Consider the following 144,179-nt stretch of genomic DNA (forward strand, 5'->3'; position numbering starts at 1 on the left):
AGGTGTCGGCAGAGCTATGGTTCAAAATATACAGCTAGGAACTTCGCAGAAAATGGGTCAGTTTTCTCTGTAAAAATGTGGTGTGTGTGGATTTGCAGACAAACGTCTGTAAGTCCCTGAAATCTGGGAAGATGGTGATTTCAGCAGTACAAACACTTTTTTGATACCATTTGCAGGGAAAAAAACAGACACTTTCATCTGCAGCACTTTATTCCTATTTTTCAAAAAAACACCAGAATGTAGCTGTATTTTGGCTAATATCCGTGTCCCCTCCAGTGGAATCAACAAACCCTGTGTACCTTTAAAATCTCAATGATGTTTAAAGAAAAGGATGCAAATTTGGCATGGATACCTTCTGTGGTCAAAAAGTTACAGGGGCCTAAGTGCAAACTACCCCAAATAGCCAAAAAAAAAGGCTTGGCACGGGGGTGAAAAGGCCTAGCAGCAAAGGGGTTAAAACAAATTTATATACAAATTTGACTTTGGAATTAAAGGTACTTCCACAGTCTTAAACTACCTTATTTCACACATAAGTCACCACTAACGTCTGCCCTAGGTGCTCCCAGGGTAGGCTGACATATACAAATAAGCAGGGATATTTTAAAAGATGTTTTATATGCCCTAGTGAGGGAAAACTGACAATTTTGTTTTTCTACATTGTAGCACATTTGCACCATAGGCTAACATGGGGATACTTTAATAAAGTATTACTATTGACAGTAGTGAGCTAAAAAAATATCATTCAAAGACTTAAAAGAATAGTTATGATAAATCCAACAACTTTGAGATTTATTATAACTAATACAGAAAGGAAGCTATAGAACTTGCCTTTCTGATTCGCTAAAATCCAGCCTTCCAACAGCCTCTCCTGCTTGGCCTGCCTTTGGTAGGCTGAGACAATCTGCTCCGATGAAGTTGCCTGCATAGAGACAAAGGACATCTGATGAGAAAAGATCTGCAGCTGCCGAGCAAAAGGCAGGATGGGTGTGGAGTAGCCAAAAAGGTCTTCAAAGAGGAAATAACAGAACAGGACACAGACTCACCCTCACATCTTGCACCCCCAGACAGGCAGGAGCCCCAGTATTTGAATTAGCAGGGAGGCTAGAAGGGGATTGTTAGGGAAACTCAACCACACCAGTGGGTTGGCTTAGCCAGTTGTTAACCTCCAGGAGAAATTTTCTCACTTTTGGATTTAAAAAAAATGTTTTTTCGGGGACAAGAATATTCCACACTTTGGATGGAGTTATACCTGAGGGTGGCACCCTGCACCCCATTGGTCAGAGGTGCCCCCCTGTTTGTCTCCCCAGGATCATGGATAAATATGGGAGGGCTGCAAAGATCTGTGCAAGAAGAAGCCAGACTGCCCTGGTGGAACCTTGACCTGCACCAAGAGGATTGCTCTCTGAATGACGGCTACTTTCACCTGCTCACTTTGGAACTACTGCCCTAATGACTTTGCCTAATGACTTTGCCTTGCTTTGAAAAGTGAAGTAGTGGACTCTCTGAAAGCAAAAGGTGTAAAGAGCTCCACCTGCATCATCTTCAGAAAGAAGAAACCAGATGACCATCTTCAGCTTGACTGTGCAGGATTTGGCCAGGTGCTTTGTGGGAGACGTAGTGCCAACATTCAAAGGAGCAACTCAAAGTTCTGGAAACTTAGATTGGTGTTGTGGACACTTTGGAACACAGAAACGACCTACTTGAAGAAGATGCAGACATTTGGAGCAGTTTGGAGAGTTTTGATTAAAAGCTCCATAAGGTGACCGAGCCATTGATGAGAGCCAAGACTTCGATGTCAAACCAACACCCTGGCCTGACATTCAGGTTTGCCCCGCTGAAGCTCTGGAGTTTTTCGTCATTGACAAGACTTCCAGGAGCTGATGAAGCATGGCACTGAGCCAAGTCGCCGTTGTCGAACCCAAAGTAGGCGTAACAAGGAGCCTCAGTCGACAACAAGAGAAAAAGCTCCAAAAAAACGAACTCAGAAGTTAAAAACATGACCTGGCTATACAGCTAAGTTTATCCGTCCTGCGCTCCATCGCAGTTGGCCTGAAACTTTGACTTTGTCCGGGTCAAGCACAGCAAGATGTCCCAAGGTGGCGTTTTTGGCTTTTAGGCATTAGAAAGTGTTTATTCGTGCAAATTCATATCTCCAGTTCACTACTTTAGATTGTTGTCACTTTGGTGTCATTTTAATCATAGGAATATTTCCTATTTTCATGAATTGGTGATGGATTTTTATTGTGTGCTGTGTCTCACTCATTTAATGTAATGGTGCTTTTAAATGCTTTACACACCAGCCTCCTAATTCAAGCTTGCCTGCTCGCAACCAGCTACCAATGGTTCAGCAAGGAAATAATTTATTGAGAGCTTGTATTGCGATTGTGGCCTCATTTCTAGTGGTAGGTACCTACCTACACCTACAAATAACCAACCTCCCAACCAAGAATTTCGCCAGATTGGGGTGTTAACCTGGAAACTAACTACTGAATTATTCAAGGACTGCCAATGCAAAAATGTGTTTTGCTAAAAAAGCAGCTAATCATACATAAGAAGTCATAGATTCACAAAGTTCTAAAGTTCTCCTGTCCTGAGTACAAGAATTTAATGGACACACATTAGCAAAGCCAAATATCTCTATATTTAATGTGCTACTGCAGGACAAGTGCAAACAGACTAGTTGTTCAATGTCACTTAGTAACCTGCTAAATGGGACCACATGCTCAGGAAACTGATAGGCAAACTGAACAGAGATAAGTACCGAAAAGTGTGTTTCTTAAAATCTTTAAAGGTAGCCCTTTCACTTGTACAATACTTGTTTGTTTTTCTTAGTCATATACCCTACATGTGAAGAGTATGCAACGACATGTGTCCCTATCTTGCTGTGCCATAAGACTCAAGCTGTATGTGAGAAAATCATCCTTTTTTGCACTCATCACCCCCATTTTTAGGACGAGCCTAGAGTCAGCGCTGCTCTGAAAGACTTGCTGTAATGGAGTATGCAATAGAAGCCTCTCCGACTCTCCACCCAAATTTTCATTGGCTTGTGCCGTTGTCCTTTGTAAATGCAGGCTTCTGATTGGTTAATGGGCTTGTCAGTCCCACCTTATCTTCATTTGTAAACTCCCATGGCTTCTGGCCCCTATACTTCGGTTGTTACACTGTACATGTTATGTGGTCTTGTAAGCACTATTTTCCTCATTGAGTTTCTGTTAGGGCAGGCACGAGGTTATTTGCTTACATTTAGCACACCACTTCTTTCCAATGCCATAGATCTCGCATATAAATGTCTTAAAGAAAGGGGCATGGCCGACATTAAAGTGAAAGTTTGGCATGGGGACAATTATAAAAATAAAACATGTGTTTGTCAGTTTGACAAACAAATGCTTTTTTTGTAGAAGTGCCTTCTACTGTGCTTTCACTTTAATTGTCGTTGCACACCTTTCTTTAGATGAGCTGCGTCTAAAGAAAGGGGTGTGGCCACCATTAAAGTTAAAGTACGGCATAGGGCGCTTTTACTAAAAAAAAAACATTTGTTTCTCAACATAAACAAATGCTTTTTTTTTGTAAAAGCACCCCCAATCACACTTTCGCTTTAATGGGTATTGCGCACCTTTCTTTGGACTCAGGTCATCTAAAGAAGGGGCGTGGCTGCCATTAAAGTGAAAGCGCGGTAAAGGGTTGTTTTACAAACAAGCATTTGGAATGCAATAGGTCTGGTATCTGCGATAATTTAAGCTATTGGCAGTGTAAATTTATGTTTTAAAAACCAGAACATAAATAAAAGGCATTGTCATTTACAGTGCCAATAGCTCAAACTCCCATAAATGCGAGACCTATTACATTTCAAATGCTTGTTTGAGTGGTACTGGTAGTAATTGGCTCTGATTGTGCCCTGGGCTCTGCTAACCAGACCTAGGGCCAGGGCTCTTTATAAAAGGTATATGGAAATTAGGTGTAATTATAATTGGTATGTCAACCTACCTGTGAGCCCCATGTATATGGCTGGGCATGTAGGTTTAGAGGCCCAGCAGATTTAATGTACTTCAGTATGCACTACTGTGCTGCCTGCTGCCGTTATAAAGTCAGGCCTGCTTTGCAGGCTACTTTTAAAAGTAAAGTATATGCAAATTCGATTTGGACTTAAAGGTACTTACAGAGTCTTACACTACTTTATATTTACACATAAGTCACCCCTAAGGCTTCTCGTAGGTGCCCCATGAGATAGGGTGCCTTGTAACTATAAACAGGGACAGTATAAAATACGTTTTAAATTCTCTGGTGAGGAAGAAACTGCCAATTTAGTTTTTTCACATTGTAGCTCAATTGCTCCATAAGATAATATGAGAATATGTTATTAAAGTATAACTAGTCAAACGAGTGAGCTAAAAATATAATTCAAAGACTTAAAATGATAGTTAAAATACATCCAACAATTTGCCAAGGCTAGATTTATCATAACTATCACAGAACATAAGTTATAGACCTTTTTTTTTTTACTTTTTATTTGTTTTCTAACAAAATTGCATCTGTATATATTACACATCTTATCCATATTTGCGTTGTTCACCCCTAGTTCTGATAGCTTTACATCTACATCTGAGGTGAGCAAGTAGTGCTGTAGTTCACTGTCCCTGTTAAAAGCCAGCCAAATGCAAGATAGATTGCCAAAGAAAAGGTCACACAGCATAACATAATGAATGACATAGATCAGGCGTCAGAACATATGCCAATTGGAAAGAGGAGGAGACACCACCTCTGCCGTCAACTGGGCCATCAAAGTTTGCCGTTCTCTCCGCATCTCTACCGTAGGGGAAATGCAGATGCCTCCTCTGTACTTGTTCCACTTGCCCCATTTATGGTCCCACTTCCTAGGACAGCCCCGTCCCTTGAACACTGTCTTTTCGGCATTCATAGCTGTTTCCATGTCTTTTGCCCACTCACCAACAAGCGGGACCGTGTCCACCCCCTATTTCTGCGCTATGTTGCGCTTCGGGATGATAAAGCCCATCGAGGCCCAACTCTGTTCTGCCTGAGAAAGGTTAATCACTCCCCAAATATTAAGAAGACAGAGCTGGGGAGACAACCGTAGGGGCTTGTCACACGTCCTCTCAAGTTGGCAGGTGATCTCCTCCCAATAATGCCAGATTTGTGGACAGTCCCATATTATGTTTACGAAGGTACCCACTTGGTTACAATGCCGGAGACAGAGCGGGTCAAGGCGTCTACCAAGTCTAATTAGGAGCTTAGCGTCAAAGTAGACCCGATGGAGCACTTTCAGATGAATGAGCCGTAGGCGCATAGGAATGGCCACTTCCCTGGGGGAGGCCAGTGTGTCTCACCAGTCGTCATCTTCTATGCTTCCCAGGTCCGTTTCCCAGCTAACCCTCACTTTTAGCATCGTTTCTGCACGGTTATTTACCAGTTTCTTATAAGTGAGCAATATGGCCTTGTGATTCATGGGGTCCAATAACAACCGGTCTTCCAGGGGGGAAGAGTCAGGAAGAGAGGTATCCGTTGGGAGAGCGGACACGATTGTGTGACTAATCTTCAAATATCTAAAGGTCTGGGATGATGCCAATTGGTATTTTGACTGGAGGTCAGCGAATGAGGCCAGCTTCCCTTTAACCCACATGTCCCCAACCGTGGATATACCAATTGTGTCCCACTTATCAAATCTCGGGCATCGACCAAGGCGTCCCAGGATGTTAGGCTCCCATGGTGGCGTCGCTTTAGTCAGTCATCCCTTCCAGCCCAATTTTCTAGTGACTACGTGCCAAGTCTCAACTGCACGGGCCGTAGGACCAGTTAAATGAAGTTTACAGGTATTAGTGCATAGCGCCCTATTATAGCTGCCCCGTCCCATAAGTCAATGATCTGTTCGGAAGTTAGGCTCATCATGCGGGCAGAGCACCCATCTATTGATTGGAATTAGCTGGGAGGCCTGATCATATAGTCGTAAGTCTGGTAGACCTATACCTCCGTCACACCAACCCATGGTAAGCTTATTCATCACGATTCGTGTTGTACGGTCTTCCCATAATAAGCTCCGCAATGTACCATCAATTTGCGAGAAATAGGAGTCTGGAATAGGATTGGGAGTGTTTTGTAAGACATAAAGAAAACGCGGAAGTGCAAGTATCTTGAACAGGGATGCACGTCCCAGGAGAGTGAGAGGGAGAGATCGCCAGTGAGCTGCATCAGATTTTAGACATTGGAGAGGCCCGAGCAGGTTACGTTTGAAGAAGAGGTTAACATCTGAGGTCACAAAAATGCCCAGGTAGCGAAAGCCTCCGAGGGCCACCGGGATCTAGCAGGCCCTAGGGCTAGCTGGGGGAGTGCCCCATAACACATACATATGGGAATTGGACCAGTTTATCCTGTATACAGAGTGGGCACCAAAAATATGGAAAATGTGTAGCACCCGGCAGAGAGATCGCACTAGAGATGCCAGATATAAGAGGATATCATCCACTTACAGCGAAATGCAGTCCTCGTGATCAGCTGTCCATTTGATCCCTTGTATCTCCGGATCCCCCCTAACCCAGATTGCGAGTGGCTCCAACACCAGGGCAAATAGTAATGAAGACAAAGGACATCCCTGTCTCGTGCCCCGCTGAAGGGCGAAAGCGGTGGAGCAGTGATTATTGACGACAACGTGCGCAGTGGGTTGTGTGTATAGGAGCCTAATCCAGCATACTAGCATGGGTCCGAATCCCATACGAGCCAACACGGCGAAGAGAAATTCCCATTCTGTAGTATCAAAGGCCATGGTGGCATCTAAGGGTAACAGGATCGCGTCTTCCTCAATAGTATTAACCCTACCAGGGGCCCCGTGCACCCGTCGCAGATTTTGAGCCGTGTTTCTCCCCGGCATGAATCCGGACTGATCCAGATGGACCAGGTCGGTAATGTAAGGAAGGATTCGATTGGCCAGGAGTATGGCAAGGATCTTAGTCTCGACAGTCAAGAGTGAGATGGGGCGATACGATTTACAGTTTTCCACCGGCTTGTTTGGTTTATGTATGACTACTATAGCGGCCGTGCGGATATCTGCCGGAAGGAGACCCGATGCAAAACATTAGTTATATAGGTTTAACAGGTGGGGAGCTAGTATTGTTTCCATAGGTTTAAAAAGCTCGATAGGAAGCCCACTTGGACCCATTGCCTTGTCAGATCGGACATCATGTATGGCCTTTTGGATCTCCGTCCCCGTGATGTCCGCCTATAGGGCTTCTCTATCCTGTGTGGAGATGTTGACCACAGTAAAAGTCGCTAGGAGGTCGGCCGACATAGGGGCCTGAGACGCCTGTGGGACATTATGAATTTCCTCAAAATAAAATGCAAAGGTATAAGCAATCAATTGAGGGTCAGTGAGAAGAGTACCATCTGGGCTGGCTATCGCACGGACCCACCTCGACGCCTTTGTGTTCCAGCCATGCCAAGAGTTTGCCTGTCCGTTCACCTTGCTCGTAGATCCTATGTGGGGAAGACAGAGACCGCAACGTGGCTTCCTCTAAAAGAAGTTGTTTATAATCCTGTCGCTTAATCGTAAGGCTATGTTGGTCAGCGTGGTTGGGGGCCTGCGCCACCACATCCTCAAGTTTCAACATGTCTGCTTCCAGCTCACCCACCCTCTTGGGTCGCTCAGCCCTACATAGGCTTGAGGGCTGACACTCATTGTAATCCACGATTTTATCTAGTGCTTTAGCGGGCTCTCCCGCGTTTTTGTGAACAATCTGAGATTCTATGATTGTCTTTGGCTGCTGCTGCGTAATTTGCACATTTTAAAAATATTTTTTTGATCCGATCGCTTTTATCTGTTATGTGATGCTCCTGCTGCTATTTTTTAAACTTGCTGTATGTTGAATTGTACAAACCCGTATTTGCGTCATTTTGCACACTCTGTCAGATGACAGATTGAATTGGGCCTCTTACATCTCCAATTCTCGTAGCGAGAGTCCCCCCTCACTTCCGGTGGCTTAGAGATAGGTGCCATTTTGTTCTGGATGCGCTCTAGTCTCTAGCCCACCGGCACTATTTTAATGGACGCTGCGCGTTCGCGCAGCGGGCGCGCCGCTGGCGCGCCGAAGGCGCGGCTAAGGCAAGCCCGTCTGCGCCCGTCAGCGGCACGTCGGGGGCCGGGGCCAGTTACGCTGCCCGTTTTGGTCCCTATGATTCGCGCCGCAGTCCATACTCTAGTGAGCAGCTTCTTCAGTTGCGTGGTCTCCGCTGTGATCATCGGATTTTTCCTGATCTCCAAGGGGTACGTGACTTTGTATGTTCTGCTTGTGGCTTTCGGCTGCAGCTGGGTCCTACTGTGGTGACTTCTACATTTAATGATGATTTTGTCTTCTCGGCGGCGTTGCTTAACGTCCGCTCTTTGAAAAAGCATCACACGGATGTATTTGATCTTTTGGACGACAAGTCACTGGACTTTCTTTTTGTAACAGAGACTTGGCTTGACAATTCCTCTGACCCGATTATATCCCTGGCTGTCCCGTCGGGTTACAAAATCTCTAGGCTAGACCGGTTAACCGGGCGGGGTGGGGGGCTGGCTGTCATCTTTAAAGAGAAGTGGGAGCTGCACAAGGGTTCCCTCAGTTCGTGGGGTGGCTGTGAAGCACTTGATTTTACTATCCGTTGCTCTGCCCACTTCTTTCTGGGCGGCTCTCTGATCTATCGCCCTCCAGGGGCGGCACACACATTTCTTCACGCATGTGCGGAGGCGATTTCTTCGAGAGCCTTGCAGTTTTCTCACTATCTGCTTTTAGGTGATTTTAACATTCATTTCGACCTGAAAAATGCAAGGGATACATGTGAGATTATGGATATTTGCCAGTCGGCTCTCCTCTCACAATGGGTGGATCAGCCGACCCACCTGGGAGGTCATACTCTTGATCCTATCTTTTCTAATTTCCCCCTTTCCATCAAAACCCCGCTCCCGGTTTCCTGGTCTGACCATCACCTAATTGGCTTCTCGTGGGTCGGTTCTTCTCCTAGTACTAGATCTGCCGTTGGCCACAAACCAGCGTGCAAAAAGGTTGATCCTATTCTCTATGCTAAGACGCTGGAGGCCCATAGGCCATCAATGCCTCATGAACTGGATAAGTCTTTAGCTGCCTTCTCCAACTGGCTCCAAGACTCCCTGGCGTTAATCGCCACGCCAACCTCGGCCAGACAAACTAGGGTTTCACCTTCTAAACCTTGGTTTACGGAGGACCTCTACCTGCTGAAGCAGGGATGTAAGAAATTGGAACGGTCTTGGCGTGTCGGGAACTACTGTCCAGTCGCTAAGGCTAATCTCAGACAGGGTCAGAAAATTTACTACAAAGCCATCGTCTTGGCAAAAAAGGCCTTCTTCTCCAGCCGGATTGTTCAGGCTCAGAATAATGCCAAGGAGATTTTTTCTATCGTCCAGAGTTTTATGTCCCCTGTGGCGCAGAGTAGTGTTCTTCCGGTGACAGTTGACTGGTGCGAATTACTCTCCACTTTTTTCCGGGATAAGATTTTAAAGATACAGAGTAGCTTCTCTATCCCTGTTGTGTTAGATGGACCCATGGCCCCTCTGGATTCACCGCCCACTGCTCCCGGCGCCCTGCCTCTTGAGCATTCCCTTTCGAATTTTACACCGGTGGACTTGTCCTGTACCTTAAGAATTTTGCAGGGCCTTAAGTCCGGCTCGCCGGATGACCCGTGCCCAGCAAGACTCCTGGCATCTGTTGCTGAGACGGTGAATGGGGAGGTTAATCACATCATTAACCTATCCCTTCAGCTGGCCAGGGTCCCGTCCGGTTGGAAGCAGGCTAAAGTTCTCCCCTTGCTAAAGAAGCCTAGTCTTGACCCCTCGACGCCCGGGAACTACAGGCCTATCTCTCTTCTCCCTAGCCTTTCAAAGGTATGTGAGAAGATTGTGAGCAGACAGTTATCGGATTTTGTTGAGGGAGCGGGTCTTCTTCACCCAGCCCAATCTGGCTTCCGTTCCTCGTTTAGCACGGAAGGTGCTCTGGTAGAAGTCTCAGAGGCCATTCGGGAGTGTCTGGACGCCGGTGGGAAGGCAGCCCTTGTGCTGCTTGACCTGTCGGCAGCCTTTGACACTGTCCCCCACATATTGCTTCTACAAAGACTGTCTGAGATCGGGGTGTCCAACCTTGCTTGGGACTGGATTCAGTCTTTCTTGGAGGGCCGGCTCCAACAAGTCTGGTTACCTCCTTGTGTTTCGTCACCTCTACAAGTGAGCACGGGGGTCCCTCAGGGCTCCTCCCTTAGCCCCCTTTTGTTCAACATCTACCTCACTCCCTTGGTGGCTCTAGCAGAGAGGTTGGGGGCTAAGGTTATTGCTTACGCTGACGACACCCAACTTCTGTTCACGTGGGAGAAGCAGGGGGTCTCGGTAGACTTTGTACAGAGGTGCCTTTCCTCGGTTTTCAAGTGGCTGGCAGTTGCCCAGTTAAAGTGTAATGAGGACAAATCCGAGGTTTTATTGTTCGGCGACTTCCCCCTCGGATTCAGAGAGTCGCTCTGGCCTCCAGGGTTCCCTCTGCCCGCCTCTACGAGTCAGACGGTTAAGAACTTAGGGGTTTATTTTGATTGTAACCTCTCCTTCGCTAGTCAGGTTAAACGTCTGACCGGCTGTTGTTTCGGCCTCCTCAGAATCCTGAGAAGATTTCTTCCGCTGCTTCCGCAGGCTGCCAAGGAAGCGGTGGTTCGGGCTCTGATTTTATCCAGACTTGATTATGCCAACGCTCTTTATGCTGGGATCCCTGCCTACTCTCTTAACAAGCTTCAGGTGACCCAGAATGCGGCGGTCCGCCTGTTGGGGGGTTTGGCGCCCAGGCAGAGCGTGAAGGAGTACCGCCGTTCCCTTCATTGGCTACCGGTCGGGGCTCGTGTAGTATTCAAAGCCCTCACTATGGCCCATCGTGCTCTACATGGTCAAGGCCCCGGTTACCTGCAGAGACGTTTTTCATTTTATGTGCCGGGGAGAGCCTTACGCTCCGCTTCATTAAGGCTGATGAAGATACCTAGATTTCAGCGTCATAGGCATGGCGGCTCCTCCTTGGTGGTGTTCGCTGGGCGCGCCTGGAATGCGCTTCCTCTTTCGCTTCGCTGTTCTGATGACCTTGGAGTTTTTAAGAAACTTTTGAAAACACATCTCTTTGCGTAAGGTCTGGTTATGATGTTGTCTCCTCTTGGGCCGCGCCGGGACACTCTTCGGAGTAGCCGCGCGCGTTATAAATGCAGATAACATAACATAACATAACATATTCCACCATTAACGACAACGCCCTGCCATTTATGATTGTTCCAAATGCTCCCCATATCGTCACAGCCGAGTCGACGGAACCCACGTTCTCGAAGAAATAGTATTTGGTATCTATTTGGAGAGCTTCTTTGATTTGAGGTATCTGTAAAACCCACGGCTGTATTTTAATGGGACCGGTGCTTCTGGTCTGTTGCACACCGAAAGTCGTGAGGACTGGCGAATGGTCGGAGATCCCTCGGGCCAGGCGACTAGAGCTTATGAAGGTGTGGATATCCTGAGCGTGCATGAATATGTAATCTATTCGAGATTGGCTACCATGCACCCCAGATTGGAATGTGAAGTGTGTGTGTAGCAGGTTAAGCCATCGCCATATGTCCACCCCTCCCGGTGCGTTAGCAAATTCTGAGAGCTGAGAGCCTCACGGTGGGTCCTCCCGGAGCGTCAGACGGTCTCAAGAACCATCCATTGTGAGGTTGAAATCCCCCCCAGCACTATCGCCCCCAGAGGCAGTTCCAACAGCAGGGTGCCTACATCATGTAATGTCAGTCATTGTAATCCTGGGGGAGCATAGATAGAGACAACATTAAGGACACGCCCCTCCCAGGAGCCCGTGACTGCTGCGTACCTACCCTGAGCGTCAGTCCAGGCATTTTGGATAATGTATGGACAACTCTTTCGAAGGAGAATCCCCACCCCCCCTGGAGCCCGAGGTAAATCCGGACTGTACTACCATTCTGTAACCTTTTCTATTCAGAGCCCCACAGGAGTTTCCGACCAAGTGTGTCTCCTGCAGCATCACCATGTCAAGCTCCTGCGTTTCATATACTGTAATACTATACCCCTCTTGATCTTGTGCCCAAGGTTGTTGACATTCCACGTGGACAAATTAAGTGCTAAGCCACGAGTCATCAATCCAGTCGTAAAGAGATGTGTACTGCTAGATGAAGTCGCCCGTTAGGGGGTCCCCAGGCCCTCCCTCCATCACAAGGCAGAGTATTGTTTGTAGCCAGAGGCAACTTAAGTGAACTTTACATTGACTAATTGCAGTGAACCCAATGGTGACATTGGAGAACCGATCGTTGTGGAGTACCGATACAAAACATAGAAAAAACATCTGTAACAACCCCCCCCCCCTCTCAAAATGAATACCCCCTCCCTGCCTCCCTGCATAATGGGTCAGAAACCGCCCGCCATCCCCAACTTGCAGAGTGCCTGTCGCCCACCCTTATCAACTTCAGGAACATGTACAACCCCACTCCCTGGGGCAACAAACGTTAAACCAAATACCCAGCCCCGGCAAAAAGCCCACGAAGGTGAAAAGTACTGCATTAAATTTCAAATTATATAGTGACATAGATGTATAGATCCTGAATGCCAGGCATCGTTGGACCTCAGAAGATCCATCTTTTCAAACAACAAGGGGACCCAAGTAAAGTCAGCCAGGGACCTCGGGAATCAATTATTTTGTGCTACAATGGTCCCTAGGGAGGTAGAGATAGGAAGTAACAAGTGAATACAGACTCAATCAGTGCTGTATTGGTTAACTTATCCAGCCGGACAGAGGTTCAATATTTAATTTATCAGCAAGTTTTTTGGATATAAACAAACACAAATACTGACAAGTGGGACACAAGCCTGCATCCTACTACACAAACATACAAACATAAACTAGGGAGAACATTTAAGCGAGGCTCAAGCAACGCTTACAGTTTGTTTTGACAAGTAGTATGAATTTTAAGAAACAAATCGCAAGTAATGTCTCTACACAGTTAATAATGACATCGCATTTAGTGCATGAGGCGTTTTAAGGTGTCGACGGCATTTCGATCCAAGTGAGCAATGCGTGGATCACCTTCAGGACATTATATTAGCATGCCTGTATGTAAGTGCCTAAGATAATTGGGGAAGTCCGAAGCGCCTGCCATGAGACTGTGGGTGTGACAACACCAGATGCGGGAACGTCCGGGCTTGGTAGGGGCTCCGGCCGTCGTAGATATGCGGTACTGGCAGGTCGAGGATCAAGGGGCACTCCAGGGAACACTTCAGAAGGGGCTGTGTGTAATACGACTTTGCGATGGCAGCGCAATGGCCTCAAGTAAAGAAATTGGAGGGAATCACGGGAGTGGAGCCACAGGCGTGTGCTCAGACGGCGTAATGACCAATAGTCGATGAATGCGCAGTGCTGCTCAGGGGGTCCAAAAAACTTGCTGATAAATTGGATATTGAACCTCTGTCCGGCTGGATAAGTTAACCAATACAGCACTGATTGGGTCTGTATTTACTTGTTACTTCCTATCCCTACCTCCCTATGGATCCAGGGCACACGAGTATGTCCAGCAAACGGCACAAGAGGAAACTATAGCAGGAATACAACATTTAGTCCCTGCAACTCAAGAGAAACAGAAAGAACACCAACCAACCCCGGAAATGGCCCATTGTTCGTTATCATCCCGGAGGGCTCCGAGACTCTGAATCAGAGGGGAGCGGGGATAGTCTTTGCTGGCGTCACTCACTCTTACCTCCAACCACAGGATTAGATTTATGTGATCTCTTGCCCACTGTGCACCGACCGTCAAGCCAGTCCCAAGCGTCGTCAGGCCTGGTAAAGAACCACAGTTTTCCATCTGCCTCAATTCGGAGTTTACCTGGGAATAACATGGCATATTTAACCTCTCGGTCTCTGAGAGCGCGTTGCACTTCCAGAAAACTTTGGCGCTGTCTCTGGACCCTCAAAGTGAAGTCTGGGAAGAATGAAACTTTACTGTTTTCAAGCGTCAGTGGGGGTGGCAGCTCTCGCAGTTTGCAGTATCACGTCCTGGTCGCGAAAATGAAATACTTGGGCCAGAAGCGGGCAGGGGGCCCTGGTTTCGGCTTACCCCCTGGCACTCGATAGGCTTGTTCCATGGAGAAGCACTTGGACAGGCCTCTTGGTTGGAGATGTTGTAGGATCAGCTCCTCGACAAAGAGATTGGCAGCTGGCCCCTCCGCCCACTACGGAACACCTAGAATTCAGACATTATGGCGCCGCATTCTGCCTTCATTGCCATCGCCTCTTGGGAGTTGTGCAGTTCAGTGTCCTGTTTCTTGAGGAGGGTGGTGCCAGTCACCAGTTCTGAAGTCGTGCTCTTGATTGTGCTTACCCGGTCCACCATCTTCCTCATGTCCTCCCTCATTAAGGCCATTTCCATGACTACCGTGTTTATTCGAGTTTCAAGAGAGGTCCGCACCGTGATGATTGCTGCTAGGAGATCTTTGTTTGAAGGCTCCGGGTCCTCCCCCTGAGCTCTGAAACTGCCCGGCCTTTCCTCCTGAGATTTCTGCCACGTGAATTTCTCCAGCTTGGCTTGCGTCGCCGTTCTCCCACTGCGGCCCGTAGCCATCTCAGCTCTGTGGGAATGGTGAGGTTGCAGGGCTAGGGGGCAAACACCACTCACCGCCGCCTGCTGTGGGAATACCCACTCGGCCTGTCGGCTGTGGCACTCGGCCCTCCAACTCCGCGTCAATGAAGCACTGGAAAGCCCCCCTCAGGTTCTCTTGGGGGCTCCATTCACTCACCTTGACTCCAAGTGCAAAACGCCCCACTTAGGTGCGAGTCGTGGCTCTCCGTTCCAGTACCCCTGTGTCCGATAGACACACGGGATTCCACAAATGTATCAGATCCAGATCTAATCACAGCTGTTGTACTGTTTAACATAATTTGCTTGTGTAGTATGCAACCGCTGCCTTTGCCACTCCTTCAATCTCCAACAGGGCCACAGATGCCCCCAGACCTCTCAGGGAAGCACTGCTGGGTCCTAGCACATGACTGGCAAAAAACAGTCCTTTAGTGTCCCTGCCGGGAGCCCAGTGTTATATATAGGGTATCGCGTAGACCCAAAGCGGCCCTGTGGTAGACAAGGGTCTCTGCAGTGCTAGAGCAAGCCTCCTCTCAAAAGTAGCAGCGGCCCCTGAATCGTCCAAAATGTTGTGGAGCGCAAGGGGTGACAGTCTTTGCGGTCGCTGGGTCTGCGGGAAGACTCCCGCCCGGTTATGTAACCTCCCGGTGATGGAGTCATGCAGCAGCACAGGGGAGTCCACAGAAAGCAACGCCGATATGTCCCCCCCGCAGTCTTCACCAACCTGCTTCGTTATTGTGCTGGCAGGCTCCGGGGCAACGGAATGTAGTCAGGACAGGGAAACCACCCGGCCGGCTCTTCCGATCCACTCACAGACCAGGCCTCAGCAGTGGTGTTGCGTTGCGCACCTGCCCCATGGGGCGACACTTCTGCCCGGCGAGGCCACTTCAAGCAGAGCCAGCCCCAAAGTCTGCCAGCATCTCGGCAAGCATCCACAGCATGCAGGAAACCCTTCGGGGTGATGTTTTGGCCGAGGCAAATCAATTTCGGCGGATATTTCGGGAGTGACGCGACGGAGCTCGGCTACTGTGTGGCCATTCCCGTCGGCAGTTGGCCACGCCCCCTCATAAGTTATGTGACTTGCTTATCAGATGAGAATAAATCTAGCCTCCCAGCAGCCTCTCCTGATTGGCCAGTCTTTGGAAGGCTGAGCCAAACTGATCTGATGAGTTGTGAAGTGGCCTACATTGAGACAAAGGACATCTTGTGGAAGGAGATCTGCCAGCTGCAGAGCAAAAGCCGGAAAGGGGGTAGGGTAGCCAAACTGTTCGACCAGCCACGCCCTCGCCGCCGTTCCACGCATCCGAAAAGCCACCATGGGAGGAAGATCCTTCTCCTACCTGGCAGCCAAGACGTGGAACTCCCTCCCCATCCACCTTCGTCTGACGCAAGACCACCTCTCCTTCAGGAAGCAACTCAAGACCTGGCTGTTCGAGCAGTAGCAGACCTCCCCCCCCCAAGCGCCTTGAGACCCTCCGGGTGAGTAGCGCGCTATACAAATTTCTTGATTGATTGATTGATTGATTGATGACAGTTAGGACAGGATGAAGACTCACCCCCACTTCCTGCACCCTCAGCCAGCTAGGAGAGGGGCTGGAAGGGGTGTGTTAGGAAAACAGTAGGTTGACTTAGCTAGATCCTAACCTCCAGGAGAGAGTTTCTCCATTTTGGATCTTAAAGCAATAGTGCTTTCTGGTATAAGAATATGGCATACTTTGGAGAAAGTTTTCATATTTCTGGATATCACCCTGTATACCATTGGTCAGAGGTGCCTCCTGCTTGTTGCCCAGGAACACTGGATAAATATTGGAGAGCTGCCCAGGAACTCAGATCACTGTCTGAAACTAAAAGAAGAAGGACTACCCTGCTGCAACCCTGGCCTGCACCAAGAGGAATGCACTCTGAGTGACTGCACCTGCTGCACACTGTGGGAACTACAGCCCTAAGGACTTTGTCTTGCTTTAAAAAGGGAATGAGTGAATTCCATGAAAGCAACAGGTTAAAAGAGCTCCATCTGCATCACTTTCAGCAAGAAGACACCCGCGGACCACAGTTAACTACACTTTAAAGGATTTGGCCAGGTGCATTGCGGGAGACATACTGGCACATGCATCAACAAAGACTTTTGCGCTTCCCTAATTGCGATTTTTAAGGAATCGCAATTAAGGAATTGCAAAAGCCTATGCATGTAGGAATCGCTATAAAACTAGCGATTCCTACAAATGCCTTAATTGCGACTCGCAAATTGCGAGTCGCAATTAAGGAATGCCGTCCCAATCATTCCTATGGGCCTCCAGGCCCATAGGAATGATTTGGAGATTGCATGAGCGAATTTCGAGTACCAGTAGGTACTCGCAAATTGCTCATGCAATTTCAAGGATGCAAGGGTGTCAAAATGACACCCTATTGCACCCCTGAAATTGATCTGTGCACATATGTTGCACACACACATGCTCTAAGGGCATGTGTGTGCGCAACATAAAACTTTGAAAAATGCACAAAAGTGCATTTTTCAAAGTTTTTGCAAATTACCATGAAGTTCAACTTCATGGTAATTTGCTCCCCCTATTAGCGAAATCGCTAATATTTTAACTTTAATGCATTGCATTTAAGGAATCTCAATTTGGGATTCCTTAAATGCAATCGCAATTTAAGGAATCGCTATTTAGAGATTCCTTAAATTGCGATTTTTGCATTTGGGATGATGCATCCCAAATGCAAAAATACCAGTCGCAAAGGGGCAGATTCTGCTAATCTGCCCGTTTGTGACCAGTTTTCTCGTTGATGCATGTGGCCCATAGTCCGAAAATCGCAAGGATCACTCAGAGCTTCTAGAACCTTGAATTGGTGTTGTGGACACTTTGGAACCCCAGAAGGACCTTCTGGAAGAACATGTAGAATTTTTAGCAAAAAGCTCCATAAGATGTCAAGTCAGTGACATTGAACTGCGACTCGGCCTGCGATTCAGTTTTGTTGTCTGAAGCTCCAGAGCTTTTCCACGTCAATGAAACTTCCAGGAGTTGACCTGGGCATCGCACCACACCAAGCCAACATCGTCCAACTCAAAGCTAACCTGAGAAGGAACCTCGCTCGACATCGAGAGAAAAAAGCTCTAAAAAAATGAGTGTGTCAGAAGGTAAAAACGGGACCAGGCCCTACTGCTAAGTGTATCTGACCCGGGGTCCAACTCCGTTAGCTTGAAACTTAGAATTTCTTCCAGTCAAGTGTGACCAGATGTCCCAAAATGGTGCTTTTTGCTTTTAGGCACTAGAAAGTGTTTATTCTTTAAAAATGCATAGCGCTGGTTCCCTAAATTGGATTTTTGTTATTATGGTGTAATTTATTTTCCACAAAAATAAGGTATTGAATTTTTATTGTGTATTGTGTTTTACTTATTATATTTGTTGATGTTTTTAAATGCTTCACATACCTTTTTCCTAAGAAATTCTGCCTGCTTGCAGCCAGCTACCAAGGGTTGAGCCAGGGACTGAACCTTATACTGCGATTGTGGCCTTATTACTAGTGGTAGGTACCTACTTACCCCTACTAATAAACCATATTCCAACAACGTACCTCAATGATGAGGACCTCTAGGCTAAAACCTCTTTGATGACACAGCTAAGCAGCTCTGGCTGGACTGTCCATGTAGGATCAAGTCCATTGCTGATTTACTTGTGTATAGTCATTGTCCGCAATCCAAAAGTGAGCAAGAAAATGGATAAAAGGACTCAAATAAGGATTACACTATTTACCAGTACATGAGGCTAATTCATGATTAACACAACCACTCTTTGATTCACTTAGTGGTTACAACTGTAGTCTCTGCTGTTGCCCCTACCTTGCTACTGGTTGTTGTAGCAGTTGCTGTACTTTCTATGTTTGCAATTGGTATCATTGCTGTGATTCCTGTGCTTGTGGCAGCTGTTATATTTGTTTTTGTCGTTGCCAAGGTTACTATTGCCACTGTCCTGTTGGTGCCTATTCCTGTTTTCCCTGATTCCGTAACAAATGTGGTTGCTTTTTGTGGTAAGGGCTATTTTGCTATTGTTGTCTCAATATGGTAGGTGGTGCTATCATTGCTGCAGTTACTGTTGTGATTTCTGTGTTGTCTCTGTTGTGGTGATTTCTGTGGTCACTACTGTAGTACCTTCGGTTGTTACATCTGTGGTGGAAGCAGTTGGCACTCCAGTGTTCCCTGATATGCTGCATCTATTGTAAAAACTGATTGTGATTTGCTACTTTGAAAGTGGCTGTGATTGCTGGTGATGTAATTAGTATTTGGATTCCCCTTGCTGCTGTTGTTCAACCTGCTGTGGTTAAATATAGGGGGTCCTAATTCACAAACTGTATTTCATCATATGTAAAGTAGTACTACAGTAGTACTACTTACTATAAAATGGAAGTTACAAACCTACTAGTGTAAATTAGGCCCCGTTGTAAAACTCCACTAGAGGAGATTGCGGAATTCAGGCACTCCGCTGTACTTGAGTTTTATTTTGCACATAGCCACTAGTAGGAAGATATATCTCGGGCTGCTTGCGAGCGCAAGCAAGACTTCTCGCACAGCTAGCGATCTCCCGCAAGACGACGCGCTCACTTGTATGGCTTACGGCCACAATGGCGCCAATCTAGTGCCAATCAAAATCGCAAATGGAGCACTCAGCACCTTTTTTCCAAAAGGGAAGGAAGTGCCCACTACTCCAACTTCCTGTTCCTGTCCATCAGGCTCCTGCCAGTGCTTTGTCCCTCCACTGGTCACTTTTCATTGGGATTTGGAGCTTGAAGGGTCACTCTAATTGTCTGCTGCATATATACCATTGGATTTCGTGAGTTTGTATTTGAGAATTAAGTTGGCATGCACATGGATTTATTTGTACTTTCATTCGATTTTTTTAATTGATTGTGGTGGGAGGCCTGCAGTTTTAGTATGGGTCTAGTTATTTTTTGGGATGTCATTTATCTTCTTTGGTTAATGAAAAAAGTTGCACAGTTAAGCACATTTTCTTCTCCATGTTTTTTAATAAGTTTGCAATATTGATTTAATTCACTATGGGGCCTAGTCTGCCAATGGACCTTCCAGCCAGGAGGCCCAGTACTAGTCACAGGTGCATTTAACACATTTTTCTGTGGTGTCTGTTGAAGTGAAACATCATTTAGGCCATAAACGGCATTGGATAAAATTGCTAAATATGTTTTTGGGGCATTTCATGTTTTTTTTCTGCAAACAGTGTATAGGTGTTGTAATTATATTTGATGCCTTTGGAGCATGTGTGTTTTCATTTTTGGCATTGCTGAATTAATGTTCTTTTTTCTGTGTTACCAATCTATGCCTCTTTTGTGTGGGCAGTGTGTGAGTGTGTTTGCAATGTGCCACTGTTTCACTTTGTTCCCCATGCCATGTGGCCAGGGGCCATTTTGTATAGACTGTGCCCATAGGCCTGCATGTGTTCTCTGTTACCCATGTCTCCTTGCTTGTTGTTGCTACCATGTGGCTGGCGGCCATTTTATGTAGGCAGCTAGTGTGCTTTTGCCATAGGCCTGCATGCGTTATTTCTTTGTGGCCATGCCTCCTTGCTTCTTGTTGTGACCATGTGGCTGGCAGCTATATTGTGATGCTAGTCAGTGTACTTTTGCTTTAGGCCTGCATTTCCTCTCTTTTTTCCCTAGGCCTTCTTTCATGCAGTGTTGTTGTTGTTGACCATGTGGTACTAGCTGGCAGTCATTTTGTGCATTTAGCCAGTGTGGACCTTTGCCTTAGGCTTGCATAGATGGTTGAGACAGCAGTTTAATAAATTATATACTTGAAGATAATTTCACTTACTTATAAGTTAATAAAAAAATATTTTGATATTTAAAAAAAATATTTTTTCGTTTTTTTAATTTTAAGTTCTGTTCATTTTAATTTTATAATTTTTTTGCTATTTTATTAATTTAACTTTTTAAATTTGTATTCAATTTAATTATTTTTGTAATGTAATGTCATGTTTTCCCCCATTTTCCTAACATCTGGCATCAAGCCCATGTCTCCTACAATGAATGCACAACAGGATTCATTGTCTAAGGATTATTCCCTTGTCACCTACAGTCTGAGTGCCATATCCCAATGTGATGCACATAAAGCAAACAGTGACATCTGTATGTTATTGTTGTTGCTCCTTCTTATCCTTCCTGAGTGTTCACCATGAAAGTTTATGTTGGTGTGGTTTAACGAATGGATAGCTATACTGTATTGCTAGGTATTTATAATAGCTTAAGTAACCACACTAAATTATATTACTAATTGAACTGAACTTAAACAATGCCAAAGTCACCGAAGACCAGCTCACCACCTCCTCAGCAAAACCCCACCACCAACATCCATGGAAGCCAATGCCTCAGCATGCAACCTCTACCGTTGTATCTCCAACTGCGCTGACAATCTGGGTCCCCCTGGGAAACCCTCAGGCAAGCAGTGCTCCAAGAAGGCCAGCTGGTTCTCTCCCACCCTGCAAGAATCCAACCTCACCTGCAGACGGCATGAGAAAATATGGAGGAGCAGCAAGATCTTAGCAAACCACGCAGCCTTCAAAACTGCTGTTACTGCACACCACCACCTCATTAGAACCACAAAGGAAACAGCTATACGGGAACTCATTAATGCCAACGCGCACAATAGCAAAGAACTCTTAACCATGGTCAAAGGATTCCCCAAACCTGGCACAGAGACAGGAGATATACCCCCTCTCAAGACCTCTACGACAACCTCCACACCTTCTTCCACCTTCTTGCACCACAAGATCAATGAGTTTTCAGACAGCTTTGCAACCCAAGACTCACCAACCCCACCCAAAACCAGCACACCAAATGGCTCCAGATCCTGCCCAACTGAACCACCCTAACATTTGACGACACCCTCAGGATCATAAAGAGCATCCACTCCAGAGCCCCCTTGGATCCCTGCCCTCACCACATCTTCAACAAAGCCGGCACCTCTGTCACCCCGAACTCTACCACATCATAAATGGCTCCATAGTATCCACAGCCTTCCCCAATGACTGGAAAACAGGCAGAGATCAACACCCTGCTGAAGAAACCCTCTACCGACCCAACGGACCTCAAGAACTACAGGCCCATCTCTCTGCTCCCTTTCCCAGCAAAAGTAATTGAGTAGGCCTTCAACGCCCAACTCTCCGAGTTCATCGAAATGAACTACATTCTGGACCTATCCCAGTTGGGCTTCAGTAGCAACTACAGCACCGAGACAATGCTCCTTAGCTCTTCAAACGACTTCTGCACCCTACTCGACTGTGGTGAAACTGTAGCCCTTGTCTTCCTGGACCACTCTGCTGCCTTCTACATTGTCTCCCATCACACCCTCTGCGCAATACTCCATGATGCTTGCATCTGCAACAAAGCCCTAGAATGGAACTGCTCCTTCCCTACCGGCCGAACGCAGAGTTAAACTTCCACTGTTCCACACAGAACCCACAGAGATCAGCTGCAGAAAGACCCAGGGATCTTCCCTGAGCCCCACCCTCTTCAACGGTACATGGCCCTGCTTGCAGCCATCATCAGAAGCCACGGACTAAACATTGTTTCCTATGATGATGACACCCAGCTGATTCTCTCCCTCACAGATGGACCCACAGCCACCAAAAGCAACTTCCACAATGGGATGAAGTCAGTCACCACCTGGATGAAGGACAGCTGCCTCAAGTTCAACTCAGACAGGACCAAAGTCCTCATCCTGAGCTCCACATCCTCCCCATGGGACAACTCCTGGTGGGCCGCAGCACTAGGAACCCCCCCACTCATCCATGGACCATGCACAAAACCTCAGCATCATCCTGGACTTCTCTCTCTCTATGAACGTCCAGATCAATGCTGTCTCACCCTCCTGCTTTCACACACTCTGCCTGCATCAGAAGATTTTCAAGTGGATCCCCTCAGAGTCCAGGAACACAGTCACGCAAGTGCTCGCCAGCAGCAGACTAGACTACGGCAGCTCACTCTATGCTTGCAGCACCTTAAAATTCCTGAAGAAACTGCAGAACATCCAAAACGCCTCTGCCACACTCATCCTGAACATCCCCCACCGCAGCCACATCACCTGTCACCTGAGAGATGTCCACTGGCTTACAATCAACAAAAGAATTACCTTCAAGTGCCTCAGACAAGTCTACAAAGCCCTCTACAATGGCAGACCTGCATCTCCGCTCGCCCAACTGGCCCGGGCCACCATCCCAAGGATCCGTAAGATTACTGCTGGAGGAAGATCCTTTTCCTTCCTCGCTGCAAAGATGTGGAACTCCCTGCCTCTACTTCTCAGGCAATCACCATCTCTGCCTCAATTCAGGAGTGATTGTGTGAGTGATGATTGATGTTGTGGCAGACTGAAAGGGAGGGTATTTACCTGTAATGTAGGAACTTGCCTGAGATGATTGATTTGCAATGTTTCGAGCTGAGTGATAGCGATCATGTTTTTTTTCTGGCAGTGATTGGCCTTTACAAACTTACTTAGTGAAAATGTATTAACCTGTATGGTCCACTCCTATGAGCTTTCTGTTTTTATCATCATCTAGGATGGCTACCCCGGACAATGGTTTGATTTACAAGACTGCTATATTCCAATCTATTTCTTGTATCGAAGGGGGGATAGTATACATACCATCGTGCTTGGAATGGAACAGGTAATCATTGCACCAATAAGTGATATGATAATTGAGTGACAGTGAGTGATGATTGGTGTGGTGGCTGACAGTGAGGGAGGGTGTGTTGAACTGTAATACAGGACGTTTCTTGAGAAGATTATTTATTTGCAAAGTTTGGGGCCAGAGTGATGGACGATCATTTTTTTCCCAGGAGGCGATTGGCCCTTTCACTCTTAGCCAGATTTATTTGCAGGGTAATCTCCCTTTTTCTTTAGCTCACTTTGCTACCCTAGTTCAGACACAGCTTTATTCAAATCAGTCTTGACCCTGTGCCTCATGGGAACAGTCCAGCCCGAACTGCCAAGCCATGTCTTCCCTGGACCGTAAAAAAGCATTGTTTTTGCAGGGTCATCCCTGAACTTTTTTCCTCCCTCCTGTATTTTCTTTGACCTGATTTTGCTGGTTATAGATGCTTTGGACACTGTGCCACTGCTGTTCAGTGCCACAGTGCAAGTGCTCCCTATGGTAAATTGATGTATGGATTAGTGACTCCATGATTGGCTTGATTGTTTTACTTGTCAGACCCTAGTACAGTGTATTGCGTGTGCCCAGGGCTTGTAACCAATGCTGCTGGTGGGCTTGCAGCACTGATTGTTCCACCCACCGGAGCAGCTTGTAAAGTGTGTCTCAGGTCTGCCATTGCAGAGCCTCTGTGCAGTCTGGTACTGCCATGCTGACTTGGCAAGTGCACCCACTTGCCAGTCCCTAAACCTTCCCTTTTATACATATTAGTAACCCCTATGGTAGGCCCAAGGGCAGGGTGCATTGTAGGTAAAAGGTAGGACATGCCCTGGTGTGTGTGGCATGCCCTAATAGTGAATTACAGCCATTTTCGTTTTTCACTATTGCAAGGCTACCTGTTCGCCATAGGCCAGAATGGGCAGTTTTGATAATTACATTTTATAATCCTAACTGACTCAGGGAACATAGTAGAAATTTGAGTTTAGTATGTCTGAACTCAGAATGATAAAATACATCTTTTAGTGAAGTTGGTTTTAATATTCTGTGTTTGAAAATACCACTTTTAGAAAGTAGGTACTTTCTTGTCTAACCATCCAAACCAGCCTCTGCTAGGCTGTGTATTCCTTGTCTGGAGTTTGAATGACAGGGGCTGGGGGATTCCAAGAGACAGGGTGAGTCAGCACAAGGCTGAATAGAGAGATCTGCATCTAGATGGGTGGGAGGGGTTGCACTTGGGACCTGAATAGGGCTGTGCCTTCCCTCCACAATGCTGGCTCCACCTCCTGTGGTGTCTCTGATGTCCCTGCCCTGCACTGTGAAAGGAAAGTAGGAGACATGTCAAAAAAGTGCTCCAGGACTGACCAGAACTGGTTTGGACTAGGCAAAGGACTCTCTGCCTTCAGAGAACAAATGGAAAAGGAGTATAAATATTGGGACCCAGACCCAAGAATTTTAGATTACTTCTGGGAATCAAGACGAACCTTTGCTGAGGAGAAGAACCAGGAAGCTGAAGGAGGAGACTACCCCTGTGCTGTGTGTTTAGGGGTTGGCCTGCAGTGGGTGCTTCATTACCAAAGAGAGGAGAAAAGGACTGAGTGTGCTATCTATCAACTTGAAGAAGAATCTCCAAGGGCTTGAACTAGAGCTCAGGGATACAAGACTTCACCAACCAGCTCCCCCCTGAATTCCCTTGCTGGGAATTGAAGTGCCTGCTGTTGTGCTGGGCCTTCTGAGAGACTGCGTGCCTCTGGGAGCTGGAAGCGCGACGCAATAACGAGAAGTGTGTCGCCGCCGCAGCCGCTGTCATCGCATCGCGGAAGCACGGCGCATCGCCGGAGAAGCGGGATGCTGCCACAGAGGTCATCGCTGCATCACCGGAGAAGCGTGTCAGAGGGCCTGTCGCGGCTCCAAAGATCATCGAGTCGCTGCACGGCCGTCGGCGTGCACGCATCACACCAGCATTGTCGCATCGCAACCAAGACGCCATTTTGTCGCATTGCACCATAGTGGAGTATCGCATCGTGGTGCCAGCGTGTCGCATTGTACCGGAAAGAGCAGTAAGAAACCGGCGCATCAACTCCCCCCACAGTAAAGAAGCGAGTATCAACTCCCCTGCGCAGCAGTAAGAAACCGACGCATCCGCTCCCCTGCGTGTAAGGAACCGACGCATCACCTTCCCTGCAACCCTTTTGTTTTCTTTGCACTACGCATCTAAGGTACATTGAGAGTAAAGTGTTGCATTTACAACTTGAGAGAACTGAGCTATTTCGTAACATTTGAGAGACTATTTTTGAGTACAGTATTGTGGATTTTTGTCATTTGGTCTTCTGTTAAGTCTATATAAAAATACTTATTTTTATAATACAACCTGTGTGGTGTCCATTTGTAGTGTTGTCACTGAATTACTGTATGTGTCCACAAATGCTTTACACACTGCCTCTGAGATAAGCCTGCCTGCTCGTGCCAAGCTACCAAGGGGGTGAACAGGGGTTATTTTAGGGGTGTAGCCCCTTACCCTTACTAGACGCGAGGGTCCCTAATTCTCACAGGTACCTACCTATGCCAACTAGATACCCCCAAATCTAACAAGCATCCAAGACCGGTTTAAGGATAACACACCTCATCAGCCAGGCTAGCATGAATCCAGTGGCAAAGTGAGCAAGCGACCCACGTCTGGGCATATCCTGCCAGCTTAGGGCAAACAAAACAAACACAAGGAGATGATGGACAGAGCGCTGAAACTTTTCAGACACTCACCCCCAGTCACAGATCTGGGTTGAATCCATCATCATTCTTTAGCTCACATCGCCACCACGCCAGTTCAGACACAGCTATATGCAAATCAGTCTTGAACTTGTGCCTTATGGGAACAGTCCAGCCCGAACTGCTAGGCCATGTCTTCCCTGGACCGGAAACAAGCATCCTGGGACCGGTTTCAGGGTAACACCCCTCATTAGCCAAGCTAGCTTGGACCCAGTGGCAAAGTGAGCAAGGGACCCATGTCTGGGCATATCCTGCCAACTTAGGGCGAACAAAGCAAACACAAGGAGATGATGGACAGAGCGCTGAAACTTTTCAGACACTCACACCCAGTCACAGATCTGGGTTGAATCCATCATCATTCTTTAGCTCACATCGCCACCACGCCAGTTCAGACACAGCTATATGCAAATCAGTCTTGACCTTGTGCCTTATGGGAACAGTCCAGCCTGAACTGCTAGGCCATGTCTTCCCTGGACCGGAAACAAGCATCCAAGACCGGTTTAAGGATAACACACCTCATCAGCCAGGCTAGCATGAATCCAGTGGCAAAGTGAGCAAGGGACCCACGTCTGGGCATATCCTGCCAGCTTAGGGCAAACAAAACAAACACAAGGAGATGATGGACAGAGCGCTGAAACTTTTCAGACACTCACCCCCAGTCACAGATCTGGGTTGAATCCATCATCATTCTTTAGCTCACATCGCCACCACGCCAGTTCAGACACAGCTATATGCAAATCAGTCTTGACCTTGTGCCTTATGGGAACAGTCCAGCCCGAACTGCTATGCCATGTCTTCCCTGGACCGGAAACAAGCATCCTGGGACCGGTTTCAGGGTAACACCCCTCATCAGCCAAGCTAGCTTGGACCCAGTGGCAAAGTGAGCAAGGGACCCATGTCTGGGCATATCCTGCCAACTTAGGGCGAACAAAGCAAACACAAGGAGATGATGGATGGAGCGCTGAAACTTACAAGACACTCACCCCCTGTCACAGATTTGTGTTGAATCCATCATCATTCTTTAGCTCACTTTGCCACCCAAGTTCAGACACAGGTATATGCAAATCGACAGCGATGGGTTCCAGGTTTGCTCCCTCTTATGCCAACCTATTCATGGGTTGGTTTGAGAGGCAGCATGCCTGGGATCGGGGTGCCTCTGAATGGATGGACTATATTTTATTTTGGGTCTGTTTCTTTGACGACGTTTTAATGATTTGGAGAGGGAGTCGAGTGAAATTGAATGAGTACTTTGAGTATCTTAATTGTAATAATTTCAACATCACTTTCACAATGGATCATAGTACAGAGAGGATAGACTTCTTAGATGTGGAACTATTCGTTGATGGGGAAACCATCAATAGTAGATTGCTCAGAAAAAGCACTGCCACCAACTCTATATTAAGGGCTGAGAGTGCTCACCCCATTTCGGTGATCGGAGGGATCCCTTATGGGGAGATGGTAAGGATACGCAGGAATTGCAGCACACAAAATTATTTCATTAGGGAGTTGGATAATCTCCAACAACGTTTAATGCGGACAGGATATCATAGAAGCAATTTAAAGAAGGCCAGGGATAAAATAATGAAGGTCGAGAGAAACACTACCCTGGTACAGAAAGACAGAAGTCACTCTGCTGAGCGAATATCATTGTGACGACTTATTGTTCACAAAAAAATGAAATATATAAGGCTTTGGGAAAAAATTGGGATCTTTTGAAGGGTGCACCGGGTCTTATTAATGTTATTGGAGAGAAAACTGGGGTGGTATTCAAACGTAGTCCCACCATAAGAGAAATGATAACCAGAAATGATATTGAACCAATAAAAACTGTGGATTTTAATTGGTTGCCCAAGCCACCTAACGGTTTTTATATTTGCGGATCCTGTAATGTTTGTGGTTTAGGTATTAATATAATTAAAGATTTTATGTATAATACCAAGAAACGATACAGTATTAAGGAATTTATCAATTGCAACAGTGTGGGCATCATTTATGCCATAATTTGTGCATGTGGAAAAATTTACATAGGAAGCACTAAGCATAATCTTAAGCTTAGAATTCAAGATCTATAATGAATCATGACAGCAGAGATCCCCGTTGTATTCACATATCAAGGAGAAACACCCTAGGGAGAGTGATATCAAGATCCATGGTATACAGAGAATCTTACCTGGAAAGAGAGGAGGAAACTGGGAATTTAGGATCAGGCAGAACGAAGCTAGATGGATTAGTCGTTGCAGATCGGTAGAGCTAGGACTTAATACCGATAATGAACTTCATTATTTTTTGGGATGATATGATTGTGTTAATAGGAAGTTCTAGTGTGGGCTTTCTTTTATCATGAATTTATTTTTTGTAGTAGTGGTTTAAGTGGTGAGTTGGTCTGGTTAAAGGTTACTCCATATCACCCATTGAAGATTGAAATTTCAACAGGATAATAGCATTCTTCATGCGTTAGTGTCTTCACTAATTCAAATCTTATTGGTTTCTGGAGATTTGCGTTATTTTAATATGTCACCTGGAATGAGAGAATATTGTTACTTTGTAATGGTCTGTAATCTAGAGAATGTACTGACTAAGTAATAATGAGGGAAAAAAAAGAAAAAAAATATATTTTTTTTTTGTATGGCGCAGAATTCGAGGGACATTAGATATTTCAGACCTGTGATAAAGCTGAATATAGTCCTGGTACTTAACGGCACGGGACTTTGATATTTTATAGTTGGCTTAATGATAGCATTTAGAAAAATTTCTACGATCGTTCGGTTAACATAGGGAATATGTTCTTAACACGGCGGTAACGTAGCCGGTTTAAATTAATGCTGAACCGTACTGATTAATATTGTACGTAACTCAAGGGTTAATCAGTATTGATTGGGTTTGATGCATTGATGGGATATTTGCATGATATTACGGAATAATAGCGAGCATTTATTAGAATATACGATGCGTAGAACTACATAAGAAACATGCTCGCATGGAATATTGGCTTGCCATTGGTTGCTTCCGTGTTAATAACCGACGGAGCACGTCTATTGGATCGTATACGATGCTTGGACGAATGACAAAAACGCCTCTGATAGGTCAGAGAGGCGGAAACGCATTTGTCTCAACGTAAGAAGAGGACAGGCAAAACGTTAAATTTGATTTGCTGGTAACGTGTGGACCAGATAGGAAGAAAAGTTTAATTTATGTAAATTGAATGGCTGGCCAGCGGAGAATATGATTGGTTAATTAAACATTTAAAATGAAACGGTGAGAAAACACGCATGTAAGCGGGGATACCAAACCGGCAGTGGGTGCTACCAGGAACTTATTGTTGTAGTTGATAAGGTTTGTCGGTTAGACCAAGCGCTCTGTGATATTTGGGCAGTTTTTTGATAATAGGTTGAGGAAGGAATATTGATTCTGTCCCTCTGTGTTATGCTTCCTTAGACTTTCATTGAGACACTGGTTTTTAGCACTGAGGACTCGTTTTGTGGAAGTTATTACAGAGAAGAGGAGAACTCACATGGATCTAGGTGAGGTCAATTAATTTAGGATACGCTTTTGTCATGAAGAATGCAATGACATTATGATTCAGATTGAAAATTGGAGACTAATTATAGATATCATGTTTTATATACTTAGAAAATACATAAATAGATTTGAAAGAAGAAACTACTAAATCTGGAAGAGACTGGATATTCAATGAACATTAGCATCCCTCCATGATTGACATTTCATATTGCCGTAACATTATTCAGGAGGTATGGGATAGGTCATTTTATACAGTTGCAATTTATGATAACTGAGCCAGACTTAGGCGGTTAATGACAATGATGTTTTAGAGCAGTGGATTTAATCTGTCCTCAGGAAAGCTAATTAAAAAATGAGGAAGGCTGTAAATAAAAGCGATGAGATTGTATATATACAGTATATGGTGTAAAGTGTTATGTCTTTTGTACAGACTATGTGATTATGTTTTGGGTAAATGTTTTGTATTCCAGATTGTAATATAGGCAGGCATTCAGAATAATACACGTATATAATAATATATATTTGATGTTAGTATGACTTTAGGGAGTAGAGACGTATTATGTATGTATTAGTGATATTTTCTTTTCTATTCTTGCAGCCCTGAAGAGGTCCTAAGGGGGACGAAACACGTTGGCTGTGGTTATTTAAAAATTGTCTGGATTACTAATATTGTGTTGGAGCATCATATTGGAAAAAACTTGAAAAAATAAAGGAATCTAATTGGAAGAGACTTTTCTGGATAACTATTTTTTGGAGTGCAATATTTGATTGTTGGATATTGATTATTTTTCCACTCCTTCTATTGATTAATATATTATATGCAAATCAGCCTTGACCCTGTGCCTCATGGAAACAGTCCAGCCCGAAGTGCTTCCCTGGACCGGAAACAAGCATCCTGGGACCGGTTTTGGAGTCACACCCCTCATTAGCCAGGCTAGCTTGAATCCAATGGCAAAGTAAGCAAGGGACCCCCATCTGGGCATACCCTGCCAACTTAGGGTGAACAAAGCATTCCCAATCAGATGAAGGACAGAGCACTGAAACTTTTCAGACACTCACCCCCAGTCACAGATCTGGGTTGAATCCATCATCATTCTTTAGCTCACTTCGCCACCATGTCAGTTCAGACACAGCTATATGCAAATCAGTCTTGACCTTGTGCCTCATGGGAATGGTCCAGCCCGAACTGCCAGGCCATGTCTTACCTGGACCAGAAGCAAGCATCCTGGACCAGTTGCAGGGTAACACCCCTCATAAGCCAGGCTAGCTTGGACCCAGTGGCAAAGAGAACAAGGGACCCACGTCTGGGCATGCCCTGCCAACTTTGGGCGAACAAAGCAAACACAAGGAGATGATGGATGGAGTACTGAACTTTTCAGACACTCACCCCCAGTCACAGATCTGGGTTTACTCCATCTTTCTGTAGTTCACTTCTGAAACCGGTCCCTGGATGCTTGTTTCCGGTCCAGGGAAGACATGTCTTGGCAGTTCGGACTGGACTGTTCCCAAGAGGCACAGGGTCAAGACTGATTTGCATATAGCTGTGTCTGGGTGTGAGTGTCTGAAAAGTTTAAGTGCTCCGTCCATCATGTCCCTGTGTTTGCTATTGTGGTGAGCCAGCTCTTAGTTGATGGAAGCTGACAGCAGTGCCAGTGATGGGATGGCTGGGAGGCTGGAGGCAGAGGGGTACCGGATGCGCTGGATCCCGGCTCCTCCTCCTGTTCCAGGGCCACCAGCTGCTGGTACACTTGCTGGATATGCTCCAGCCTCTGCCACTGCAAATGGGCCATTGTCTTGTGCCTGTTGGGTGGTCTGGTTGGATCAGAAGGAGCAGCTATATTGAGAAAAAAAAAGACAAATTGTAAATAATGCTCTTTGCAAACAATTGTTTTAAATTACTTGGCAGAGTAGCAATACATAGCTGGTTCCCTAACGTGATTGGAATTTTATTGTGATTATGATTAGACTGACTGATTAGAAGAGTCACAAGGCCAATGTTATACTTTCCCCACACATGCCTTGCATAAAAAACACTGACTGTGTGGCAAAAAAAGTATTAATAGGCAGAACAACACCTGATTAATAAAACAGTGATTTAATTATTTTTTTCTTCTGAAGGCTTTTCATGTAACTATAAACAGACACTTTGAGTTGAAAACTAAATTACATCTCATTAATGAGTATGACATTATGCACGATGGAGTACAAGTTCTGTGTTGTGCTGAAATAATTAGACCATGCTCATTGCTAGCCAGCATGTTGGGTAGTTTGGTACTGTCTGCAACCTGGGCAGCTGAATTTGACAATTATCTATTTTTAATTCCAATCTCCTTGCTCTTCTCTTAATGAATTTCTATTTTTACCCTGACTTCAAAGAGGTAGATAAATAATAAAGAAGATAATACATCACACACCTCGCGTCTGAAATGCCACTAATAATATTATCCTGTGTGCCGTAAGTAGACGTTGGGGAAAATTAATCTGATGGACTGCACTTAGGGAAAGGAACGGGCTAGATATATTTTATTTTGCTCATTCTTCACTGTGTATCCCATACAACAAACTTGACATCAAATCATACACTTACTCCCACTTTACTGTGTGGCCTCGCCCACCACTACATATTTCCAACAAATTCATTTGCTGGACAGTAAGCAAGGAATAGAAACTTGATTTACAATACTGCAGAGGGTAGGGTAGAGGGATTAAAGAGGTAGGGTAGTGCTTTTTGATATAGAATAGAGGGGCCACTACAAAGATCATCGAGTTGGCATCTTTGGCATATTTAGTCACTGTACAAGTCGAAAAGGAAAAATCAGAACAGCTGTAAAACAATTCTGACATGGAAAACCATGAAATATTTTCTGGATTCGCTTTACATGGTTATAAAATTAAATGCAGCACATGCCATGAATGGTGTTTCCAATTTGGTAGGCTGGGACAGAAGAACTTAGAAAACAAATGGGGTAGAAATTAAAAGAGGTTAGTGAGGGGGCGAAGGGAAACAAGACTCTTTGTGTGTTTGGTTTGCAATGCATTGAAAACAGTAAATGATGCATTAACGGAAGCAGAGCAGATGCACATTGCACAGACAACACTGCAGTCACAAATTGACCCATACTACACTTCGGTCATAAGTGGCAAAAAAATGCCATTAGCGGGGAGTAGGGGTGACGAATAATGGGTGGTATACATCTGGCTAACTTAACATATACAGCGAGTCAAGGGAGTAGAACAATAGAAAATACCCCCCACTGTGAACTATAGCTCTGGAAACCCTACATAAACAAAGTAAGCAAAGTAGGTGAGCAACATGCTCCTCATGAGAAGAGCTGCCTTGCTTAATCACCCAAACAATCCAAATATTCATTCATCTTTTCATTCTTATAATTTACCCATAGCCACAATGATTAAGATTTACTTTCTCACATCCAGTGTTTCACCAAAATTCCCAATCCATTACCCATCCATTCAATTATCCACCCTTTTTTTTAACCATCCTTTCACCCATCCATCCCTTTTTAGTTTCTGACCTCAAACTTTTTTTCCAGCCATGCCGCACTGTCATGGGAAACTGCTGGTATACTGTAACTATAAATGAATGAGACAGCATCACACTACATTGGGGCGGGGGTGGTCCATGATGACCATGGCCACTCTCCCATTAACTTAACTGTGTTAGAGCTTGAGCAGGAAAAAGAAAGCGTTCTCAACAAACATACATGGTGAATTTCATTTATAATCCTTGCTTACTTGGGCTTGCAATGTTCATTATAGACTGCACCAACATTTCAGTACCCCAAGATTCTGCCCTGAATCCACAACCATTATAAAACCCAACATTAGGGACAAAATATTAATATAAAATAGGACTTACTGGTATCAGCAGAGCCCACAGCAGTGGCGCTGATCATCGGCGTTGGCTGACCAGCTACTCCCGACCTGTCTTCTGGCCCTTGGATGCGGATGTAAGAAATGAAGAAGATTAAAAACAATGGATTAGTGATTCAGTTAATAATCGCCACTATTTTTTTAAGACCAGCAAATGTAGTTACATTGTACCTATAGTAATTCTAGTTTTTGCTCAAGTCTATTGGCTATCATTGAGTTGCCCACACCAATCCTGAAATAACTAGTCCAAATTTCCTTAACAAAAACTGCATTTGGAACTAATGCATTGCAATGAATGATCTTTGATTCTATTTCCATTTCTCAACCCCCTTGATAGACAAACTCAGTCTCTCTTTTTTGCAATGCATAGATGCATACTACACATTGCAGTGAAATAAATTATTGGCACTGAGAGGGAGAGAATGTAGCCTAATGGCTAGGGTGGTCGATCTCTTATCTGGGGAACCGAGTTTGAGTCTTGGTAATGATGATTAGGTTCAAGTTTGTGCTTTATAAAACTGTATTAGCTACATAAACAGAGGCACAGGGAAAACGCACTACTCACTGATATCACTGATTCACTATAGTAACAGGAGAACCGTCTGCAATGGCTTCTTAACTAATCAGTCAAAGCGAGTGCCAATGATGGGTGCAATTATGTAGCACTCAGGTAGCACTAAGCACTTGCCTAGCAAACACTAGAAACTGGATCAAACAATAATATAGCAGACTAAACTAAAGTGACTTACCTCTGAGTGTCAGCAGCATGCTACTCTGAAAATAATAGTTAGCATTATAGAACACAAACCCAACAAATAATGCTTCCCGCAACCCACAGACTGTCATTATGGTTTTGGACCCAAAAGCTCCCTTTGACATAAGAGCATCTCAGGCCCTGAGTAATTCAGTCGAGGTAGCTGATGTAACATTAGCAATAGATAATAGTCGGCCAGAGAAAGCTCCGGGTCCTGACAGAATCCCATTAGATTTGTATAAATATATACCACATTTTTAGGCCCCGTTGATAACCAACATACTAAAAGCTGGTATAGGGGGACCCCTAGTCAAGGCATGGCAGGAAGCCATTGTAGTTTGGATTTTCAAAAAAGGGCGACAAGAGACAACCTCAGGGTTAACACCCTATTTCTTTGCTGGATGGTACAATTAAAATCTTGGGTAGGGTCATTTTGGCCAAATCAGAACTCTAGGCGTCTGAGACTCAGGCGATCTCAGTCTGTCAATTTGGGTTTCAACCTTGCCCTAATCGTCCCTAAAAATACAAAGGCTCAAAAGGTCTGAGGGCACCTAGCTTTTATGAACTCAACGTGTGCCTTTGACACAGTGGACCATCCCAAACTATGGTCTGTATTGGCCCAGTTAGGGATTGATGGACCAATTATCACCCTAGGCTCCATGAATGTACATCAGGTAGAGTGCCGTATAACAGGGAGGGGTACCTAACATAAGAATTTCCTTCTGACATGGGGGTCAGGCAGGAGTGTGCTCTGGCACATTTATGTAGGGTCAGAAAAGCCTCCCCGAGGGCCAACTCATGTTGAATTCCTTTGCTACTATATGCAGACGATGATGTCCTCAAAGCAAGGACAGCTAATGGCCTACACATTTTGCTTGATGCTTTTAATTTTTTTATGGATAATTTAGGGTTCAAGACCAATTGCTCCAAATCATATATAATTATATGTGAGCCAAACAATGCTAGGACAAGGACATTTTCACTCAGAGGTAAAGAAACAGGGAAAGTCCCTAATTTTACCTATCTGGGAGTTCCATTTGATGTGGATTTTTACTGGAAGTTTTTATTAAATGTCAGAGTTATGCAATTCCAAAAGTCGATTGATGCCATCTTTAGATTTTCCAAGAGACTTGCGATAAGCCAATTAAAAAAATTGTCAGAGTTTTTTAGAGTAAATGCCTCTCAGTAGTATCATGTAGGTCTGGGGATATGTAAATTGTAACTCGCTTCAAGTAGTAGAAAATACATTTGTAAGGAGACTGCTTGCAGTGCCCCAGTCTACCACTGTTTCATTTTGTCATGAGGAAGTTAGATTGAGCTTTTTCAATGATTTGGAATAACCCTGTAGCACATTTTTGTAGAACAATATTAACAGACTGAATGAATCTGGACGACTGTTTAGATATACCCTAGTTTAGAATCATAAAAACAAGTTTTGCCCGGATGGGCACTTTGGAAAGCTTTATGAACCCTGACACCTTAAGAAATGTTTCAACTGCCACAATTAAAACATTGTTTTGTCAATTTTTGAGCATCCAAGTCCAGCATTTAATTTTGCTGGACAGTGGAGTTTTCTCGATAGACCCAAATACAGTGGGCATTCTATATGCAGTTAAACCTCAGTGATAGGCAAAACTTTTTGTTGACCAGGTTTCGATTAAAACATATACACTTTTTGGCTGCTTTTCCAACTCGGGGTAAGTGATTTCCCTCATTACCTGCTTGTCCCTGTGATGGTTCTACATTCCAAAGCGCTAAGTACTTTATTTTATTTTGCACTTTTTACACCCCCAGAGGTGGCACTTTCTTCACCCAAAAATTACTAGCATTGGGGATTAGAGCCCATAAATTGATGATGACTTACTTGCTTTCTTTAGGGAGTACAGATATTATATATGGAGTCTTAAATTGCATTTTTACAGCGTTTAAAACTCGTAGCAAATATTAGCCCGTGTTCTCAAAAGCCTTCTATGAATACATATTATAACTGTTTTACTGTTTATCTATTTTGTATCATGGAAAAGTATATGATGTTATGTAAACTTTCATGGCTCTCTTCATTTGAATAAAGTATTTTGATATATACTCAACAAGCCCCTGAATCTCGACACCTATCAGGTCGAGCAGGTCCTGTTCCCAGACCAAGATGCCGGAACAGTGGTGTATCAGCTGCTGGGCGGTAGGCCGAACCTTGCTGGTGCTTTGCAAGCACTCGTGCACCCTCCACCAGGGCAGCCGACGCTCCCACAGGGGGTATAAGCTACAGAGCCTGGCTATTGCTTCCAGCATGTAGGGGAGGTGACGCTGCACACAAAAACCAGTGCTGCCACACCCTCCTCACCAAAGATCGCCCCGGGCTGCACACCTGGGCGGTGGTGGCACCCTCCAAAACGTAGCCATCCTGCCTCTGCCATGGTGCTGGGTGGTTTTAGAAAAAGGAAAGGAAAAGGAAAGGAAAGAAGAAAGATAAGGAAGTAAGGGGAAATAAACCAAAAATCCCCTAAAACCTGGAAAAAAAATCCCAAAATCGTAAAATACACAAAAACACAAGCTAATATAAAAACTAAAATAAAAATGAGGAGTAGATTAGTTTTAACGGGGGAGGATTATACAGAGAAAAGAGAGATTCAATTTTATGCTCAGTACCATACACTGAGAAGAAAAATAAGATGGTCGCACCCATGCGGAACATGTAGTGTTGTTCGCCAAAACTTTAGAACGCAAGAATTCATTTGAGTACCACATGGTGATGTTCCTGCGTGATTTGCAATGTGAGGACGCATTCCGTGTTCTCACCACAACGCAAATGGGTGCGCCTGCAAACTCAGCCCACTAGCGTAGTTCCTCTTAGCGTGGTGGAGTTTTTTGTGACTTTGAAGAGTTCTGCATAGCGCGACTCTGGAACTCTGCCGAGGCCAACAGTAAATCTCCTGTTTTTTCTATTGGGAGCACCTCACGCATGTAAGTTTCCTACTTAGGAACAGTTGGAAAACATTCCGACTTACTCGGTTTCGGAGTGGTGTCTGACCGACTCAGGTTCGGGAAGTCCGACCAACCAATCACGATGCTTCCGAATAACTTCTGGTCGGACTCCCATTGACTTCAATGAGAGCCTGTGTTCCAACCACAGGCCCCAACTGGAGGCCTCAGGGTGTAGAGTGGCCTGCTATGGGCTCCCAAAGTCGGATTCTGACAGCTGATCCGTGTCAAAAAGACCAATTCGGAAAGGCTGTCCGAATCAGACATTTTAATCGCTCGGTCGGAAACACAGCACAAAAGATGTACGAGTTGGCTCCGACCGACTCAGTGTCTCCGAATGCCATTCAGACACGAGTCGGAACTGAGTCGGACAGTCTGTACAGTTTTCCATCATTGTAATCAGTCCGTTGGAAATGTGTACAAGCAGATCGGAAACAAGGGTTCCGAATCAGATTCTTACAAACCGAATGCCGTTCGGAGCCTTTCTAACCAACATCGTAATGTGCCCCTTAGTACATGTGGGAGGGAACAGGGGATTGGCTGGAAAAGAAGGCAGACATATTTTAGATGAAATGGGAGAAGTTTAGGGACGAGTAAGGAGGGGTTTAGGGAAAAATAGGAAGGAGTTTAGGAAGGGTTAGAAAAGCGTTTAAGGAGGGAGAGACACCAATTCACAAACTAGTAAGTCTATTGCTATTCACAAACTGCATTTATAAAGTTACCACATCCATAAATTAGTCCAGAGCCACACATGGCCACCCACTGGTACTGCAACACCCTTCTATAGAAACTAATGGAGGCAAGGACTTAAAATAAAACCCTGTAGGCTGTTACATTAAATGATTTTTTTAAATCTATTTAAAAATATTAATTAATTTAATGTTAAAAAATCTATAGCTAAATCATATTTATTATTTTATATTACAATATTGTGATACATTGTTAATTTAAATTCAATGTTGCATTCATTTTTTGTATTAAAATATGATATTATTTTTAACAATTTTATATTTCACATTTAATAATTGTAATGTATAATAAGTACATGTCATTTTTTTAGAACCCATTAGATTTTTTAAATATCAGAAAAATAATTGTAATTAATTTTAATATATTCGCAATAAGGAAATTTAAAATTACCATTAAGTTAATTCCTCTGTATAATTTTAGTTTTTCAATGTTATATATTCAAAATAATTATACAACTTTAATTTGGATTAACATTTATCATAACAATAGTTTTACTAATTTTAATTTTGGAAACTTTTTACTTACCCTTACATTTTAGAATAGGGAGATCTCTGTCCACAAGGCGTAGATATCCTTATGGTAAAGTATAGGGAAAAGTAAAAAATCGTATTAAACATGATAAAAGACAAATTTAATAAACTGTTTTACTTTACCCTATACTTTACCATAGGGCTAGCTCTGTCACCTGGCTGGTAACTGAAACATGTTGTCTTCATCCTCAAATATCTTCCATTGAGAAGATTAATTCTTACTTCAAGGTAGCAGTCTCACCTACCAAGATGCTTGAATTGTTGTTTAACAATGTGACATCCCTTCAACCTAATTCTCCAGAGCATGTCCCCTACATACCTATAACTGCTGTTTCCATGTTTTCTTATTCATGTAATCATACATAAAAGAAAAGGAAAGTGTTGATTCGCTAGCTTTGCCAAAAATGTATACCTTCATGTTACAACAAAATATATTTTTATTCTATTCTCATGCTCTTGGACATAGACACCTTTGAACGCCTTATGTTTCTCAGCATTATGGGCCTCATTTACGAGGTTTTGATGCATGGGAGCACCACAAGGAATCGTTCTGCTCTGCCTCGCATAAGAAGAAAAGGGCAGGAATGAGACACAGCACATTCCTATTCATTCCCACAGGGATGGTACACAAATGGCTGCAATGCTCCAACAGAGGCACCCTTACGCCATGGTGCAAAGGTTTCTGCATTTAAGGGGTGATTGTTTTTGTGTGATGGAGGCGATTTCCTCTTTCTTTGTGTGCTGCAGAATGTGCACAGAAAGAGGAAAAAACTAGAAAAAATTATGTTATTTCTCCTCGTTGCAATTCCCCTACGACGCCCCTAGGGGGGAGTAGGCTTTTGATGCTTTCCCAGGTTTAAAAGATCTCGTAAATCTGGGAATGTATCAAGAGCCATGGCTATTACGTACAAACTCCCACCGTAACGACCATGGGACGCCTCCCTATCGCTGGGTGAGGCAACGCAGGGTGGCTTCACGTGGCCTTGTAGATATGGCTCTGCGGTGTGCACCATTGGACCGTCACTAAAAGTGACGTTTCGACGGCTCACAGGGGCTTGTAAATAATCCCCTGTATATTTGGGCTTTGCCTTTTGCTTTTCTTCTATATGGTTTGTTGGGGAACCCTCTGCCTGACCAAATCTGTGATTCACAGATAATTGTTCTTTTATTAACTCGATTGGTGTGCACACAGCCATTCTTTGACAACCCTCTTCTAGGAAACATGCTGGACACAAAAACAAATTGTAAAAATGTATAAGGATAATTTTTTAACTGAGAGTATACATTCTCTTTTATAGAAAAACAGGGACAATGAAGTCCTGCTCACTTATTAAAATATAAGAAGGAAGAGTCTAGGTGCATCGTTGAGATTGAGATGCACTCAGCAGTTGTATTGACAGGCCCATGTTCGCCTTATTTGTGAATATTTGTTTGTCTCAGGAAAGAAGTAAGGGGCATATCAACAACAACCGGCGATAATTATCACTGAGCGCACTTAGCGCTCGGATAATTATCGCCGGCTAGCGCCGATTTTTATAGCTGAGATAGCGTGCTATTAGCAACGCTTATCTCATCAGCGATAAAAATCCTAGCGCTAACTGGCTAACGTGAGATTATCGCTGGCTAGTTGATAGAGACTCACAACCTTAGCCATGATATCCACCCTCCATAGAATATCATGGCTAAGTCAGTCCTGAAGCAGGCGTAAGGAAAGTAGCGATAACCGGGGTTATCGCTACTTTTCCTGACGCTATGCTTCACAGCATTAGGCTTGCTGATAGGAGAAATGTCGCTTAGCGATATTTCTCCTGTCATGCCAGGTCAGGAACGCCCACTTTGCATCTCATTAGAGATGCAAAGCTGGGCGTTAGGAATCCTGACGCTAAAGCAAGGTTTTACGCGTTAGCGTGACCTTGCTGATTAGGCGATAAAATTATCGCCGCTTTTCGGCCGAAAACGGCCACAAAAGCGGCGATAGTTTTTTTCGCCTGCTTGTTGATATGCCCCTTTGAAACTATGGGGCAAAGATCATGGATTGTATTGGTTTACGAAAGCATGTGCACTACCACGAGAATAATAATGAGCACAGCCCCTCGCGTCCAAGAAAAAATGATTACAGAACTGCCCGCTCAAAGACATAAGTTGCTGTCATTGGCATGATAATAATGGCTGGTGGTCTTTGGTTTGTTGCTCAGTAGGGTTACTACCAAGGCAGAGGTCAGTTGTTTCTCCAATGGTTTCAGCTGTTCCTCGGTGGAAACTGTTATTCACTGGATAGCATCAGAGAAGGAATGTGAGCACTCTCATGACTAGCAATTCCACACCTGGAGAAGTTAAGCGGGTTCAGTTCTATAGCAGGTCGTAAGGAGAGGTTCTATTCTGGGTACAGTTGTTACAGTGTAATGGGAGGAACATGTTATTGGAGCAGCAAACACTCAAGGGGATGTACCTGAAGCACGCAAGCAGTGCCTACAAACCTGCCTCCAATAGTAAAGACAAGGAGATCTTACTAACAGCGCTGATGTGGCGTTGATGTGGGGCTCTTAGGCAGAAACGCTGCTGAGCGGGAAGATTAGCGACACTCAAAGACGTCACCATGCTTCCATGTCGTAACTGGTTAATCCTTCAAGAGCAATTCCTTCGATTGGGTTTGGAAATGAAGGTACCAGATGGACTAGGTAAGCAAGGTGTGTACTGTCTCCTGCTCCATCAGGGGTTCCCTAACTTTTCTATATCCCGCAGGAAATGTTTGATTATTGTTCGCACCCCCTCCAAAAGTAATATCACATTTGAAGATGCAAATAAAAACATACTTTCCCTCTTTGTCGCACCCCCTGGAATGCCATCGCGCACTCCAGGTTGGAAAGCCCTGTGCTAAATGCTTTGCAGTTGGTGACTTGCCAGACTGGATGTGATAGGGGTCATGACTGGTAGAATGGATTTAGGTTGGTATTGGTGGTCATTTGCATATGGAGTTATGAAGACGGCTGCAAAACCCAGAGGAACCCACAAAAACACATTAGAGTGGGTTCGATAGACGATGACGAGGGGAAATTAAATAAATAAATCATTTCCCCTCGTCCTTGCCTGTCGAACCCCTCCCCTCACCCTGCCCCAGCGCTCTTAACTGCACGGGCCACTCCTGGCTCGACGTCATATGTGGACAATTGTCACAGGCCATTAAAATACACTCGTTGGACATATCAATTTGCGTAATGTAGGCCTTTATTTTGAAGCGACCTAGAACATACATGTGTGGCTAAACAGTGGCAAGAATCTCCAACATGTTGGCAACATCTAACATAAGGCAAGTAAAGATTATGAAAAAACACAACTATGTCTATGTTCCTATATATATCATACATGCAGTAGCTCCTAAAGGCTAGTAGATAATAATCTGGCATAATGAGAAGGTTATTACATTAGCTGCAGGTTTAATCCAGGACTGGGAATGGCCGAGGCCTGCACAGCCCACAGATTGTCTGGGCTGTCTCTTGGAAGGTGGCACATGTGCTTGGAGATGCAGCTCTTTGGAAGAAGGCTCAGTCCTTTCTGACAGTGGATGGTGGTGGGTATTTTGTATCAGTTCTAAGAGAAGAGGGAAACGACCTGTGGTGATCATGAAAATATGTGAGAACAGTAGTGCGCAAATTCTAGGTCAAAATGTACTCTCTCATAGGTCTTACTGGTATTAGGAACTAATGTCTTAGTAAAAGGGAGACAATACTAGATATTAGAGAATAAAAATAGCATGCATTGGTAGTGTATACGTGAATCATATGTACACTACACTGAAGAAAAAATATTAATAATAAAACATATCTTTAGCAGTATAATATCATGCAATCATATAAAATAAACAAAAGTGCTTGAAGTCTGAGTCACAAGTCAGAGGTCATAATTCAAAGAGGCATAACACAAGTAGGAATTTGAAGTGTAAAAACAAAAAAACATGAGAAGATAGTGTTGTAGGAGTGTAGGATCTGCTCTTATTTTGCCCCCAATTTTTTTCTGATGTTTACACTGGTTTCTGGCTATAGTCTGGCTGGGTCCATGCTAATCAGGGCACCAGCTTCTGTTCTCTCTAAACAACTTGGAGTGCATATTAGATGCACTAGTAATTGGATACTGTGGTACCTTATGAGCCCCTAGTATATGGTACCATAGGTACCAAGAGCATAGGTACTTCACAGGCCTACCAGGGGCTGAAGCATGTATTATGCCACCCCTGGGAAGCAGACTAAATCTGACACCACAGGCCTGCTACTGCATTCTGGGTGAGGTAGTGTTAGCACTCCTCATTGAGGTATAGGTTCCCTATATCTCACCTTACACACACGTATAAACCTATCAGTCGCCCCTAAGGCAGGCCCTAACAATCCTGAGGGCAGGGTGCTTGGTTTCCATGTGAGAAGGTGCCTCTGCCTGAGCAGCGCCCCTTTGCAGCTCTCAGAGTCCATTCTCTGTAGCTGTTTGTGGATGCGGTTAAACCACATACTCTTAAGCGCATTATAACATATGGCCTTCATTATTATCAACAGAGTTCACAATACATCACCATTTGCTTTTGAATAGACATTAGAAGATTAAAATTGTGATTTAACAACTGCAAGTACAAAGTCTTTAAAATACTCTGAAAACAAGCCATGTTCAATGGTTTGTTACCTCCTACATACTTTACTGGACAAAATCCTGATAAGGGCAGCTTTCACTTCCTGGTTCCTCAAACTGTAGATGATTGGGTTCATCAACGGTGAAACAACAGCATATAACACAGACAACACCTTGTCTTTGCCACCAGTGATGTTGAGTGCTGGACCTACATGGTTGTAGATAATGCCTCCATACAATAGGGTGACCACCATGAGGTGGGAGCTGCATGTGGAGAAGGCTTTTCTTTTGTTAGCGGCTGAACGAATCCTGGAAATTGATATTAGGATATGAGTGTAGGAAAGGACAATAAGAAGGAAGCAGAACATGCCAAAAATTACATCGAAGACAAATATAACAACTTCACTAATGCGGGTATCAGAGGAAGAAACCTTCAGGATTGGTGGGATTTCACAGAAGAAGTGGTCTATTGTAATCCTTCCACAGAAAGACAGCCTAGTGATCATGGTGGTGAGAGTAATGGCGCACACCAAGCCAGTAAACCACATTGTGCCCACAGTAGTGATGCAGAACCTTACACTCATAATCCTGGTATAGTGCAGTGGGATGCAAATGGCCACATACCTATCAAAAGCCATGAATGCCAGCATGAGGAGCTCCGTACTCAGAAAGCATGACAAAAGAAAAAGTTGTACAATGCAGCTTGAGTAGGAGATAGACTTTGTCTTTGATAACAGGAGCTCCAGCATCTTGGGGATGATGGATGAGGCACAGCAGATGTCCAAGATGGCAAGATTCACCAGGAAAAAGTACATTGGTGTATGTAGATGAGCATCTGCCCCTATGATGGTCATAATCAACAGGTTACCCACCAGGGCCATCAAGTAGATCAGAAAAAATAAGATGAAAAATGTTGACTGCAACGCTGGGTAATCGGAGAAGCCAAGCAAAAAGAACTCGGAGGATGTGGTCTGGTTCAGCCTTGCGTCTGAAATATGGTGCATCATATAAAACTCTGAATTGAAAATAGGAAGGTTACTGTAAGCTATTGAAAGGAAAACTCATGGTAATCAGGTAACTTGCATACAGTTTAACTCATACTATTCAGCATTTATCAAAAATGCATCATATCAGTGTCTGCCATGCCATGCATTGACAATGCCACTACTTGCAAGGAAAAATATCCAGCATTTGGAGGGCGTTGCCTTTTTTGTATTTCTGAAACGAACCCCTGAATATGAAAAACAAGAATGCCAAGGGGGCTGTAACAACATGGAGTACCACCCAGCATTCAAGTTTGGCAAAAGTGCATCCAATGTATTAGAGGCTGCAATTTCGTCAGGGAGATCCCCACCGACACAACATGGAGCTCCAAAACAGGATGGGGTGTCCTCATCTGGGGTGATGAAGAAAAAGTGTCCCCTTCTTAGTGCAAGAGAGATAGTCAAGGGTTCCAGATCTAATGATGGTTTTACACAATACCCTATGCCCTATTACATCACCTTCCTCCTTAGGCAGCATATTTCCTCTTCTGGTTGCAGATTATTCTAGCAGGACACTGCCCGAGGTAAAGGGCGCTTCCTGACGCTGCAGTGTCACCCCGCAAAGGAAATGTGTTAGGTAAGTGCCCTTGAGAAGCTGTCACCTACTCAGTAGGATAAAGATAAAGGCCTAAAAAAAAGTTCTTGCTTTATGAAGACTTCAAAGAATTGAAGAAAACCAGAAATCTAGCAGAGTTTTGGAGCAAGTGATTGGGTAGGAAGCCAATGAGAGCGCCAATGCAAGTTGGGAGCTACATCTAGGATTATTTTAAGCATGATTCACTGCAGGTGGTTGGAAATACATTTTTAAGATCTCGTCTATGTGTTCCCCAGTGTATCTCCTCCTATATAGTCCATGAAGATCTAGGGATTAATTATCAAACCGATACCATAGCCCTTCCTCCCCTTTCATGCTGGGCTGACATTTGGACTAAAGGTGCCTAATTAAATACGATGGTCCTGGTCGAATGGCTCTCCCATGATCATGCACACCATATCCCCTGACTCAGATACATCAAGGTAACACTACAGAGCCAGGGAAGGGGCAAGTAGTTCATCAACATGGTGGGGGGGTTTGTCAAGGCAGATTGTTCCTTGGCCAGGGGAAACCTTTTTGAAACACAGATCAGTAGATAGAAAGCATATGGCTCTGCAGATGGTGTCGGGCGGGGATCTGTGCTACTGAAAACCACATTGTGCCTTACATTGCAATTGTAACCTCTAACTACAATTGGTATCTGCTGACCAGGTTTTGGTTAAGATTGCTGCCCCAGCTGCTAGCGTTCCCTCGGGGCAGGTAGGACGTACATTTATTGGCACCCTCCGGCTGCTGCTAGGTGTCCCTGCAGGACACCATGCACTTTGTTTTGTGCTCCAGATATTTAGATATCCCTAGGAAAGCATATATTGTCCCCCTTTGAAAGGTGCATTAATTTAATCAAGCTTAACCCACCCTCCTGTTTTTACAGCTCAGCGAAGATATTATCTTTAATGTTGCTAGATTTTTAAAAACTGTTTTGAGATCAAGGAAATCTGTGGAGTACGGAAAGCATTTTTGCACATTTTAATTGGCTTAGCCGTTATGTCTTATTGATTTGCGCTTTTAATTTTAGTAGGTGTTTATGTATTTTTTACATAATGTGATGATTTTATGGTTTTTACGATAGCCAAATAAACCTAATATTGATTGATTGATTGACAGAATCAGGCCCTTAGATTTTCCTCAACTTAGATGATTAAAGGAATTGGGCAGAGCTAAATGTAGTCTGTAGGGCAGCCTGTACGAGTGTTGGAATCATTGGGAATCATCTTGAGGGCTGGATCCTTTTGACAGCACCTGGTGCCATGTTACGGAGAGTGCACCAAGGGCACTTAGGTACAAGAGAAGGGGTCGCAGATGCTTGTGCACGTGTAGCACCAGTGCTATCTTTAGAGTGCATTCCCTTGTTTTCCTGGATTTGTGGCCCCATGCAAATGTGGGAATACCAACATTTGAAATACCAGCATTTGTAAAGCGCACAGCTACCTCCGGAGAGGTGTCCCGGCGCTGGGGGCTGTCAGGAAGATTAAGCTAGCTATTGCCCAGAGTCACATGGTGCTGGGCTAACCTGCCTCCCGCACCGGGAATCGAACATCATGGTCCGGAGTCAGGCATCCTGGCCTCTGCACCACACCTCTTCCACTGCCTCTGTGCCTGTACCATTTAATGGATGCAGGCGCAGAGGCAAATATGCCAAAAGGTGGTGCACTTTTAGTGCACCCTTTAAAGGCAGGCCTCTGGAGGGGAGAAAGGGGACCCCATGGAGCCCCTGTCCATCCCTTTGCAGGCGGGTGGAGTCACTCACTACACCCGCCTGCAAGGGGATCTTTCTCCCCTCTTGAAATGCCGCCTGAATAGTGAAGCTCCGAGTTGCAGCCCCACATATCCCTTGAATTTGCTGCCCCTGGGCCAGCATGACTTAATAGTCACTATAATAGGCCCTCTTTCCCTGTTTGTGCCGGTCACACTTGTTTTAAGGTGCGCTTTGGCGCAAACAGGGAAAGACAGAGAGCATTAACCAGAATGCGCTGTGGCAAGGGATAGCTACCTAGCCTCAAGCAGGCATAGATGACATGTTCAAATTTCCCAAAAATTCAGACAAGTCTGAATACTAAGTTTTGAATACACTAATGTAGACCCAATGTAACAAATTGGTTTGTTTTTTGGATTGGGTAACTCCATACCTTAAAGAATAATCACAACTCTTCTCAGGGTGAGCCCATTAAAGTTGCCAAATTACCTGAGCTCAACCCCCTGGTAGCTGTGACACAGAACAGTTAGGCCTAACTTAGGGCAATGTGGTAAGCATTTATGCAGTACCAAAACAGTATTAAGGTTAAAAAGAATGCGATTTGTTTTTTAATACAGTACAATTCAATAAACAAAATAACAGTACAATGCCAAACATCAAATAAGGGGATCTGGATATATCAAGTCTTAATGTTTGAAGTAGTAGTAGCTCCAACAATCATAATGTGACAATGATTGCCCTTAATTGTGTGGTCCAGGAACTAAGTGCAATTTGATGCTGACTGCACTGGACCGTGGTTGAACACACCAACCAGGTTCATCTTGGTCAAATAGTTTACCTTCTGACTTTAGTCCTTTAAGTCTCAATCAACAACAAAGATGACACTTAGAGAATCACAGGGTGTCAGGCAGAGGCCAAAAAGTCGGATCCAGTCCTGATCTAGTTGACACTAGTCAGCTGGACAGTTGCAGTCAAAGGCCTCTTTAAGCTTGTTGTGTCCCTGTAGCTTTAACAGGAGGTTGACCTTATGACCCTTGGAGCCCATTTCTTTGTCCTGGGTACAAGAGAGAGCAAGTTCAGGACTTCGGGGCGATTCTTGGTTCTAGACAGCAGACTCAATCCTCTCCTGATCTTTCTCGGGTTCAGGTGTTTCCTGAACTGGGTGCATAGAGATTCCACATTTCTGGCTGGCAGGAGCTAGTGGGTGGTAATGACTCCTGGAATGCCGTAATCAATGAATTAAATGTTCCCAAGGCCAACCCTACCCATTTTGTGCGCTTTCAAGATGGTTGAAGTCTTTGGCAATACTAAACGTAGGCTTTGAGGGTATTAGAGGGGAGTGTACTGTAATAAACCTAGTATCTGCCCACTTCTAATACTAAAATCTAATTTGGGACAGTCACTGTATCTCCAATAAACTCAAAGACCGAAGTTTGGTAGAACAAAGAAAGGTTTTCCACCAACCAGACAGTGCATGCACATGAATAGTTTTGGCATCCTGTTTCACTTCACTCAAAGTAAACCCTCAGTGTTTTATGTAAAAACACACGGATGGTGGTGAAAGCAGGTCCTTTAACAACCATGTGTAAATACATAAGGATTACCTTGACATCCTTTTTCCCTTCGTTTCAGATGCACCCCCAGTGTTATACATAAATCCAACAGACCTATCAAGCGGGATTTGACATTTAAGCAGGATTTTACACTATAATGTCAGAAATAATTCTTACAGTCCCTTCCTCCATATTCTGTCAAGTTCAGAGGACTCATCTTTGCCCATCAGGTTAGCCTATTGTTTGCTCCTAGGAAGCACAGTGCTTTTATTCCACACCTATTCAAAGCTTTTTACAGGCTGGTAGAAGTGGAAGACCAAATGCAAATCTAGCTTCCAGGAACTTCAGGCATTAAAAAGTTAACCTTCTATAAGTTACTTGTATTGCTTAATATTTATTTATGTTATATTATGTTATGTGTATTTGTAAACCTGTGAGGTTATTCTGAAGCTGAGAAGGACTGTGTGCCGGCACTGCCTATGGTAGGTTGTTTACTAGAAAAGCTAGGTCATGAACTTCTTGCAGAATTCAAGAACTGAGGCAGAGGATCAGATGTGGAGTGGAAGGATGTTCCATGCGTTAGGAGCTGTTAGAATAGAAAAATATGCTTTTGCATTTTGCATTGTGTTTGATCTGGGGGTCTCTAGTTGACAGAGGTAGGTACCACTGTCCAAAAAGGGACCCTTACTTCTAGTCAGGGTAAGGGGGATACACTCTTTAGATAACCCCTGCTCACCCCCTTGGTAGCTTGGCACGAGCAGACAGGCTTATCAAAGGCAATGTGTAAAGTATTTGTACCAACACTCACAGTAACACAGTGAAAACACCACAAATGGACTCCACACCAGTGTAGATAAATAAAGTACTTTTATATAAACTACACAAGACCAAAACGACAAAAATCCAACATACACAGTTCAAGAATATGGTTTCAAAAAGAGTTCTTAGCTTAGCGACAAAATCATTCACCTTAGCGTCAATTTTAGCCAACAGTACCTGGTGATGCGATAAAAGTTCTTAGCGGCGCTCAGGCGTCGAAAAACAAGCAACAGCGTCAGTCCTGAGACCCTGGGGAGGCGAGGCGACAACCCTGCTGCACGCAGTGGGCGTGGGCGATGAATCCGGTCTGTATGGGGAGTGAGGCGATACTTGTATGGATTCCAAGGCGTAGCTTTCCGGTAGAAATTTACTCGCTAGGCACGATGCGACAAAATTCGGCCCGCTAACGAGCGGGGCGACAATTTCACCAGCGATGATCTGGGTTGGCTCTGAGACGATATTCGCAGTGATAAAATTTGCCATGTTAACGAGCGGTGCGATGATTTTAGCTGGTTCTGCGACGATCTCACCCAGCGGCGGCAGACTCTGCGACGATGTTCGCAGCGGTAAAATTCTGCCCGCTAACGAGCGGAGCGGGGATCTGGGCTGGCTCTGCGACGATGGTCGCAGCGACAAAATTCGGCCCGCTAACGAGCGGGGCGATGATTTCACCAGCGATGATCCGGCTCAGCGGCAGCAGGCTCTGCGACGATGTTCGCAGCGATAAAATGTTGCCTGCTAAGAAGCGGAGCGACGGAAATTTTCTCGCTAAGCCGGCTGTGCGTGAAAAAGTGTAGATCCTTTGCTTCTTTCTTCTTGGTCAGCTTCCCAACAGCAGGCACAACTTCCAGAGGCCCCACAATTGGATCAAGCACTCTAGGAAGGGCAGAACACACTCAGCAGATTTCAGGGGGAAGCTGGGGGTGAAGTCCTTTTGTTCCTGGGACTTCTTTAACAGGAGGCCAGCTCTTCTCAGGCCCTTGGAGATCTCTTCAAGCAAGGGGACACAGCAACAGCAAAGTCCTTCTCCTCTCCTTGGCAGCAAAGCAACTGCAGGTCAGCCCACAAACACACAGCAGGACAGTCCTTCCTCTTCAGTCTTCCGGCTTTCTCCTTGGCAGAGGTTCCTTCTTGATTCCAGGATGATCTAATTTTCTGTAGTCTGGGTCCCAATACTTATACCCCAAAATCCTTTGTCCTCTGCAGGCAGAGGGGCCTTGGCCTAGTCAGAACCAGTTCTGGCCAGTCCTGGAGCACTCTGTTTACTTGGTTTCTTCTTTCCTTTGAGAGAGAGGGGCAGGGTCGTCAGCCGCCCAGCAGGGGGCGGAGCCAGCATTGTGGAAGGCAGGCACAGCCCTATTCAGGCCCAGGTGCTACTCCTCCCACCCATCTACAGGGGAATTTCCCTATTCAGCCCTGGGCTGACTCATCCAGCCTCTGGGAGCCAACCCTGTCCCTGTCACTCACAAACCAAACAGTCAATTCACAAACAGGCCAAGGCACACAGAAAGGGCAGGAAAGGAAAACACGCACCTTTTAAAAAGTGTTGTTTTCACACACAGGATTTAAAAACCATCCTTCCTAAAAGATGTGTTATTAAATTCTGAATTCAGGGATACCAGACTTTAGCTTTCTATCTTGCTCCTATGGGAAGATATGCAGGTAAACATGATACTCAGCATTCCCTATTATAGCCTATGGGCAAGATAGCCTTTCAATAGTGAAAAACGAAAATGGCTGTAATTCACTACCAGAGCATGTCACCTACACCAATACATGCTCTACCTTTCACATACACTGCACCCTGCCCAGGGCCTTCCATAGGGGTGTCCAATGTGTACAGAGAGGGAAGGGTTAGGCCTGGCCAGTGTGGACACTGGTCAGGTCAGCATGGCAGTTAGCAACTGCACCCAGGCACTGCAGTGGCAGGCCTGTGACACCATTTTAGGGCTACTCATGTGGGTGGCACAATCAGTGCTGCAGGCCCACTAGTAGCATTTGAATCACCAGCCCTGGTACACTCAGTACACTTTACTAGGGGCTGACAGGTGAAGCAAATATGTCAATCATGGATAACCAATTACAATAACAATTTACCTAGGGAGCACTTGCACTTTGACACTGATCAGCAGTGGCAAAGTGCACAAAGCATCTAAACCAGCAAAAACAAAATCCAGCATAGCGTCAAAAATACAGGAGGTAGAGGCAAAAAGTCAGGGGAAACCACGCCAAAGATGCCAGGTCTAACACATTGTTTATGTAAAGTTAGCATTCGCTGCACCATTTTATTTATGGCTGCCATTTTAAATCGTAATTGAAACTAATCCTCTGTCGTTTCTGAGAAACGGCCTTCTCTAGGTTATGTTTCTTTGGAACTGAGTTCTGCTACACTAATGAATACACTGTTCTTATAAGTGCATACCTTTCTGTTAGATGTAGGCCTTCTCCCACATGTCTAGCGGTGGGCACAGGCAGAATGACCTTAAAAATCAGATCATGTGTGCCCAGCCGCAGTATCGAAACTTACTCCTTTGTAATTTACTGTCCAGCTGCATCTGCTTTGAAAATTCCATGATGGGCATGCTTTCATTGGTTTCGAAGTGTACATAATGTTTCGTTATGTTTGCTGATGTCAGTCCTTCTGCAGCACTCCTACCGACTGGGCAGACAGGGCTCCGCTCTGAGTGTACTTTGAATAAATTGCTATTGGTTTGTATTCTCTATTGCCTGATTGACTCTTCATTTGTATGGAAGGCTGAGAGGTGGTTGTGAGTGACCCGAGTGACCCTTTTGGACACTTCCTTCAGAGCCATGTAAGAAAATGCACTATCCTCCTGATCTGGTTCTATGTATATGTGGGATGTGTGCAGGTAAGAGTGGAGGTAGCTGGGCAGTTGTTGGAAGGAGATGCGACTGTTCAGATAGGTGGGGCCTAAAATATGTGTTTGAGGAGTTAAAAATTAAAAATCTGACATTATTATTAAATTAGATGTTTAATAAATTATGAAATATTGTCCCCTTCCCAAGATACAGTAATAAGATTTGTATCTGTACTTTGATTTTCTATATGCAGGTAGGCCTACCACAATCTACAATAGATTTTGGGTGCTAGTCACTGTAAGTAAATGTTAACATTAAATTTGCCCTACTTTTAAATAATATGCACCGTACATTGTGGGCTACAGAGCCTACATAGGGGTGACTTAATATTTAAAAGGGAGGTTTTTACCTGTAAAAACGTTTTATCTTTAAAGGTTGAAATGCATTATTTGAACGACCACCGTCTCAGGCTACAATCGTAGGCCTAAAACCATGTTTTACACTGCTATTGTAGTGGATGGTACAATAGGCGCATCAGTTCACTACTTCCGTTTAATTTACAGGACCTGGATACATTTTATATCATATACCAGGGATTTATATATACATTAAATACATTGTGTGCATCATCATGTTGAAAGGAGGTGGACAGACACTTAACTGCTGGTTAGCAGTGGTACTTCTACTGTCAGCAGAAACAGCCCAGGCAAAAATCCAGGGGTACACCACAAAGATGGCGGTAATTCCTATACTCAGGGATTATGATGGGATGCCCAGGCAAAACGTATGACCCTAATCTAATTATGAAATTACACATGCGTTGAATATCAGGCAGTCCTTGTAGTTAGGCAGAACCAGCAGGTATATGTTATTCGGGAGACATAGTTAACAGAAGCAAGACAAAACTGCTTCATTAATCTGACTAGACATTAAGACTCCATCTATCCAGTTTGATGACTGTAGAAGGTGGAAACCTGAAAGACAATGTCCAAAATGAGTAATGGCTATAAGCATTCTCATTCAGCATTTACAAAACTTGAGATGATATCTTTTTGGTACATGCTTCAATGCAAGACAGAAAGACATTCAGACAAGCAGGGAAAGGTATGGCTCACACTTTATGGATTTGATCATTGCATAGGAATGCGTCCAGAAACTGTGTGCTCAGATAACAACCGTTGGTAGCTGGACATACACATTGAACAGCATGGTAATAGCCTGAAGACCACAAAAGAGGGACAGCTGTGAGGCGTAGAAAGGATGGGGGGCACACCCATTATCAGTTCCTCAGGTAAGAGTTAATCTGTTTTAAAAATGGACCTCTGATACCTATGGGCGCTAGCCTCTCATTCTTAATGCACTGCTTAACCATGTCAAATGAAATTGAGAAATACAAAGGACCAAACTGTGCTTTACAGAAGTCTTGAATCAAACACGGGGTAACAAGGACAGCGGTCAATACCTACTCCATACAATTAGTAGTCTCGAAATTAGTCTAATGCGGTTACACAGCCATTTTAATATTACTTTTCAGCCAATTTTGGATACGGCGATCGACATGAGATTCAGAGTGAGGCTTTATCAAAAGAATGGTGTATTTTTTTATTTATCTACTACATTTGATATATATTGTAATGATTATTACTATTCGAACAATAAAGCTTACTTTGAACTTTTGCAAGGTATGGTTATCACTATTTTGCATTCATGAGAGATCGTATCTTTTGATAAGGAAGTGATCTGATTATTTGGGAAGCAATTAACACTAGTGGGAACGAGTCATAAAAAACACAAATGGAACAGGGATTGTTTGAAGAATGGGTTTTGAAAACGAAAACACACAAGCCACATCTGAATTGGTGATTAAAAAAAGTACTATGAACAGTTGGGGTCACAAGAGGTACTGAACTAGGAAAAGGCCCAATGAAAGATACAAAAATGCTTTCATAGGCTTTAGTGTACTTTTCCTTTCATAGTCAAGCAGTGCTGTCTGACAGCAATTGTGAATGTTTTACTTTTCAAATTTTGGCCTTCACAATTTCCAGCCCATTCTTGTTTGAGAACAGCTCACTTACAAATTTAGAAGCAGCCCTAATCTTGGTGATCTAGAGGCACATTTTTTCTGAGGTAACTATTTTTTGTATCTACAAAGCTGAAGTTTGTGGGTTTTCTGGGATATCTTCTTTTAGGAGTTCCCTCATCAAAGATCAACTCATAGGTAAGCAGCTATTCTGAATGGAGAAAGGGGAGATGACTGGTTGTTTTCCAACCCTTCCTGGTTTTGTTGGGAAAATTAGGAATAAAATTAAATATTGTTAGCACCAACGTGGTGGTCTATATACACATACGCGAAAGTGGATTATTTGTTAATGCGAATGGTAGCCCTCTTCGAGTGATAATGACACCAGTCCTTACTAGGTACAGTTAGGTCTCAATAATATAAACCTACTGGGGATGTACATTTAAGTTTTGCAAGTCCTAGTAGTGAAAAACGCCCACATATAATCGGGACTATATTTCAGGGGATGGGATATCCGTCACCATTGTGATGGAGTACCTATCCCCCAAGATCTATATCAGACCCTGTTAGAAATGGGGGTCACTGGTTGGCAATGGTTTGCTCCTTTGACCTAGTAGAGACCCTTCTTCCTAGGCAGGAGAAGGGGGATTCACTATTAAATAACTCCCGATCACCCTCTTGGAAGCTTGGAACGAGCAGTCAGGCTTATCTCAGAGGCAGAGTGTAAATCATTTGCACATAACCAACAGTAACACGGTGAAAACACCACAAACAGACCCTGCACCAGTTAAAAAAAAATATCAAAACAACACCAGAACGATAAAAATCCAACATACAGTACTTAAAAATATGCACTTTGAAAGAATATCTTCAAAATGCAGTTACTTAGAGTCGGTAGCACGGTCCGGGGATATCGAGGTACTGAAAACAACAGAATCCAACAGTTCCGTCTAACCGCGTAGGTTGTGGGTTTGGCATACTCGTAAACAGTACCTTTTTGTTGAAGTCAACACAGTGCAAGCCAGTCGTGACAACCGTCGTGGATGTGTTGCCAAGCATAGCAGTGCACTGTGGCGTTCCCTCAAGGCACGGTGCAGGCAGCTGCTCTGTGACAGTCGTCTAGCAGCATCAGTTAGCCCAGGGCTGCAAATGCAGAGTGAAGGAGGGGCTGGATGTGGTGCTGACAGATCACGGTGCAGGCGACAGAGCTAGTTGTGAGGAGCTGGCGTCGGTCGGTCCAGACTGCAGTATGGGACAGGGCGACAAGTCATGAGACTTACGAGCGGTGCCCCAAGCCATGGTTCGGTTACTGGTGTCGAAATCAGCAGGCAGCAACCGAGTCGGTGAGACCAGGGTGGTGAAGTGAAGCGAGGTGGTGCGATGACGATTGCAGTGCCAACAGGTCACGGTGCATGCAGCGGCTCAGTGTCACCGGTGTCTGTCGTCGTCGGTGAGACCAGGGTTGTGGTGCGAGTTGTGGCGGTGCCCTCTGTGGTGCCGTTAGGACACAGAGCCAGTGACAAAGTTGGTGATGGAGTTGGCTATAACCCCCTCCCTCTGAAAGCACGGTTTCAGAGGCGGAACCCAGAGAGCGGTGAAGTCTTTGCGGTCCCTGAGACTGCAAATCAGGAGGCAAGCTCCACTTCAAGCCCTTGGAGATACTCAGCACAAGTTAAGAAAGTTCAGTCCAGTCCTTTCACTGCCCAAGGCAGAAGCAGTAACTGCAGGCCAACCCAACACAGCAACAATACAATAGTGGGGCAGTACTCTTCCTAACAGTTCTTCCAGCTATTCTTTTTGGTAGGTTCCTTGATTTCAGCAAGTTCTAAAATTCTGAGGTGTGGGCCCCAATATTTATACTCAGTTTCTTTTTGCTCTTTTAGATAGAGAGTGTCTGTGCCCAGGCCAAACCAAATCTGTCCTCTCTGGCCCAGCTTCCTGGCAGGAGGTGGAGATAACATTGTCCAAGGCAGACCAGGTCTTTTCAGGTGCAAGGTGATCTCCTCCCACTGCTCCAAATGCAGCCCAGGTCTATTCAGCCCAGCCCTGACTCATCCAGGAAAGGCAGGACACACATCAACTCCCACAGTGGCTGTCTGAAGAGAATACACATCCCAAGCACCTGTCACTCCAAAGCCAGACAGTCAATCCAAAACCCAGCAGAGGCACACAGGATAGCTAAGCAAGAAAGCACCTACTTTCTAAAAGTGGTCTTTTCCAACTCAGAATATAAAAATCATCTTTACTAAAGGATGCACCTTCACATTCTGAGCTCAACCATAGTAAACTCCATTCCTCTATCTCGTTCCAATGGGAAGCTATACTTGTAAAATGTTAAGGAGTATTTCCCATTGTATCCTACGAGACAGATAGCCTTTCAACGGTGAAAAATAAATTACACTGTAGTTCACTATCAAAACAAGTCACCCGTACCAGGACATGTCCTACCTTTCACATATGCCACACCCTGCCCATAAGGGTACCCTGAACCTAACTTAGGAGTGACTTACATGTACGAAAATGGAAGGTTAGGGCCTGGCAAGTGGGTGCACTTCCCAGTTCAACATGGCAGTTACAAACTGCATACAGACACGGCAGTGGCAGGTCTGAGAACCCTTTAGAGGGCTGCTTGTGTGTGAGGCACAACTAGTGCTGCAGGCCCATTAGCAGCATTTGATTTACAGGCCATGTCACCCTCAGTGCACTTTACTAGGGACTTACTAGTAAATCAAATATGCCAATCATGGAAACACCAATCCATAACTCAATTTACACCAAGAGCACTTGCACTGAAACACTGAGCAGCAGTGAGAAAGTGTACAGAGACACTACACCAGCAAAAACAGAGTCAAAACTGGGAGGTCAGAAAGCAAAAAGACCGGGGAAACACGCCAAAAGATGCCAGGTCTAACAGATCCAAAGTTGGATTTAAGTCACCTCTCTCAAAATGCTCTTCTTAGAAAGAAAGATGGCATTTTCTTTTCTTGTCCAAACCATTTTTTGCCTGCAGTCTATTGCCTGGGTTACATGACTAGATGTGGCTCCCACTGGAGATTTTCAACTTCTAAAACATAGATTTAGGGCCAGATTTAGATTTCGGCAGGCAGGTTACTCTGTCACAATAATGACAGATATCCCGTCCACCAAAATATAAAATGGCAAAGGATAATATGGGATTTATATTTCAGAGGACGGGCTATTCACCACGAATATAGCACTTTACCACGTGTGCTATTACCATGCAAAAGGTTACAATGTGTTCGTTACAACGACCGCGTTGTAACCACGCATGGCTTTACATCGCAAGTAATTTCTACGACTTGTGCTAGATGGCACGCTGGGCTTAGTATAAATTACTATTCCTACTCCAGTTAGCGCAACAGCAGGGAATGTGTTGGATTTAGAATCCAGCAGTACAAAAGGGGGTGGTGATGGACGGAGCATCAGAACCAATCAAACACTCACACCCAGTCAACAGATTTGGGTTTGATCCATCACCATTCAATAGCCCACTCTGCCACCCCAGTTCAGACATGGCCATATGCAAATCAGTCTGACCCTGTGCCTCATGGGAACAGTCCAGCTCGAACTGCCAAGCCATGCCTTCCCTGGACCAGAAACAAGCTTCCTAGGACCGGTTTCTGGCATTTCAGCCGTCTTCAGCCAGGCTTGCTTGAATCCAGTGACAAAGTGAGCAAGGGACTCACGTCTGAGCATACCCTGACAACTTATGGTGAACAAAGCAGTACAAAAGGGGGTGGTGATGGACGGAGCATCAGAACCAATCAAACACTCACACCCAGTCAACAGATCTGGGTTTGATCCATGACCATTCTTTAGCCCACTCTGCCACCCCAGTTCAGACATGGCCATATGCAAATCAGTCTGACCCTGTGCCTCATGGGAACAGTCCAGCCCGAACTGCCAAGCCATGCCTTCCCTGGACCAGAAACAAGCTTCCTAGGACCCGTTTCTGGCATTTCAGCCGTCTTCAGCCAGGCTTGCTTGACTCCAGGGGCAAAGTGAGCAAGGGACTCACGTCTGAGCATATCCTGCCAACTTATGGCGAACAAAGCAGTACAAAAGGGGGTGGTGATGGACGGAGCATCAGAACCAATCAAACACTCACACCCAGTCAACAGATCTGGGTTTGATCCATCACCATTCTTTAGCCCACTCTGCCACCCCAGTTCAGACATGGCCATATGCAAATCAGTCTGACCCTGTGCCTCATGGGAACAGTCCAGCCCGAACTGCCAAGCCATGCCTTCCCTGGACCAGAAACAAGCTGCCTAGGACCGGTTTCTGGCATTTCAGCCGTCTTCAGCCAGGCTTGCTTGAATCCAGTGGCAAAGTGAGCAAGGGACTCACGTCTGAGCATACCCTGCCAACTTATGGCGAACAAAGCAGTACAAAAGGGGGTGGTGATGGACGGAGCATCAGAACCAATCAAACACTCACACCCAGTCAACAGATCTGGGTTTGATCCATCACCATTCTTTAGCCCACTCTGCCACCCCAGTTCAGACATGGCCATATGCAAATCAGTCTGACCCTGTGCCTCATGGGAACAGTCCAGCCCGAACTGCCAAGCCATGCCTTCCCTGGACCAGAAACAAGCTTCCTAGGACCGGTTTCTGGCATTTCAGCCATCTTCAGCCAGGCTTGCTTGAATCCAGTGGCAAAGTGAGCAAGGGACTCACGTCTGAGCATACCCTGACAACTTATGGCGAACAAAGCAGTACAAAAGGGGGTGGTGATGGACGGAGCATCAGAACCAATCAAACACTCACACCCAGTCAACAGATCTGGGTTTGATCCATTACCATTCTTTAGCCCACTCTGCCACCCCAGTTCAGACATGGCCATATGCAAATCAGTCTGACCCTGTGCCTCATGGGAACAGTCCAGCCCGAACTGCCAAGCCATGCCTTCCCTGGACCAGAAACAAGCTTCCTTGGACCGGTTTCTGGCATTTCAGCCGTCTTCAGCCAGGCTTGCTTGAATCCAGTGGCAAAGTGAGCAAGGGACTCACGTCTGAGCATACCCTGCCAACTTATGGCGAACAAAGCAGTACAAAAGGGGGTGGTGATGGACGGAGCATCAGAACCAATCAAACACTCGCACCCAGTCAACAGATCTGGGTTTGATCCATCACCATTCTTTAGCCCACTCTGCCACCCCAGTTCAGACATGGCCATATGCAAATCAGTCTGACCCTGTGCCTCATGGGAACAGTCCAGCCCGAACTGCCAAGCCATGCCTTCCCTGGACCAGAAACAAGCTTCCTAGGGCCGGTTTCTGGAATTTCAGCCGTCTTCAGCCAGGCTTGCTTGAATCCAGTGGCAAAGTGAGCAAGGGACTCACGTCTGAGCATACCCTGCCAACTTATGGCGAACAAAGCAGTACAAAAGGGGGTGGTGATGGACGGAGCATCAGAACCAATCAAACACTCGCACCCAGTCAACAGATCTGGGTTTGATCCATCACCATTCTTTAGCCCACTCTGCCACCCCAGTTCAGACATGGCCATATGCAAATCAGTCTGACCCTGTGCCTCATGGGAACAGTCCAGCCCGAACTGCCAAGCCATGCCTTCCCTGGACCAGAAACAAGCTTCCTAGGGCCAGTTTCTAGCATTTCAGCCGTCTTCAGCCAGGCTTGCTTGAATCCAGTGGCAAAGTGAGCAAGGGACTCACGTCTGAGCATACCCTGCCAACTTATGGCGAACAAAGCAGTACAAAAGGGGGTGGTGATGGACGGAGCATCAGAACCAATCAAACACTCACACCCAGTCAACAGATCTGGGTTTGATCCATCACCATTCTTTAGCCCACTCTGCCACCCCAGTTCAGACATGGCCATATGCAAATCAGTCTGACCCTGTGCCTCATGGGAACAGTCCAGCCCGAACTGCCAAGCCATGCCTTCCCTGGACCAGAAACAAGCTTCCTAGGACCGGTTTCTGGCATTTCAGCAGTCTTCAGCCAGGCTTGCTTGAATCCAGTGGCAAAGTGAGCAAGGGACTCACGTCTGAGCATACCCTGCCAACTTATGGCGAACAAAGCAGTACAAAAGGGGGTGGTGATGGACGGAGCATCAGAACCAATCAAACACTCACACCCAGTCAACAGATCTGGGTTTGATCCATCACCATTCTTTTGCCCACTCTGCCACCCAGTTCAGACATGGCCATATGCAAATCAGTCTGACCCTGTGCCTCATGGGAACAGTCCAGCCCGAACTGCCAAGCCATGCCTTCCCTGGACCAGAAACAAGCTTCCTAGGACCGGTTTCTGGCATTTCAGCCGTCTTCAGCCAGGCTTGCTTGAATCCAGTGGCAAAGTGAGCAAGGGACTCACGTCTGAGCATACCCTGCCAACTTATGGCGAACAAAGCAGTACAAAAGGGGGTGGTGATGGACGGAGCATCAGAACCAATCAAACACTCACACCCAGTCAACAGATCTGGGTTTGATCCATCACCATTCTTTAGCCCACTCTGCCACCCCAGTTCAGACATGGCCATATGCAAATCAGTCTGACCCTGTGCCTCATGGGAACAGTCCAGCCCGAACTGCCAAGCCATGCCTTCCCTGGACCAGAAACAAGCTTCCTAGGCCGGTTTCTGGCATTTCAGCCGTCTTCAGCCAGGCTTGCTTGAATCCAGTGGCAAAGTGAGCAAGGGACTCACGTCTGAGCATACCCTGCCAACTTATGGCGAACAAAGCAGTACAAAAGGGGGTGGTGATGGACGGAGCATCATAACCAATCAAACACTCACACCCAGTCAACAGATCTGGGTTTGATCCATCACCATTCTTTAGCCCACTCTGCCACCCCAGTTTAGACATGGCCATATGCAAATCAGTCTGACCCTGTGCCTCATGGGAACAGTCCAGCCCGAACTGCCAAGCCATGCCTTCCCTGGACCAGAAACAAGCTTCCTAGGACCGGTTTCTGGCATTTCAGCCGTCTTCAGCCAGGCTTGCTTGAATCCAGTGGCAAAGTGAGCAAGGGACTCACGTCTGAGCATACCCTGCCAACTTATGGCGAACAAAGCAGTACAAAAGGGGGTGGTGATGGACGGAGCATCAGAACCAATCAAACACTCACACCCAGTCAACAGATCTGGGTTTGATCCATCACCATTCTTTAGCCCACTCTGCCACCCCAGTTCAGACATGGCCATTTGCAAATCAGTCTGACCCTGTGCCTCATGGGAACAGTCCAGCCCGAACTGCCAAGCCATGCCTTCCCTGGACCAGAAACAAGCTTCCTAGGGCCGGTTTCTGGCATTTCAGCCGTCTTCAGCCAAGCTTGCTTGAATCCAGTGGCAAAGTGAGCAAGGGACTCACGTCTGAGCATACCCTGCCAACTTATGGCGAACAAAGCAGTACAAAAGGGGTTGGTGATGGACGGAGCATCAGAACCAATCAAACACTCACACCCAGTCAACAGATCTGGGTTTGATCCATCACCATTCTTTAGCCCACTCTGCCACCCCAGTTCAGACATGGCCATATGCAAATCAGTCTGACCCTGTGCCTCATGGGAACAGTCCAGCCCGAACTACCAAGCCATGCCTTCCCTGGACCAGAAACAAGCTTCCTAGGACCAGTTTCTGGCATTTCAGCCGTCTCCAGCCAGGCTTGCTTGAATCCAGTGGCAAAGTGAGCAAGGGACTCACGTCTGAGCATACCCTGCCAATTTATGGCAAACAAAGCAGTACAAAAGGGGGTGGTGATGGACGGAGCATCAGAACCAATCAAACACTCACACCCAGTCAACAGATCTGGGTTTGATCCATCACCATTCTTTAGCCCACTCTGCCACCCCAGTTCAGACATGGCCATATGCAAATCAGTCTGACCCTGTGCCTCATGGGAACAGTCCAGCCCGAACTGCCAAGCCATGCCTTCCCTGGACCAGAAACAAGCTTCCTAGGACCGGTTTCTGGCATTTCAGCCGTCGATTTAGAATCCAACACATTCCCTGTTGCTGCAACAAACAAAGAAACGACTTGCGATGTAAAGCCACGCGTGGTAACAACGCGGTTGTTGTAACGACCGCATTGTTACCTAACTGCGTGGTAACAGCAGCGTTGTAAACGCTGTTTCCCATTCACCACCATTGTGACGGAGTAACCCGTCTGCCGGTGTCAAATAATTCATTACATTTTGATCAATATTTAAAAATTGGTGTGGGGTTTTCTTGTGCTGTACTTTCACTTTATTACCCTTTACCTACTGCATAAATACTTTACATGTTGCCTCTAAGCTAAGCATAACTGTTTTTGTACTTACCTACCAGAGGGTTAAGAATAGAGGTGGATGACATATTGCATTCCACCAGCTGAAATGCAGGAGTTTTGTCAACTCCGTGTTGCACTTGTAATGCTGAGTTCTGGCCAAATTCCCCCAACCACTGTGTGGTGGAGTTTTTCTTGTGCACGGCTCATTGGCGAGCAAGAGTGAGATTTGGCATCTCATAGTGCAATTTTCAGTTGCAAGGAGTGCACCCGGCAATATTTCTCCAACATGGGCAACTGCAGGAGGTCATGACTAATCGTGGCCAGAAAGCTGCGGCTGAAGTTGAAAATCTACTCGAGCTCTCTGACACGCTCTGTGGTGCTGTTTGTGTTGATATTTCAGCAGGGAACGAACTATCTGCACTAAATCACAGCACAAGCAGTGGACATGCCTATTTCCACCCATTCGCAGAATTCTGAGGAATGTCCTGGAGTTGTTTGTAACTTCATAGAATTCCACTGAGTTAAACTTCACGAGTTCCACACAGGCTAATTAAGCCCAGGTTAATTCAGTGACTTTTGTGGTTCACCCTGACAAGGATTGTGTTTTTGAGAAGGGTTCTCAACTCCGTCAACCAAAAAATAAATTTCTGGTGTTCAGTGGTGGGATTCAGTATTTGTGTTTGTGCAGTACCATATAATGATTCTTGTAACACTAATAATCCCAGATAAACATTTGGATACCAGATTTGATCTTTTTTTAAATTCCCTTGAGTTTTTTAATGGCTATTTTTCTCCTCTTTGTTGCTCACAATGGATATGCTCACAATGGATATGAAGCTGATCAAGGTGGATGACCTAATTAAGCCTGAGCTTCACAGACTCTGCAAAAAGAGGGGGCTGTATGCAGGGAGGAAGACCACAAAGGCGAAACTCCAGGTGGCACTCTATGCCTAGGAGGAGGTCAAGAGGATTCAGCCCACCCCAGAGGAGCCAGGGGATGAAAACCTTGAGAAGAAGGATGACTTAGCCACAGACCCTAAACTGTAGTGCCTTAGGAGGAGGAAGGCAATGTGGTGGCAGCAATGGAGCCCCCTGCCAAGGTAGAGAGCAGTATGTCCTCTGAAGGCCTGTCCCATGAAGAGTTAGCAGACAAGAAAACAGACTCTGGCTCATGATATAACCCTGGTAAGACTTCTGGGGCAGGTCAAGACCTTTGCCACTTTTGTCACCCACTTTTATTGGCCCCGGATGAAAACTGCTTCAGATGCATTCTGTAGGTCATGCCCCACCTGCCAGCCAGGGGGAAGTCAAGGAAAAAGCTAAAGGCACCCCCTTTGAAAAGGTGGTTATCAACATTTTTGGACCACAAAACTGTCCTAGGCAATATGTTTGTGCTGGTTTGGTGGGCTTTAATGTTTTTTTTTCTCTAAGTGGGGTCTTGAAAGAACCAGTGTCTGTCAGGGGCACAAACGTCATGTCTGCATACTTGAAGTCAACGTGGGATGAGTGTGGGGTAGTTTATAAGTTCTCCATACCCTCAGACCAGTGGGCATGTTGAGAGGTTGAACAAGACCTGAAAAACAAGACACTAAAATGCATGAATATCAGGGGTGGGTGATATATCCCATTCCGCCTGCAGAATTTGGGGACTTTTTGTCACTCCGTGTTAAACTTGTAACTCAGAGTTCCAGCCAAATTCTGTCAACGGCAGCGCGGCGGAGCTTTTTCACACATGTGGCTCTAAAATGGTAAGTCGGCATGTGCAAGCAAGATTTGGCATTCCCTAGGGTACTTTTCGGTTGCTAGCCGGGCACCCAGCGAGATTTCCCCAACATTGGTGGTCGCAGGTACGTTTGTGGTCAGAAAACTCCCACTCAATTAGAAAATCTACCCCAACTGCAGCAAAATCAACCCAAGAAGCTGCACCCTCTGATGCACTGCGTGGTGCCAATCACACTGATTTTTGAGCATGGAAAAAGCTTGGGCACTAAATTAGAGCTTGAGCAGTGCGACATCCCTATTTCCCCCCTTTGGTGGAATTCTGCGGCATCTCGCCGGGTTGTTTTGTAACTCCACGGAATAGAATGAGAGAAACTCTGCAGGTCCTGTGCAGGCCTAATGATTATTGGCCTGCCTGAGCCCATGAGGCATAAGTGAACTTCTTCTTACCATGCCTGCGTTTTGCCTACAGAGAGGTACCACAGAAGAGGTTTGGTTAGTCCATTTGAGCTCCTCTAATATTACCCTTTTAGGGGACATCCAAGTCTGCTGAAGGATGAATGGGAGTAAGCTCTGTGGAAGCCCCCCAGAACTAGTTAGTTACATGCCGACTCTTCCAAATCAGATGCAAAAGTTCTGGAAGAAGGCTTCTGGGATACTAGAAGCCAGCAAGGAGGTAATGAAACTCTGGAATTATCAGAAGGCCACTCAGATCGAGTTTCAGGCTGGACAGACATTGTGGGTGATATAAAAAGTAAAGCCCACTGGTCAGGGCCTTATGAAGTGCAGGAGAAAAAAGGGGAGGTCAAGGCCCCCCAGGAACACATTAAGTGTCCTCCATGTTAATCGCCTCCAACAGCATTTTGAGAGGTCTGAAGTCACCATGCTCCTAGTGACAGTGGATGAAATGGAACAGGAGAGTAGACCTCTCTCTGACCTCCTATCCTCAAAGGAACAGGCTGGCTAGTGGAAGGTGTCAACCTCTCTCCTATCTTGACCCCAGAGCAGCATGCCATCGGGCACTGCCATCAATCAATCAATCACTGATCACCCCCTACCACCCGAACAGACAGATCAGGTCAGCATCTTCTCTCCTCGCCACAGTGCCCAGGATTAAGAGAGCCAGATGTGGGAGCCGTTCATTCTCCTATAGTTCGGCCAAACTTTGGAACTCCCTTCCCCTCCATCTGTGATCAGAGTCCAACTTACTCCCCTTCCGCAAACATTTAAAAACCCTGCTTTTTAATAAATCTGAATAGTCTCCAATTGTTCACCTTCACGCGTTGTCTGTAGCGCTAGAACGCCTGTGGGTAGCTATCGCGCTTAACAAATGGTCTTTTCATTTCATTTCATTCAGTGACTGCTGCCAAGTGTTGGGGAAGTTTGCCTCTCTGTTCTCCTTCTCCCCTGGGCTTCCACATTTGTGCACCCATAATATTGATACTGGAGACAGTATACCAGTGAAAAATAATGTTTATTGGCTATGATGATGATGATAGCAATTTGTAATTTAAAGTAGTGTCCCGGCGCAAAGCTGCGTGATCGGAAAAGGGGTTTAGTCCTGCACAAAAAGTCTTGTTTTAAGTTTCTTCTTAAACATTGCCACATCACTCATTACCCACAGCTCCAGAGATACGCTAGACACCTTCCTCCCACTCTTGCACGCTGAATCTTGGGTATCTCCGCCAACACTTCATTGGCGGATCTCACCTCTTTTATAGTGTTATAAAATCCAAATCTGGGTCTGAGGTAAGAAGCCCATTTTAATTGATATAAGGCGTCATGTACTAAAACAAGAATATTGAATTTGACTTTCTCCCTGATGGGCAGCCAATGAAGTGTCCATAAAGGAGGCGAAATCTGTGTTCTTATCAGAACATTTAGCAGGAGACAGGACGCCGCATTTTGGATCACTTGGAGTCTGTCCAGCAGTTACTCCGGTAATTCAAAGTATAATGCATCACCGTAATCAATTCTGGATGTTATCAGCGCCTGAATGACCGTTTTCTTTGCTGGAAAGGATAAAAGAGGAAGAAATCTCTTTAGGGACCTCATAATCAACAAATAAGTACCTACCAACACTTTTACTTAAGGCCTAAAGGACATCCTGTTATCAATTTTAATACCCAGATTTTGGGGAGAAGCATCATCTGGCCAAATGTTCACCAGAAATCTGGTAGAATCTTACCATATAAGAGAATTTCTGTTTTCTCTTTAAAGCATTTGAGTTGAACAGTTGCTAACCAATGAAAACCAGCTTTCAGGAAAGTTTTAATTGATGTGCCCTTCAACTCAACTCCCTTTCCCAAAGAGAAAAGCAGTTGTGTATTGTCCTCATAGGATATCACTTTAGCTCCCGGATTTTCCACTAGTTGAACCAGAGGGGTAAGATATAAATTAAAGAAGATAGCGCTCACATGAGGCGGTGGATCATGGAGGAACCCAGCCTTGTTTACTCCTTTTAGCTGAAAAATGACTTTAGCCAGTCTAAGAACTGCCCTGTTACTCCAATGTCCTGAAGACGGTCCAGCAGCATCGAACGGGGGACTGTTTCGAATGCAGCCGATAGGTCAATCATGATCAATACAGCCACTCCCCTAGCATCCAGAGTTCCTCTAATATATTCTGATACCTACACCAATGCTGTCTCAATACTCTATCGGGCTCTAAAGGCTGACTGGATTGGTTCTAGCAAAATGTTTGCTTTCAGAAAACTGAAGAGGTGCTTATTCACATTTTTTTCCAAGATTTTGGATAGGGCAGGCAATAGGGAGATCGGCCTATATTTAGCATGAATGACCGGAAACGCTGCAATTCATATTTACCAGCAGAATAATCTTAGCCTGCTTCCACACACTAACAACTGTGGCAGTCTTTATTGATGTATTTAGAATCAAATAGGCCCACAGGATTAATGATTTCAGCACCTGATGCAAGTAATGTAGGGGGACATGGATCCGCAGGAGAGCCAGATTTAATGGCCTTCAAAGCTTGCAGAGAGCAGTAAAGTGAAATGGGCTCTAAGGTACTCAGCTTTGCCTTAGAAGGGAGGAACCTACTGGCATGTTGTTTAATCCAAGAGTCTTCGTATAGCCTTGAACCTGATGACACGCTGGCTTGAACACTTAGAATCCTTGTTTTGAAGAAATTGGCAAGCTGTTCACACCATTCCACAAGGCTATGAAACTCTTAACAAATGAGAAGATCTCTAAGGACCTGTTCCCTAACTTTTCAATCCTCATCTCATAGTAGGATTGTTTAGCTTTAGTTATTGAGTCATGGTACTCCTTTAATGCTTGTTTATAGGTCTCTCTTTCCAGTGAATTGTAATTCTTCCTCCATTTCTGTTCCACCACCTTACAGCGTTTTTTCCGGGAACCACGGGCTGGAACGCTTCCATCTGCTTTCTCTGCTCAGAAGAGCTAGTGCTAATTCCTCTGTAGCATTTCTAATCCAATTATCAAACCTTATGATATCTTCCTCAACCGAGCCTGACAAGGCCGGGATATGCTGTTCTAAAACGCTCATGAACTTCACCAGGTGTTGTCTTGTTAAAGGATTTCCCACTGTGGGTCTGCCCGCCAGGAGCGTGGTCTTTTTTTACTGGGAGCTGCCCGGCAAATCTAAATAAATAACCGTTGGAGGAAATCAGAGGCTGCAGGTCCTCCATTTGTATAATGATATTGGAGAATACTTGATCCAGTATGTGACTGCCCTGATGGGTTGGCTTCACTACAAATTGATTTAGGCCAAGGGAATTCGTTATTTCTTTATCTGATACGGTGAGGACTAGCATTAAGTAGAAAGTCTCCAAGATGCTGGTATTGGGTATGATTGAGAACTTCATCAGTGCCTGCTACAGACTAGTAGCACTAGTACCCAAAGCTGCCCCACTAGGCACCACCACTAGAGTTTAGGCTCTGCATGGGCTATGGAAGTATCAATTTAGTCACCAAGACAGATGATCACAATGGCACTTATGATGAACTGACTTCTGGGTGCTGGTAGATTGCCCTGCCTGAGGGGGCTAAGGAGAGGTATGCATTCTCTACACCAGAGGGCAATCTTGAGTTTAGGATAAAGCCCTTTGGACTGAACAATTTTTTTAATTAATTTTAATTTAAAACATTTATAAAGCGCAGCGTGCACCGAACGGTTTCTTGGCGCTAGTGGAGGGTATTGGCAACAGAGGCAAAGTAGGAGCCTATGGGAGAGCAAGGGGGGGAGGTTAAACAGGGAAGGCCTGTTTAAACAGAAACGTTTTTAGTTCCTTGCGGAAGGGCACATAATGGGTAGCCGCCCGGAGATGGTCAGGGAGGGAGTTCCAGAGAGTGGGGGCCAAGGTAGAGAAGTTGGTCCCTCCCCACTTTTTACGTCTGAAGCGAGGGATTTGAAGGAGGGACTTGGAAGAAGAGCGAAGCTCTCTGGTGGGAATGTATTCTTTTATTAATGAAGAAATAAAGGCGGGGCAGTGCCTTGTCGGGCCTGTAAAACCGTACATGCGGTTTTAAAAAGGGAGCGTTCCTTGACAGGTAGCCAATGGAGCTCCCTGAGAAGGGGTGTGGAGTGGTGGTAACGTGGGAGACCAAAGACCAACCGAGCAGCCTGGTTTTGGACCATCTGGAGCCTCCTCAGGCTGTATGCTGGTATGCCGTTGTAAAGGGCATTGGCGTAGTCCAGCCGGGATATTACCAATGCGGCCATGATCATTTTGAGTGCCTGGGGGGAAAAGAAGCGAGAGACAGTGCGGACAGTTCGAAGGGTGAGGAAGCAGGAAGAGACTACAGAGCTGATTTGAGAGTGGAGGGTGAGCTGATTGTTCATTTTGACCCCCAATGTTTTGACCGTGGTAGAGGGAATGGGGGCGGGACCAAGAGAGGAGGGCCAGAAGAGAGAGTTCCAGGGACTGGAAGAACCCCCGGTGAGAACCAACTCGGTTTTATCCGGGTTCAACTTGAGATGGTTGTGGTTCATCCAGTCCCTGATGAATGTCATGGTGGACTGGAAGCTAGAGACAGAGAAGGGAGAAGAGGATAAGTCAAAGATGAGCTGGAGGTCATCCGCGTAATTGTACACGGTAACCTCCAGCTGCTGGAGAGCGAAAATGAGGGAAGAGATATAGAGATTGAATAGTAAGGGAGACAGAGAGGAACCCTGGGGAACACCACAAGTGACGGGAAGTGGGGTGGTAGTGAAGTCTCCCAGCCGGACCGCCTGGGTACGGTCCCTCAGGAAGGAGGAAAGCCACACCAGGGCTGATCCCTCAATTCCAGCCGCCTTGACACGGGACAGTAAGATGGTGTGGTCCACCGTGTCAAATGCGGCGGAGAGATCGAGGAGTACCAGCGCCTGGTGTTTGTTATGATCCATACCCTTCCTGAGGTTGTCAAGGACTGATACCACGACTGATTCAGTCGAGTGCCTGGGTCAGAAGCCAGCCTGGCGGGAGGCCAGTCCCCCATTGGCCTCTACGTGGGCGCTGAATACCGCGGTGACATGGCGCTCCAGCACCTTGCCCAGATAGGGCAGCAGGGAAATGGGGCGATAATTGGCTGAGATGGACGGGTCAGCGCCAGGCTTCTTTAAGATGGGCTGATTTGAGCGCGGGGGTCACAACTCCCTGCGCTAGAGAACTATTGAGGAAAGTGATGGGGGGTTCGGGGCAGGAGGAGTAAATTTGTTGCAGGATTCACGCCGGACAGATGTCTGCCGGGGAACCAGACTTAACTTTGGGGAGTATCTCCAGAAATACCTCCTCAGTGAGGGGAGGGATGGAGGTAAGATGATTTTGGACAGTAGGGGGGAAGGGATCAACAAAGGCAGACGAGGGGGGGGGATGTTGGCCTTGATGGTAGCGATCTTGTCAAGAAAATAAGTGTTAATTTGGTTGCATAGAGGCTGGGATGGGGGGATTTGGGGTGAAACTCTGTCGGAATAGGCCAGGTCATTCACTATACCGAAGATTTCCCTGGGTTTATTCTCAGCTGACGTTATTTTTAATGAAAAATAGGAGGTTTTGGCGGTGAGGATTGCAGTCTTGTATTCGGCAAGTGAAGTAAGGTAGAGGGTTTTGAATAAGGGGCAGTAATTTTTTCTCCAGTGCCTCTCTGCCTGTCGAACAGACAGTTTTAGCTCTTTTAGATGGTCATTGAACCACCTGTTCGACTCCTTGGGTCGCCGGACGGAAATGCGACGCAGGGGAGCCACTGAGTCACAACCTCTAGCCAACCAAGTATTAATAGTGTTGGCTTGAGAGTCGGACGGAAGACCAGAAAGGGTCGGAATAGAGTTCCGAAGGTGAGAGGTCAATGTGGGAAAATCAACTCTGTTCCAATTCCGCGCCCAGGTATTTTTGGCGTGTAGGACTTTGGATACCGGGTTGAGAGAGATGGAGAAAGAAATAAGGGCATGATCGGACCAGAGACAAGGGGAGACCGTCACCGGGGAAACAGGCAGGTTGAGGGACCAAACCTGGTCAAGTATGTGACCGTGAGAGTGAGTGGGGACAGAGATGTGTGACACAAAATTCAGAGATAGAAGAGACTCCGTGAATTCTTGCGAGGCAGTGCACTCAGAAGGGTCCAAGGGCCAGTAGTTGAAATCCCCTAACACCAAGACTGAAGCGTAGTTAACCAGCAAGTCTTGAAATGCCGGCAGAAACAGAGGGGAAGACTGGGGAGGGCGATACATTAGAAGACAAGTAATAGGGGGGGAGAAGACGAGGGAACGAACTGTAAGGAATTCAGTGGAGGGAATGGGGGGAAAGGGAAGGGTTTGAAAATTCAATTCCGACCGGGCGATTAACGCCACATCACCGCCTACCCTACCCGCCGGGCGGTCGGCGCGTAAGGCGACGTAGGGAGGGGGAAGGGTAGCCAAGAGAACGGGGAGGGAGGAATCACAGAACCAGGTTTCGGTCAAGAGCAGTAAGTCAGGCTTCTCAGAATCGAGCAGGACAAAGAGCTCATGATGGTGCTTGACCGCTGACCTGGTGTTGAGTAAGAGAACAGATAATGATGGAGTAGAAGGAAGGGGGTCCGTCGGGGAAGGGCATTGTGGCGGAGAGGCAGGCAGGGAGGACGGTGATGTAGGAATGGGAGAAGGGACAAGCCCTAGTGAGACAATGTGCCTGCGGACGGATTCTGAGAGTGGCCAGTGACCTTGGAGGGTGGTAAGCTCATCAGAAGAGTATGAAATAAAATTGGCATGTCCCTGTCACCTTCAGAAAGTTAGTAATCGAGGTCCTTGCTAGGATGTTGACCTTTAGTGAAGCCTATCTTGATGGCACTGCTGACTTCACTTCCTTCAGGGGGTGCCTCAGGGTCTGCTACAGGCACGCCTGATCAAGGCCAGCAAGTGCCAGATAGGGCAGAGATCCATTGTGTATCTGGGACACCTGGTGGGCGGGGGCAAGGTACATCCCTCCAGACAAAGATTGAAGCTATCCTGGACTGTGAACCCCCAAAACTCAGACTGAGTTGAGGGTCTTCTTGGGCCTCACTGGATACTATGTAAGGTTTGTTAAGGGCTATGGCACCATTGCTGCACTCTTAACTGAGTTGTCTTCAAAGAAGCAGCTCGGGAAGGTGATTTGGACAGAGGCCTGCCAGTAATACCTTGACACCCTGAAGGAGTCCATGTGTACTGAACCTATATCCAAGCCCCCTTACTTCTCCAAAAATTCATAGTGAAGACAGATGCTTTGGACAATGGCATAGGGGCTGTACTTTCACAGTTATATGAGGAGGGCCTAAACCAACCTGTGATCTTCATAAGTTAGAAGTTTATCCCCTGGGAACAGAGGGGGAGTACAGTTGAAACAGAAGCATTTGCTGTGGCATGGGCACTGAAGAGGCTGAGACCATACTTATTTGGGACTCACTTCCAAGTAAAGAGAGACCAGAGGCCCATCAAATGGCTCATGCAGATGAAGGGTGAGAATCCAAAACTGTTGGGTTGGTCCATCTCCCAACCGAGAATTGGATTTATGGTAGAACACTGCCCTGGGTCAGACCATTCCATTGCTCATGGCCTGTCCAGATAATTCTGCCTTAGTGATGAGATCACCCATGAGGTTTGGTAGTTCTCCAGACTTTCAGCTGGGGGGACACATGTTAGACCTGTCAGAATTGGGGTGGTCTTCCCCCAAACGTTTTGCCTCTTGCCCTCTTATTTGCTGAAATTTGTTTTGTTGGCTGTAGAACTTTGCACTTTACCACTGCTACCCAGTGCTAACGTGCTTGTGCTGACTCCTTAAAACATGTTCAATTGTCTTATACCAGCAAATGTAATTTATTTATAAGTCACTAGTAAAACGGTATAACATGTAGGCCTGGGCTAAAATTCTGTTCCGCTTGCGGAAAGTGCGATAATTTGACATTTTCGCAATCCGCGGAGAGCGCGAAAATGTCAAAATTTCCGCAATCCGCATTTTACCGGAAATTTTTTGCTTGCTCGTGCTGTAAAATAATACATTCTCGCCTTACCTGAATCCCCGCGTTCGCCGACAAGTTTTCCCGATACGGTCGCGTTCTCCACGAGATGTTGGATTGTTGGTAGCCATCTGCGCTGTCTTCCGACAGTTCGTGCCTGCAGTAACGTCATTCGTCGCGCGATCACGTTTTTCTTCTCACGATCATGCACCGCGAGACAAGTGAAAACAAGATGGCCGCGCCCGCGAGCAACTGCATGGGTAAGTTGGCGAGCCGCGACCACGCAGAAAATACAGCGAACGGGCGGGAAAAAAACTTCCGCATCTTCGCGATATTTCCGCGTGTTTGCGGAGATTTTTAACATTTTCGCGATAATTTGCGAAAGTGGATTTTGCAAATTCCGCCCCCCCCTATTAACATGTACCCAGGGCTTGTAAATTAAATGCTACTATTGTACCTACAGCACTTATTATACCACCCACTTAAGCAGCCCTTTAAAACATGTGTCAGGCCCACCATTGCAAGTTGTGTGTAGTTTTAAACTGCCAAGTCGAACTTGCAAAATAAACTGGTCCTAAAACTCCCTTTTTAATACATATATATCACCTGTAGGTTAAGACCTAAACAGCATATAGGGCAGGGTGCAATATATTTAAAATTTGGACATGTACTTTTACATGTCCTGGTTGTGAAAAGCTCACAGTTTGGTTGTTCACTACTTTGAGGCTTTCCCCGCCCATAGAATAACATGAGGCAACCTTACCACATTTAATCAGTGATAAACTTTGTTTAGGAACAGGTGGAAATGTCTAAAGATGTATAATCTAAAATCCTCTTTAACTGTAAAGTAAGATTTTGAGTCAATTCTGAAAATGCCACTTTTAGGAATTGATGGACGGATGGATGAAACAATGTCTAACATTCACCCCAGTGCAGAGATCTGGGCCTAAACCCATTGATGTTATGCACACCATGACATTCCAGTTTAGACCAAGCCACAAATCAGTCATGACCCGGTCCCCATGGGAACAGACCAGCCGAACTGCCAGACCAGGTCCTCCCTGGACTAGAAACAAGCAGCCTGGGACTGGTTTCAGGGTATCACCCCTAATCAGCCAAGCTAGCTTCACTCAAGTGGACGGGATCCTGAAACAATGTAAAACATTCGTCCCAAGTAAAGAGATCTGGGCCAAAATCCATAATTTTTTGCACACCATGCCATTCCAGTTTAGACCCAGCCATATCCAAATAAGTCTTGATCCAGTCCCCAGGGTAACAGTCCACCCCAAACTGCCAGTCCAGGTCCTCCCTGGACTGGAAACAAGCACCCTGGGGCCACTTAGAAAATATCACCCCACATCAGCCAGGCTTGCATGGGACCCACTTTTAGAAAGATGGCATTTTCTTGCCCTAACCATTTAGTTCCTGCAGACTGTGTCCTGGGCCACATGATTCGGTGTGACTGCCAGTTGTCCTTTGTGTATTCATCACAACACTAACACTAAATGTAACTAGATGTTGGTAGGGTGAGCCCCACTTACATTTCAAAGGATCTGCTTCACCACACTCACAAAGAACCTCACACTAGCCTTTTGTGTCTCCAGACACTGTGTAGCCTAGGCAGGCTGGAAGAAAATTCCAGAACTATCTATGAGTGCAGGAGCTCCAGACGCTTCTTCCCATTCAAAGCAGGCACCCGGTATAAATGTAGGACTTTCAGACCCACTCTTCAGTTCACTCCTGGACCTCCAAAGAACACTCAGCAGGCCTGCCCTGTATTTAGGAGGCCTGCCCTGCTGCTTGAGGCCTGCCCTGCTGCTTGAGGCCCGCTTTGTACTGCAGAGGAAAGGCTTGATGCTTGAAGCATGCCTTGAACCCATGGAGGAGTTCCCTGCTTCTGGAGGACTCCCTTGCTGCTTGAACCCAGGACTACCAGAGAGACTGCAAGGGCTAGTAAGCTGTCCTCCTGTTTAGGACTACAGGAAAATAACAAAATGCAACAACTTGAACCCTGCACCTGGACCCTGAATGAGGTGAGTCTTGCCCTCCTTGTTCTACACCCTTGAAAGTGACATGACAGGTGCCCAAACCTGGAACTTGGAAACCTTTTTTCCAAAAAGTGCCCTGAGATGCGACAGAAGCCCTGGACCTACCTGCTCGACAGTCTGCCCAAGGTGCATCACCAGTGGGCCTGACACTGCCATAACTCCCACTATGTTCTTCTCTGCAACCACTAATTATGTTCAGTGGTTCTGCTACAGAATGGCTTCTAGCCTCATGGAGCTCTCATGGGTTGCAGTCTGCATATTCTTCACTCCAGAGTATTTTGACTTACAAAAAAGAGACTAAATCAGAATCTAGAAAACTTCATCACAACTTCATCCAGTGGCTCCCTGATGACGACACCTCCTCCCTGGATCCTGATGGCTACCTGGCCCTATTGAACTTCACCTTATCAGACATTTATTTCTTGAACTTTTTCCTGAGTACAAAGGTACAAGACCGGACCCAATCCACCTCGTGTAACTAAACCGCACTCCATCGCGCTCTGCCATAACTTTTGACTTCAACGTTGCCTTGGTTTCAGTGACTAGATGTTGGTGCTTTGATCTTTTAGCTGACCGTTATTACTAAAAATAAATATTAACTCCAGTTCTACTTTTTGGATTTCTGAGGTTTTGGTGACAAATGATTGTTTTTTTAATTCTATTTCTCTAAATTGATGTGGGTTTTTTCTTGTGATGTATTTTCCCATTATTACTGTTTAAATGCTACATAATACTTCTTACATTGCCTCTAAGTTATTCCTGACTGCTTTTGTACCAAGATACCAGTGGGTCAAGCACAGGTTACTTTAGTGACTTTTATGTTTCACCTCGGCATGGTAGTGGTTTCTACTTGAGAATGGTTCTCTCCCCAAAACCAAAATCTCAATTTCTAGCAGCCGTTATCTGGTCATGCTAGTCTGTGTCAAAGTCGAAATTTAAGGACTTTGGGGCATATCATCAACGGCCAGCGATAATTATCGCTGGCCGCTCTTAGCGTTAAAATGTTTAACGCCGGCTATCGCAGATAATTATCGCCATGCTAGCACTGTATTAACAACGCTCAGCGCAATGGCGATAATTATCCTAGCAATAGCGATGTTTTCCATGGAACATCGCTGGTTTTCCAGCGATGTTCCATGGAAAACGGCGATACCCTTGATAATAGGGGCCTGTGGTCTTAGCCACACAATCCACCCCCATGTTAAGTATGTCTCAGTCAGGAATTTAACAGACGTTAAATTCCTGCGTTAAGGCATACTTAGCGCTATTTAAATAATCGCTTCCCCGCATTGTAAATATCACAAAGCTGCCTTCGTGATATTTACCCATGTTGTTTCCACAGACACGCCTACTTTGCATCTCATTAGCGATGCAAAGTTAGGCGTGCTGGAAACAGGAGCAAAATAGGCAAAACACGCGATAGCGTGTCTTTGCTGATAAGGGGATAAAATTATCGCCGCTTTTCGGCTGAAAACGGCCGCAAAAGCGGCGATCATTTATTATCGCCGCATTGTTAATATGCCCCCAAGTTCCTCCTGGTGGAAAGTTACCTTCTTCTAACTTAGTGGATTTTCTGGGACAATCCTAGCCTATAACTTTGTTGGCAGGTCAATGTTCCAGCTGGGTCTAAAGATGGACACTACAACAGCAGCCAGCTGAAGGGCAGGACCTCAGTGGGAGTCTTGGCTCTGGCGAGAGGTCAAGGCTCTTGACGTTGAAAGCGAAAAAACTCAGAGAAGGCAAACAAGACATGTCTTGAAAAGCTTGGTGCAGGATCTTGGGTTAGTAGATTCTTGGAGGCATCTGAGAGGGAAGGCAAGAGGGTATACCTACCACACTAAAAAATATTGCCACTTTTCTAGACTGGACTATTTTCTGGTTGAAAGATGTTTAGCGTCCAATATTAAAAAGATTATACACCATCCAGGCCACATTTCGGATCATTCAGCAGTTATTATGACATTACAGGCCCCAGGACTGCAGCCCAATAGGAGGTGGACAATGAAACAAACCCTTCTCTAAGATGCGGAGGTGGTGCTTGCCTTGAAAAAGGCCGTATCAGAATACTTTATGATGAATAAAGACACGGCCTCCCCTGGAATAGTGTGAGATGCTTTTAAACATATATACGGGGGGTTTTAAAACGTCTCAGATGTGATAAAGGCAGAGAAGAGAGGGCTAAATTAGAAAGTATGGAAAGAGAAATGGGTAACCTTGAGGCAGATTTGCAATCTATAAGTGAGGGAGAAGAAAGGGAGGGGAGAGAAGATTAGAAGAGGCCCAATTGAATTATAAGATCAGGCTGGAGTCAAAGTGTAAGGCAAGGTGGCAGGCAGCGAACGTGAGGGAATTCGAATATGGAGAGAAAGCAGGGGCGCTATTGGCCTGGAAGGCCAGGGTCAAAAGAACCAAAAATTAGATTAATGAGCTGAGGGGGCCCTAGGGGGAGGTGTTCGACAACTGGAAAGGAATGCAGAATTATGTAGTCGCACTATTCTCGCAGGTTTATAGGGAAGACACTATTCCCAAAACCCTACAGCTTAAAGATTGGCTGAGGGCAATTGGTCTCCCTGTATTGACTGGTGAAGGGGAGAAGAGGATGGAAGCTCCAATTACCCAGGAAGAGATCAGGGGGGCAATTAAAAGGACTAAGAATGGGAAGGCCAGTGGCTTGGATACCATCCCCTCAGAAGTTTACAATTTATTACTAGAGGAAGTCCTCCCAGTTTGGGAGAACCTGTTTAACATGGTCTATATGGGGAGATGCAGGTTCCAGAATCATGGAAAGAAGCATCCATAGTCTTGATCTTAAAGCCAGCCAAAGATCCCGGGAAAGCAGACTCATACTGATCGATCTCCCTGCTCAATGTAGACTATAAGATCTTTGTCGGCATTCTAGCGGGGAGGCTGGCTAAAGTGGCTCCCCAACTTATCCATGTTGATTAAAAAGGATTTATCCCTGGGAGGCAGATCCACAAATTGACCCAGCAATTAATTGGTAGCATAGACCTGGCCACATCAAGGTCGGTATCCTTGGTGGTAGTTACATTGGATGCCACCAAAGCTTTCGACTGTTTGTTGGGGCTATTTATGGGAAGTACTGGAGTTTATGGGGTTTGGGCCACGCTTTCAAACAACACTAAAAGCTTTAAATGATTGTACAAACACTGGGATTATTCTCAATGGTTCTCTCACTAAGAGTTTCACAATTTTTAGGGGAACGCGGCAGGGGTGCCCCATCTCACCATTATTGTTCGATATTTATATCGAACCATTCGCCCAGATGCTGCGTCAGGATGATCAATCAATCAATCAATCAATCATATTACTTGTATAGCGCGCTACTCACCCGGAAGGGTCTCAAGGCGCTTGGGGGAAGGGGGCCGCTACTGCTCGAACAGCCAGGTCTTGAGTTGTCTCCTGAAGGCGAGGTGGTCCTGGGTCAGCCGAAGGTGGATTGGGAGGGAGTTCTATGTCTTGGCCGCCAGGTAGGAGAAGGATTTGCCTCCGGCGGTGGCTCTTCAGATGCGTGGTATGGTGGCGAGGGCGAGGCTAGCTTATCGTAGCTGGCGGGTGGGCGTGTGGAAGGTCAGGTGGTCGTTGAGGTACTTGGGGCCCAGGTTGTGGAGAGACTTGTGTGCGTGGGTGAGGAGCCTGAACGTGATCCTCTTGTTGACGGGGAGCCAGTGCAGGTTCCTCAGGTGGCCGGAGATGTGGCTGCGACGAGGGATGTCTAGGATGAGTCGGGCGGAGGCGTTCTGGATGCGTTCTAGTCTTTTCTGTAGCTTGGCTGTGGTTCCGGCGTAGAGGGTGTTTCCGTAGTCCAGCCGGCTGGTGACGAGGGCCTGGGTGACCGTCTTCCTGGTTTCGATCGGGATCCATCGGAAGATCTTGCGGAGCATGCGGAGGGTGTGAAAGCATGAAGAGGAGACGGCGTTGACTTGTCTGGTCGTGGAGAGGGAGGAGTCCAGGATGAAGCCCAGGTTGCGTGCGTGGTCTGTCGGCTTGGGGGTGGTGCCCAGGGCAGGGGGCCACCAGGAGTCATCCCAGGCGGAGGGTGATGGCCCAAGGATGAGGATTTCCGTCTTGTCTGAGTTCAGTTTCAAGTGGCTGATCAGGCAATTGCTTTCAGTACAGGTACATATAAAAAGAAAATCGCATTATATGCGGATGAACTTGTAATCTTTTTGGCAGATCCGGTTTTAACTATTCCCAGGGTGGAAGTTTTAGTTAAAGAGTTTGGGGCACTATCCGGTTATTTGGTCACCAATGCGAAAACCGGGATATTGTGTTGGAATGTCCCAGATTGGAAGGGAGATGTTCAGAGAGAGATTAGATATCTTAGAATCTGCATCATTAACTCATTAGAGGGAATTCCCCAGCTCCATTTACATAGGATTGCAAAAGAAATTGACAGATCACTTGCCAGGTGGAAGAATCTCCCCATGTCATTGTATTGGAGAGTAAATTTAATTAAAATGGTGTTATTACCCAAGCTGACATATCTCTTTAATTGGATCCCCCTGACGTTTCCCAAAGGAATGATTGATAAACTACAGGGGAATTTGTTTAGTTTTGTCTGGGCATCTAGTGGAGCTAGGCTTGCCTGGAAGAAATTGAGGCATGAGTTGGAGAAAGGCAGGTTGGCTCTTCCTGATTTAAGACTATATTGCATGGCTTTCCAGTTCAAAAACTGCAGAATCCTCTCAGGTAAACCGGGGCCCTTGGTATGGGGTGGGCTGTTGGAGGAAATGGTAAAGGAGTAGGACTCTAGAGGGTTTCTCTACAAGTTTGGGGCAAGGACATTTTTCAAAAAAGTTAGACTGAAGACGCTGAAGGCAGCACTTACTTTATGGTTATGGTTAAAGAAGATACTTGGAATGGGCTATTTCTCAGACTTCTCACCAATCTGGGATTCACCAGGTATGCCAGAGTGCCTTCAAGATCGGTTAAGTATCCCATTAAGGAGGGCAGGAATTTAAGTGTGGGGGGATCTCCTGATGATTCAGGAAGTGGTGCCATGTGAAATCTTTTTGGCAAAAACGGGTGATTCCCTCTCAAGATTCAAATACCTGCAGTTGCTATCTTGGGTGGAGGCTAATAGAAGGGAGATTGGCGGAGTGTGGGAATTTGAAACAAAATTAGATAAATGAGACCCTGAGAAGTAAGGAAGTCACCGATTGGTATTGGACTCTGTTGCACTCCGAAGATAAGAAGCTAAAATCCCCATATGTGATCTGGGAAGGGGCAATTCAGATGACAGGGCTGCAGAGAATTTGGCAACTTTCATTAAAACTACTTTAGAAGGTGTTTAAACTAGCCAACCTGAAAAGAAATTACTTCTTTACAGTTAACAGGCTTTATTGGACCCACAGAAACTTGTAAAATTTATATCAGCTCCAACTCCAAGATGTCATAGATACGGCATGCTAAGTGCCGACAATCTACACATGTTTTTTTAATGCTCCCAATTACAGGAGTATTGGCACATGGTCAAGAAAGTAATTAATGACATTTTGCAGGCCAATATAAAAATTAACTTAACATTGATACTGATAGGGCTGGAAGACAAGCCTACTCCGTCCCTATCGGCAAATATGCGGGACCTAATATTTTATTTGATCTCCTTGCCAGGAGAGTGATCTGCGAGAGATGGACAGACCCCTTTCCACCTCGTGGTCTTGATTGGCTCCAGGCGGTTAAAACTACCTGAAAAATGGATACAGGAATCGAGGGTGGTCCACGTAGTAAGATCTGGTATGATTATTTGAGCTAGAGTGAATAGTAAGAACTTAACTTTGTTGTCCTATGATTACACCTGTGTGGAACCAGTAACCAGGTAACTAGATGGAATGGATCGCAGGGCTAGATGTTTAATTGCCTGAGGTGGTACAGGTCGGGTATCAGGCTTGACTTTGCAAACACTGGTGATATAAGGACACAAAAAAAAGGAAAAAAAAGAAGGCGAAGCTTGAAGTCCGGTCCCAGATATGTATTTTCATTTTGCTGCTCAGCTTTGGTCTCGATGAAGACCTCTATGTTCAGACTTAAAAACTTTTCTGAAGGTCAGGATCCTTTAAGCAGGGCAAACCAGAAAATTGAGTCTGACACGCAGTTTGACGCCAGTGGCTGCGGCTTGGCGGTGGTAGCTTCTGATTTTACAGAAAGGTTTGAAAAAGTTTCTTAGGGTCTTGCAGTTTGTATTAGGGAGAGGATACATCCTAACACCAGACATGGATATAGGGCCTTTTAGGCACCATTTGGGGGATAGGACTCCATCTCCTAGATGCCACCAGCAGTGTTCAGGGCAAATCCACTTAGAACTAGTCATCTAGGCTGAGCAGAGATTTGGGTTTCGTGCAACATTTGTGTTCCTGGAGCAGCACAGGAGGCTACCCTTGAAGTCCACTCTTCTGTCTTGAGTACAAGTGGGAAGCAGGTCCAGCACTTGGGGTTTCGTTACACAGGTTCAACAGCAGATACAGTATTTTTCTGTCTTCCATAGGTCTGGAGGTGTGCAGTAGGTGCATTCCTTTTTCTGTTTTCCTGGGGTCAAGCTGTGTTCTAGAGAAGGTATCCTTCAAGATTTACTCAATATATGTGCATGTAAAAAATGTTAATCTTTTTTTAGGATTAACCCGATTCATAAACTCACCATATAAAAGACAGATTTTGATTCTAGATGACACATTTTAGGCATCCAAATTACGTTCATATTTTGTATTTTTGGTTTGAATGATTCCCTTGTCAGCAGTTTACCTTACTATGGTTAGATACCCAAGCTCACAAGTGGTTGTTGGATTGTGCTTTTTGTTTAAGTTTCTAAAAGGGGCCTTTTCAAAATGATAATTTAAAATACGATTTTTAATGACTATGAATTTAAGTCCTTGAACAATGGTTCTATCTATTCCCAAACTGAAGTTATGCATTATAAGTACTTAAAATGTAATCAAGTACTTTTCCGTGCCTCGGTGAAAAGCAGATTTGGATATTTTGTTACAGCCAGCACATGTAAAACTTAAGTACACATGCCTTACCTTTTAAATACCACGCTCCCTTCCCCATGGCCTTTCTTAGGAGTGGCTTATACATGCTAAAAATTAAGGTTTAGGCCTGGCAAAAAGCTTATTCTGCCAAGTCAAAATTGCAGCTTTAAAACTGCAAACTCAGACTGCAGGGGAAGGCCTGAAGACATGCTTTACATTGTAACTCTAGCGGTGGCAAATTAGTTGCAGCAGTCCACAGATGACATTCAGGTTCTGGATAGACTGGCTACCATTTACTAGGGACTTATAGTTAAAAAAATTATGCCAATCAGGGTTAAGACAATTCTACTCCTTTTTAGGAATCAGAGCACATACACTGCACGCTGGACGGAAGCACCCCAGAGTTCAGATTCAAAGAACCAGCAGCATTAGTCAACAAATTGGTGGTGTGATTATGATAAAAGATGCCCTTCCTTACAACCCAAATTAAAATTCTCCAAACACAATCACATGTTGCCTCCAAACAGTACATCATAAGACGTTTTGAGTACCTCCTGCATATGAAGATAAGCAAACACCAACATTAAGTTAGAAGCCCACACTATCTATCTATAATCAAAACTTTTTTTTAAATACATCTACCAAAGTTCTTGGCATGTGTGTGTCCCAATGCCTGTCAATCTAGCCCAATCATAGTGAGTCACATTTTGTGACCTACCTTAAGCATATTAATGAGTAGGTTGAATTGCGACTCACCATGTTATGGCATTTTGAGCCAAACTAATAGTATGTAGGTTGTTTCCCAAAATACTAATGCATTCGGTAGAAGTCAATATGTAAATTGCAACCACTTCTATTCCATACATTTAAGCACATTCCAGATAGAAAACCATGAATTGCAGATCGTTATTTTTGGCAATTTATATTTTATTTGTACATTCCCCCATACAACAATGTGCTACCCTCACAGAATGCAACCTCTTTGCAACCTGATTCCACATGAGCTCCCTGAGTGGAAAAGTGATCTCAGATATTTGTAAAGATAGGTAATTAGTCACTGATTTTATAAATGTGTTGCTCGTGTCCAGCTATAACCACCAAGTCCATGAACTAATCATCTTTCGCATGTGAAGAAACAGACTTCCAACATCTCAAAATGCATGTCTTGGCCACCACCAGGGGGATTCCAAACCATCTCTGCCAATGCGGAGTCATCCACGGGATCCCCAGCAAGTGATGCAACATTAATATAGCTTCAGTGAGGATTAAATCATGAGGCAGAACTCATTTCTTCATGTACGGCCATCCAGTAATGAGTCCCAGAGGACATAACTAAATTTTGTAAATATGTTATATGTCCCCTCCCTTTTACTCACACTACCCACAGTCAGAATTTTGGAAAAGAATCAGATAGTTCAGTCACTCTTTAATCAAATGCCAATCATAGTGTACCTTAAAAAAGCTAAGCTTCACATTTGCTTTGCTCAATCCCTCCCTAAGATGATCTAGAATAAAAAACCACTAGTCTTCTGTATAATCTCATGAGAGATAGACCTACTACTACCTACCTACTTCCAAATAACGCCAAAATGCGTTAAGTGCCATCTGCTGTCATTTGCTTGTGCGTGAGTGGGAAAAGATTTAAGCTTAAGACCAAAGGCAATGGAGCATGGACAGGAGACAAAGACCTGCTTTGTTCTGAGCAAAAAGTCTTCAGCGGCACAAGGTAGCAGGCTATGGTTGAAGCTGTGTTGGTGAATGACAGGAAGCCTGAGGTCTATGTGAAGCCATTTGCAAAGCAAGAAAGCACTGAGTAGAAAAAATTCAGGCCCTAAACATCGTTCAGATGTGGGCGGTGGCTTGATTGCATGAAGCATTCTACATCCAGACGTACAAACTTTTCTTGAGCTTGGATCTTCTCACTGGGGCAAGGGTTAAGGGCTCAACTTCATTGGATGCCAGTCAATGGTGGTTCAGTTGAATCGTATTTATCCTGCAGGGAAGGACGTAGCATGAGCCTTAGCAAACTCAATCCCACCAGCAATAAACACTGTGGGGCAGATTTATAAGGCCCTTATGCCACCATTGCGTCATTTTTAATACGGAAAAAGTGACGCAAAAGTTGTGCAAGGGCCTTGTAAATAAGCTTCTCTGAGATTTGGCTTGGCAGGTTGGTCCCAGCCCCGCATCAGTTGTCAGAACAAAAAGTTGGCTAAAGGTTTCGAAGGCCCAGGGTTCAGGAAACATTAGGAGTAGTAACTGACACCAGCCAAGGGTCCAGGACCTTGTGTACAGCATATGGAGGTCCCGACTCACTCCATCAAAGGCCAGCAGCAGTGTCCAGGGCAGGTCCTTTAAAAACTTGTCAGCAGGGAATGCAGAAAAAGGCCTTTTGAATATTATAATCTTCCTGTGGCTCAAACAGAAGGTCAGCGTAATCTTCAAGGATCTTGTCAGGTCACAGACAGCGGGTCCAGTCAACTTCTGTTGTTCCACAAGTCCAGAAGTGAACTGTGGAGGGTTTTGCGAGCACCATATTTGTGCCCAGTGCCAGCCTGTGCTTGTAGGAAATTCCTGTACACTCCACAACCAATGGGGTAAAAGCTCCCAGGGGTGACCCAACCCACTTTTGCAGCACTTCCTCTGTCTTTTACTGCAAGCAATCCCACTGTTTCCTTCTCTGCCCAAAACCAATATGGGAAAATCTTTCAGTGCAGAACTCGTATGCCTACCCTATAGGTGTGGTCAAGGAACCTTAAAACCAGTTCTGGGGGCAACTCTTCTTCCACTGGACCTGGTGCCTGACTGTCTAAGTGCACAAAGGAAGGGGACAGGCCCAAGTGTTAGCTGTAGCTGTGTGTGATTGCGTAAGCCCCTTTGAAGTTGATTAAGTTCCTGGTAACAGACCAGATGGTCAGCATATCTAAGGAACAGTGCACATCTTCACATCCAAGGCCTTGGTCCCAGCTATGGGAGCAGGTTCACACCCTATTAGGACGTGCAGCAAATCTACTCGAATGTCAGCCCTCCTACCTCAACCGCTTGCGAACATCGGTGACTGCCCGCATTCGAAAATCATGTTAGAGAATACCATATTGTTATAATCTCCCGCTTATTTCATTACCTTCTTTCATCGTATGGTTGTTATCTTTTTATAATGTTGTTGGTACACTCCTTTTCCCCCTCCCTGGGTGGTCCCTCCTGAGAATTCTATCTGGAGTGCACCTTAGAATGTTCAGGCTTAACCTGAGGAGCGCTAGGCTAGGCAGTTAGAGGAACTACTTTTTTTAAATAAACTTACCTTGTTGTCCTATCTCATGCCTCTTGGAACTAATTTACAAAACATATCTTACGTGTGATTGCTTGCTCGCATGTTCTGGAGCTTCATGGGAGAAAAACTCCACCATGCAGCGATTGGCAGATTTTGGCCAGCCAATGGTTCTAAGGCCAACTAGCACAGGGGTCAAGGGCCACCCTTACCTAGTACCTATCTTGATTTGAAATTTGCTTGACATAAATGCCCTTCAGTTGATCATAGACACCGGGTCATCATACAGCCACTTCACCCTTCATAAATGGCAGGCCTATTCCTGCCCAGGCCAGATGTTGAAACATGTACTCCCAATCAAAACAGCCAAAAGCCTTCTGTGCATCTAAAACAGGAGCTATCATATGGTCCTTCCCAATTCTAAACCTACCATCTCACATGAGAGTGGATTCGCATATTGTTGCGTGGTGAGCAAGCCAGCACAAAGACCACCTGAGAGTGATGTACCGAGAGAGATAGGGGAGGAATCTTTTCATAGTACTAGACAGCATTTAGCCAAGAGTGCCCTCAAAACGGAAACCAAACGATTTTTCAAACAGAACAGGGGATCCTTCTATGAATTTGGGAGCAATGTAATGACCGCCTAATAAGTTCAGGGTACAAATCACCCAGTCATGTCCAAATGAAGCACTTACAATATGTAGGTGCTGTTAGTCTTATTCAATTAATTTTTTAACCCATAATCCCCTGGTGACTTCACATTGGTCATATCCTCAATGTCAGTCTGGATCTTCTCTATCAATGATTCCCAATATAGTTCCTCTCTTGTGTCATTAGATAATCTGGACAGTTTAACAATAGTCAAAGCTGGCATCCCGTGACACAATTTTCTGAATTATATAGGGACCTACAGGTTCATATAGTAAGAATCAAATTCTCATAAACATTCAAGGGATGAGTAAGCACTTGACCACCATCTTGTTAGATTGGGTGGCTCCTCTTCCCTCTGGACGGGCTGCATTGCCAATAAGTGCTTGTACTTTTCACCGTATTCAAAACGCTCTGCTTCAGTCGTAAAGTTGGGGGTGACACTGAATTATACTGCAATGTAAGGGTCTTACTCTATAATCATTCATCAAAAGTAGACATAGGACCTCACCAAAGGAACTCTACTAAACATATTAATAGTACTTTTTTTCTTGAGGAAAGCAATGCTTGTTTTACAACTATTACTGCTAGCATGCAATGACAATCATAACAGGTAAACATTGGAGTTCATGCAGAACGCTTACCTGCTCATTTCTATTAAAGCTCTCCTTCCCTGGCTATGAAGCTCAAGGCCGGAGCCAGTTTAAATGCATTTTATAGATCACAGGAGAATAATCTTCAGGAGGGTTTGAGATTGCTCAAATGCACCAGTGCTTGTCCTAGGTGTCCATTGGTCACTGGAGACACAGTGCTGTCTTATCCCACAAGTGCAATGTTATATATTGGCCCCTTAGGGATTTAAAGCAGTCTGCTAATTAGAAAGGCAATTACCGCAATATCAAAACAGACATTTTTCATTGCTTCGACAAGCCATTTTATATTAAATATTTATAAACATTATTGACGAATGGAAGTGACAACTTTGCCTTTCAAATTTCCTTTATGTCTGACGGTTAGAACATGATGGAATCTGCTAACTAAACAAACCTATAAGACTCAAGTTGTTTCCAGCGCATTAAGCTTCTTTATTTGTATCTCCTTTGGCTATCCCCGGAGTATTTGTAATCTAGTTATAATAAGGTCACCAACAACCACGCAAGAAAGTAATCACAATAAATCATTTTCTTTTCTATGAGACACAATCTTATAAGGTTATGTCTCAGTTTCCCTTACCAGTTTCATCGGTACAACCTCAAATCTCTGCTTCATTCATTTCTGAGCTGTTTCCATGAATTTTCCTCTGCCTGGCTGTCTCAAATGAGGGGCTATTTTAGTGTTTGAAAAGTGGGTGAGCTGCCATAAATCCGCTGCTCACAAACCTTCAAACTTAATTTACAGTTGTGGGGATAGCAGCATCTCGACCTAAGGAGCGTCAGCTGGCTCCACTGATGGAAACTCCTGACATAATGGTCCATCCTCCACAGAACCACCAGATCCTAGTGATTGCTGCATGCTCTATTTAGGGCCTGGCAAATTTCACTAGATTGCTATGCCTGGGACCGATATAAAGGAAATTGTTTATTCCCAGGTAGAGTAACCAAACAATGAAGAACTTGGTTACTCCAAATCTCTCTTGAGTGTGGCCTTCGTTGTCTGAAGGTGGTGGTGTGGTCATGTGGGTCTGCCTTAGCACAAGGTAATGCAGATGCGTAGTTTTGGAAGACAGTCCCCCCTCAGGATGTTTAAAAGGAAATTTATTAATATGGTAAAACAACCCTCAATTAAACACCTGCGGCTCTCTCCAGCAACTGCTCCTCCTCTCGCATTCCAGAACCATGCAACAAGGAAGAGCAGGTTGCCAGGGAACGCCAGACATTCTACATAAGAGCAAAATGCGAGCTTTACAATACAAAGATATAACACATCTCCCCCCTTAAGCATAAACAACAAGGAGAAAGAAACAATAGAAAACACAGACCAGATATAAGACAATTTGGCATCTATGTGCACACAGTCATCCAACTTCTTGGGTTTTGCTTTTGTGCGCCTACTTCATTCTCTCATGGCAGGGGTGATTCCTTCTGAATTCTGAGACACACCCACACAGCCTTGAGACCTCAACCACTCAGCTTGTTCAGTCACCCTACACACGGATACCTTTCTGGTATTCCACCATCTGCCATCAGACAACTTCACATTGTTTCCTCTTACATCCACCACCACTTTGGGACAAGACCACCAAAAAAAACTTTCCTTACTCTGTAACCCTGAAGCACCCTCATGAACATGCCTATCTCAAACCGTTTTCCAGTCTGTATTATTTTCCTGTTGTGTCTCTGACTATACGCCTTGCAGGCCAGGTCGCTCCCCTGCTGCCACACAGCTCCACCTGTGCACCAGTGCCCCCCACGCTGCCACTGCCTCCTTGTCCGTGAGTTCGTTCCTGTCACTGCCGCAGTGGTATAGTGTCTCCATTTTTGTACCTGTAAGCTGTGATTCTGTATTTTATTGTACTGTTTTTGTTTTCTGCTGTCCTCGTTGTTTTGCATCCTTTCCCCCATCCCCCCCTTTTTTGCCTTCTGTTCCCCTTGCCCGTTTCCCGCTGCTGCTCCCCTGCGGCCCCACCCCCTCGCCGCCCCGCTCCCGCCGCCCAGCTGATCCTCCCTCCCTCCCCGCCTTAAATGGCGGCTGCTGCGAGGCAGTAGGAGTGACCCCTGACCCTGCTTGCAGGCCAGGTCGCTCCCCTGCTGCCACACAGCTCCACCTGTGCGCCAGTGCCCCCCACACTGCCGCTGCCTCCCTGTTCGTGAGTTCGTTCCTGCCGCTGCCCCAGTGGTATAGTGTCTCCGTTTTTGTACCTGTAAGCTGTGGTTCTGTATTTTATTGTACTGTTTTTGTTTTCTGCTGTTCTCGTTGTTTTGCATCGTTTACCCCCCCTTTTTGCCTTCTTTTCCCCTTGCCCATTTCCCGACGCTGCTCCCCTGTGGTCCCGCCCCCTCACAGCCCCGCTCCCGCCTCCCAGCTGATCTTCCCTCCCTCCCCGCCTTAAATGGCTGCCGCTGCGCAGCCGCACACAGCGGGCGTGCCGCTGATGCGCTGGAGGTGCTCCAGAGGCAAGCCCATCTGCGTCCATCCGGGCCAGGACTGCGCCCAGCGCCAGAACCCCTGGACCCCGCGAACACCACAACACCAGACTCCAGTACGACGCCGGCACTCTCCTCGAACGCAACTCCGGACGAGACCACACCCGCTTCCAAGCCACCCCGAAACACACCCACGGACCCTCCTCCTGCTGCACCTGCAGCTTCACCTGCGACAGAGCCAACAAACCTCCTAAGACTGGACCCAACCACCTCCGCTGCATACTCCTAAACACCCGCTCCGCACGCAAACGCGCCGTCGAGCTCTGGGACCTGCTCGACACCTCTGCCCCAGACGTAGCCTTCCTGACCGAAACCTGGTGGAACGACTCCTCGGCACCGGACATCGCCATATCCGTCCCGGACGAATGCAAGATCACCCGCAGGGATTGTGCCAATGGAATCGGAGGAGGAATAGCCATCATCCACAAGTCCACCCTCAAGGTCTCCACCCACGCGGACGACACTCTCAACACCGCCGAACACCTGTATTTCCGGATCCACACCAACCCCAACACCACCCTCAGAGGAACACTCATCTACAGACCCCCCGGACCCTGGGCTCAGTTCAGGGACTCGCCAGCACCCACGCACTCGCCTCCATGGACTACATCCTCCTCGGGGACCGGAACTTCCACCGAGAGAACAACAATGACGCCAACTCCGCCACCCTGATCGACAACCTTGCCAACCTCGGCCTCAGACAACTCGTCACCACACCCACCCACGCTGCCGGCCACACGCTGGACCCCGTCTTCTCCACAGGCACCCACGTCGCCTTCAACCACACCACCGAACTCTACTGGACCGACCACCGCTGCATCCATTTCACCTTCAAGAAACCAACTATGCACCACCGCACCCAACAGCTGTCCTGCTGCTGCTGGAGCAAAGTCACCCTCGCCCAGAACCCACCCAACGACCCCACCAATCCAGATGCCGCAGCCCGCAACCTCAGACAGTGGATCGACGACTGCGCCAACACCCTCGCCCCACTCAAGAAACCCTCCAACAGTCACACCAGCAAGAGAGCCACCTGGTTCACCGACGAGCTCCAGACCTCCAAACACGCTTGCCAGAAACTGGAGAAGATATGGCTCCACAAATACACACCGGACAACCACGCAGCCCACAAGGACTCCACCCACAGACATCACCACCTCATCAGATTAGCCAAGAGATCCTCCTTCAAAGACCACCTGGATAACAATGCACACAACAGCAAAGAGCTCTTCAGCATCATAAAGGAACTCTCCAACCCCAGCGCCAACGACATCCTGCCCTCACAAGAACAGTGCGACTCACTAGCCATCTTCTTCCACCGCAAGATCGCTGACATCCACGGCAGCTTCAACACCACGAATGCCCCGACTACGCCAGACTCCACCTCCCCTGCGAACACCACCAGAGCCAACCGCCTGACCTCCTGGTCCAACATCAAAGACGACGAGACACGCAAGGTCATGAACTCCATCCACTCAGGATCTCCGTCAGACCCGTGCCCACACCACGTATTCAACAAAGCAGACGCAGCCATCGCACCCCAACTATGGAAGGTCATCAACATATCCTTCAAAACAGCAACATTCCCGGAAAGCTGGAGGCACGCCGAAATCAACGCCCTCCTCAAGAAGCCCAAGGCAGACCCCAAGGACCTCAAGAACTTCCGTCCCATCTCCCTGCTCCCGTTCCCGGCGAAGGTCATCGAGAAAATCATCAACATGCAATTGGCCCGCCACCTGGAAGAAAACAAAATTTTGGACCCATCCCAGTCTTGATTCAGACGAAACCACAGCACCGAGACAGCCCTCATCACCGCCACAGATGACATCAGGCACCAACTAGACAACGGCGAAACATCAGCCCTCATCCTCCTGGACCTGTCAGCTGCCTTCGACACGGTCTGCCATCGCACTCTAAAGACACACCTCCTAGAAGCCGGAATCCAAGAGAAGGCCCTTGACTGAACTATGTCCTTCCTCTCCGGCAGAACCCAGAGCGTCCGCCTCCCACCCTTCCGATCCGGAGCCACCAACCTCATCTGCGGCGTCCCCCAGGGCTCATCCCTCAGCCCGATGCTGTTCAATGTCTACATGGCCCCCCTCGCACAAGTGGCCCGCCATCACGACCTCAACATCATCTCCTACGCCGACGACACCCAGCTCATCCTCTCCCTCACCAAGGACCCGCACACCGCCAAAACCAACCTCCACGAGGGAATGAAGGCCGTCGCCGACTGGATGGGGAGCAGCTGTCTGAAGCTGAACTCGGACAAGACGGAGGTCCTCATCCTCGGACCCACCCCCTCAGCCTTGGACGACTCCTGGTGGCCGACCACACTGGGAACAGCACCAACACCCACCGACCATGCACGCAACCTAGGATTCATCCTCGACTCCTCCCTCTCCATGTCTAAACAGGTCAACGTCGTCTCCTCCTCCTGCTACAACACCCTCTGCATGCTCCACAGGATCTACAAGTGGATCCCGGCTGAAACAAGAAGAACGGTGACACAGGCCCTCGTCAGCAGCAGACTGGGCTAGGGCAACGCACTCTACGCAGGAATCCCAGCCAAACACCTATGACGACTACAACGCATCCAAAACACCTCCGCCCGACTGATCGTCAATGTCCCCTGCCGCAGCCACATCACCTCCCACCTGAGAGACCTACACTGGCTCCCCGTCGACAAGAGGATCACCTTCAAGCTCTTCACCCACGCACACAAAGCACTCCACAACACCGGACCAGCCTACCTGAACAGCATACTCAGCTTCTACACCCCCACCCGCCAGCTCTGCTCCGCCAGCCTCACCCTCGCCGCTGTCCCCCGCATCCTACGAATGACCTCCGGCGGCAGATCCTTCTCCTACCTCGCCGCCAAGACCTGGAACACCCTCCCTACCCACCTACGGCAGACCCAAGACCTACTCGCCTTCAGAAGACTCCTCAAGACTTGGCTCTTCAAGCAGTAGCGGCACCCCCCTCCCCTCAGCGCCTTAAGACCTTCACGGGTAAGTAGCGCGCTTTACAAGTGCTCTGATTGATTGATTGATAGATACTCCTTCACTCTGCCTTGCAGAAGCTTAAGATTCACACTTCGCGTCCATGCTATGTTCATCCATGCCGGCACAGCTACAGTGCACGGCACCCTCCCTTTGAGCAAACTGAAAGGTGTCTCTTTGGTCACTGAATAGGGAGTGGTCCTGTAGCTCCACAACATGTCTTTGACTCGACTTTTCCAGCACGTTACTGACACACGCCAGTTGGATGCATTCCACCAACACCCTATTAAATTGTTCAACTAAATAATTTCTCCTGGATAGGTACAACAGAGTTTTGGTATGCTTGATTTCCCAATTGATTAAAAACCTCTCAAATTCTTCAGGCACAATTTGAGGGCCATTGTCAGTCACAATTTTCACTGGGCAGCTCTCCCTCCGGAAGATATCTTCACAAAAAGTAATCACCACACTAGCTTAACTTCTCTTGCAAATTCAACCTCAAGCCACTTTGAAAAGTAATCAAGCATGACTATGGAATTTTTTTCACTCACATTAAGGTTTTCAGAAGGCCCACAAATGTCAATGGCAATATTTTCCCACGGATGTTTCATCAAGGGTGATGGATTTATAGTCATCTCCTGTGTAGAATGAGATTTGTTGCTGCATGCACAAGCGATAAAATTCCGCACATACCTCTCAATATGGCTGTCCATTCCTGGCAACCAGAAATCTTTTCTGGCTCTCCTTTTCAAGGCTGACATCCCACCGTGCCCTTCGTGCATGAGCATCAACAACCTTTACCTCAGCATAGTGGGCACCACTTAACAACTACCTCTTCTCACAACACCCTCAATAACTGTTAATTCAGATCAGATCAATTTGAACGATTCTAAGTCCTTGTCAACTTCCACCCTTGCTTATGGTGCAACGCCTCCACCAGTTTAACGCAGACACTGTCCTCAGCCACCACCAATTTCCACTTTTCCTTACCAATGGCACCGCAAAAATTCTTCACTTCTGCCACCATCCATTCATCTTCCTCTTCATACTGTTGTGTGCAGTTTTAGATTCCTTATATAGGTTTCCTGATGTATGCCCTTAAATAGGTACAATTTACATTGCCCTTATTTGGACATAGAAATCCGGCTCTTATTTAGACATTGTCCGTACAAACCAAATACAGGCATGGCCACCTACTTCCGTCCATCGACGCCACAACGACTTCTTGGAAAACCAGACCCTTAAGCCTTTAGGAATTTCCCTCAGCTTGAATATTGATTTCTCCAAGAACTCATTAAGTATGCATGAACATCTATTCCTTAGGAGTTCATTCATGACGTTCCTCTGCCCGACTTTTACGTCAATAGTGGCATTCCCAGACACCTTCAAGGTATAAATATACCAGCACTTGCCTTGGCAAATTGCGGTTCCCGGAGGATTCGATCCAACCCAGACTACGCGGTTTGCCACGGTAAGTTAGGAAGGAGATCGAGTTCCAGCCTGATGCACTGACCTGACGCTGCCATCCTCCTCACAGAGAATCCAGCTGCAGTGCTCTCTGACTTCCCTTGCAGGAGGTTAGACTATTGAGTCCAGAAAAGAGATTCCAACCTCTCTCATTCTCAGATATGGAGCTGACTAGAAATTAGAGAAACTTTTGGCAACTCTTGGCTAAACTAAAATATAGCTAGCTATACTTTAGAAACAGCACCTACTTCAAACCTCGTCCTGCACTTAGGTTAGGTACACCGGGGTAGAACAATTTAGAAGCATTAGATGAGTATCACATTTCAGCTTATGTTATTTATGTATGTATTTTGATTAATATATGTCATAGCTACAAACCATGCTATTGCAGTATTATTTTATCTTACTGCTAACCTCGTACATATTGTACCTCGCAGTCTGTCTTACGATTGTAGCAATTCATATCAATTGCATGAGAAATAAGACTGTTCAATAAACCCTTTAATTGGAACGCCTGTCTCTCTATTTCTGTGCAACTCCATAGAAACGAAGCATGCACGATTGACTAGGTGAAACTGTTATCTATTGTTTCCACGATTCTGAAACTATTCCGATTATAAAGAGAAACAAAGTTGTCATGTTTATGTGGTTGTCAGAGACTAATCCTTTCTTGTATATTCGAGAAGTTTTGAGTGACCTCTGAGTTGGCTGGCACACATGAGTAATTAAGTTTAATATACTCGATAGAGACATACTGACCTCAGTCTTATGTCAGATCTATAGTGTATGGTATTCCAATGCGCAGAGCCTATCAGGGATATAGGAACTACACAACAATACTGCCCCCACTCCAACAGTTATCTGGATAAACTATCGGTGTTGAAGTTTTTTTCACCAGGTATATACTTCACCTCAAACAACTATTCCTGAAGGCGATAAAGCCACTTAGCAATCCTGTGAGTGGCTCTACCTGCACCTCTCATTGAGAATAAATCTACCAATGGTTTGTGATCAGTGTGTAACTGAAATGTAGTACCCCACACATAGATACGGAAATATTGTAGCCCCCACCGACATGCCAATGCTTCCTTCTCCACTGTGGAGTAGGTGGGTTCAGCTTCTCTTATAGTATGAGAGGCAAAAGCTACTACCCTTTCCTTGCCCTCGTGAACATGCATGAGAATGGCAGCTAAACCATGATTACTTGCATCAGTTACTATAATGGTCTCATCAGCTGGATCAAAAGACATCAAAGTGACCTCACCTGCAATGCTTTTCTTCACCTCATCAAAGACCTGTTGAAAATTGCCCGTCCACTCAAATTTTACACCCTTCTTCATTAGATTCCTAATGGTGTACGAACTTGGAGTAATACTCCGTGAGACCAAGAACAACCTCAATTGATACTTGTCTCTCGGGGAAGGTACATTCTCAATGGCCTCCACTAAGCTACGCTTGGGTTTGATTCCGTTACTGGTTAGAGTGTGACCTAAATACTCTACTTCCTTCAACCCAAACTTACACTTCTCAGGGCCAATTGTGAGACCAGCATCCAAAGATCTTTGTAATACCTTTTCCAATACTTCATCATGTTGACCCTTTTCACACCCCCACACAAAAGGTCATCCTGAAACACCAAGATGTTTTCGAGGTCCATCAATAAACTCTTCATGACCCTTTGGAACAGAGCAGAAGCAAAAGCTAGCTAATACAGCATACGGTCATACTGAAAAGCTCTTTCAGGAGAGATGAACGAGGACAGGTGTTTTGACTCTTCATGCAATAACACCTGATGATATGCACTGGCCAGATCTAAAGTGGTAAAAAACATAATCCCCCTCGCACTCGCAAACATCTCACTGATGTGAGGAAGAGGATGGCGATCGATCCAGATGTTGTTATTCAGATCCCTCAGATCAATGCACATTTGGATGTTCCCATTAGGCTTCCTTACGATGACTATTGAACTCAACCACTCGGACGCCTCTATAGTCTCCAATACTTCCTCTCTGCACAACCTGTGTAACTCCTCTTTTAACTTGTCTCTCAACATCAAAGGAACATTTCTCAATTTGTGCACCTTAGGCACAGCATTATCTTTCAATATGATGTGGTGTCGGAATTTTTTCAACCAACCGAAACTGTTCTTACAAAGTTCAGGAAACTTGGTAACCCAAATGTTGGTGTCAGGGCATGACATCATTAGAACTTGCTCTAGAAGATTCCAATCCGAATTTGATATCCAATGCTCGCTGTTCCTTCCAACCGAGTAGGGATCTTCCTTTTTCCATGACGTAAAGTTTGCCTATAGTCTTTCTGTCCTGGAGGCACATTTTTGTTGTGACAAAACACAAAACAGATAATTTGTCTCCACAATACCCTTCGGGTGTCACATCGGTAGCACCCAACCCTTCCAAACTTAAACCCAAGCCCTCCAAATTGATTCTGTCAATGATTGTGAAAGGGGAACACAAATCGGCCCAGACCTGTACCTCCTTCTTATTAACCTTGATCACACACTTTGGAGAGCAATAGCTGTCACTCTTGATCCTGTCCCTATCACACCTAAGGACTTTGGCAGCTTCAATCATACGTATCTCCACTTCCTCCTCCTCACTTTCACACAAAATGTCTTCATTTTCAGACAGCATTGCCTCTTTTACCAAATTCACAGATTTCTTATAATTAGGCAATTCATTGACTCTGCATACCCTCAAAAAATGCCCCACTTTCTTGCACTTGTAACCCATGCTTTTAGCTGCAGGACAATGATTTGCCTCAGCCGTGTGCCTTGAACTCCCACATCTGAAGCAAACCTTGATGCTGACTTTCGCACCTTCTTTTTTCCTTGCACCATTTCTTGCCTTGTCACGTTTCCTAACCCCCTTCTTTATACTGTTCATATTTTGAGCTGTTTCTTCCTGGTCATCTTTTCTGGAAATAGCACTTCCCAACTCCTTCACATACCTAGGGGTATTTTCCATTCTTCTCGTTACCTCTATGGCTTTATCTAACGTAGGATCTTTCATGCCCAGTACTTTTTCTTGAACCTTAATGGTAAACATTCTATTTATCATCTGATCCCTAATTATTTCATCCCTCAGATCCTTGAATTTGCACGTAACTGCTAACCTCCTCCGATTCGCATTGTAGTGTTCAATAGACTTACCCTGTAATTGAGCGCGCACATTTTTTTTGCCTCCTCACTACCATGCTTACTTTCTTTCCAAAATTCTCTTCTAAAGCCTACAAAGCTACCTCATACACATCCACACCCCATCACCATCATCCCCACCATTCTCATCTGAATTCTCATCTACATTCCTTCCTTCTATGGTCGGTAATGTCTTCAAAACATTTCTCCCTTCTAGGTCCAAACAATGTTGGCCAACTTCATTCTCACCACGTACACATCTACCCCAATGGCCTCTATGGCTTTATCTAACATGGATTCTTTCATGCCCAGTACTTTTTCTTGAACCTTAATGGTAAACATTTATTTATCATCTGATCCCTAATTATTTCATCCCTCAGTTCCTTGAATTTGTACGTAACTGCTAACCTCCTCCGATTCGCATTGTACTGTTCAATAGACTTACCCTGTAATTGAGCGCGCACATTTTTTTTTGCCTCCTCACTACCATGCTTACTTTCTTACCAAAATTCTCTTCTAAAGCCTACAAAGCTACTTCATACAAATCCACACCCCATCACCATCATCCCCACCATTCTCATCTGAATTTTCATCTACATTCCTTCCTTCTATGGTCGGTAATGTCTTCAAAACATTTCTCCCTTCTAAGCCCAAACAATGTTGGCCAACTTCATTTTCACCACGTACACATCTATCCCAATGGCCTTTAAATAAGTCTCAAACGTTTCCCTCCAATCCTCCCAACCCATGCATGGCTGGCAAGGACTCTGTAGGAACAAAGGTGGTGCAGGAATAGACTGCGTAGTCATGATGTCTTGCTACAGATGGATGACAGTGGAAACACAGAAAATACAATGTAGTTAACTACTTGCTCTTTGCAACTTGAAAGGTGTGCATGCCACCAAAGCAATTCCAGTACAATGTGGGACATGCAACGCCCTTGACTAGTAAACAGTGGGCATGTCACCCGGGGTCAATGTCCTATATTTCTCAGTTGACACACCGTGACAACATGTCAACATGCAAGCGATATGAATGTCACTGACGCAGGACATCCTTGGTGAGATGCCATGATAATTTATTACCGGCTTTCACTATTAGGTGTGTGCATCACTGCTCCCAATAGTGTACAATTAGCAGGCTGATCAACATTGAGCATACCAACTAGTCCGTCATGAACAAATCAGCTTAGACTCTCCTAAAATGGTCCGTGACCAATACTGGAGGTAGGCTGAAGGCAGTAAAGCTGAGCCTCTAATATATTGAACAATCCAACTGCTAATACTGCGCTAAGTCTTCACGCTCCCTATTATTTAAGAGGACACATTTTGAGAATAAAACAAAATGTGTCAAAGACTTATTTTTTGCTCGCATTAATCAGTTTTTAATAATATATCTTTAGAATTTTTTTGACCTTCCTATTGCCAAAGCAATTTTGTTTGAAAAAAGAATCACAATACACAAAAAAGTTTACAATATTTACACTACACCAATTATTCACTCGCTACTGACATACTGTTCTCACATACCAAACATTCTGGTTCACTCATACGTTCTGGCAGGCTTGTTGATCAGAAAGTCAACTCAAAAGAGAAACGTATTTTACAGTTCTTTCTATTTGGACCACAGAAATAAAATATTCAGAAAAACAGGCATCTCTATAAATAATCCCTATTCATAAATTTATCAACTTCTTGTGGTCTTAATACAAGGTCTACGCGTTTCGAGACCCTTGGTTCGCTGGGCCTCTCATCAGGACCTGTAAGGTAAGGAAGAAGAAGCCTGTATAAGTCACTGCAGAGACCCTATATTGCATTTCAAAATGTGTCCTCTTAAATAATAGGGAGCGTGAAGACTAAGCGCAGTATTAGCAGTTGGATTCTCCTAAAATGGTGGCACAACTGGACAGCACTCACCAGTCAAGGATATACGATTCCCTACTTCCAATATGGTGGCGCGCTCCCATGCTCAAGACATCATCCAAGTCGGACACGCACTGGTCAACTCGAGCACCCGGCGAAGTGCGAGACTTTGTGCGCGATCAATAGACAGTTGCCCAAACAAGTAAGATGCCTGCTTTCACGCCGCTAGTATTTAAGAGGTATCATGAGAACTGCACTCCACACGTACCTTCAATCTAGTCGCTTGCTAGATCACGAACAGCAAAGATCTTTCTTATTTTTACGATCAAGGGTCGGACAAAAGTCAATGAAAAATCATCACAAAATAGCACACTCTCGCAACACGTCCTGGGGTACTTGGATAGTCCTTATCCCATCCTCATTGCCAATTTTGGAAGACAGGGCCCCCTCTGGATGTATAAAAGAAACTTTATTAGTAGAGTAAAACGACCCTCGATCAAACGCCAGCAGCTCCCTCCAGCAACTGCTCCTCCTCTCACATTCCAGAACCATGCAACAACGAAGAGCAGGTTGCCAGGGAATGCCAGCAATTCTACATAAGAACAAAATGCAAGCTTTATACCTTCAACCAGCACTTGGACACAACCTCAATGAGTCCTGAACCCAAGAGGTGTCACACCAGTCCTGGACCCTTGATTGTGATGCTAAAGGTGCATACATGGCAAAATCCCCAAACTGAGTTATAGAACATTTTTGGCCAAAAGCTGCTCTGAGAAGGATACCAGGACCCCACGACCAACCTGCTTTGCTATCTATCAGAGGTGCAACGCCGTCAGATTAACTTTGCGGCTTCTCCCGCTATGTTCTTCTCTGCAGCAGCAGATCCCTTTCAGCAGTCCTTCGCCGCAGGGTAATCTGATCTTGTGAAACTGTCTTTGGGTATGGCCCTCTGCCTTGTCCAGCTCGAGATTCCCAACTTTCATTTCAATGACAAAGTCCATATATAGAAACCTTCACCGTGGCTTTGACCCAAGGCCATAGGATGACAACGCTCCCACCGCGGAGACCTCCTGCAGCCTTGCCCCACTGTAATTTACCTTCTCAGACACTTTTTCTCTGAATTTCTTCTAAGTCCATAGGTAAGTGCTGACCAGGCCCAGTCCACTTCTTGTATCCAAACAATGCTCCATCCTGGTTGGCCATATTTTTCCAACTTTGACACAATTAGATGTCTGGGGTTGTCGCTTTGATCTTTTAGAAGCTAGTTTTGACCAAAAAAGTAAAAAATGCATAACTCTTGCTCTACTGATTAGATTTCTGTCATGTTTATGTCAAACAATGTATACCAGAATTTTTCTTGTGTTGTGTTTTCACTTTATTAGTGTTTGTGTGCTCGAAAAATATTTTGCACATTGCCTCTGAATTACACCTTGCTGCTTTTTGTGCCAAGCTACCCAGAGTTAAGCACAAGTTAATTTAGTGACCTTTTGTGGTTCACCCAGACAAGGATTGTGGCTGCTGCTTGACTCGGGCTCACACCCCAGTCAGCCAACAGACCAATTACTTGCATGAAGTGTGGAATCCATTGTAGGTAGGACACGTAGTACTTGTCTGGATTAAATAGAACCCTCTCACCAAATGTACTCTGAAAACGTTCATAAAGTTTGAGATCTGTTATTACCTTGGGTGAAATGTTGATTTCATGGACATAATCTTGCATAATATTTGGCATTTGATGTTAGTATTGTGAGACATAAAACCTAAGATTACACCATTAAGATTAAATTAGATTTCATTTTGTGTAAAACTCCTTTTGCGTGATTGCGGAAACAAATCATGAGTGACTATCCAAAATTCATTTTCAGTTGATTTCTTTACCTGATCAGACTATTTAGGTAATTTCTTTCTTTTTCGCAAAATGCATCTGTTTTAAAGAAAACAAATTGCTGACAGGAGAAGTTCCATACACATTGCAGTTTCTGCTCATACAAAATGCACTTCCTGAATCCTCCTTTCCTTGTTCTTTGTTCAGTCCTTGGTCTTCTTGGATTTAGATTCTGGAGGACAAACATCGCTCTTCTTTTTCATGGATGGTTTGCATTTGTTTGGGAAAGTTTAGTGCAGTACTTTAGAAAATCTTGATATTGGAGTTGATTGATCTATTACCTTTTCTTCAATTCTTTTAAGTCTTTCTATGGGGTATCGTTGCCTGGGACTGTTTTCATTTGGGGCATTTTTAAAGAGTATTTTATTTATTTTGTGTTAGTTTCCATGTCACTGTGCTGTCATTAACTTTTAGTTAGGTTGAAATGTTATCTTGTTAGTGATTTACTGATGGTGTATGGTGTTACAGATGGGCCCAAACACATGTTGGGTATTTATTTGTGCAGTTCTTTCCATACAATGCAGCAAATGTTTTTTGGTGGAGGGTGGTAGAGGACAAGAGAGTGTCAGGGAAGGTGGCCATGTTCCCTTTGTTCTTAAAACCTTCTGTCTTTTAAGGTCATGTGCTTGTCCACCATTTAGTGAAACTAGTGTGTGTGTGTGTGTGTGTGTGTGTGTACATGCTTCACCACAGTGTTTAGAGACCAATGTGAGCCTAAACGTGACTATTTTGTTGGGTTCTCCATGCCTTCTGCCTTTCTATGCCAACTACCTGTGAAGCCAGTGTGTTTGTGTCTGTGTGTGTGTCTGTGTGTTTATGTGTCTGTGTGTGCCTCCTCCTTCCTTGCCACATGCTTCACCACAGTTTTTGGAGACTAGTGCAAACCTCAAAGGTTCCTCTTGTCTTTGTACTCCATGCCTTCCACCTATGTAAGTATGTATTTGAGCATTGATTTTTTTAACATGTTATGTCACTTTTAAAAACCTTTTGCTAGGCAAAGTTGTGGTTATGGCCCTTTAGGAAGCCATTTTGTTTTTATTTTTTCCCTTTTCACATATGTTTGCTGTAATAATTATTTCTGGTTGTGGCTGCTTTTAGTTGTCTGTACTTAATGGTTTGTTATTTATAATTAATTTAATCAATTATTGGCAACCTCCCCTTAGCTCCCATAGTGGCCCATGGAGGCACACCAGCTATTTATTTATTTATTTAGATTTCTTTCCATTTTATGCATCACGGATTGAACCATCGGAGCAATTGTTACTCTTAATTTAAAATGTATGTTATGCATTTTTGCCAGCCTCCTCTTGGCTCCCATTGGGTTACATGTGCCCTGTAGGGACTCCAGGAATTCATTTTTTAGGTTTATTTTCACATATTGTTTTAATGTATGGATTATGCCCTCTGGACCATGGGTGTTTTTTGCCAGCCCTCTACCCCATCTTCCATAGGGGTCTCACGGGTGCTGAAGGGCGACTAAACATTTATGTAACTATTCCTGAATTGAATTAACATGATGTCTAACAATACAGTCAGTTTACGTGTTGGAATATTATTGCTAGGATAATGATCACTTGCATTGCACTGGCTATAATGTCCACGTCTCATTGACTTCCTTCTTATTTTATCATACGTAGCAAGTGCACCAGACTAAGAATAAGTTGTAGAGATATCTGTGAATTAACAGCCATTAGAGACCAGAGATCTCTCTGCTAATTGCTACAGCTCATTTTGCTGACCATTAGATGTGAAGGAGATGGCACCCTCAAAAGAGGCACCTGCGAAGAAAGCAGCCAATGAGGAGAGTTAACCTTTTGCCACCAATGAAGTCAAGCCTTCGTCCTTTGTCCGCCAAGTTAAGCAATGCAGCACACGTCCTGCATCCTCGTCTGGGCAGGAAGGCCATGGGGGAGGATCACTCCTGGATCAACGGTGTTACCAACACCACGATATCTAAGGCACATATATTTCAGTGCTGCAGTGATAGCAGTCATGGATGCATGCAGTGAATAAGAAATGCAATTGTTTCAACAACCTCAACAGATACAATAGTCTGCAACTGCTAAATTTGATGTTCAAGAGGTAGTAGCCAAACAGGTAGTTGAGCATGCTGCACAGCAGGATGTGATAACTTAGGCCATCATTTTACATATCATCTTGTCCATCTCTCCCAAAGAAAACAATGACCACTCCCTCATCTTCTCCAAGCCTTCCTTCAAATGAAGGTGTAATTGGGTGGACTCGAAAGTCTCACTGTGGGAGACAAAGGAAAATGAAGGCACCACAAGGAAGTTAGGAAATTGATTGATCCTGTTAAGAGGGGCACAGACAAAGTGTGGATCACTTACATTCAATCTACTCCTGCACCAAGACCACCACCTTCCAAAAACCTCCACCAGTAACAATTTATTTCCCAATTGCAACAAACCCACGAGAAAGACAAGCACAACAAACAGCTCCACCAAATCAACTTCTGGCTCTGGCTGTTCAAGGAAGAGCCCCTTTTCCTCTTTGGTACATCATAACACTTCGGCTGCACGAGGCCCATGTTATAGCCTGCTGGCAGGGTTGAAGTTCTCAGGAGCAGCACTCTCAAAAGCCCTGCTTTCAGCAGTATGCCACTGTCATATAGTAACACCAGAAGAACAGTGTAGTTAAATAGGTGAAAGGTATTACAGATGGTATGGGGGAAGGAGATCTGGAAAAAGATGAGTGGATAGTAATGAGCGGTTAGTTGTACTTTCTTTGTCTGAACTACTCAGAAAACAGTTTTGAGATTATCCCCAGCAGTTATATCAGGGGAATGTCAATTCTCACTATTGTCTTTTGGAGAAGACGCAAGCCTATATAAAACACATTCATAACATTAGGTGCATTACCAATGAATCTCAGTGATTATGTTGTTCTCCTCTCACATTTGTAGCTCAGATTTATAGGTAAATAGGAAAGCTCCTATCTCCAATCCCATGTCTTTGTTGTTGAAATAGCCTTTTAAGTTTGCTTAACTGAGCATTTAAAATTGCTCCAATCAACATTTCCTTAATGCTCATAGATTGCTTTCACATATTTTTGGTTTAGTGTCTTTCGTGAATGGGTGTTTCTTTACTCAAATTGTGGCTTTCTTTCTCTTGTTGACCTTATCTTAGTTACATTACATTTCACAGGAAGCTTGAAGGACATTTATAAACTGCCAACCCACAAATGCCTTTCAAATTTCCAAAGTCTGATTGGACAAACAGACTTTCCTGGTAATTGAATTCCTGTGTTTCAAATGACCTTTCTTTGATCTGTGCACATTAAATCACATCTAATGTGAGTATAACTTTGACCATCTTCCAAAATAAGATAAACCACATGTAACCACAAATCCAGGATAATGCAATTTTCCCAGGCGTGACCATAATCTACCTGTTTACAGGAACAAACTTCTATGTTCTGCAATGTGATATGGGTGCTGTCCCCTCCTAAAGAGAGGGATTTTCAAAATATAAGCTGTGGTTTTTGAGCAATATTTCAAAAGATCCTTACTCACAAGATCTCTAGCCAACTTCTGGATTCAGATCCCAATCAATGAATGAAAGGATACATTTATAAAGTGCTCTGCTTCTCAAAACCCACGGCACTATAGAACAAGGCTTGTGAGCGGCAATGCAGTAATTAGAATAATTTAGATGGACTTAAAAATCCAGGTTTTTAAAAGTTTCTGAAAAAGTCCTTCTGTTACGTCTAAGTAGAAATCCCGTGGCAGAGAGTTCCATTGCAATATAAAAATGGATACAATTTTGAAGAAACTGAATGATTTCTTTGAGGAGGAGCAGAAAATCAGGACACTAAGTCCTGATTGATGTCTGATCAAGATCAAAATGAGTCTTGCTGCTGTGTTTTGAGAAATATCTCCAGTCATGAATAGGTCTTGCATTTGCAAGAGTTTTAGCTATCAGTATTGTAATGGACAATGTGTTTTATTTATTTAACCCCTTGTATGCCCATGACGAGCTGGACTCGTCATGGAGCACAGTCGCGCTGTGCCCATGATGAGTCCAGCTCATCATGAGGCATACCCTAGGGAATCCCTCTGGCCAAAATAGCCTCGGGAGCTGGGGAAGAGCTTCCCCAGCTCCCGAGGCCCTCCCACTTTCACTGTAATGACGATCGGCGTGCACGTCGCGCCGACGTCGTTACAGTGAAAGTGAAACTGAAATGAGCCAAGAGGCTCATTTCAGGTTTCACTTTGTACGTGCTCAGGGGGAAATCTCAGCCCCCTGAGCATGTAGAAAGACGGGAGAGGTATCGTTGAAAAGGGGAGAATCCCCCTTTCCAAAGGTACCCCTCCCCAGTGGATCCCTGCTTGGGGATCGCCACAGGAGGGCATCAATACGTTTTGGGCCCATGCCTGTCACGGGTACTTGGGCCACCCACACGAGTGAGGCACCGTTTTTATCGGGAGACCCGGGGGAACGCTGGGTGGTAGGAAATTTGTGTCAGCCCGGTGATGCCTCAACTTTCCCACACAAAAATGTGTGAAAAAGGTGATTTTTTCAGATAATTTGAGGTTTGCAGGGCATTCTGGGTAAGGAAACATTGGGGGATCCACGCAAGCTATACCTCCCTGGAATCCCCCGGGTGTCTAGTTTTCAGAAATGTGTGGGTTTGGTAGGTTCCCCTAGGTGGCCGCCGAGCACCGGGCCAAAAACCCAGGTGACCCCCCTTGCAAAACCAGGTCGTTTTGAGGTAGGCAATTTTCATGTCGCCTCAATACGTTTTGGGCCCTTGCCTGTCGCGGGTACTTGGGCCTTCCACACGAGTGAGGCACCGTTTTTATCGGGAGACCTGGGGGAACGCTGGGTGGTAGGAAATTTGTGTCAGCCCGGTGATGCCTCAACTTTCCCACACAAAAATGTGTGAAAAAGGTGATTTTTTCAGCTAAAATTGAGGTTTGCAGGGGATTCTGGGTAAGGAAACGTTGGGGGATCCACACAAGCCATACCTCCCTGGAAGCCCCAGGGTGTCTAGTTTTTAGAAATGTATGGGTTTGGTAGGTTTCCCTACATGGCCGCCGAGCACGGGCCAAAAACCCAACTGACCCCCTTGCAAAACCAGGTGGTTTTGAGATAGGCAATTTTGATGTCGCCTCACTGCGTTTTGGGCCCTTGCCTGTCGCGGGTATTTGGGCCTCACACACAAGTGAGGCACCATTTTTACCAGGAGACCCGGGGGGACACTGGGTGGTGGGAAATATGAGTGAGCCCGGTGATGCCACAACTTTCCCACACAAGAATGTGTGAAAAATGTGATTTTTTCAGCTAAAATTGAGGTTTGCAGGGGATTCTGGGTAAGGAAACGTTGGGGGATCCACGCAAGCCATGCCTCCCTGGAAGCACATGGGTGTCTAGTTTTCAAAAATGTATAGGTTTGCTAGGTTTCCAAAGGTGCCCGGAGGGCTAGGGTTCAAAAACTACAGCTAGACATTTTGCCAAAAAAGGGTCATTTTTCACTGCGAAATTGAGGTGTGACCACGTTCCGTTTTGCGCCGTTTCCTGTCGCGGGCACTAGGCCGACCCACACAAGTGAGGTACCGTTTTTCTCGTAAAACTTTGGGGAACGCGGGGTGGGTGGAAATTTGTGGATCCACGCAGATTCCGGATCATTTCAGCACAGAAATGTGGGGAAAATGTGGTTTTTTTGACAATTTTTTAGGTTTGCAAGGGATTCTGGGTAACAGACCCTGGTGGGAGGCAGTCAAGTCACCCCATCCTGGATTCCCCTGGGTGTCTAGTTTTCAAAAATGTATAGGTTTGCTAGGTTTCCCAAGGTTCCCGCAGAGCTAGGGTTCAAAAACTAGAGCTAAGCACTTTGCCAAAAAAGGGTACATTTTCACTGCGATATTGAGTTGTGACCACGTTGCGTTTTGCGCCGTTTCCTGTCGCGGGCACTATGCCTACCCACACAAGTGAGGTACCATTTTATCGGGAGACTTAGGGTAATTCAGATTTGTAAAGGAACTGTTATTATCTATTGACTTTCGTTGCATTTCTGCCTTCCAAATGAAAGATATTGTGTAAAAAAGAAGTCATTCTAAATAATGACTGATAATTCTCATGCTAGTATGAGTATTCCCAATTTCAGAAATGTGCAAATATCTACTGTTTCTAAACTCTATATTTTGTTCCCATTTCAGAAATACATAGGTGTCTTTCATACCGATTTTTCCATGTACACATTTTTACAGAATAATTACTATATACCCGGTACATAATAAAAAACCATTGCAAGTTGCTGCTCAGTTTTGGGCTCTGGGTTCGTCGGGTTCTTGGTGAACCTACAAGTCCTATATATCCCCAAAACCAGTAATGTCCAGCGGATGTAATTGTATATTGCTTTCAAAGAGCTGTCATAATTAGAAGAAGTTACAGATGAAAACGTTGAAACAAAAGGCTGTTTTTTTCAACTAATTTTCTATTTATCCTATATTTAACTGTTAGTTTCTATAAAAAAAACCTTGATGGATCTACATAAATGACCCCTTGCTGAATTCAGAATTTTGTCTTCTTCTCGAAAATGTATAGCTTTCCAGGATCCATTATTGCTTTTGTACCCATTTCTGCCATTAACTGGAAGGAGGTCAAAAGCACAAAAAATAGCAAAATAGAAAAATGCCAAAACTGTGTAAAAGATGTTGGGTTTCTGACAAAAGTCTGGTATCCCCGAAAAGCTGGGAAAATGGTGATTTCAACCTCACAAACCCTTTTTTGATAACATTTGCCGGGAAAAACCCAGATGCTTTCATTTGCAGCCTGTTTTTCCAATTTTTCCGAAAAAAAACAAAATGTTGCTGTATTTTGGCTCATTTCTGTGACCCCTCTAGGAGAATCCACAAACCCTGAGTACCTTTAGAATCCCCATGATGCTGGAAGAAAAGGACGCAAATTTGGCGTGGGGACCTTATGTGGTCAAAAAGTTCTAGGGGCCTCAGCGCGCACTACCCCAAATAGCCAAAAAAGGGCGTGGCACAGGAGGGGAAAAGGCCTGGCAGCGAAGGGGTTAAAACTCAAAACATAAATAAAACGCATTGTCATTTACAATGCTAATAGCTTAAACTTGCATGAATGCGAGACCTATTGCATTGCAAATGCTTGTTTTTCTGTGCCACCTCCAGGAGCATTCACCATCTGTGGCAGGGGACCCACGGAGAGGCCTAGATAATTCAGGCTGGGGCAATGACCCAATCTAGCCCCACTCTAGAGATGCCAGGGTCTTGATGCTTTTGAGCACTCTGCGAGTTGAACGCGTGAAATGTGAAACTGAGCTCCCAAGAGTTTTGCACCTAATTAACAAGAAGCCTCTTAACTAATGTTTGAAGTGCGTGCCTCAAAGCTGCTGCCATGGGTACTCCTTGATCTGGCATCTTTGCAGATCAAGAGATGTGCTGGTGACGTTTAAACCAACCAAATACACAAAGGACTCTCATTTATGCAATGCTATTGAGATGTCATGAGGCCATCTGAGGCTCTCTCTCCGATTCGCGTCCCATGGATTACAATGTCATTTCCTGTGATGAACTCATTGGTCTAAAGGGCATGTGATGTAATTTCAATTTTCAATTTCAATTGTTCTTTATTTCGGTCGCTTGGACCATAAAAGAATTACAGCATAAAAGAAATTCATATCATTGGAATACAATAAAATTTACAGTTAATTTAACAATTTGTAAAACCATCATTCGTTCAATAACTTAATACACTGGGTGCATCTGCGCCACATTGAAGTTAAAAATTTTGCCAGTGCAAAAACAATTGGGGCAGACAGATCACTTTTCAAGATCCTGTAGGCTGGATGATAGTGCCTAAAACCCAGATTCCTCAGTATTGGAACAAGCCAGTAGTTTCTATTGATGACCAAGTTGTGCTCCATTAGTGGTTTTAAAACGTGAATAATACGGTCTGTTTTTGGTCACAGAATGTTGTCTTATCCCAACCACCTGTATTTTATTTTTTAAGCATACACAACGGGAGCTGTAGTTCAGTCAGTCCTCAATTGGAGAGTTACGTTTTCAATCTGTTGGTCGAGCTAGGACCCTGAGGGCAGAAGGTCACCCATTCCCTTCCCTACATTGGCTGCTCTCGATGGGAGGTCAAGAGGGACAGGAAATGACAGTGGCAGAGAGGAAAAGGCAAGGGTTGTAGAGGGATACGCACCCCCACACGCATGACGCAAGGAGGGTGAGGGGACGTGCTGTAACTGTAAAGTGCTGAAAGGAATAAACAAGCATTTGCAATGCAACAGGTCTCGCATTTACGCGACTTTGAGCTATTGGCATTGTAAAAGAAAATGCCTTTTATTTATGTTTTGGTTTTTGAAACATAATAAAAAGTATTGTCATTTACAATGCCAATAGATTAAACTCACGTAAATGCAAGACCTATTGCATTGCAAATGCTTGTTTGTACTTGCAGGTGAAGAACGAGGGGGGAGGCGCGTTGCAGCTGCCAGGCAGGGCACCTTGAATAGCCTGCCAGACTATAACTCACACTGTTCCCGCTGCCTTATAGATTTTAAGACAGGTGCGTATCAGTGACAAAGGGAAAACCTGATGCATAAGAGGATTCTGCACAACGCAGCGTGTTCAATTGTAATAATGAAAATACAGAATGCCACCACCTGCTGTAAAACTGCCCTAAATGTGTGAATTGAAACCTTCCTGGGGTAACGTACAGGAAATGTGCCTTTGGTGTATATTTTGTCCATTAAGCCCGTTTCAGAGTGCTTGTATATTGTCGGATTAGCGGCCAGTGAAATAATGATTTGCATAAGTTTAAAGTTTGCTACAGTAGGAGACCTTACCCAGCAGCAACACACTAATACTTACTGCAAACCTTACACATCTTAACGATATATTTACCACCACATTGCCTTCTGGTCAATAAGCCATTTTATTGGCGACTGTCCACCTCAGGGTAATAGCAAGTCCAGTTTTTGTTTATCCACATGCTTATTAGTAGCCTTAAAACATTTCAATTTAAATAACCCTCGTCTTGACAAAAAGGGAGCACAGACAAATTAAAAAGTGATGGCTCAAAAGCACACAATGCCCAGTGGAGAGGCCGGGTTATGATGCCTCTTGGTTTCGGTTTCTAACTAGCCTCCTAAATCACAATTGTTGTGATAGTGATTCTGACGGCAAGTTTAAGGGACTACCCTCGACAGATGAAATCGGGTTGTTCACCTGCATAGCTCTAGAATAGTGTTCAATTCCAGCATAGTACGTGCAGTTGTAAAACTGAGATTTATAGTTCTGTAGTTAAAAAGCAACCACTGGACTACATCCAATTCTATGGTCTCCTTGCAAGTAGGCCAGTCAATATTCTATTGATGTGGTCACCCTGTATAGAACACGTTTCTAAGTTCCACCAATGTTTTCAAATGAGTAAAAGTCCTGAGTAAGTTTCATGAACTTTCTCCTTTGGATTTTATGGCAGTATGTAGTTACAGAGCAGTATCTATGAATACTGACCTTTTCCATTAGTGTTTCAGAATGTATGACTATTTTACCCCCAAGTGAATAACCGAGTTGTTCCTTCTGTAAACTTATTTCGAAAATAGCAACGAGCAGTCGTGAATTACTTCATGTGGTAAACATACGGAAGCCAAACACAGTATGACTCGATAATCATTAGCTGTATGAGTAATCTATCCGAGTTACATTCTAAGATTACTTGTTTTAGAAAATATGTTTAATGAATTCAATCCAAAAATGTACCCAGCAACTCAGCCCATAGCTCCCTAACAAACGTCTACTGTCTGCACGCGCCCTGCGAAGTCATTAGTAAGTTGCAGACACTGGAGGCCCTGCCCACACCTTCCCGCCATATTTAAATTGTAACAAAAGAAGTGCTCGTGCTGACCACCTACGACAGATGCAATTTCAACACAAGCATTGGCATAGCCAATAGCTCTCGCCGTTGGGACCTTATAAGTGTTTAGCCGTGCAACAGTGGCCGCAAAAGTGAAAGTAATCGCGGTAAAGCGCGCCCGCGCACATGCACTGTAGCCCTAGGCTGGCCTGGTAGCACTTTTTAGAGCCCTCCCAATAAGTCTCGGCAGACCAGCGCATGCACTGGGTCAGGCGAGACCTAAAAACAATTCAGCACTTACCCTGCATGGCGTCCAGGCTCTCCAGCGTCGCCAGATTAAGGCGCCCAACACTGCACAAATGGTATTTGTTTTATAGAGGAGCAGATGCAGTCAGTTTTTCTCAAGCAGGTATTTAGATTTGTTAAAGACTTAACATGTAATTGCTCTGTTGCATTGAAATACATGTTTTGTTTTGTAAATGTGTTGTTATGTATGTTTGCTGAGTGCATTCAAACATCTTTAATGGCTCACATGTGTTGGGAATCATCTAATTGCCAGTTTTCTAAAATGCACATAGCTGTATATTTATGATTTTGCGTACATTGCGCGTGAGTGATTACAAAAGAACTGGTATTGCTTAGCATTGTACACTATGTGCATTGTGAGTGTTTGCTGTGCGCATGCTCGTTTGCTGCAATTTGAAAGGTGACTGTCCGAGGCGTCTTCAGTTCCATATTTACAGATCTGCATGTTTGCTCATTCGGTGGCGTAACACAAAATGACGGGGCCCCACAGATGCAATGGCGTAGCCTGAATGGTGGCCCTGTGGAAGCCCCCTCACTCTGCCCATCCCCCTCCTCCCACGTCCCTCCGCGCGCTGCAGAGCTGCAGAAACCGGCGTTACTCACCCGTGTCCATGTGTCCTAAGGTACAATCATGTAAGTATGGGCCTGAGTGCACAATTGGACATGTGTTTTATGATGCACTACAGTGCAGGTGTTTTTTCACTTGCCTACTTTTGACCTGAGGCACACTGAATAGTCTGAGGTGAGCGCCACTAAACTGTATGGTCACTGAGGTGCACTAATGCCCAGTCTTTCACCATCCTGCCATGTGCTGATTACACTTAACTTGTTGTGTATCAAAGCACACTGAGTAGCCTGTTTGTGTGTATTCCGAATGTCACGAAACTGCATGTGTACTAATCACTGCACTGAGTTTCATGTGTGATGCCGAATGCCAGGTGGCATGTTCGCGTTTGAACCTCAATGACACATGTGCTGACTGTGAAGCACAATGAGGAGTGTATGTGACAGGGCGGTATTCGCATCACTCACATTTAGGCAAAGAGAGAAAAGAGGTTTGCCTGGAACAGGTTCCCAAACTTTTTCGACCTGCGGCTCCCTTGCCCTATTGGTCGTTGGCCGCAACTCCCATTATGTTACTTTTTCGGGCGAGTGGGGGATGTAAGAAGCCCCGACTTGGGAGTACTTAATTTTTCTCCCTTAAATTAATTGCAATGAAGGTATTATAATCATTGATGTATCCGAAGTGATTGACCATTTTGTCTATGGGTTCCCTAGACCACTGTAGTAACAAAGAAAGCTGTGCACGTAGGAGGAATTCATGAACGAAAATAACATTAACAATTCACGCTAAAAGGAATTCCATAATTAACACCAAACGCACATTACATACCATGCATTGCTGCCATTTTCTGCCACACTGGTGAGATAATTTTCTGAGTGATGACCTCTTGTGGGAGAAATAGGACCCTGTGAGCGCCCTAACTGGCAACTGGAACCTTTTTCCTTTACTAATGATCTTAAGGATATTATCATCCACTCACTCAAACAGCGTGCTTTAGTGGACGAAAATAAACCTGATTTGATGTGTTCAAATACACAGGGCACATGAAATACAAAGTATTGGTTTGGACTCCACCTCACAGAACAATCTTTAATAAAAGACTTGGTTATACTACACCCTGGCAGGGTCTGTTAAGGGCACAAAAAATACATGCATTGGTTACCAGGGAGCGACTCTTATCTGGTCAAAAAAGTGAAACATGAAACGTGTGAATTTATTTCTTAGGAGGGAAAAAAAGGATATCTGCTCTGGATGTTAGCATCTGTGATATTATTTAGCAGATTTAATATTTGAAACTCATGAACTGACTTTGAGCTTGACTTTATAAATAACTGCCCCTGGGGAAGAATAAGGAGACTGCAATACTAAGGGGCAGATTTACAAGGACTGGCGCATCTCTGCATATTTGCAGAGATGCACCAGTTAATTTGCATGACAGAAAAATAGCCTTGCGCCAACATGGATGCACTGCATTTACAATGCGGCGCACTGTGGTACAAGGACAGACAGATGCATGATGCATCTTTTGTAGGAAAGGCAACGCATTGCTGGAGCCGTGTCGTAAGCACGATGCAACTCCAGCAATGGTCAGGAATGCCTATTCCGACCATGCTGCGTCACTCCTTATGCCTGCTTTAAGCAAAGCATAGTAGATTTCACGGAGTCACTTTTAAAAGGCTTCCTTGCGATGGAACGCCCACCCTGCATACATTATACCTGATGCAGGTATAATGTAGCGCAGGGCTTTAAAACGTGATGCATCTCCCTAGTTTATCTGCTTATCTTTCTCTCCTTCAGAAGCCAGAAGAACCTTTTGCTCATTTATTACCTTGTGCCACATTAATTGCTGATTCTCTGCTAGAGGACTGTTATTTGGAGAGCAGCAGCTAGATGGCAGCACACACCAAGAATTTAATGACAAATGACGTGTAACCTCTCGACTGAAAATGCAATTTATTATAAAATGCAGAAGCCACGCCACAATACCAGTTAGAGTTGCCCAGTTCTATCAATGATTATGTACTACAAAGGGAAATGGATGGAACTGCCAAAGCCATTGTGACAGAGATTGACAAATGAGTGCTAGTAGAATGCCTTATCCAAACTCCAGTGCATTGTGAGAGTGTGACACAGGAACTCAGAAAGCAGGATTGTACCATGAGTTAAGCCATTGTTGCACATGCTATTGGTCTGTTTGTGTAAGGTCAAAAAATGATATGTCAGTGTCAATGGAGAACCAGCTTCTTTTGGTCAACAGTTTACTACTTTGTGGAATACCAATCTCAGGCTACAAAAAGAGATTGTGTCTTCTGAAAAGTACACTATACTGGAATTCCCATTTCTTCCTTAGCACTGGGTATCTTTGTTTATAACAACTGGGTCATCAGGAAAGCAAGTGAACTGGACATTCAAAGGTTGCAATTTGATTGCAAGGAAGAACTGAATTTTTTTTCTTCACCAACCTATGGAGAGTGCAACAGTAGAACAAGTCCAAAAGTATAACAAAAATGCAACACCTGCCAGTGGTACCAAAATCACCATTCCAGACTCACCTGCTACTAAATTAAAAAAATTAGTAATCTCACTTGATCCAACTTTTGCAACGAGTAGGTTGATGAATGTTCCACAACGTAAATCAAGCATACAGGTGCAGGAAACTATGAAACAGCAAATGTCAACCACTATGACAATTGAAGAGTAGGCAAAATTTAAGAAGCTGTCAAATTATTCAGAATGTCCTCTTGCCATTGTATCTTTTGAGTGAGATTTCAGTGAAGCTTGTGCAATTTACACGGTTGGAAAGACCAGTCTTTCTCTTCCAATCATGGTGAGAATAAAAAGATTACATGAATAAAAATGTAATTCTCAAAAATGATAATGCTCCCGGAAGACGCTAACTGTGTACGAGGGCTGTGGGAACCCTCTAAATTCTTATACCCCAATATATACCTGAACAGCATGTCCATCGGTGGATGGATCAGGGACAGAGTTAAACTTCAATTTCATGAGTTAATGTGTTCTGAGAGAAGGCACCACAGAGCATATCAAAATCGCCAGTTAATTAAGGACGGACTCAAAAAGTGTGTTCTAGGGAAAATTAGAAAATGTTGTAAGATTTATGACTAAAATACAAAAGTACAGGAAATATATATATACAAATGCATGTATTTGTTTTATATAGCGCAAGATATACCCATGGGTATCATATTGCATTCCAAGGTCAACATAGAAAAATATTTACAAGGAATACACAGACAAATAGTAGGCATACAGGGTAATATTATAACATAGAGGGAGGTATAGTTTGTGAAATAGTTCAGAGGTAGTGATGGATGGTTATTTCAGAGGTTGGAGGAGTAGATGAACGAATAGTTTCAGAGGCAGTAATATTCAGGTTTTTTGTTGGCTGGGGGGAGGTGCATCAGAGCAGGTTGATTATTTTAGGAGGAATGGTTCAGGTATTTCTTGAGAAAAAATAAGTTAAGGTTTTTTATGAAGTTTGTGTTTGATTGTCACGTATATCCTGTGGCAGACCATTCCAAATACCAGGCTCATTTCCAGAGAAGGAACCAGAAAGGAATTTTTCTTTCTTAAATTTGGGCAGAATCAGGAGTAGAGTATTTGAGATTCATAGTGGTCTCTTTTGGCCAGCTTTTGATTGTTTGTTTGCTAGGTAGTTTGGTTTTTCAGTGTAAAGAGCTTTGTGGGTTATGCATGCCGTTTTGAATGTACTTTTCACTTTAAATGTTAGCCAGTTGATTTTCTTGAGTGTAGAAGTTATGTGAGTATAGCGTCGTTCCCCATGAAGAAGTCTGGCTGCTGCATTGAGTGTGGATTTCTCAGGGATAAGGTGGTTCTTTGGTGTCCTTGTTATTGTTGATTTACTGTAGTCTAACTTAGAGAGGACAAGGGATTGCACAACAGTCTTTAGGTCTTCAAGAGGGGTGAAGCGTTTCATTTTTTTAGGTGTTTTAGCATGTAGAAAGCATTTTTTGTTGAGGCATTATTATATACTTTCATGTTCGAGTTTTTGCCAAGTGTAATCCCTAGTAAGTTAATGAAGTTGGAGGTACAACGTTTACAGTTTAATGAATTAAGGTTGCCATGCCAGTTATGGATAGGACAGGATTTTCTTTTTGGTGGGATGAGGAGGATTTTGGTTTTGTTGGGGTTACGTTTTTGGAGGTTTTTAGTCAGCCAGGATTTAACCATGGAGAGGTTGATCCTTGGGGGACTCCTTCTGGGACAGATACTGTTGGTGAGGTAGAATTGTTTAATTTGATTACCTGAGATCAATGACTCAGGTATGAGGGGAACCACTGAAGACCAGTAAAATTGATGCCTGCAAATTGTGAGACGGGGTTTAGGAGCATGTTGTGGTTGACCACTGAGAGGTCTAGGAGGATTAAGAAATATGCCTTACCATCGTCTAGAGCTCTGTTAGGTCATTAATAATGTTCAGGATTGCAGTTTCCTGAACCCATATTGGAAGATGTCATTTAAGTTTAATTTTTTTTCAATGTGGTTGTTGAGAGTTGTGAGAGCACACATTTTTAATAGTTCTGGGAAGGAGAGGATGGTTGGTCATGGGTCTGTAGTTATTAAGGTTATTTGAGTTGGCATCTGTTTTTATGATGAGGGAGTGGCTTGGACGAGTTTATGGGAAGCAGGCATAGAACTGTTGGATAAAGAGGAGTTGATGATTTGGTTCATATTTAGAAGATGATCTGGATGATATTTGTGAAAAAAGAAGGAGGGTCAGAGAGGTGCGATGTTGGCTGCATGTATGATAGTATTTCTATGACTTTTCCTAAAGAGATATGTTCAAACTTGGTCTAGGTTTTCATTGTTTTTCAGCTGTATGTGTTTGCTGTTTGTATTCTGGCTCATTGAGGAGGTGGGTTTGAGGGAATCATCGATGGTTGGAGGTTTGGCAGCTAGGGGACCATCATTGGTAGAAGGGCCATCTTTGGTAGGGGGTGAAGAGGTAGAGGGTTCTAGAGAGAGTTCGATGTTTGTTATTTTTTCTGAAAATAATTTGGCGAACTCTTCAAATCGTTTAGCAGAGCCATCACTTGAATGTTGTGAGAAAGAGAACATTTGCTGTTGATGATGTTGAAAAGGTTTTTAGGTCTGCTTCTAGACTGGTCAGGTTGGTCTCGGAAGAAAGAGGGTGAGGGTTGTTGTCTCCAGATACTTTTAGTCAACCTAAGTTGACTTGTCTCCTTGTTGAGGTCTTTATTTAACCCTAATCTGGAAGGGAAACTTCTAGATTTTGTTAGTTTTAGAGGGGTGACAGTGTCAAGCAGTTCTGTCATTTTTGTGTTATAGGGGGAGGTGAGGTCACCGGTGATAGTAGGGTCAGGTGGAGGTAGAATATTGGAGCAGATTAGAGATTTTAGTTCTAATTGAGGGATTAGGTGCATATTCGTCATCCAGTGTTTAGGACAAATAGGTTTGGTGGATTGCTTGGGTTGGTTTAAATTGAGATTGAATAGAATTAGGTGGTGGTCAGTCCAGTCAGTGGACAAGATGGAATGAAGGGAAATGATGTGGTTGGTAATGATTGCGTCAAGGGTAGAGCCTTTATTATGTGTTTTCTTTGCAATGTGGAATGAGACCTGGGTTTCAAGGCGGGTGGAATAAGCTGTGTCTGCTATGTCGTCTACATCGTTCAGGTGCATGTTTTGGTCTCCTAGTAAAATTTTGGTGGTGTCCTCCAGGGAGGTTTGGGTTACTATGTGGCATATTATCAAGCCAGGCGATAAAATTATCGCCGCTTTAGCGGCAGAAAACTGCCACTAAAACGGCGATAATGGGCTTGATAATATGCTCTATGGAATTCCAATTGTTAAATGTTAAATGTGAAGGACGTCTAACATGGGCTTCAATTGGAATTCCATAGAGCATATTATCAAGCCCATTATCGCCGTTTTAGCGGCAGTTTTCTGCCGCTAAAGCGGCGATAATTTTATCGCCTGGCTTGTCAATATGCCCCCAAGTCTGTTAAATCCTCGAGAAATTGTAGTTTTTCCCCTGCTGCATGATATGAAATTCGGTCAGGTTAGAGCCTTTGGAGGAGAGATTGACTCCTTGATATTCGAAAGTAGAGTATTGAGTTTTGTGGAAAGGTTTTATGCACAGATGCATAAAATCATTGCCATAAAAGCTCTCTAAAATGGGGCACTACAGAACAGTGAGCAAAATCAGAAAAATCCTACGTCTCAAATGATCAGCAAAATCACTCGCACACCATCCTTAGTAGCACTGGAAAGTTTGAGGCTTTAAATAGTAAGTCTTCTAATAGAACATAACTAAAACTTCAAAACCACCATGGTGTTAACAAAAGAATTATAATTCAGAAAATCAGGGACTGGCTCTTATAAACATCAAATTGCCTTCCCATTTAATCACCAAACCCTGCATGAATATTTATCCAGTTACATGTCATTCGGAGATAGCAACAAAGATTAGAGATTACAAAGCAACAGTGAACTATTTTGAATGAATGCAATTTAGTTAGTTATCAGAGACGTTCAGTGGTTTGCAACATTACTGGCCCATGTTAGAAAGTTTTCTTCAAGAACAGCGAGAATAACGATAATAGAAATAAACAAACATAACTTCTAATGACTCTGTGCTGGAGAAACAATAAACAGTGAATGTGCAGTGGGAGAGATCTATTTCAAACAGTGGCGTATGGCGAATAGGCCTAGCTGAGACCAAGTTAGCATAAGCCATGAAAAGACACTTTAAAGAGTAATAGTGAATTTGTTTCAAATGCTACAACATTAAATCAGTGTACACATGTAACTTTGTTTGTAAACCCACATTTTTTTAAATGTTGTTAATGGACAATTTTATTAGCACACAAACTCTTATCGAATATTTACTCAGACATATAGTGAGGCATCACCCTCCAGATGAATATAAAGATGAACTTTACATTCGGAAAAAAAATAGTACTCTATAATCATAACAGAAATGCCTACTGTAAAAAACGCATGAAAAGAATAACATATTTTTATTTTTACAGTTGCTGTGGTAATGTAAATAAATTTAAAGGGACCTGTATTCAAGGCACAGCAGACAATCAAGAAAGACACAGTCATTTTGTTCTGGTAACTGAGTGGTGAGAGATACAAAGAAAGAAAACAAAGTCATCATTGGTGTCAACCGTATATGTAGTAATGAGCAAGAACCTCAAAACTTTCCTGAAAGAAGAGGATGCTTCACATGCCTAATCTTGCTCAGCTGTGAGTGATGATTAAAATGACTGTACTGCTTATGTATGCGGCTTTCATGGGAAAAGATAAAACATAAATGGATAGATACCACACTTGGACCAGGTCACTTGCATTCTTGAATGCCAAATGATGATTCATGTCATTGATGAGAGGGGCTTAACTAAACATGAGATGATATTCAGAATGAACATTTCCATATGTCACTAGGAATGACACCTGATTGGCATTTCCTTAACTGCGCACCAGAACATATTACGACACCTGGCAGTTATCCTTGACTAGATTAAGACTTGATTTCTCTACTTGTTCAACTGATCTGTTTCTTTTTGAGAAGAAACACAGTCTACAAGCCCTCTTAAAACCATCTGGGAGAAGAACCCATCGCCATCTACTTTTTTGGAAGAAAACTAGTCTCAAAGATTCTGTTATATCTTGGTATCCTGTTCATCACATTCTCAGTCAGTGGAATGTTACATTTATGATGTATTTTGGAATGTTGGTACTCTGTGAAGAAATGCCACAATTGAGATGGGGCTGAGCAGCTTGCTGGCTGCTCCTGGTTGGGGCTCATCTACATATCTACAATAAATCATCTTGAACTTCATCTCTCTGTCTGGACTTGATTACTACATGTTTATGGCGATGAGGATGGGATGTACCAAAGAGGGACTGAAGGAGGGGTGGAACGGATAGGTTGGGAGGAAAGAAACAATGAGAGGTAAGGGAGATGCAAGCTAATAGTAAGGTGGAAAATACATGTGAATTACAAGGCAGTATATTACAACAGCAACAAGAACAAGAAACTAAAAACTACGACTGGAACAAGGACTCTGGCACCCGAGCCCCACCAGTGACCACTACACCGGGCACCCCCAACCTGTACTTGCCAGATCCCACTTCACAAGACTGGTGAGCTAAGTATTGTTTTTGCTTTACATCCACGTTTTATTGTTCTAAGTCTTGTGAATGTACGAGGACTTGGCCTTGCTTCTTCACCTTACTGCGTTTCCTTTGTGTCAATTAGTGAGTTCATGCACTTCGTGTCAAGAGGGCCCACATATACGGGACAGCGTCAGTCTGGAGATTGTGATTCCCTTCTTTATACTTGTGGGGTGTGGGAAATCATCACACAATCTATTTGTTTTTTACAGCAAGTGGTTTCTGAATTGAAGCTAAACTGATGTTGGGTGATTCACAACTTTCAAGGAGGGTGGAAAAAGCTTGTTCTGTCTACATCCTTCAGGTGCATGTTTTGGTCTCCAAGTAAAATGTTGGTGGTGTCCTCCAGGGAGGTTTGGGTTATTATGTCTGTTAAATCCTCGAGGAATAGTAGTTTTTCATCTGGTGCATGATATGAAACTTAGTCTGGTTAGAGCCTTTGTAGGAGAGATTGACTCCTTGATATTCGAAAGTATGGTACTGGGTTTTGTGGAAATGTTTTAGGCACAGATGCATAAAATCAATCTCAAATGATCAGCAAAATCACTCGGACACCATCCCTAGTAGCATTGGAAAGTTCTGACTTACCTCCACGATTGAGGCTTTAAATAGGAAATCTTCCAATAGAACATAACTAAAACTGCAAAACCACCAATGTGTGAGAAAAATAATTATACTTCAGCAAATCAGGGTCTGGCTATTTGTAACATAGTGCCTTTTACTTAAATGTATCTAGTTGTCCCTTTAAGAGTTTTAGCTATTGTTCCTGCAGCACCATGGCAATGGAGTGTATATGTATGACCATGAAGTCAGTTGCACCTGGCTAGATCAGGCTGATCGATGGGACTTTTCCTTCTTATGAATAAACCTAATTTTATTCATCCTCCTGGAGATTATTCTTAATTTTACACTGGCGACGACGAAGGTCTGAAACCTACCCTGCTGGATATCAGCACCTAATTTCTTATGGAATTGTCTCAAAATCAAATGATTACAGAATCAACTATTTTTAGCTCTGTACTACAAAGAAGCTTACTACTTATGTGAGTAATAATCTTTCATACAACTCTGTGAGCATCGCCACATGCCTCACTCTGACAAACTTTAACTTTAGGTTTAGGAGCTGGAAGGCTTCGATGTGGATTCCCTTAGAGTGCATGGAAAACTGTCACTGTATTACTAGTTTCCTCTAAAGTTTCTATAATTTAGTAGTAACAGTAGCAATTAAAGTAACGTGGTCTACTCTTGGCATTGAATTATCCTGTTCTTGGGTTGTCAACTTGAATGTTTTGGATATTACATCAAGGATTGTCAGTGAAAGCGCTTACTTTGGAAAAAAATTTGTAGCTTTTTTCAAGCCGGCATGTCGACTGAAAGCTAGCAGTTGTGGCACTGAATGCTGTGCTTAATGGAGTGCTTCTTTTTCAAAAGAGAGATGCGAACATTGTTTGTTCGATTTGTAAATAAGAGGAGTGTTTGAAGCTAGTGCCAAGGAAAACAGTCAGATCTGAACAAAAAACATCAGTGCTGAGAACGTGATTTCTATTCTGCACGTGATCTTTGTTTATTTCTCAGGAGTTTAAATATTTGGGAATATGTTAATCTAACGATACGTGCGACAGAAGCCTGTTGATTTCTACAGTTGCTGAATAAATAAAGCGCACTAGCACTGAGCGCGAGAAGTCTTTGGCGAAGTAATTGCTGCACTTGTGAATGCTGTTTTCAACAAATAAACAAAGCTCGCGTTGTTCTGATGTACCGTTCCAACCATCCCTTTCAATTTTAACGAGCGGACATGTTGAAAATCAACTTCGACAAATTACCTCACCGGTTGCTATGCCACCATTGAATTCCACTCGTCCACGCATTCCATCTACGCCGCAAAAGAACATTCTTCTCCGGAGTCCTCTTCCTGCAGCTCCTGTGAAGTCTTCATTCCACAACGTGGCGTCTACGTGCGTAGCGTCACGTAAACGCCATATTTTTTTTATCTTTATCAATCGTTAACGAACTCAAAAACAGACAAAGCTTCAGGTTTCAAGGGACTTGTACATCGAGGAGTTGAAAAGACTTTGTTCGACTTCGAATCTCTTCGATTTAGAAAAAGACAGCGTTTTCCTCACGTTAGTCCTCAGCTTAATTAACTTTTGAAAAGTAAGAAGCTTTCCTTTTAAAAAAAAAAGAACGAAGGAAAGAACACCCTTATGTCTTAAAAACGTTATATCATTTGTAGGGTTGCTTCATGTTAAACTACTCAATAGCTCCATCTAGTGTTGCTTTTTGGTATCAACATTTTCATCATACTCCAATACAATTTCTTAATCATCTTCATTTGCAACTGATAATATGAGTTAAGACTATGGAGTTGAGTAGCGCAATGTTCGTGTTTTAGAGTGTCAAACAACTTTCCAGTGTTCTATATTGTTTTCTTTCTCTCTCAGTGTGCTTATCATTAACAATTTCATTCTTTTCCAGGTGAGAATTTTAGCAGTCACATTTAGCACTCTTAGACCCTGGTATTGTTAGTACACTTCTAGTACATGTGGATCTGGTAATTTTTAAGTTGTAAAAATATTCATGCAACTGAGATTAGTGATTTTAAGCTATATTCTTAAGGTATTATAATTTCATATTCCTCTCCTTTCAACCTGTAATAATGCAGAATGTTTCCACACAACCTTTTTTCCTTTCTACGCCAGGAGACCAACCCATAAAATGGCAGAAGTGGAAAAAAGTGTTTGAACGGTAGGCCAAGGTGTGTGGTACCAATTTAAGTGCAGAACGTAGAACAGCACTCTTACTACACTGCTTAGGGTCCAAAGGACAAGAAGTGTCTGATCACCTTCCTGATGTTAATGATCAAACATTGAAAGAATATGAAGTATGCATCCTAAAGATAGACAAACATTACTTACCTAAAGTAAGTATGATTCTTGAAAGATTCCACTTTGGGCGTAGAACCCAAAATGAAGGAGAAACCGTAGAGAACTATATCACAGCTCTAAGAAAATTGGGCTCTTCTTGCAAATTTGAGGCCTTGCTTGAAGAGAGAATAAGGGACCAATTTATGCTTGGATGCAACATACAGAAGGTGAGAGATGATATCCCGCAAAAAGATGATCCCACTCTAGATGAAGTGATTAACATAGCCAAGCAGATCGAACACTCAGTAAAGTGCGTTGAGATAATCACAAAACAAGAAAATACAGGGAATGTTGCACATGAAGATAAGGCTTCTTCCAATGGTAAAGGCTGCATGAAAGGTGTTAAACCAAGCAGTAGTGATTTACCTTTCAGTAAAAAGTCTGGGTTTCAAGGAAAATGCTTCCGTTGTGGGAATGTTGGTCACCTAGCCAATGATAAGAAATGTCCTGCATTAAAAGCCACATGTAGTAATTGTAAAAAGGTTGGACATTTCACCTCCGTTTGTCATGCGAAAAAGAAAAAGGTCAAAGTAAGTTCAGTGTCTCGACAAACTCTGTCAGATAGCGATTCGAACTCAGATGTTGATTGTGGGCAAATTGTTTCACAAGTATCTGAAAATGATAAGAAAGGACCTTTTGATGAAATACTCTTGGATGGAATGTCTACTCGTGTATTATTTGACTCTGGTGCAAAAATAACGATTATATCCAGGAACTTTTACATTCACCATCTAGAGGGTAAAGTTAAGATTTTGAAAGCTGATATCAAGCCTTATGCTTATGGTGGTGAACCTATCAAACTCATTGGGTATTTCCAAGCTTTAATAGAATATAAAGGTAGATTAGTTTCTGGGAAGGTTTATGTTTCTCACAGAGGAGACAGTATCTTAAGCTGGTTCCACCAACGAGACTTAGGGGTCATGTTAGATCCCAACAGTAATCCCCCCATCATATTAAAAGAGAGACTGAGTGTGAATAAGGTCAATGAGAGTGAAAGTGATACTTCGTACAAGGAACACCATAAAAGCTTGTTTCCCAACGTTTTTAAAAACAAATTAGGCTGCTTGCGCGATTACACACATACAATTAAGTTACTACCTGATGCTAAACCAGTTGCATGTAAAGTTCAAAGTGTGCCCTTCTCAGTGCGGGAAGAAATGAAAAGTCAATTGGACAAATTGAAAGATGAAGGCATTATTGAAGAGGTTGAAGGCACACAGTGGTTGGCCCCCGTGGTCGCAGCCAGAAAATCTGACGGCAGTCTGCGCTTATGCATAGACTTGCGCTCTCTAAATAAACAGGTAGTAGTGGACAGATATCCCCTTCCGAAAATCTTGGATATGCTTATGTTATTAAATGATGCCAAGGTTTTTTCCACTGTAGACCTAAAGTCAGCTTATTATCAGATAGAGCTAGATAAGAATTCCAGAGATTTAACCGCATTCATCACCCCATTTGGCACGTTCAGATTTTTTAGACTGCCTTTCGGTTTAGTCTCTGCAGCTTCAGTTTTTCAGAGGGCATTAGAGAAGGTGTTACAGAATCTAGGCGGTGTTAAAATATATCAGGACGATGTTTTTATTTTTGCTCTTGACAATGAGGAACATGATAACATTTTGAAAGAAGTATTAGGAAGTTTCTGTAAAAATAACCTCACGGTCAAGTTAGAAAAGTGCAAATTTAGGCAATCCTCAATTGATTATTTGGGTCACACCATCTCTAGTAATGTGGTTGAACCTAAACGTGAATTAATTGAGACTATCCAGAATCTAGCTTCTCCCACAAATAAGGAGGAAGTTATGAAAGTTCTGGGGATGACAGAATACTACAGCAAATTTGTGGAAGGGTTTGCTGAGAAAACGGTTAACATAAGGAAATTACTGTGCAAAGGTGTTGACTTTAATTGGTCTGATTTGCGTGAGAAACAACTTGAAAGATAGCCTGAAAAAGACCCCAATACTTAGGAGTTTTGATCCGTCTTTAAAATCTGTGCTTATCACGGATGTGAGCATGAAGGGTCTTGGTGCTGTCTTACAGCAAGAGCATCATGAGGAAGTGAAAGTCATCTTGTTTCTCTCTCACAGTTTGAAAGGTGCCGAGTTAAGGTACTCCGTGATAGAGAGGGATGGTTTGCCAGTCCATTGGGCCATCAAGAAGCTCAAAAACGTACTATGGGGTACCAAATTTCTATTAAGAAGTGATCACAAACCTTTGTGTGAAGTATTTAATAGGAAAGGCTTTGATGCTATATCTAGCAGGATTTCCAAGTGGATTGTAGGTCTGCAAGCTTATGATTTTCAAGTAGAATATCTACCAGGGGTGCGTAACTGCATCGCTGATACGCTCTCCAGATTGGTCAAGCAGGAGGAAGGTGTATTAGACTCAAAGGAGGAAGACAGGAATTAATGGGTATGGAATATCCAACATGATGGGATGAAGGAGGACAAATAGCGTGAAGCGTGTGAATCCGATGAAGAGTTTATGGAGTTACGCTCTCTGGTTAAAAAAGGGTGGTCATGCAAGACTGGTGGGAGAGTAAATGTAAATTTATACTTGTATAGCGCACTAATCACCCGCAAGGGTCTCAAGGCGCTTGTACGAATACCGCTGTGGAACCCATCCTCCAAGGTGGAGGCCAGGCATCCTTAGCGTTGTGGGGGCCGTTGTGGAGATTAAGCAAGCTATTGCCCAGAGTTGCAGAGTGGGACTCCATGATTGGAATGGCACCGAGGCGAGAATTATCAGGTCCGTGGAATTTTTTAGCCCAAGACCCGCCAAGGCGGGGAATTGAACCCTGGTCCCGGGCTAGACCTTTGCATCAAGGTCTGCCGCTCTAATCATTGAGCCACACTTCTCCACCAGTAGCCAATTATTGGAATGTGAGGGATGAATTATCCTTAAGTGGAGATTTGGTGTTTAGAGGTTCTAGACTAGTTCCACCCAAGGTGTTGCATGAGGAGCTGATAAATTTAGCGCATGAAGGGCATCAGGGAATATCCAAGACTAAAGAAAGAATTAGGCTTAGCTACTGGTGGCCAGGGATGGACAATCATGTTGAGAGGATTGTTAGAGACTGTTTGCCGTAAACCTTAAATGAGAAATCATTGAAACCAAGAGTTCAACCCATGATAATATGTTCGATGTTTGCGAAATGTTTGTGTTTGTTCTCATTGACATGTTTTCAAGATGGCCAGAAATCAAGTTCACAAAAAATATTGACTCGGAACAAGTCAAAGGGGCATATCAACAACAACCGGCGATAATTATCTCTAAGCGCACTTAGCGCTAGGATAATTATAGCCGGCTAGCGTGAATTTTTATCGCTGAGATAGCGTGCTATTAGCAATGCTTATCTCAATAGCGATAAAAATCCTCACGCTAACAGGCTAACGTGAGATTATCACTGGAAACCCAGCGATAATCTCACGTTACCTTGTTGATAGGGACAGGCAAACTTAGCCATGATATCCTCCTTCCATAGGATATCATGGCTAAGTCAGAAAAATACCAGACGTAAAAAAGCAGCGTTAACCGCGGTTAGCGCTGCTTTTTTGTCTCTAACAGGGTTAGCGACATTCTTGATAATAGGAGAAATGTCGCTTAGCGACATTTCTCCTATTATTTTACTCTGGAACGCCCCCTTTGCATCTCATTAGAGATGTAAGGGGAAGCGTAGAGTAAAAGGGTGCTAACATGCAAATTTGCATGTTAGCACCCTGTTGTTGATAGGGCGCTAGTTTTATCTCTCCTTTTTTGGCTTTTAAAGCCAAAAAAGCAGAGATAAAGCCCTTGTTGATATGCCCCATAATCTTTCTTAAAGAAGTCTTTACACGGGAAGGATTACCAGGTTCTCTCTTGACAGATAATGGTGTCCAATTTGTGTCTCGTGAAATCAAAGAGTTTTTGGAAAGCTGTTCAATTGATCATAAATTGTGTTCTTTGTATCACCCAGAGTGCAATGGCATGGTGGAACGTTTTGTATGAGTGCTTAAAGAGACCATAAATATGTCCAAGCAAAATGGTCTTGATTTAAAGAGTGAATTGAATAAAAAAGTTGAAGCGTATAGGTTCACTCCCCATGCCACAACTGGGTATAGCCCATTCATTTTATTGAAAAACAGGAAACCCAACACTTCAGTAGCTCCTTTTTGGGTAAATGTTGCTGAATCTAAAAAGAAAATAGGTGTCTCTTCTCAGCATATGCGGGTATCCAATGAGAAGAAAAAGGCATTAGCTAGGAAGGAGTAATTTGATTCCAAAAAGGGGGTGAAGTCTACGACTGTCAAAATAGGAGATTTGGTCATGATAAGGGTAGGTAAGAAAACTTCCAGTTTATTCTCAAAACCTCACAAAGTTGTCAAGATCTTAAGGAATGCCATTAAGACCAAAGACTCTTGCATATGGAATTTAAATGGAGTCGTTGTTTTGATAAAACATTATTTGATGACAAAAACAAAGTTGATGCATGTGATCACAAAACCTTCTCTGGCTCATAAGGAATGTAGAAAAAGAATGATACCATCCAGATTCAAAGATTTTGAAATTAACTTTTAAGAAATGTTATGTAGGATGTTATATCGCTTTAATCTCTTGCTTATATTGTTTTTTTTGCAGTTTGCTTTTATTGTATGGAAGAGAGGTGTGTAACATAGTGCCTTTTACTTAAATGTATCTAGTTGTCCCTTTAAGAGTTTTAGCTATTGTTCCTGCAGCACCATGGCAATGGAATGTATATGTATGACCGTGAAGTCAGTTGCACCTGACTAGATCAAGCTGATGGATGGGACTTTTCTTAAACCTAATTTTATTCATCCTCCTGCAGATTATTCTTAATTTTACACTATTATAAACATCAAATTGCCTTCCCATTTAATCACTAATCCCTGCATGAATATTTATCCAGTTCCATGTAATTCGGAGATAGCAACAAAGATTACAGATTACAAAGCAACAGTGAACTATTTTGAATGAATGAAATTTAGTTAGTTATCAGAGACATTCAGTGGTTTGCAACATTACTAGCCCATGTTGGAAAGTTTTCTTCAGAACAGCGAGAATAACAATAATAGAAATAGACACACATAACTTCTAATGACTCCGTGCTGGAGAAACAATAAACAGTGAATGTGAAGTGGAAGGGATCCATTTTAAACAATGGCGAATGGAGTATAGGCCTAGCTGAGTCCTAGTTAGCATAAGCCATGAAATGACACTTTAAAGAGTAATAGTGAATTTGTTTCAAAAGCTACAACATCAAATCAGTGTACACATGTAACTTTGTGTGTAAATACATGTAACTTTGTGTGTAAACCCACATTTTTCAAAACAGTGTTAATGGACAATTTTATTTGCACAAAAACTCTTATAGAATATTTACTCAGACATGTAGTGAGGCATCATCCTCCAGATGAATATAAAGATAACATTTACATTCTGAGTAATAAGTAGTACTCTATAATCATAACAGAAATGTCTACTTTAAAAAACGCATGAAAAGAATAACATATTTTTGTTTTTACATTTGTTGTGGTAATGTAAATAAATGTATTGCTGTGTTTTCCCACGCTATTTCTGGTGACAATCTTTTAATTACTGTTAACGCCTACACAGGAAGGGTTCCTGACTTCGGTTGACTTTCAGTCCTCGGCGCTGCCTGCAGTTAACACCCTGTCAAACTTCAACGCCCAGGGTGCAACGTGGGTCATCACAGGTGTTCCTGACGAGGAGGAGGCACCGGACGATCTTGGCGCATAAAGCGTGACCTCTACCCCCGCAGTGCGGGACGTGCGCGGGATGTGTCGGGCGAAGCCCGGGCCAAGGGCGGGCCCCTCTGAGCCCGTCGGTGACCGAAGGAGACCTATCATCGCATAAATTGGTTAGCTCTCTTTTTAGTTGTTTGTGCAACCCTGCATTTATATTACTCCTGTTTGTTGGCACCCTGAAAGTATGAGTAAGATTAAGCGCAAGGGGGGGAACAGGAGTTGTGGGCACGTTGGATGCATTTCTGACAAGGGCTGAGTCCGTGTTAATTCACGAAATTGAGCAGACTGAAAGGAGGCTTTCTTTAGAACCCCAAAGACTCCCTATTGAAGTCATATCAACTCCTCCAGTCCCTGTATTAGAATCTGGTGTAGTAGCTGATCGTACTTTCGTAGCGAGTCATGTCTCTCCAGTGCATCAGCTAAATGGGTCTTCCCTGGTAGCCAGTACTTTACCATCAACGTCATGTACTTTACCATCATGCCGGAACTGCAGATTCACCAGCATCCAACCCTCCAAACCACCAGCCAGAGAACCCAACCACCTCCGCTGCATCCTCCTCAACACCCGCTGAGCTCGCAAGCACGCCATCGAACTCTGGGACCTCCTAGACTCCACCGCCCCCGACGTTGCCTTCCTGACGGAGACCTGGCTGAACGCCACCTCAGCACCAGACATCGCCATAGCCATCCCACAGGGCTACAAGATCTCCCACAGAGACCGCACAAACAGAGTGGGAGGAGGAATCGCCATCATCCACAAAGACTCCATCAGAATCTCAACTAACACCGACGACACCCTCACCACCGCCGAGCACATGCACTTCCAGATCCACATCGACCCCAACACCACCCTCAGAGGAACACTTATCTACAGACCTCCCGGACCCCGACCACAGTTCAGCGACACCATCGCCGACCTCATCAGCACCCACGCCCTCGCCTCCACGGACTACATCCTCCTCAGGGACCTGAACTTCCACCTCGAGAACAACAACGACGCCAAATCCACCGCCCTGATCGACAACCTCGCCAACCTCGGACTCAAACAGCTCGTAACGACACCCACCCATGCCGCTGGACACACGCTGGACCCCATCTTCTCCGCAAGCCCCCACGTCTCCTTCAACCACACCATCGAACCCCACTGGACCGACCACAGATACGTCCACTTCACCTTCAGGAAACCCACCATACACCACCGCACCCAACAGCTACCGGGCCGCTGCTGGGGCAAGGTCACCGAGGACCAACTGACCACCACCCTCGCCCTGAGACCACCCACCGACCCCACCGACCCAGACACCACCACAACCAACCTCACACAGTGGATCAACGACTGCGCCAACACCCTCGCCCCTCTCAAGACCTCCACAACAAACCACACCAACAAGAAAGCCGCCTGGTTCACCGAAGACCTCCAGATCTCCAAGCACACCTGTCGGAAATGGAGAAGAAATGGCTCCACGACCAAACACCAGACAACCACACAGCCCTCAAGAGCGCCACCCGCAGACACCACCAACTCATCAGGACCACCAAGAAGACCGCCTTCAAGGACCGCCTAGACAACAACGCACACAACACCAAAGAGCTCTTCAGCATCGTGAAAGAACTCTCCCACCCCAGCTCCAACACCAACGACATCCCACCATCACAAGACCTGTGCGACTCCCTGGCCACCTTCTTTCACCGCAGGATCACCGACATCCACGACAGCTTCAACTCCGACCCACCCGCACCCACAACCGAGTCCACCACCCCTGCGACTACCACCCGCACCAGTCGCCTGACCGCCTGGTCCAGCGTCAGCAATGAAGACACCATCAAAACCATGAACTCCATCCACTCCGGATCCCCATCGGACCCCTGCCCTCACCACGTCTTCAACTAAGCCAGCACAACCATCGCGCCCCACCTCCGGAAAACAATCAACTGTTCCTTCGAGACAGCAACCTTCCCAGAAAGCTGGAAGCACACCGAGATCAACACCCTTCTGAAGAAGCCCAAGGCGGACCCCAAGAACCTCAAGAACTTCCGCCCCATCTCCCTGCTCCCGTTCTCGGCAAAAGTGACTGAGAAGATTGTCAACAAACAGCTGACCCGCTACCTCAAAGACAACAACATCCTGGACCCTTCCCAATCCGGTTTTCGCAGCAACCACAGCACCGAGACCGCCCTCATCGCCACCACTGACGACATCAGGACCCTGATGGACAAAGGAGAATCAGCCGCCCTCATCCTCCTGGACCTATCAGCAGCCTTTGACACAGTCTGCCACCGCACCCTATCAGCACGCATCCATGACGTCGGTATTCAAGAGAAGGCCCTGGCCTGGACCACATCCTTCCTCTCCGGCAGAACCCAGAGCGTCCGCATCCTACCCTTCCGCTCAAAAACCTCTGAGATCATCTGCAGCGTCCCACAGGGATCCTCCCTCAGCCCGATGCTGTTCAATATCTACATGGCACCTCTCGCCCACGTCGCACGACAACATAACTTCAACATCATCTCTTACGCCGACGACACCCAGCTGATCATATCCCTCATCGAAGACCCCCACACCGCCAAAGCCAACCTCCACAGAGGAATGAAGGCCTTAGCCGATTGGATGAAGGACAGCAGACTGAAGCTGAACTCAGACAAGACGGAGGTCCTCGTTCTTGGACCCACCCCATCAGCCTGGGACGACTCTTGGTGGCCCACATCGCTAGGCACAGCCCCGGAACCCACGGACCACGCACGCAACCTGGGGGTCATCCTCGACCCCACTCTCTCCATGACCAGGCAAGTCAACGCCATCTCCGCGTCCTGCTTCAACACCCTCCGAATGCTCCTCAGGATCTTCAAATGGATCCCCCTTGACACGAGAAAAACCGTCACCCAGACCCTCATCACCAGCAGACTCGACTACAGGAACGCCCTCTACTCAGGAACAACAAACACATGAATCCAGAACGCCTCGGCTCGACTGATCCTCAACATCCCCCGCCGCAGCCACATCACACCCCACCTGAGTGGCCTGCACTGGCTCCCCGTCAACAAGAGGATCACCTTCAAACTCCTCATCCCGCACACAAAGCACTACACAACACCGGACCTACTTACCTCAACAACCGACTCAGCTTCCACACCCCCACCCGAAGCCTCCGCTCAGCCAACCTCGCCCTCGCCCCAGTCCCTCGTATCTGGAAAACCACCGCCGGTGGCAGATCCTTCTCCTACCTCGCCGCCAAGACCTGGAACACTCTCCCTACACTCTCCCTACCAGCCTACGACAGACCCAGGACCTGCTGGCCTTCAGAAGACTCCTCAAGACCTGGCTCTTCGATCAGTAGTGGCCCCCCCACCGCCTTGAGACCCTCACGGGTATGTAGCACACTTTAGAAATGCAGTGATTGATTGATAGATTGATCACCGCCCGTATCACCTGCTAAGGTACTTACCCGACAGCAAAGGTCCATATTGGTCCCTGGTAGGGAACCCACTTATAAAAAAAGGAAAGTGCATGGATTGCCTAAAACCACGCACCAGGCTTGCAAAATGGCGAAACGAAAGGCGGTACCCTCAGGCAGTGAGGGTGGCTTAAAGGATGTTTTGATTCCAGCTATCCCAGGTACTGGTGATATTATTATAAAGGCCACAGATCAACAGCCTTCTAACAACTTAGAGCCTGCCCTCTTAATAAGGCTTGAGGAAAAACTTAAGGCCATGTTAGATCTACTTTTGTTGATGCTGTCTGGTATAGACACAAGACTAAAATTGAGCAGTCTATGCACTATTCCCCAACCAGTGAGTGAGGGTGTGTTAGTGGGATCCAATGAACCCAGACATGAAAGCATGACTAAAACTAGACTACCTAATAATGTAGATGGTTGCCCCCTCCATAGCGAAGTAAAGGCTCCCACGGCTAATCCTACGGGCATACAACCACCCATTGCTAATACATCACATAGAGGGGACTTAGTGGGTCTCCATGATTCCATGTTGTCACAAGGAGGGGCTGTGAGTACCAGAATGTTTTTACATCTTCCACCAGAAGCTACTCCATATACGGTTGTATTAACGAATGTACCCGTGTTTCCTCCTGGTGTTGATGAACACTGGTCATCACTTAGGAATAAGGCCCACCATTTGTTGAATTCTAGAACTGGGGTGGATAATCCACTATTTAGTGAATTCAAAATGGTACGAAGAATTCCGTGGGTTGGTAAATCCCCGAAGGCCTTTAGAGGAGACTGCGTGGTCCTAAGCTTTGGGTCCCTGTGCCTAGTCCAGACTATTTAAGACAGGGCAGGGTTTGATCGCCCAAGCATGGACGATATTAACATACTACCGTTAGGTTTCTTCTATCGTAACTTTGTAGCCCATGTAAGAGGAAGGGTAGGTCTAAGGGACTCAGATCTGGTAACAGGCCCCTATAATTATGGGGTTCCCACACGTCATAGATCTCAAGTTTTTTCTAATCTGGAAGATATAGATTGACTTGGACCAAATTCCTGTATTAATAATTAAGTCATACCCCCACGTGATGATTTGGGTGAGGGTGAATGTGTAACAGGTATCAACAATTTAGGAGGTTCCATACCAACCTCACTTATTGTTCATAGGAGTGAGAGAGCCCTGGCTGTTAACATATTGGGTGAGGCTGGGGAGTGTAGACCATCGCTCATTAGCATCTCCTCACATGTAGGGGTTACGGGCGTAACAGAAGAACTTAGCAAACAGCACTTTCCGTGCAGTAGAAATAATTCAGACCCTGCCATAGGATTTAAACTAGCTTCCTGGAATGTAGCAGGGCTTACACCAAAAACTTCTTCAGCAGATTGGTCCACTTTTATTGAAGGCTACGATATATTGATTTTCCAGGAAACCTGGGCTATAGACCATGTATATCGACAGGGCTACCTAAATTTCTCTAAGAAAGCGCAAGGAAGTCAGAGGGGAAGACCGAGGGGGGGACTTACAACATGGGTGAGACAGTCAGAATGTTACAGGGTGGAGGAACTGTATATTTATAGTGGGGATATTTTAATAACCAGGTTACAGATGGTAAATGTTCCTGATCTGCTGCTTATTAATGTTTATGCTAGGGGGGGTACAAGGGGGAAAATCTTCTCCCATTGTCGATCTCTTAGACATGTTTTTAACTGAACATAGAGGTGCAGACAATCTAATAATTGCTGGCGATTTTAATTGCTCCTTTGAACCCCTTGATGAAAACGATGTTCATCTTAACTTAGAGGAGGATGCCCAGTGGAACATTCCACTTTTGGACCTTCCTCCAATTAAAAAATGGACAGGGGCAGCTTTGCAATTAAAAGTGTTTTACATGGAAAAGGGGGTTAGGGCTGCTAACGGGAGAACCATCTCCGATAAGCAGGGTGCACATACTTATCACAGCGGGTTGCGTAGTAGTCGCATTGACTTCATCCTGCTTAATAAGTAATTTTGGCCCTCCCTAATAGACATGGAGGTTCGAGAGCGCATTGAAAGCGACCACAACCCCTTAGTGCTCTCCATGCATCCCATAGGTATTTCTTTTGCTGTTAGTCAGGTGCCTGGTAATGGCCATGTGGAGGCACTTTTGACTAACGATAATAGGAGAGTTAAATGGTCAAACGTTATTAAAAAAGATGAGCATCTAGAGCAGATGAATAAATTGGTGGCTAGTACATTAGTAACTCTTCGGAACTGTGCCACCCAAGAAGAGACTAACTTAAAAGTTGTGCAGGTCCATGGTAAGTTGTTTAATAAGCTTAAAAGCTTTTTTATTACTACAATTCAAAAACCTCAGAAATATTCTGGTTTTAAGGCGGCTGCCTGGTATGACCAATCTTGTCGAACGGCCTATAGAATCCTAACCAGGGCGATCAGGTCAAAGAATAGGGGGGATATAAAAAGGGCGAGGGCAGGGTACAAGCTGGCACAACATCAAGCCAAAAGGGACTGGGACGAACAGCACTGGGCCGAGCTGCTTAAGGCATGCTCAGGGAGAAGTATGGCCACTTTTTGGCACTTAGTGAAATGGGGCAATGGCGAACCAAGCAGGGTGCCAGTGAACCACGTAGCTCCAGACCAGTGGGTACCTCACTTTAAAGCCCAATTTGCAATTACGGATGAGGCTCAGGAAAAACTTGATTTGCCGCCTCCCATAACCACCTTGCATTTTACTAAGAAAGAGGTGGAAACAGTATTACTTTCAGTGCCGAGAGGCAGGGCGCCAGGGCCTGACTGTATTCCCGCGGATCTGTTCCTCCATGATATATCTAACTGGACATCCAACATACAGCTCCTCGTGAATGCTATAGCAAGTGGAGCACCTATGCCTGGCAGATGGTCAGGAGCAGAAATTCTCCCTATCTTTAAGAAAGGTGACCGCTCTAATCCAGGTAACTATAGGCCGACAAGCCTTATTGATTGCATACAGAATGTTTCAGCAAGGTTGGTTCTGAGCCGAATCCAGGCCTGGGTTGAGGAATATGACATCTTGTCTCCACTCCAGGCGGGGTTCCGTTCAAGAACCAGCACTATTGATCAGGTTTTTAGGTTTATTTTGATTTATTGGTGCATAGGAATTATAGGGGGGGGTACCATCAACGCAGCTTTTGTCGACCTTAAGTCAGCTTTTGATCTTGTCCCCCACATTAAAATGTGGGGAGCCTTTTCGGAATTAGGCATGCCGCTAGAAATTTTGGCTTTCCTGGTTACATTACATGATGCCAACTATGCGCAGGTACGTTGGGATATGCAAAGGAGTGTTACTCAAAGGTTCCCTATAGCGAAGGGGGTTCGTCAGGGGTGTGTTTTAGCACCAACCCTCTTCTCCCTATATATTAATAAGGTAGTACAGTATTTTCAGAACTACCCTACTGATGCACCAACTCTAGTAGGTATGAAGATCCCGCTGCTTATATTTGCAGACGATACCCTCATACTCTCTAAGACACGAAAGGGCTTACAGGGGGAACAACCTTTACAACGCAACTTTTACAACGCACTACACTTACAACGCAATTTTTACAACGCAACATCCACTACAACGCATTCCATTACATCGCATGACACTACAACGCATTTTTAAAAACTACCTTTACAACGCATTCCATTACATCGCATACTACCGTTACAACGCATACCATTACAACGCATAATATTACACTACACTATCCAACACTTACCCTACTGTTGCACCCCCTGGAGTTCGAATAGTAATTTTTACCCCTATACTATCCAACACTTACCCTACTGTTGCACCCCCTGGAGTTAGAATAGTAATTTTTACCCCTATACTATCCAACACTTACCCTACTGTTGCACCCCCTGGAGTTAGAATAGTAATTTTTACCCTTATACTATCCAACACTTACCCTACTGTTGCACCCCCTGGAGTTAGAATAGTAATTTTTACCCCTATACTATCCAACACTTACCCTACTGTTGCACCCCCTGGAGTTAGAATAGTAAATTTTACCCCTATACTATCCAACACTTACCCTACTGTTGCACCCCCTGGAGTTAGAATAGTAATTTTTATCTCTATACTATCCAACACTTACCCTGCTGTTGCACCCCCTGGAGTTAGAATAGTAATTTTTACCCCTATACTATCCAACACTTACCCTACTGTTGCACCCCCAAGAGTTAGAATAGTAATTTTTACCCCTATACTATCCAATACTTACCTTAAATGCAATGTAATATTATGCGTTGTAATTGTATGCGTTGTAAAGGTAGTATGCGTTGTAATGGAATGCGTTGTAAAGGTAGTTTATAAAAATGCGTTGTAGTGTCATGCGATGTAATGGAATGCGTTGTAGTGGATGTTGCGTTGTAAAAATTGCGTTGTAAGTGCATGCGTTGTAAAAGTATGCGTTGTAACGTCATACATCCGGCTTACAGTGTGCCCTAGCGAGATTTGAGGAGTTTTGTCAGGACCATGATCTCCTAGTGAATGTGGAGAAAACTAAATTTATGGTCCTACACAAACATAAGGGTAGAGTTGAAATGAAGGAAGGTATTTTGGAGCAGACACAGAATTTTACTTATTTGGGGGTAACTATTGGTAGTAAACTCAGTTGGAAGCCTCAGATTAATTTACTTACTGTTAAGCATGCCCAACTCTCAGGTGCCCTGCTGAAGGAGCAGCGTTTTTCATACACCAAACCAATTGCACCAATATTAAAAATATGCGCCTCAATTCTGTATGGGGCCGAATTGTGGGGTTTTGCCAATCTAGTTCCCCTAGTAACAGCCCAGAATAAATTTCTGAGGTCATTAATCGGCCTTCCACAGTCTACACTGCTATTGCCCTTATTTCTAGATTTGGGTTGCTATTCAATTGAGGATGTGGCACATGTTAGGCCAGTGGCTTACTGGAAAAGGCTCTGGGTCACTCCAGAGCTATTCCACTACGCACAGGCTCTTCTGGAAGTTAGGGAGGCTGACGGTATGAGTAAAATCCTGTGGCTAAAGCGAGTAAAAATCACTCTTTGAGAGATGGGGATGTCATGATTCGAATCGCGCCCCGCACCCAAGCGGCGCTAGGACACCAACATCCAGAGTCCCCGGAGACCGCCGACAACACGTGGTCTCCAGAAATGCACATAACGCGGCTCCTCCCAGGAGGCGGGGCCAATGATTCCATTCATCGAGGCTGAACGTTTGAACACGGACGCTTTCTTGGCTACCCGCTTTCCTCCGTTTCCAGAGTGACTTCCCGCTTGCTAGCGAATCAGGTAACGTTAGCAGTATTCGGAAAGGTTGCGCCTCGTGGCCCTCCTTCGCCGAAGACGCTGTCTGCACTACCGAAGACTAGTCTCCGCGAGGCTTCCTGTGCAGTGACCGAGACTTCCTTCAGCTTTCAGGTGAGAAGCCCTCACAGCGCTCCTCCGCCCCTGGATTCTGGGCGTGACGTAGTAGCGCCGGGTTTCCTCACCGTATTCCATCGATCTCGGCTCGGGAGAATCCCGATCCGGCTCCTAGCGCTCCTCCGCCCAAGGATTGAGGGCGTGACGTCGTAGCGCTAGGATCAGACTTAGTGCAACTCTGGGCTTCTCCGTGACGGAACGGTAGAAAACCAGAGCACTCCCAGCGCTCCTCCGCCCTTGGAACTCCGAGAGGCGTAGAGTGGCAGCGCCTACCTAGAAATATTCAAACACCTCTTCGAGACCCTTGTCCCACCACCCGGCTACCCGTGAAGTAACGAGGTAGACATCGGACCCAGTTCCGCGTTCCACGGAAGGCCTGGAGACGTTCCCCTATCCACGCACGGGACTGAGAAGTCCTGGTGTAATACGCACATACCACGCAGGGGGAACAAGAGCTCAGGTGAGCCGTGGCCTCAGGCCCAGGGTGGGGGGAACTGTACCCGAAAAGACCGCCTTGGAGTAACCGGTCTTCTTCTTCTCTCTTTTCAGGTCTCCTTCCCCGTGGTCCCTACCCTTCCTTCCCTCGCCCACCTGTCTCCCAAGTCCGAGGGTGCTATACATACACCGGACTGGGGACGGATGGGAGGTGGACCCATAACTAGCATCATCGTCATCCCGAGGAGAGGATCCCAGGGCAGCCTAACAGGGGATGAGTAGATTGTGGGTAAATCCCGTCGAAAATCCCTTCCCAGCGAAGAGTGAATTTAAGGCAGCGTATTGAAATTCGCTTATTATGAAGCGTTTTTCCACCTTAACTTGACCCTCACTATCCAGAGACTTTCTAGAGCATAAGCATGCTGGGATCTCATTACTTCTTCTAAAGACAGGAAACTTTATCACCAATTTAGGGTGGGTTCTCTTCCCACCAATTTATTTGTTAGTAAATGGCATACCTCGGTTAGCAGTACATGCCCATTTTGTCCCAGCCATAATGAATCGCTGGCACGCATTTTGTTTGCATGCCCAGCATATAAAATCCCTAGGACCAGATGGCTGAAACCCCTATGTTCAATTATAGGCATTAGGCTGAGTAGCAAAGCACTTAGGATCCTAAAAACATCTACTAATGAGTCCACAGTGATCGCTGTTGCCAAGTTCCTAGGCTGGTCATGGGTGATACGTGCTAATGAAGGGAGGTATTGTTAATTCTCCCCTCGCTCCCCGGTCTGGGGTAAATGCATTTTGTTTTTTGTACATTGCTGTATTAGTTTAGAATGAACCTAACCTGGTTTTTGTATGCAGGATCATGAATATTTGCATATACCTTGGTGGCAGTGACGGAGCAGGTAAAGCAACATTTTGTATACCTTCTCTATTTTGCACGAAAATACTAATTACGTAATCGATTTATATTATAAGTTTAATTAACTGAGTGGTGTGTTATACTAACCAACACTTTGCAATTTTTGGTAAACACAAAATTACACGCGGGACTCATTGCTATTTGCATGGCTGAATAACTTAATGACTAATATGGTACGCATATTAATAATAGGAGATGTGGTGATAGAACATTGCATGATTTATGTTGCTTTGGTGACGTTTGCGTTTCTGATTGGACCGAATGGTGAGTTTTATGGCTTTAAATGTTGCTATAAGCTAGGAAAATACTAATACATAAAGGGATTAGTGAGGGTTTAACATTAGAATCTTCATTTCCGCATATTAATTACTCTTTTGTGTTTGTTTTGCTTAAGTTGACATTCGGGCCTGTTAAGCCATGGCATTCAAAATGGAGTCCAGAAATGGCCACCGTCTCGTGAGCGCGACGTCTACTGCGCAGACTCGGATGGCTCCGTAGATTTCCAGGCACCCTCAAGTCAGAGCACAATGTTCCTGGTCAAGGATAGGAACATGGAGGACTGCCAAACTTCAGTTAGTGAAAATCAATGCAAGAAACAATGAACTTCCACAACCAGGAAAACAACAATGTCGCATGGTTATGTCATGAACCGAGGAAGTGACCCAGCACTTCCTTGAGAACTAAAATCTCTGGGAAAGTCGGACGATGTTAACATTTTCTTCGAATGGACCAATCAGACTTTAGTATTGCCAAAGAAATGTTTCATGTTACCTAGAATTTTATTATAAAAAGGGTAGTGGAATAGGGAGGAGTTACCTTCTCCGCACACCCCTACCGACCCCACAGGCGATGACAGATGAGCTACATGCTTGCACGATTCCTGGTCCTTTGAAGATCTTTGGGACTGTGACATGCTGTGCAATGAACTTTTCCGGACTTTGAGTCTTGGCCTGCTTTTATTGGGACAATTGAGCAGAAAATATGGTTTATGCAGAGCCAATTGAATTAGAAAGACCCCGATACCAAGAATAGGTAAATATAAAATGTCATGCGATTTGTGTTGTTTGAATAAATTTCAAATTTGATTGGCCAAAATGCTAATTATATAATTGCAAATAAGATTTAGATAAACAATAGTTTGATTAACAGAAATTATGAGTTTGTGGTTTTTCCATTAGGAGATTAGAGGATTCTGAAGCTTAAATGTGTTTTAACTGGTTCTAAATCACCATCAACCAGTCCAACTAATTGGTCCATCGACCAAGTGGTGGAGTGCCTTGATGTTAAGGTTAGGATCCTATAGGTGGTGATGCAAATAATGTATATTCTGTAATATAAATTTTCCTTCTCTATAGGTAATAAGGTATACTCCCGCATGTCCAGCGCATCGTTCCTCCTGTGTGGAGACTCATGAGAGAAACGTATGAGTGTTGGTGTTATGGGCCCCACCAATGAATGCTGTGTGAATGAGTTAGTGTGACGACGGGTCTGTGACACAGGGAGGATATGTAAAATGTGCCCCCCTTTCGCGCTGGATCAGTTTCTCTGGTAGCAGATTGATGGTTTTATTGCATTGGTTTGGTGATTATTGTTTATTGATTTTGATTTTTGATTATTAATTATTGATTGCGGATGTTTGATTGATTATTGATTTATGTACTAACATTCTATGTTGAAGCGAGTTGCGTTTTATGTTGTTTTTGAAGACTTCTGGGATGTAGGAAGTCGAATGCCCTGTAGGTACGCGGGGAAAACGTGTGGCAAGTGAAGTCACATGGTGTATTGTTTGTTGCCCTGTAGGTACATGGGGAAAACGTGTGATGATTGGAGTTTCACAACGCATTGTCTGGGTTAGAATTGGTAACATCGTTGTGTGTTATCACTAGGGATTTCTGTGTGAAAGTGGTGAATGGATAGCGAAGACAAGCTGACGTCAGAAAAGACCGCGCTGGGATTGGCCAGTCATTAAGAGACGTAGACATTCCGAATTGGCGCGTTAGTGTACGCCGCACTAGGAGTGGAGAAGTGACAGGGTAACGAAAACACTCCGGATTGGTGCATTAGTGTAAGTCGCGCTGGGATTGGAGTATTAAAGAAGTGACATAGAAGCTCCTGATTGGTGCATTAGTGTGAGTCACGCTACGATTGGATAAGATCACAGAATAGTCGTAGAGGAAAGCTAGCGATTACCGAGAAAAGAAAATTATGTATTACGATCCACCATAAAAAGTGAAAAAGTCCTGGTTTGGAAAGATCAAGAGTTTATTTAAAAAAGATAAACCGATTGTGTTGTGACTAGAGAGGGACAATTGCTTCCTCCACCGAAATCGCCCGCATCCTTCATGGTTGCGAAATATGGGTCTCATACATGTATTTGGCTAGATAATTGGGCAAAGTATACAAAAGATGATGGAGTTTTATCGTTTCCAGAACATGGTTCATTTAATTTAGCGGTATTAAGGAATTTAAGAGAAAGAATGATGAGATTAGAACCGAGACCTAGACCTACTCAGTTTGAAGCATTAACAGAATGGGAAGATGAGATGTATGAAAGAGAGCGACAGCGGAGTGGCGTAAGGTATAAATGCATGTTTTGTAGACTGTGTGGACAAGAGAATCATGATGACAGAATGAAGAGATGGCGAAGTGCAAATATGGCTGATGGAATGTTCCCTACGAGAAATGCTAAAGAGACTAGTAGTAGAAAATGTACAGAGAAGAGAAACAATACAGGGTCAGAAGGTTTCAAGTATTGTGTGCATGAGTCGGACGACGATGTACTTGAGGACATGTTTTATAAAAATCCTCCCCCGTACCAACCAAATTCTACGTTTTTGACACCAAGTGCCCCAGTAAAAGAGACACCACAAAATATAAAATTTGAGTCAATGCGGTAGGGAAAAATAATCCCTTTAGAGAATCAGAAAATACACAACCTGGTAGAATGACAAATGAATATTCAGCTGAATTAGCCCAAATCACTTTAGAGTTAACTGAAAAAATTATTGAATTGACTAAAAATATGGAAGCTGTAACTGTTCCTGTAACAATAGGACCAGTGATACCTATTTTTGATAAGCAAAAGGATAGTGAACATTGTCTAACGATCCCTCACAACAGTAATAAACAAACTGAAATGGAAAAAAGAGATTCAAGAGAAAATCCATGGGGACAAGTGGTAGGAACTTCTGGATTAAGTACTCCTACAAATTTGACAGTAAATCAGAGCCTAACAAATAAAGCAATAATGATGACAGAATCAGTGCCAGAGACACCATGGAGTTTAGTACAAGCAAGAAATGAACCAAATCCTGTAGGTCCTACTTCTGAGGAACTAAGTGAATGGTTAAGGAGTTTACAGCAAAAGGATGGTGAACCTCGACCTTTAGATGTGGCAAAATGTAAAATAGTTTTAGAAGAACTAATAGTAGGAACTATTCCCACAGAAAAATTAAAAGCATATCAGGATGAAGAACTAATGTTTTTGTGTAAAAGTATAACATGGAGAGCAAGAAATTTACATGAAAAATTGGAAGAAGTAGCGAGTGAAATGGGTATCGATTTTGAAAAAATAAAGTCATTACAGAAACAATACAGAGTAGATTTGCTGAAAAAGACATTGAGAATCTGAATACTGCAGGAAGAATAACTCAAATAAAAGAGTTAATTGTTTTACTGAGAAAATGGGGCGATGTAGATAAATGGAAGAGTAGATGGTTTTGAAAACGGGACGACGCAACAGACAAAACGTTCGCAGCTTTCCCAGTGAGAGAAAAAGAAAAAGTGGTAACTGAGTGTCCCATGAGAGAGATTCCAGGAGGAGGCTATGTGCATGTTCCCTGGGCTAGACAGGACATTTTATCATTCACAAATGACTTTCCTCGCTTACGCAAGAAGCCAGTGGAGTGGTATAGGCAGGTAGACACGTTTGTCAAATTATCAAAAGTACTGTCGATTGATTTGAACAGTTTGTTTGACATAATTGTACCAACAGATCTATGGGCAGAATGTAAAATTACAATAGGTTGGCCTACTCAAGAATACCCTAGGGATCCAAAAACAGGTGCCCCTGATCCGGAAGTAATGAGAAAATACGAACAGGTAGTTACCTTCTTGAAAAATAAAGTACCTCCAAAAGAAACTGATTGAGTAAAGATTGATAGAACTCACCAAGAAATAAAAGAATCTGTACATGCATATTATGAAAGATTGTTATTGGCTTTTAAACAATACAGTGGTGATGAAAATTTAAGTGAGAAAGATTTGAGTCATTTTGTATATCGATTTGTGTAAAGGTTACGTCCTTAAGTAAGTGAAATGATTAAACAACATACTGTAAATTGGCAAAATAAAAAAATAGATGAAGTATTGAGGCATGCAAAATATTTTAGCGATGAGATTGAAGCCAAACAACGTAAGTTAAAAGAAAAAGCCATGTGGGCTCAAGTGAAAGTGGCAGAAAGACAGGAAGCCCAACTGATTGAACATGCAAATGGCATGAGCCATGTGAAACAGAAACCCAATATTGGGAAAGGGAAAGGACAGATTAGTATAGAAGAAGCCAAAAAGAAGTGGCCATGTCATAACTGCGGAAAGATAGGGCATTGGAAAACCGAGTGTAAATTACCCCCAAGTGCTAATGGCGATAATGCATCATTGAATCCACAGGTGCAGAATGAGGTGAGTTCTCAACCACAGTGACAGCAGCAGGTTGTTGCCCAACAGTGTCAGGTGCCAAAACCGCCTTTTCCACAGAGTGTAAATCCTCAGAGATACAGTAATGAGACAGGATTCTACAACGAAGAACAGGTAACTAAGCTGCCGCGCGCTAGTGCTGTTTCGCAGTATTGGCTACAACGCGATGAGAGTGAGTCAGAAGAGAGTTATTGACGGTGTCGAGGAGAGGAAGAAGAGTGCGTACTTGGCGCAACTCTGGAAGTAGACCAGACAGGCCGTTTTGTGGATGGAAAGATAAATGACGAAAACATTACTTTCCTGGTAGTTACTGGTGCTACTCGTTCAACTGTTAGATCAGCAGATATTAAAAATCTTCCTCTCTTGGATGAGAAAATCCAAGTAGTTGGAGTATCCAACAGACAGATAAAACGTATCTTACTAAACCAGTTAAGATCGAAATAGGGAAATTCTCTGAGATGCACCGTTTTGTCCTGTGCGATACTAGCCCTGTAAATTTTTTAGGACGAGACTTATTGTGCAAGATGAACTGCACAATTTTCTGTACTCCTGATGGCATAGCCTTTGAGACTCCTGATGAGGATGTACTGTACAAAATGACTATAGCTTATATGGAACCTGAAGTTAATGAGGCATTTGATGTATTTGACCCTGAGGAATTGCCTCAGGAATTGAAGAAAACAGTGAAAACAGAGGTATGGGATTTCACGGGAGAAAACGTAGGATTAATGAAAAATGTAGACCCCGTAAAAATTACTGTAAAGGAAGGAGTAAGTTACCCAAATATTCCACAATACAAATTGACACCCGAGATAATTGCAGGAGTTACTCTTATAATAGACAGAATGATTGGACAAGGTATTTTGAGAGAAATAATGGGCAGTCCATGTAATTCACGAACTATGTGTCTGAAAAAGCCTAATGGAACTTTCAGGATAGTACAAGACCTGAGAAAAGTGAATAAAATTGTTGTATCATGTTGTCCCATTGTACCAAATCATTCTGTGATTCTATATCAGATTCCTCATGATGCAGAATGGTATACAGTGATTGACTTGTGTCATGCTTTCTTTTCTATTCCATTGCACCCTGATAGCCAACACATTTTTTGCGTTTCGGTTTGGCGAACATACTTTGGCATGGTGCCGAATCCCACAGGGATATACAGAAAGTCCATCGATATTTAATCAGATTTTGAAGAAGTCCCTAGAAGATTTAAAAATTCCCGAAAGTTCGGTACTAGTCCAATATATCGATGACCTATTGGTGGCATCGAGAACTCGAGAAGCTTGCGTAGTGGATACTGTTGCATTGCTGAATCATTTAGCAGATGGAGGACTTAAAGTGTCCACGTCAAAGTTACAATTTTGTCAAAAGGAAGTACAGTATTTAGGCCACAAAATTGAAAAAGGGCTAAGAAAAGTGACTGCAGATAGAATCAGAATAATCAAAGGAATGAGAGCCCCAAAGAGGTGAGAATGTTTCTTGGAATGGTTGGATATTGCCGTCAGTGGATTAGTAATTTTTCATTGATTGCAAAACCTCTGGTACGTTTGACAAAAATTGATGTAAAAGACCCCATTGAATTAAATAAAAAAGAGTTGAAGGCTTCTAAACTATTGAGAGATGGTTTGTGTGAAGCCCCAGCTCTTGGCATGCCTGACTATGAGAAAGAATTTGAGCTCTATTGCAGCTAAAGAAATGGATGTGCACTTTCCGTACTAGTACAGAAACATGGAAAATTGAGAAGACCAATAGCATATTTTTCAGTTATACTAGATCCTGTATCTGCGCCATTGCCTGGTTGTTTGAAAGCTGTAGCAGCAACTTGTAAGAGTCTGGAACAGAGTGAAGGAATTGTGATGGGATATCCTGTGAGAGTGTTTGTGCCTCATGATGTGGCGATCCTTTTGACTAGGAGCCGCACTCAGTTTATGACACATAGTCGTCGAACTAAATATGAGAAAGTCATTTTATGTGCAACAAATGTGAGCCTTGTGAGGTGTCTGAATGTGAACCCTTCAACATTGTTACCTGATGCTCAGAAAGTGGAAGTCAGAGATGATGTGGATCATGACTGTTTGGAAGTGCTTGATTTTTGTACCAAGCCACACCCTGATATAAAAGATGTACCCCTGACA

The 144,179-nt window shown here is 44.6% G+C and overlaps 1 protein-coding gene across 1 annotated transcript; it reads right to left on the reverse strand.

The window, feature by feature from the left end:
* Nucleotides 1-31,180: 31,180 nt before the first annotated feature.
* LOC146854084 (olfactory receptor 13G1-like) lies at nucleotides 31,181-93,958 on the reverse strand. Its single transcript, XM_085650999.1, has 4 exons — nucleotides 93,823-93,958; nucleotides 43,175-44,124; nucleotides 34,235-34,259; nucleotides 31,181-31,428 (listed from the first exon to the last, which is right to left on the reverse strand). Exons 1-4 carry the CDS (start codon nucleotides 93,956-93,958, stop codon nucleotides 31,181-31,183), a joined length of 1,359 nt encoding a protein of 452 aa, XP_085507125.1.
* Between the last annotated feature and the right edge of the window lie 50,221 nt (nucleotides 93,959-144,179).

Source organism: Triturus cristatus, chromosome 4_1 (genome assembly GCF_964204655.1).
Source record: "Triturus cristatus chromosome 4_1, aTriCri1.1, whole genome shotgun sequence".
NCBI lineage: Eukaryota > Metazoa > Chordata > Amphibia > Caudata > Salamandridae > Triturus > Triturus cristatus.

Bases quoted from the DNA above. Each gene is read 5' to 3' on its own strand.
- LOC146854084 (XM_085650999.1), bottom strand. From the start codon at position 93,958: ATGAAGAAGGGTGTAAAATTTGAGTGGACGGGCAATTTTCAACAGGTC. The intron at 44,125-93,822 runs GTAATCATGGTT...TTTTCAATTCAG, and splicing joins CATTATAGTAACTGATGCAA to AGTTTTATATGATGCACCAT. The intron at 34,260-43,174 runs GTATGTAGGAGG...TATTATTTTCAG, and splicing joins TCAGGATTTTGTCCAGTAAA to AGTAGCATGCTGCTGACACT.